The sequence below is a fragment of the Eretmochelys imbricata genome, chromosome 9, assembly GCF_965152235.1.
Source record: "Eretmochelys imbricata isolate rEreImb1 chromosome 9, rEreImb1.hap1, whole genome shotgun sequence".
Lineage (NCBI taxonomy): Eukaryota > Metazoa > Chordata > Testudines > Cheloniidae > Eretmochelys > Eretmochelys imbricata.
The window spans coordinates 5,927,039-6,032,719 of NC_135580.1; the positions used below are offsets into that span (position 1 = coordinate 5,927,039).

Here is a 105,681-nt window from a genome sequence, read left to right on the forward strand (position 1 = left end):
CTGCTTAGGGCCCTCTGCAGCACCGGTCTCAGGGAGGCCTCCACCTTGAGGAGACAGAAGAGTGCAGTGGACCAGGCCTGCTCGGACAGCTGCACCCTGCCTGCTGGGCCCCCCAGGTTCCATGCCTGAGGGGGCGGACAGAGGTTCCCTAGGGTGTCTCTCAGGGAGGAGGAAGGACGGGATCCTCGGCCACTCGCGGGCGGGGAGCAGAGCCCTAGGAGCCCAGCCGGGCCGAGAGAGCGCCTGACTGATCTGCCGGCCAGCGCAGAGGCTTGATGCAGCCGTGCGTGCCCTCTTCATGCTGTCAGTCTCGGTGTAGTGGACTCCGCCCTCGTCCTCCGAGCATGCGCGCTCGTTTCCACAGCTCAGAGCTCCGCGCCTGCGCACTGCCCAGCGGAGCCGGAGCTCGGTGGTGGTGGTGGCGGCGGCTGGGGGAAATGGCGGCCGTGGTGCTGGTGTCGGTGGAGAGCAGCTCGGGGGTGATGCCGGGCGGGAGCCCGGCTGCGTGTGGGGCTCCCGCGGGTCCCTGTGGGCCGGGCTCGTGGAGCCGGGCCCTGGACCGGGCCCTGGAGGAGGCGGCGGTGAGCGGGTCGCTGAGCCTGAGCGGCAGGAAGCTGCGGGACTATCCGCGGGGCAGCGCCGCCAACCACGACCTGAGCGACACCACGCAGGCCGGTGAGCGCGGGGCCGGGGCCGGGGCCGGGGCCGGGGCGCCGCTGGGTGAGGGACCGTAACTGCCATCTTCCGCGCGCCACACCCCCGCCCCGCCCTGCCCCCAGCGCCGCCCGGGCGGGGCCCGCGAGCCAGGGCTGCTCGCCCAGCCGCCGGGTCAGTGCGGGGAGCCCGGGGCGCGGGCTGGGCTGGGCTCTGGAGCAGGGGCGCGGCCCGCTCCGGAGTCGCTTCGGAGTAGATGAGCTGCCTTGCCTACTGCAGCCCTTGCGCCGCTCCCTCCCCCCGGCCTGACTCTACGCCCTCGAGAGTGGGCGAGTTGGCTTGGAGGAGTCACGAGTATCTTGCCAGCCCGATGAGCTGTCAGGCTCGCCAGGGCTGTTCGGCTTGCTTTTATGTGTCAAGGCGTTGATGTCCCTTTTTAATTGGCTAGACTTATTTTTTTTTTTTATTAAAGCTAATGTTAAAATTATATAACATGCCGATTAAGGAAATCGTGTCTGAACTAAAGTAGCAACAGGTCCTCCGAGCCCCACTGCTGAGTATTGTGGTTTTATAATCTCACGTTGCTTTAAAAAGAAAAAAAAAACAACTTTTTTTCTATGGCTGTGGGAAAGCTTCACACTGACAAGTGAAACTGACTGCACTGTCAAATGTGTTAAGTGAAGCACCTGTAAAAATCCTTTTTGCTCTGTTCTCTTTCAGTTACAATAATCTTAGATGGAAAAGGAGTACTTGTGGCACCTTAGAGACTAACCAAAAGTGAGCTGTAGCTCACAAAAGCTCATGCTCAAATAAATTGGTTAGTCTCTAAGGTGCCACAAGTACTCCTTTTCCTTTTGCGAATACAGACTAACAGGGCTGTTACTCTGAAACCAATAATCTTAGATGTTACTTGTAGCCAGAGGCAAAACCTTTTCAGACAAAAATGTTTGTCTTGTACATGTCTTTTTTGGATAAAATAATGAAAATATTGGATGGGAAAGGCATATCAAGGAATATTATGTAAGGAATGCTTATGAAGTTATTACCTGGAATGTAGAACTTGTGTTTTCTTAAAGCATTATACGGAGGAATTTTCCCTACATTTATTTTACTGTCTGGTTGTATAAAGAATATCTCAGCTAATCTTGGAAGGCTTCAGCCATGCTATTAGCCTTCAACTTCAGTTTCTTTTATGTATTCATTTTTGTTCATTGTTGATATTTGAGCTAACCTCTTCCTTGTTTCTCTGTAAAATTAGTTTGTGGTGCCTTGGTTCCAAGGACATTAGCTAAAAATAAACTGTACTGTGTTTTATTTTAAATAACTTCCAAATCTATCAAGTACATTCACAAGTGTATTGGCTGTGTTGACAGGGTGTTAGTTTATTTAAATCTTTCCAAGTGGTTCTTTACATGGTTTAACTTTATAGTCTGTATGCCATATCGTATTTGGGAAAAAATAATTAAGGATAATTACAGATAGTAATAAAAAAGCCATACTGTTCAGGAAAAATCTGGCTTGTTTATTTAATTAATATACCTCAATGGACAGATAAAATGTTCCTTGTTTTATTCATACCATAATAATCTTGTACGGAAGAGTATGTAAATATAATCAGAGAATGAATGCTCAGTTGTCTAGTATGTATGTATAAATGCGATTAATGAATAAGGTTGAAAAATCTGTTAAGGGGTTGTCCTTTTTATTGTTTAAAATGCTGTTCATTTATTGTACTTTTAAAAACAATTATGGGAATTCTTGTTTCCACAAGTGTTCCCATCTATTGTGATTAATATTTGCATTGTAATTGTTCAAGAACCGTAAATGCTAATAAATAGCAACGCACACCATACACTTCATGCATTGTCATAACAATGAGCAATGAAACTTTCTAAATAGTGAATGGAAAACTGTGTATTTTCTTTTTTCCTGAGTGAGAAGCTGTGCTTAAATCTATTTTGGGAAGGCCACTACAGGTGTCTTCTTCCATTTTTGGTGGAACATATTTTATGATGATTCTTTGTTTTGGATGAGGCTTGAATATGGGAGAAAAATATCATACAGCTGTTCCTAACATCTGAATATCAGTTGTGCACGCAGTATAAATTTATTTCAATTTCTGTCTTTTCCGTCTCACATCAATTTCTTTTGGGTGGAAAGTCGTACTTAATTCTATTTACAGTCATGTGGAGTCTACTTATATATAGTACTCATAGTTTGCTGGGAGCACCATGTACCTAAAAAAGACAGTTTTGTACCTTGAAGATGTACAGCTAAGGCCCCCAATCCTGAAAAAAACTTACACATGTACTTAACTTTAAGTGCTGTTAGTAGTTCCATTAAAATCAATAAGACTAGACTACTCACATTGTATAAAGATAAGTACATGTGTATGGGCTTGTCTACATAAAAGTTTGAGTTTCACTATACTGAAAGAGATAAAAGCAGTAAACCTGCCTCGTGTGGATGCAGTTATACTGGTATAACTTATTACCATATAGGAAGAGGAATAATCTATACCAGTATAAAGCACCATATCGCTATGACTGCATCCATGCTAGGGGGTCGTACTAGTATAACTATATTGGTTTTAAAAAACCGGACCCCTAACTGACATAGTTATACCATACAACAACTGTGTATAGACCAGGCCTAACCTTCACGGGTTCAATGGCCTTGACTGCAAGATCTGATATAAGTGAACCTAAAAAAGAAGTCGGGTCAGTAGGGGGAGTCTTAGGATGTAGAGATTACAGCTATAAGATCAAATTTACTTGGATAGTCAGTGTAAGTCTTGAAATTGGTATTTTTATACTGTAAATGGGAAGAAGTCCTAAAACAAATGTATTTTACTACTGCTATACTTTGTGAAAAGCAAGGTTCTATGAAACCTTGACTCCCTAATTCACTTTTTAAAACCCTGTTGTTTCTCAAGCAATGTTAATCAGAACAGTAGATGCAGTTCATATAAAACTATGAATTTATTATATTTCCCAATTCTGTACATGGGTTGTTGGGTGAATGTCATAGTGGTTTTATGTTAGTGTAGTAAATGCAGTCATGATTCACACCAAGTCTTGAGCTAAAAAACACCTTGGAAACAGAAGTTAATAAATTTCATTACTGTACCTGCTTTCAAGCAGTTCCAAGATCAGCTATACTCAGGCAGTTAACATTTTATTTCCTAACATCCAAAAGTAAACCACAAATAAATAATGGATGTGATGGCACAATACTACTTTGGTTAAATTTTCTCTCACTGTTTTATGTATTAAACCAATACTTAAGGTAAAGATATTTTGAGACTGCTACCCTACCAGATTGTTTGTTTGTTTTGTAACATTTTAATAACTTTTCCAAAAGAGATGTTGTGCTACCACAGAATAAACATGGGTCCCTTACCGGTAGTTTGATAGGTTTTTGGGGAGTAAATTGAAAGCAGGTGTTTCTATTTACTTATAAAGAATAAACACTGAAAATTTTTACACTCTGAGATTCTTAATATACTGTGTAAACACAATAACATATTGTCTTTCAGTGATTGTTCAAGAAGTTTTGTCTTACCTTAGAAGTAATTGCAGGTCATGCCCAAACTACATGTGTAATGACACAAGTAATAAGAAATGTCATTGAGTGTATTATGTTACTAATTTGTAAAGCACCATAATTTTGCATGCCGTTTTCAAAACATAATTTAGCCCATGTGATTGCAATCTCTGTCCCAGTGTGTCTTTGCAATTTCACTTGCAAACAGTTGACCAGATATCCAGTAACATCTGTCCAGCGTCAGGGCCACCTTTTAAAATGGTATATCATTAACAAAGTCAGGGAAAATATTTTGGTAATATAAGAAACAGGACTAAAATGTTAGCAAAACACACTTCTATACATTATAAGGTTACATACACTGAGGCGGATTAATGTAATTGGCTTCGTTCTACAGCTGTTCTATAGGGTGTCTTCACAGTAGTTTTATCAGTTGCTGACATTTTAGATGAGATTATCTAATGAAATATAACGTGTCTTGAGAAACTCAGTATGGCTCATGTAGTTAAGAAATGTTGGCAAAAATATTTATTCTTAAAGCCACAAAACCAGTGTCATAACCCTACTAAAATTAAATAATTGTTTTAAATAAAACTCCTTTGGGTTATTATATCATGAATATTCATTTCATAATACTGTTAAGTTCAGATGAGCTCAGATTGGGAGGAAGAAGTGCTGGATCTCTACTCAAACTGTGTTCACAATGCTAAGCTTATGAGGGTATAGCTCACCAAATCCGTTCCCTGACATTGCACAGGCGTGGGCATTGGTGCACCGTAGTCTCTCCTGTTCTCTACTTTTGGCAAATGATAGTTTAGTTTCCTGATGGCTGTAATACTTGAGTCTAATTCAGGCAGGGTGGATTGACTTAAATCAAAGCAATCTGAATCAGTGATTCTAAATCACAATGTGGAAAACCTCAGTTTAAATAAACAATTTAAATCAATGTTTCTGTTTGTACTTCCTTTATTTTCTGAAGAAAGGTGGATTCTCATTGGTTGATGTGACCATTAAAACATGCTGATTTACTACTAAATCAGAGGTCTTCAATCTGTCGGATGCCCCTCCCCGGGGGTGTGGAGTAAAGTTCTAGGGGTTGTGGCTGGGGCCGGGACCAGCCCCCACAGGGTGCGGAGAGGGAGTACTGCATAGTTTCGCTTCTAGCCCCTGCTGCTGGCTGTGTGCTGGGGGATCTGCTCCCTGCCAGCCCGGGGTCCCGGCTGCGGCTGCAGGCCTCAGCCCCGTGGCTGAGGGTCCGCTCCCAGCTGTGGCCCCAGCCTCAGCCCCCTTATCCTGGTCCGCATCCCCCCCCCTCCTGGAGCCATGGTCCCACTCCGAGCTCCATAAATGGGGGCGCAAGATAAAAAGTTTGGGGACCACTGTATTAAATCCTTTACACTAGATTTGATGTATCTTTTTGTTACCTTGGAGAGTTCACTGTAACTATATACATTTATTTAAGCTATTATATAGCTTAATATTTTCAGGCTTATTAATTGTATGTTTTTTAGTGTGTTAGAAAATGGTGAATGGTATAGTGCTTATTTATTAGATAGTTAACTTTTTGCTAATGTTTTGTGTTAAACTGCATTAGGATGGTAACTGGAATTTAATTAAACACACAAAACATCACACAAAATTAATTTTTATTAAACTAAACAAGTCCTACATGAGCTATTGTGCCATATTTATGAATATTGAACTTAAACGTTAGATTTACCCCCCCCATTCTTTCTTTATATAGAAAAGCAGCCTTTACCTCATAGTTTTTGATAGAGGCTCAAGCATTCAGCATATTTATACGTTTTAAGCTGATATAGTATAGGTGTAGGCCTTAACATATTTTGTATTAAATTCAGATTTCATTTTAAATATGTTTATTTTTAAAAAGAAAAATTTCTTATTTCGATAACAAAATAAAAAAAACGGAACAAATTCTGTTTTCTTTTAAATTTTTTTCCAGTAACAAACATTGTTTTTTATCCACCCTGAATCCCAGTTATTGGGCTCAACCTAGGGGTAACAGGGCGGGTTTTAGTGAACTCTGGTGTGCAGGAGGTCAGACTAGATGATTTGATGGTCCCTTCTGGCCTTATACCATATAACTCTTTAAAATCCAAATATCTAGATGTTTCTGCTAAAATGAAATAGTTTACAATATTGTCAATTTGAATTGTCTTCATTAGGCTCCCTAATTAGCAATCCATTTGATGAAAGTAGTTCAGACTCTTGGGACCAAACGCACCCACCCATCCCCAGCAAAACCTGAACACTGCTTTGTTCAGAGGTTCTAAGAGTGGTTGTGGGAGAGAAGAGATGAGGAAGAAGCCTACTTCTTCACCCAAACCTAGCAGTTTAGCAACAATGGCTGCATAGCCTTTGGACAAGACTCTAGCTATTTGAATATGGTCACATTGGGATCTGATCTCCAGTTGCTATCAACAGGGTCTCTAATTGTGCAAAGTGCTTGCTCCCCAGTCTTTGCTTTCTGTGATGCTTCCAATTTCTGGTGCCCTGGATAATGTCTGAACTCCAGACATGACTGCTGGATCCTTGGTCTTGGCTAGCAGAAATAACCCAGGATAATGTTTCAGTAACGTTGTCTTAGTTCTCTTAATTTCTCCTTTTTTACACTAAGTGGTATGTGAAGAGAAAAGTGAAATGTGAGGTTTGAATGTACACTGGCACATTTATTTAATGAATCCTGATCATATTACTGTTTACTAGAGAGTTAAGCTTTGCGTTACTGGTCTAAACTCTTTGAGGCAGAGGCACTCTTTTGTGTGTGTTTGTACAGCGGCTAGCACACGGGGGTCCTGGTCTCTGCCTGGGCCTCCTAGGCACTATTGCAATACAATAATAAATAATAATAGTCTCACTTCTGTATATTGTTAAACTGACCTTTTAAAAAAATCTAGTCTTCTAATAAACTCCTCTCCATTTCCCAGTTATATTTGATTCTAGGCTGTCCTTTAAGATTTCGTACCACTATATATCAAACTGGTTTTTCATGATCAAGTACTTGCTATCTACAGGCATGCTATAGATACGTTACTGGAAGTAATGGGACAACCATGTTGGGGGGAAAAAGGTTGGGGGTAGTAAAACTGGTATGAGAATGCTTTAGTCCTGCAAGCGTGTTGAATGGGATATCAAGAGGATAGGAAAAAATTGTGTGGATGTTCCTATGGTGATCAGACATCCCAATATTATTAGGACTGTCTCGAAATTAGGGACTTTGTCTTATATAGGCACCTATTACCCCTCCCCACCCCATCCTGATTTTTCACACTTGCAATCTGGTCACCCTTGATGTTCCCCTCATTCTATTTCCAACACCCCTTCCTCTTCGATTGAACTTATGCTTGAAGGCAGCAAATTTATATTAGTTACACGTTGAATATTTACGTTATTTTGTAACCATTTACAGTTAATCTCTTGTAAGTTTCTTGATCAGCACATTGTTTTACAGTTTGTATGCTCTAGGTTTTGGGCCAATGAGACTTTAAATGGAAAAGCTTTTCTTTGAACTGAGTTGAATTCAGTGGCATTCTACTGATGACAGACTTGGCTCCCATGTGCTCCCATTTAGCAAAATAAATTATTTTAAGCAAGTAATTTTAAACTGATGGTTTAGCTCTCGACTGAAGCTGACATAATTGGTTTCTTCAATAACAGAAAACAGCAGTAAAGAATTAGAGGTGTGTGGCAAACTTTACAAATTATATTGAATGTGCTAAAAATAACAGAATGTGATGTGATAGTTTACAAGGTGTAACTCTATTCAGGGGTTCTTCTCTTTAATAATTAATCATGCTGGAATTTCATGCTTTATGATATCAGCCAAACCACCTGAATTTGTAGCTATGTATTTACTTGAAGATTATGGGCTGTGCAGTATACTTTCTCCTTGAACCATTGGTGTTCATTATCGACATTCATGCTATAAATGCGTCTTAGGGGTTTACAGTTTGGTTATGTGGGCTAAAAATTGAGTTAAAATATTTCTTTAGATCTCCAAATTATAGGTATTTAGAGAAGCCATTTAGTGGTATCATACAGTGTTCTTTTTTATAAAATAGCTTTGCATAGTGTCGACAAGTGTGTTTTTTTTTAATATATCCTTGTGGAAGTGGGGAAAGAGCACCCTGCTTCCACTCTGAAACAACTTTTTTTTCCTTCATGCCATCATCTTCCTTTCTACCTTCAGAGGCTGGGGGTGTCTTTAAGGAGAGAGAATTATGATCCTTCACCAATCAGTAGTGTTACTGTTATGTAACTTAAAGCATTTACTCCTCATCCCACATAGGATAAAAGCATTGACCATGTAATGCTCTCAAAACTTGCCTGCTCAGAAGAGAAATAGTTTAATGGGAAATGAGCTTCTCTTAGTTTTTGCAGAAAAGATATTGGGTTGTTGAGATTATAAAGTCAAGCATTCAGACTTAAGGAAATGCCAGAATTAAGGTTGCCTATGCAACCTTTAATTCATATCTCTTGCGCATATGCGTTATGATATGGTCTTTAATTACATGATCTCATACTGTTTTTTGCACAAGATTCCTGTCTTATTCAGTGTATGGGAAGACAGTCCTTAATTAACAAGCAGCTATTCGATATTTTGTCTTCACCTCACGTTCAGTGTGTGGCTGTAGACTTTATTTACTGCATGCTATTCAAACCCTGCGCTGAAAACAGAATTATTCGTTTCCTTGTCAGCTTTTCTCTGGCACTCATCACTATAGTGAATGCTTCATAAACATTAATTTATTCCACAGCTGTGAGATGCTGAGGGTATTATTCACATTTTACAGCTGGGGAGCTGAGGCACAGAAAGATTAAGGTCAAATGTGTTTACTGATTTTGAGTGCCCAATCTGAGATGCCTAGGACCTGATTTTTCAGAATATGTAGAATTAAATAGCACTTAATATGTCAAAGCCCAGCTCTGAGCGCTCAGCACTTCTGCAGATATGACCCTCGGATATTAAGTGAGGCACCCCGAAAATAGGCAGCACATAGTTGGTGAATACCTGTGAAAAGATTGGTTTAAGTGACTTATCAAGCATCACATAGAAATTCTGTGGCAGAGGCAGGGGTAGAATCCAGTTTCTCAGGGCAACATTCAACTGCTTTGACCATGAGACCATCCTTTCTCTACCTGTAATCCCCAGCTGCATTCACTGCACACCTTCCAACTTCTGCAACAAATGAGCCAGGTGTGTTACAGACAACAGCCTACTTCACTACGTAACCCTGATTCATCCCCAGAGCAGATTTGCATATTGAACAATGAAGAGAAAATACAGTATTGAATAGCTGCTCATTAATTGAACACCATCCATCCTGTGCACTGAATGAGGCAAGGGTCCTGTGGGGGGAAAATAGTATGTGACCATGTAATTAAGACTGTATCATAATGCCCATGCACAAAGGGGGGCTGCATTAAGGTTGCACAGACCTTTCTGCCTGTCTTCTGCTCCATCCCCTGCATTCTGTCCTTGTTCCAGTCCTGTCTTTTCCCCACTCCTGCTTCCTTGTCACAGTTCCGTTCCCCTTGCTTATCCAGTCCCAGTCCTTAGGCTTCTCATACCAGTCCCAGTTTCCTTGCCCAGTCAGTCCTAGTCTCCCTGCAGAGTCCCAGTCTGCCATCCTCCCAGCGTTGTCTCTCTCCCCCTCCTCCCATACAGACTAGTTCTCCTCTCCTGGCTGTTCATCTGATTTGTCTGCCCCTGCCCCTCTGGCCTCCAGTTTTCTGTCCACCCCCCAATTTTATCAAGTCTATAACCCACATTTGAATGCACTTATGCAGGTGCGGGGGGGAGATTTCACCAAAATTACTTCCTGCTGAGTATTTTGGAAAACACATGGCTTCCCAACCCGTAAATGCAAAATATATTTCCAATAAATCGAGGCACAAGGGTTGCCAAATCAGTACTCCAGAGGGCTGTAAGAAAGCATGCAGTATTTTAGATTCATAGGAATTACTGGCAGATGTTTCATATCATCTCTTTGATTTTTGGTGTCTGAACATAAAATGTCCTAGTTAAAGACAATTTAATTTACCTCTAGTTCTGTAAAGATAAATATTACTGGTTCATTGGCGTGTTATTAGAGTGAAGTTGGTCTTTCATGAAAACTAGAGGTTAATGACATCTGACACTTCTTATTTTTTTTAAATACTGTAAAAGAACATGTTAGAGCAATTCTTTTCTTACCTCACACAATTCCAGAAATCCTGGACTTTGCCTTGTCTGTTTCAGTATGTGGTAGGGAGGGAGGGAAATTAAGTAAATATAATATTTTTACCTTTTCATGCTGTTATAATCTGTGAATGATTTTCCTATGTAGTAAAACCCTATTGTCTGGGGAAAGGTGATCTTTTTGTTTATATTCAGAAGTAATACTGTTGCTTTGAGAGTTGCCTCAGTAATCCTCATTTGTGGGAGCTGTGCACTTGACTTTAAAGTGGGAATCTGCAAAAGTAATAAACTCAAACCACGGTAGCTGGTGAGTACCTTTATTTTCTTGGAGTGAGAACTCGTTAAAGCCATCAGAAATTATGCAAAATAACACTGGCTTATACCTCAGAAATGGATCCTTATGTTATTGGCAAGAAAATATTCAGATTTTTATTTTTGTAAATAGTTTGCTTTTCATTTAGTATGGTGGTTGTACCTGATCATGATGTCACGGCATCTCATATATTCTCTTGTGGCTGTATAGTCTGATCTGCCAGGAGCAAGGTCATGAACAGATGTCACATAGGAATGCGTGGACTTCCCTTGAAGACTCTGAATGATGCTTGGCCTTTTTTCAGTCAGTTTTTTGCATCAGTCTTTCTCAAATTACCTACAGCCTTTATTGATAGTTGCTCTTCATTCAGATCCATCCTTGACTGTGTCTTCAAAGTTATCAATATTTGTGCTGCACAAGTTGAGAGTCTGCTTATTGCTGTATTTAAAGCATTTATGGTGACCACCTTTTGTGCACTTTCCAAGTTTCAGTTCTCCATAGAGGTCATATTTTGGGAGCCTGTCATCACCTGTTCTGATAACATGACCTGTCCATCTAAACTGAGCTTTAATAACTGTTGCCTCAGTGCTGTGTGTGTTGCTCTTTCAAATTCTCAACAGTCAACATATTAAAAGGTGAAACAAATTGCATGATTATAAAGAAATTTGGTGGATTTTTTTTTAAGCCAGATAATTAATTTTTGGGTGGTGATGGGACAAGTGGAAACTTAACCCTGCATAATCCATTATTATTATTTACCAGGACTATTGAATTTCTTCTAGTCGAGTCCCACCCATTTCCGGCCCACCTTGATTATCATACACATTGTAAGGAGAGTGATCACTTTAGATAAGCTATTACCAGCAGGAGAGTGGGGTGGGGGGAGAGAAAACCTTTTGTAGTGATAAACACCCATTTTTTCATGGTCTGTGTGTATAAAAACATCTTCTGTATTTTCCACAGTATGCATCCGATGAAGTGAGCTGTAGCTCATGAAAGCTTATGCTCAAATAAATTGGTTAGTCTCTAGGGTGCCACAAGTACTCCTTATCATGGTTATGATTACAAATGGTGTGGGAATAAGGAAGGTTTAGACTACCTTAATTATCTTATACTGATGCTTAAATTTGCTAGTTCTTCAATGAGAGTGGGAAAAATCTTTCAATGTAGAATGAGCAACTTATGCTTACCATGTTAATCTTGGTTTTCCTTAATATCGCTACTAATTATAAAACTATTTTTTGCTGCAGGGGTTTGCCGCCTTAGAGTTTATTGCCTCCTGTTTGATTTTTTTCACTGACATCCTAATCCTGAGATTGATATCAGTTATTTCTCTAATGGCAAACTGGTGTTATGGGCACAGGATTATTTGCTAAACAACCGAGGAGAAAGCAAGCAGCGCTGAGAAATACGAAGATGATGATATAACAATAGAGAGCACAGAAATACTTATTCAGTACATTTTTAATGAAAATATTTATTGTCAGTAAACGGTGTGAAACATCTATAAAGGGGTGGACAGCCTGTGGCCCCGGAGCCCCGTGCGGCTCTTCAGAAGTTAACACGCGGCTCCTTGTCTAGGAACCAACTCTGGGGTTGGAGCTATAGGCGCCAACTTTCCAATGTGCGGGGGGCGCTCACTGCTCAACCCCTGGCTCTGCCACAGGCCCTGTCCCCACTCCACCCCTTCCCGCCCCCTCCCCGAGCCTCCTGCACACCACGAAACTGCTAATCAGGAGGTGCAGGGAGGGACGGGGAGGTGCTGATCCGTGGGGCTGCCAGTGGGTGGGAGGTGCTGGGATGGGGTGGAGCTGATGGAGGGAGGGCTGCTGATGTATTACTCTCGCTCTTTGGCAATGTACACTGGTAAGTTCTGGCTCCTTCTCAGGCTCAGGTTGGCCACCACTGATCTGTACCCTCCAACCCCTCCACGCACACAAAATGGCGCATATGGGTCTGCCTTCTGAAGTTTCTGTTCTCCTTGAGGATACTGGTTTTGATTAAACATGAGTTTGCTGAGCTCCATTTTCAGTAAAAGGTGCCGTCATGTCATTTATCATAGGACTGCATTAAACTACAAGCTTCATACAATGATTAAAGCCACATCTGTTTTACATCTGGTTTTGGTATGTTCTTGCAATTGTTGTGAAACATTTTTCCAAAGATTTTTGTGTTGAAGGTAGACTCTCTCAATTTATTTTTAACTCCACTCATACAGTATTATCTAACTACATTTATACATTGTACAAAAATGGTTTGAAATAAGATGCAGAGAATTTTGGTTACAACTTTGTCAGTGTTTGAATACTAAGTAATTCTGTTTGAGTTCTGGTTGAAAATGTTAGGATCTTTCTATTCTCTCTTTTTAGATCGGGGTTAAGAAACACAATTCTGGTTTGGAATATCGGATTCTTGAATCTGTATTTTCATACAGATTTTCAAATCTGTAGAATTAGAGGTGGATTAGATTGTCTATTGGTTTGATTCAGTATGGCAGTTGCTCTGTTCCTATAAAGTCAGAAGGCTTTTCCCCCTTTAATAGCTTCCTGTTTACATAATATATCAATTTGCTTTGATAACTCATTTATAATACTCAAAGATATGGTTTTGAGAGTCACATGACATACACGGAGTAGCACCAAAATTTTTATATCTGTATTGGGTTTGGCTTTTTGTATTTTGACAGAATTAAAAGTATAGCACTGGGGAAAAGGTTAGTAGCAGAGGCCCGAAGTATAATAGATTGTTGAAGCACATCTGCATTTCAGTTGTTTTGAGAACTCTGTGGCTGATTGTGATATGGTATAATATATTTTTTTAAAATTTACTTGCCCTATACCTTTTTCATTTTTAAAAATCTGGTTTACTCCATCTTGTTATAATTCTATTTTCATATGCCTTGCAAATTGAAGCATGTATATGGTGACCATAATGAAAAGTCTGTTATGAATGCTGTAATCTAGTTTTACCCTGGGTTTGCATCTTGTAGGTTCGTTTAAGGGTATAATTTTGTGGCCACAAATGCCTCCACACAATGTGTTTTCTAAAAACTCAGTATTTCAGAAATTGAAAATAGTGTTGGATGTAGTACATTGTAGGTAATCCTGCTTTAATGCTCTTCCTACTCTATTCACATTTCGTGTTGTCTTTACTTGATGTGAGGTCATCTGTCAGTTCATCGATTTCATATAGGTCCAAGTGCAATAACAGTAATGAAATAAATAATTAGAAATAGCTGTTCTTGCCAAAAGCTTTATTCCCTGTGAAGTTAAAACGCTCTGTATGTTTTTGTATAGTTTAAATTGCTTTTCTGTACCATTTTATACTGCTCAGAGGAAAGAAAAGAATTGTGTTTAGGGCTATTACTTAGTTAATATTTGTACAGGACTTTGAAGTTGTAAAGTGCAGTATAAGTGCTAAATTGTTTTGAATACCTTCTAGTGCAGGATTTGAGTATGAATGAAGTACTATGGCTGTGCACTAGTATGTAACTGTCAGTGTTCCTTCCCCACTATGAACTCTGGGGTACAGATGTGGGGACCCACATGAAGGACCCCCTAAGCTTATTCTTACCAGCTTAGGTTAAAACTTCCCCAAGGACAGATTCCCTTTCTTGCCTTGGGATCGCTGCCACCACCAAGTGATTTAACAAACAATCAGGGAAAGGACCACTTGGAGTCCTATTCCCCCCCGCCTACACTCCCTTTACTGGGGAAGGCTTGAGCATATATCCTCACCATTTGGTTACAAAGGGACTACAGACCCAAACCTCTGGGTATTAGAACAATGGAAAAATCAGTCAGGTTCTTAAAAAGAAGGATTTTATTTAAAGAGAAAAAGGTAAAAGAATAATCTCTGTAAACTTAGGCTGTTAGTTAACCTTACAGAGTAGCAGAAAATTTAAAGAGCACAGAGGAACCCCCTCTAGCCTTAGTTTCAAAGTTACAACAAAACAGGGATAAACCTTCCTCTAGCAAAGGGAAAATTCACAAGTTGAGAAAACAAAGGTAAACAAAAAGTACTTGTGGCACCTTAGAGACTAACCAATTTATTTGAGCATGAGCTTTAGGTAAACTAATACGCCTTGCCTGACTGTTACAAGTTTGAAATATGAGAGACTTGTTCAGAAAGATTTGGAGAACATGGATTGATGTCCAGTCCCTCTTCGTCCCAAGAGCGAACGGCCCACAGAAAAAAAAAAAAAACAACCCCCAACACAAAGCCTCTTCTCCTCCTCTTCTTCCTCCCCCAGATTTGAAAGTATCTCTGGTCCCTATTTGTTCCTTTGGTCAGGTGCCAACCAGGTTACTTGAGCTTCTTAACTCCTTACAGGTAAGGAGGAATTTTAGGCTACCCCTATGGTTATAACTTTTAAAACATGTTATCTTTTCTTTTATAAATATAATTTAAAATGGGGCACCTTGGCTTACCTGTTAAATTTTAGCTAATACAGTGTAATTTATATGCATTTGCTCTGAAGTGCTACTCTAGAAAAGTGGATTAGCTACCATTTAAAAAAAAATCAATAGAATATTTCTGCTAATATGACACACAACTTCCAATTAGTTTTAAAAAGATAGTTTCATGTACTATAACTGCCTTGAATCTTGATGCCAAATTTTGTTGTTTTTACAGTTGTATTTTCCTATTTTTGAAACATGTTTCTTCTCTTAACGTGTAAAACAAGAATGGAAATTGCAAACTGACTAACTTAAACTATACAAGGAAAATAGGGAAACGGACCAAACACAAAATGCTGTCAGGTGTGCAAAGTTAAATGGAAAACATTCTTATTTCAGTTTTAGTAAGATAGATGTTACATCTAACAGTAGTTAGATTTTCAGACAGAAGTGTGACTTCTGAGTTGATTGAAACAACGAGGAGTCCAGTGGCACCTTAAAGACTAACAGATTTATTTGGGCATAAGCTTTCTTGGGTAAAGAACCCACTTCTTCAGATGCATGAAATGATCATTTGAATTGACTGTGTCCCTTCAATATACAATTACTTTGTTCAAGCCCTGAATATACTGAACACTTAATAACTGGAAGTGTATATTTTCCAGTGATAGTTATGAAATTTGTGAAAGTGCACCAGATTAGGTCCAGGGACAGTGCCCTGTATAAAGGACCAGTCTCCCAGCCCTGTTAGCTCCTGGGAATGGGTAAGATGATGTGATTTTCACCAGGGAGCTTGGGTGCTCCATCTTTTATATTATCCTCTGGCTAGAGCTCTGGGTGTCTGATTCAATTTAGGCTGAAAGTTAAAAACTTGGCCTGCTCTAGCTGCTAGAAAGGAGACTTGTCTTCTCTCCTTTCCTACCTCTTGCATTCTACTTCCTGCTGCTGCAGGGATGGAGGTAGGGTCTCAATTCTACTCCAGTACCTCTACTCCATAAAATTACTCTGTTTGGTTCTCCCCACATGAATAACTTCAGTGCTTGCTTCTGCAAAGCTTTCCCAAACAGCAGCAGCATGATATTAATGTGGTTCTTGGCAGTTTTCACTGCTGCCTGCAAGGATCTGAATGGCAGTCTGGAAACTAACAAGAGTCAAATTAATTTCACTGTGTTCTTGTTAGGTAAAAGAAGAGGCACTGAGCTACCTGTCTGCCGATTGAGGAAGTCAGCACTACATCATTTTAAAAGCAGTTAATATGTGAACTGTTGTCTTTAACAATAAGAATTAGTAACACTGCTCTCACTCCTTTTTTTAAAGGTTCAGTTGATGAGAAACTGATAGCTTAAGGCGGCCCCCTCACTAATCTGAGTATACTGTCAAACTCCGAATATGTCGGTGCACTGGAGATCTTGTGTCTTTCTATTTTTTGTACCACATCAAGAGAGAGAAACAAAAGTTCATATTCAATATCCTTGTAGTCAAAACAAACTGAAATGTCTGAATTTCATCTCTCTTCCCATTGACTTTTTTTTTCTGGCTGCATAAAGAAATCTTTTACCATTGTATTTCCTGTTTCTACATATCATCTTCCTTCTCCTCATTTGACTGGCACATCCTGCTTCCTGGCTGCTAATGCTGAGGTGATCTGTGGTCGTGTCTGATACGTTCAGAGAGAAAGGTGTCTACCTCAAAAGCCAAACAATGATCATACAAACACATCTAATTACAGGCTTGTATTCTGTAGTTTTGAGTCATACCAGGAAAAATGAATAAAATCACAGGTCACTTTCCTTCTTTTAAAGCTGAATTTTAAAAATTTTGTAGTACAGAAATTAATTTTGCTACTACCGGTAGTACTAGTTTGTTAGAACATTTTGGACACTTTTATGTTTGCTACTTCACACAAAACAAGAGTTTGAAGCAACACCACGCATGATGTAATCGCATACAATTTTACAGACTAAACAGGGTCAGGGCTGATCAATACTTGGATGGGACACTTCTAAGAACTATCCATGGATTGCAGGCTTTTGTGGCTAATGAGGTGGCACTTTTTGTTTGAACCAATGCCTCCCATATGATGATGGAGCACAAGGATACTGGAGGTGTCCTTTCAGGTGCGAGAGGAAAACAACTTGCACACAACAGTGCCTTTCATTTAAGTGTCTCAAATTGGTTGACAAAGGTGGCCGTTTTAGAGCTGGGGAGATTGAGGCACAGGTTGCTTAATGAGATGTCCAGGACTGTGCAGTGAGTCAGTGACAGAACTGGGAATGGTACCTGGGTCTCCAAACTCCCCGTCCTATACTTTAGTCTTTGGGAGGCTTAAAAATGTACTGGGTATCTCCTAACCCCACAAGCAAATACAAACATTGGGACCCACCTCCCAGGGGATAGGGCAGGGGCGGGCAAACTCTTTGGCCTGAGGGCCGCATCGGGTTTCGGAAATTGTATGGAGGGCTGGTTAGGGAAGGCTGTGCCTCCCCAAACGGCCAGGCGTGGCCCGGCTCCCGCCCCTGTTGTCCCCCGTCCCCTCCTCCGCTTCTCGTCCTCTAACACCCCCCCCCCCCGGACTCCTGCCCCATCCAACCCCCTCTGCTCGCTGTCCCCTGACCGCTCCCAGAACCCCTGCCCCTGACTGCCCCCTGCCGCCCCATGCAACCCCCCCTCTCCTTCCTGACTGCCCCCCCTGGGACCCCTGCCCCATCCAACCCCCCTGTTTCCATCGCTCTGACCTTCCTGACCCCTATTCACCACCACCTTGAACTCTCCTGCTCTCTATCCAACCCCCCTGCTCCCTGCCCCCTTACCGTGCTGCGTGGAGCACTGGTGGCTGGCAGTGGGGCTGCACCAGGACAGGCAGCTGCGCCACCCGGCTGGAGCCAGCCACATCACTGTGCAGCATAGAGCACCAGATCAGGCTGGGCTCTGCAGCTGCGCTGCCTCAGGAGCTCGCCGCCCAGAGCATAGCGCTGGCGGTGCAGTGAGCTGTGGCTGCGGTGGAGGGGGGACAACAGGAGAGGGGCTGGAGGCTAGTGCTCCAGGCCAGGAGCTCAGGGGCCAGGCAGGAGAGTCCCATGGGCCAGATGTGGCCCACGGGCCATAGTTTGCCCACCTCTGGTCTGGGGCAGTGCTCTGGTGAGAAGCTAAATTTGTTTCCTTCATATTACACACACATATTAAATTGAAACCACATATTGGGTTTTTCTAGCTAGAGCAGGGGTGGGCAAACTATAGCCTGCAGGCCATATCCGGCCCTCCAGCTGGTTTAATCTGGCCCTCGAGCTCCTGCTGGGGAGCGGGGTCTAGGGCTTGCCCTGCTTCTGCGCTCCAGCCAGGGAGCAGGGTTGGAGGCCGCTCCACATGCATGTGCTGAGGCTTCTGGAAGCAGCAGCATGTCCCTCCTCCAGCTCCTACGTTAAGGGTCAGCCAGGGGGCTCTGCGCGCTGCCTCTGCCCCAAGCACCACCCCTGCAACTCCTATTGGCTGGGAACTGCGGCGAACGGGAGCTGCAGAGGCAGCACCTGTGGATGGGGCAGTGTGCAGAGCCACATGGCCGCACCTCCACATAGGAGCCGGAGGGGGAACATACCACTGCTTCCAGGAGCTGCTTGAGGTACGGGCCACCCGGAGCCTGCACCCCTGACCCACTTCTGTGCCCCAACCCCCTGCTCTAGCCCAGAGCCCCCTCCCGCACCCTGAACTCCTCATTTCTGGCCCCACCCCAGAGCCTGCACCCCCAGCCAGAGACCTCACCCCATGCCCCTACCTCAGCTCTGATCCCCCTCCCATCCTCTGAACCCCTTGGTCCTAGCCTGGAGCACCCTCATACACCCCAAATCCCTCATCCCCAGCCCCACCCCAGAGCCCGCACCTTCAGCCGGAGCCCTTCCCCCTCGCCCCCTCCCGTACCCTGAACTCCTCATTTCTGGCCCCACCCCAGAGCCCGCACCCCCAGCCAGAGCCCTCACCCCCTCCTGCATCCCAACCCCAATTTTGTGAGCATTCATGGCCCACCATACAAGTTCCATACCCATATGTGGCTTTCGGGCCAAAAAGTTTGCCCACCCCTGAGCTAGAGGGTGTTTTCTGTTCTTTGCTAGGGTACTAAAGTGAAATTTTCACTTGAGCAGCAAGAGTGAAACAGTTGCCTAGAGTTTTGCTCACCATGAGAGCTTTTCCACTTTGTCCTGGTCAGTGAGAGAGTAAAGATTATTCCTTCAGTGTTTTTGTAAAACTGACATCTTGACCATTGTTCACAAAGATGTTAAACCCTGATGTTTTGACCCAATTCCAATTCAAGTAATTGCATTCAGCCTACTGAGCACTGCCATCCCTGCCGTAAATGGAATACAGGGTTCTTCACTTCCTGTACTAAAAGTTTTCTACAGTGTTTCTGTTCACTGTTAAAATAGCTGTTTCTGCTCTGAAAGCAGTTTCAGTTTAGTGGGGATGAATGGATTCTTGTTTGTAGTTTTGGAATTTATCAGGTGAAATGCACTGTATAAATATTAATCTGTTGTGTTTCTGTTCTTGCTTTAAATTTCATTTTCTGGTGACTCCTTTACAAGTTGTCTTTATTTGCTTTATAGTTTAAGACTTGTTTGATGTACCTCAGTTAGTAGTCAGACATTATTTTAATAGAAATAGGTTTGTGCTTTTAGTGAGGCTATGTTAAACATCTTTGAATTGATCTAATCCTTTACTTGTGGGAACAAAAGTTCAGTCATATTTCAAGTATAAGTTAAGAATGTCACTCTTCATTTCATATGTCCATTGTTTATGAACAGTTTTGTTCATAAAGCATCTAGTTAAATCTTCTGATTTGCTTAACTTTCCTTACCCTTATCTGCTTTCTCAGTGTCAGATCTAGTACTTCCACATTTATTTTTAAATTTTGATAACATTAATCTCTTAAAATGTTATGCCTGCATATGTTCACAAATGTTGCCTTCTAAACTCTTGCATAGTGGTGCAAATCATCTTGAGTACGTTTCCCTTATGCTGCATATGGTCACTGGCTTCTTCTTTACTTGTCAGTACAATTAAAGCTTTTGGAGTTGGTTTAAAACGTGAAATTACGTGGACCTTCACTAACTCAAAGATTACCTCTCTTTCCATGAAGAATTCTGAAAGCTAAGATCAGCAGAGACATTCCTATTAAATCTACTGATTTAAATTCCAGGATAATTGTTCTAGGGTATTTTTTTCATAGCATTTTTGGTGTTAGAACTCACTTCCCTGTTGGTCCACCAGAGCTTGAGATTGTTGGCCTCCTCGTCAACCTCCTCCTGGTTCTGGCCAAAGTCACCATCTATAATACCAGGAGGAGAATGTTGGACGAGAGGGTGCTCTGCGACTGCGGGGCCTATTTCTGTTCCTCCCTAGTTTCACGCATCCGGGCAGAGTTCCACTGGGCAGCGTCCGCTGGCTCCCTCGACAGCTTTGAGGAGCAGTGAGCGCTGTCTGGGGTTCTCTGCTCAGCATCCCCGTCCGGTATTCTCATTTTGAACCTCTGACCTTCACTCCGCTCCCTGTTTTTCATTAGTTGTCCCCCACAATCAGTTGTCCCTGGGTCCAGTAGTCCCTCCCGCTAGGCTGGGAGAGGGGCCTTTAGCAGTGGGTGGGCTTGCGCCCGCCTACCTCCCAGGTTTTCCAATTTTTTTTTTTTTTTGAGACTGTTCGCTATCTGTTTATACACGTGTCTGTCTGAATGAGGTTTTGGATGGGACTTGAATTATTTGACAGGTTTTAGAGTAGCAGCCTTGTTAGTCTGTATTCGCAAAAAGAAAAGGAGTACTTGTGGCACCTTAGAGACTAACAAATTTATTTGAGCATAAGCTTTCATGAGCTACAGCTCACTTCATCAGATATGAAGTGAGCTGTAGCTCACGAAAGCTTATGATCAAATAAATTTGTTGGTTTTGTCTCTAAGGTGCCACAAGTACTCCTTGAATTATTTGAGTTGATACTGAATCTAGGATTTTTCTGTTTACTTTGTAGTAAGTTTTTGGTATTCACTCTCAGTTTTTAAAGTTGTGTATGGGTTTAGAGGCTTGTACAATGAGCATGTGTTTGATAAATGCCAATATAGCTGTCCTTTCCTACTGTCCTTTCATGTCTGTCATGTGACATTTTAGTTAAACAAAGTAAATTTAATAGGTTTTGTTGAATAACTTCTGCTTTGAAATGACAAGTAAAAAACAAAAATTCATCTGGTCTAAATATAAGTTGCTGTCATTGAAGTGATAAGTCTTGTTTAGCCTAAAGTAACTTTTTTGTGGGGGGGGGGGGGGGGGAAGTTGTTCATTTACTGCACACCTCCTGTCTCTTCTAGCTTAATTCCATAGCTCGCTTGTAAATTGAAACCTTGTTTTGTTGCAGCACAGTCTAGTATTTCTCTAGCAGTGGACCTGCAATGGGGTGTCAGGTTGCTGAGGATCATTAGTATGTTTTTCTAGAGTCATTATACTGATGTCATATTTTGGAATGCATGAACTAATTCCCCTCCGATTTTCTATTTCAAGAGTGTTACTCTGGGCTTTTGTTTTAAAAAAGTATTTGAAGAATTGTATTTTATTTTATTTCTAATTTGCTTTTATAACGTTAAACTAGAATAGTAGTGAAAACAGTACTCATGAAAGGTGCCTGATTGACAGCTATGGAAACCGAAGTCCTTTGTCTACAGAGCAAGCAGAGTATGGACATAGCCCATATGTCTTTCCTCTCATCACTCCAAGTGTGTCAAAACCTTCACTTCAAGGGAGCATCTTTAGCAATGAGACTAGAGTTCTCATTTTCCTTATTCTTCTATTCCTTGACCTTTTATGTTGAACCAGTTGTTCTAATTACAGTCATGTTTTTTGTGGCATGGAATCCTAGCTGAAGTGACACCATCAACCCATTTCACATGGGGCATCAAACAGCTCCAATGGTAACAATTCTGTTCTGAGCTTGATTTCTCCCAGAGGTGAAATCAGGCCTTGAATCATCTGTTCTCCTAAACAAGGATTTTTTTTTTTTTAAAGTCCACCATCAGTAATGTTTTAAAAAGGAGATTGTCACTGTTTGTGATGTATGCTGCTAACTGTTCATTATAATGTTGGATGTTTATGAAAGGATACAGTGGTTCTCAACCTATTTATCATTGTGGGCCGCATAAGCAACTCTCTGTGCATTATGTGGGGCTCATTCACGCAATATATATACTACTTGTATGGCCATGAGGATGTCACACGGGCCACACATGTGTTTTGATTGGGCTGCAGGTTGAGAACCACTGGGATAGGTGTAAGTCTATTCAGTGTTTTATTGAGAATGTAGCAATTATTTTGATTATAGCATTTTAAAAAAATTTAAATTTAAATTTTAAAAATTTAAAATATTCTGTATGAGGACGTGGTACTAAACTTTGGGAGCTGACCCCATAGTTTGTTGATTACTGCATAAATCTGTCCTTGTGTCCTTTAGAATGAAGGGGACCTTTATTGCTTCCAGAGTCTACATTTATTTGATATGTTTTGGCAATTGCCTTAGTTATATCTCCTCCTCTGGACATGTCTCTGTTTGACACAGGATATTCTTCATACATATCCTATATTGTTAATTTATGTCTCATCATTGAAGTGGCTTGTATTATATAGATGACTTGGCATACTTTCAGCTTTTTCTAGCATTCTGGCAATAATTGTCCTGTTAGAAATGGCAGCATTGTGTATGTAAAGCATAATAGGCTCTATTTGTTAAGAATGATGTCAGCATGTGGGATGGCCTCAAGGAGTCCATTAAAAGAACATAAATAAGCCTTTTGACTGCTAGGTTTTTTTTCCCTCAGTAAAATACCATATTGTTGAAGACATCTGCTAGTGTCTGCAATGGAATGAGACAGATCTGGTGACCGAGTTATGCAGACTGATAAGCAGTATCCTGTAGTGTCATAATTGTGGAGACACCCGGGTAGCAGCCACATAGAGCTACATTCTAAAACTAAGCATTAATGCCTGGTTTTTTTGTATAAATACCTGGTCCTTTCATGTAAAATTTTACAGATAGTTTTTAGGACCTTTACATTTGCTATGCAGTCCTGGATGGTTTCTCTTCATAATTTTTAATAGGAAGATTTTGGAATTTGGTTCTGGCTGAAAGTTTTCCTTGGCAGTCTGACTATCCATTGTCGATTTTAACATCTCCTCAAAAACATATGTGTTTACACAAAATGTGCATGTGAAAAGAGCCTGACTTTTGAGCAAACAGCACTCTAACCAGTTGGGTAGAGGTGAAGTGTTTACAAAGGGGGAGGGTTAATCTGGGCCATTCACAACACCATTGTGGTCTTCAGTGTATTAAGGCTGAATTCAGCCTTAAAACACTGATTTCCTTGTATTAGGGAAATTGCATCTTATATCCTCTAAGAACTGAAATATGTGGAAATGAGTTTTAAAAACCCACATCATCTCAATCATAAGCATATTGGTAGTGATTATGGAGTGACTGCCAAGCCCACCCTGCCCTCATATCATCTTGTGGTCTGGTGCAGAGTCATGGGGGCAGCCGGTCTCTTGAGGTTGGTCTGGGGAAGAGAGGAGCTGTAGGAACACATAGGAAATGATAATGTGGTTGGGGAGATGGGGCGGGGGTCTGGATGACGTGAGGGGGATTCTCGGGATAGAGTGGCCAAGGGAGGGGCAGACATTTAAGAGCAGCCCAGGCCCACAGAAGGAGAAGTCAGGAGGAGATCACTGTTTGTCATGTGAGACTTGGAGTGCATCCACTTGTTAGTATTCATTCTATAATACCTTAGTTGTGCAATGGCTCTGCGCGTATGAATTGGAAAAATAGGTCCCTGCTCTGAGGACTTTGTATTCTAAATAGGCTAGGAAGGGAAAACACGTGCAGGAGAGATGAGGTGGAAAGTATTTGAAGGACAAGGGTTACATTTTAAATGCAGATTTTCATGTCAAGCATTCTAGAATTGAGGTGTTCAAATCTATTTTAGAAAACCTGATAAAAGTTTGTTCGATTCTAAACTAATGCAATTGCAGCAAAACTCTTACCAACCAAGATGATTTTAATCTCCTTCAAGTTTTTGATGTGATGGTAGTTTAAGGCTAAAAGAAAATTGAATTTTGCAGTAATAGGAACTTCAATTTGGTATTCGTTTCCAAATAATTTACTCCTTGAAATTCTTGGCTAAAATGACATTATTAAATAATTTCCCTCCCCGCACCACTTCTTTTTTATATTTTCTTTATGAGCAAGGCTAAGCACTTGTCTGCATGCAGAGTTGTACCAGTTTAACTTAAGGTGTAATTTTAAATCCATTTCACTAAATGGATCCAAAAAGCTATGGACATACCTCTCATTTTGGTTTAAACTAGGCTTATTTCAATATATCTTAAATAGATTAGGAATAGATTTAAGACAAATCAAAATAAGCCACTTTTAAACCAAAATAAAAAGGTCTACAACGGGGGGTTGCACTGCTTTAACTAAAGTGTTGCAAGTTTGTGTGTAGGGGAGGTCTAAGAGCTTGTTTTCTTGAGATGGGTGTTTTACAGTCATTTTATGCCCAAGTAACAGCAAATAGCAGTGAATAACAGGAAGGACTGCAGGTCAGCCTTCCATCTAAGAAAAGAACCTGTTCTCTTATATAATCAGCCTTTGTGAACCTGAGACCCCGGTTCATTTCACAGTGAAGCTTTCTTTCAATTTACTTCTCCTAGTTCATCTTATTTTAGCTAACTTGGCTCAGTGTTTTACTGCTGTATGAAGACAAAAAAAATCATCAGACTGTTGGCTAGGAGCCATATTTTAAACTAGGTTTTTCTGGAATTCCATGAGAGAAAGCTCCAATTCCTGGAGGTACAGCAAATATTAAATTTTGTAATTTCAACCTTCATAAGGAAAGGTTAGGGTTAATCTGTGCTCTCCACTACTAATACTCATCTCCACATCAATTAAGCTGTCACTGTTGTATCATTTCAAGACCTAAAAAACATTTTCAGGATGGTCTGATATGTCACTCTGCTCAGATACTATAGTGAAGGGCAGCAGCTGAAAGCCCCAAATTAGAATTTCACCTGTAAAATTCTCCTATTGTATCCTGTTCTTTAGGTAGCCCACCCCTGAGGCCCAGCTTTCAGATCGTCCATCTTTCTTGTTCAGAAATCTCTTTTGGTGCTACTGAACTCTGCACCCTAATCATTTGAAGAGGTTGTTGCAGTTGAGCCTGAAACGTTTTCTTTGCTCCACCCACTCCCCACCCTTAAAGGATACATGCTCCCTGTGCAAAACACACATCCCTAGGGAGCAAAAGGTTGGGATTAAGCCCTGCCCACATCCATAAAATAATTGTGCTAGTCTAAGGAAAGCTGTGTGTGTGTTGTTTTAAATGTGCATGTAAGGGAACCTGAGTGAAAAGTAAAATTCTGCAGAACTGTTCAACTCATCCAGGTTGCTGGTTTTCCTGTTCCAGGGCCTACTGAAACATAAGCAAATGATGTCTAACAACTTTTAGCAGTTTTCTTTTCCTTATAAGGACCACAGTTCAATACCCTTGCCTGCTGTGCTTGCCAGCAGTTATACAGTTGCTCTAGCTTTGTTATGTAGATCCCATTCAACCTTTCTTCCTTCAGCAAACAGGAAACAATATTATTTTTTGACAATGGAAAACTATTATTCCGCAAGGAAGAGAAATAGCATTTCTCCTGAGTTATGATTCTGATTGGGATGTTTACCTCTTCTACTATGGGTATTCATATTGATGGCTGAATTAGTTACTTTGTGAACAGCATTCTCCACTTTCAACTACAGCTTATCTTCAAACTGCGTTATGTATGTGCTATAAAATATATGTTTGTGACATATAGTATTTAGTATTTTTCACGGTAACACCCATGAGGTTTTCACTAATGTGAGGTTATACCACAGAAAAATCTACATTAAAATGATTAAAAACAACAAAAAGAAGGAAAATCAGAGTTAATGTTGAAACTGCATCCATGTGTTACTCTTTTGGTGTTGGATATTGCAGAGTTTTCCATAATAACGCTATGTAAAGGACTGTATCTATGCCTAATTGGATGAGACTTCTTACCTTTATTAATTTTTGTACACCGTGTTGGTTTAATAATGAGTAGGTCTGGTCAGAAAACAAGAATTCCACTTCTCTCACACACACAAAAATGGAGGTTTTGAAATTTGTCTTTGTTCTGATATGAAATGAAGCTGAGACTTTTTGAAAATTTTTATGAAAAAAGAGAAAGATCCTCCCCACAGAATAGGCAATAGCCCAGGTGAATGCCCTCACCACTGCGCTACTGGATATTCAGGTGTGAGTGGGTGTTTCTCAAGGTCATAGATACAGTATGTTAATTGTGAAAGGCAGCATGGCTATATGTATGAGACTTGGGTTTGCCATATTAGAGACAATGGTCTATTCCCAGCTCTGCTTGAAGAGATGGTGCAACTTCTTGATTACCCCACTGGGACAATGTTGCTTGCCTTTCTCCTAAGATAGGAGTGTATGGTTTTGCTCAACAGTGGCTGTGGAGGGCACAGAATTAACACCAGTCAGCAGGGTGCTGGAACAATTTTTATAGTGGGTGTGCTGAGAGCCATTGAACCAACCTGTAAACTCCGTATATAATGGAAACCACTTCAAGCCAGGGGGTGTAGCTGCACTCCTAGTTCCAGCACCTATGCCAGTCAGAAGAACTAGCACTAAAACTCATAGTTTCCCATGGTTTCCAATTCAGCATTCCTTCCCCTGACTTAAAGGAATAGCTATTTGTGTCTTGTCTGGTGTTCAGGCTGTGTGGGCCAGGGAGCATTTTCTATGTAGTGGAAGGTCAATGAGGTCTAGAGCATGCTTAGTGTAAATAGAATATTCAGAGATTTTAGCACAGTGGTTACCAAACTTTTTACTAAGATGACTTTTGTTCATTTTGTGTTTGTTTGAGGGTTGTTGGTTTTTTGGATCTGCCATTACATATATGCACCCTCTTAACCAGCACTGCAATCTAATCCCAGCTCATTGTGGAGGAGAGGCCCTGAGCAGGAAGTAGGGGGTCAAAGAGTGAGCCTGCCCCACAGCAGCGGCTCCTCTCCTATGGGATTAGGCTCAGCTTCCTGCTTCAGCCATTGAACCTGGCGCATGGGGTCGCAGCACCACTCAGATTTGGCCTACCATCTCTCCATGATGTCAAAAGCTGGGACAGGAGCTGCCACGGCAGAGAGGGCCTCCCCTCTACACTGGACCAGGAGAAGTGCATGCTTGCCTAGGGCCCAGGGATGGGTTACTCTAGCTATAGATTTGGTGGCCCATCTGTGACGCGCTGGTGGGTTGGAACCCATCATTTGGGAAACACTGCTTTAACAGCCAGAGTCTAGCAAGCTTCACATGTACAAGTGATTATTTTTCAAAGGTTTATGATTTAGCCAAATTATAAAAATCACTATTTGCTCTGCCTTTGATAAGGTAAACCAGCAAATACTTATTTAAAATCTAAAAGTATATATGTGTTAAATTTATGACTGGCACACTAGACAATACATTTTTAATGCACTGTAGTATAGAGGACTGATCATGGGACTTGGAGCTAGTCACTACTGAGTTCCAATTACAGCATTACTGCAGTTTCCATTTGGACAAATCACTTACACTGTTTTACAGATGAGGAAAGTGAGGCAGAAAGGTTAATACGTAAAGCCCATAATGCTGTAGGTATCAGCATGTTGGAGGCATATGATTACAAAATACTAGTCCCCAAAAGCAGCTAAGGCATAGTTCAATCCAGTCTTCCAGCAGAGATAGAACTATCTTAACCAGGTGGTGGGGGCTGGCTACCATGTTTTCATCATGTTCCCCAGCACAATTGTTCCTACTGCATAGATGGTCTCTTAGTTTCTGAGTAGTGGGAGGAGGTATTAGTATTTATTTGAAACAAAAAGCTGGTATTAACCTAACTATAGCAGACCTGACAGTCTTCTGTAATACTGTACTTTGAAGATATAAAGTGCTGTGTGCTTATTACTAAATTATATTTATGGTCAACACCTATTCATAAATGAGCCAGTATAAAATTGTTCTAATTAATTGAAACACGAGAGAAATATAATTATTTCTAAATTACACATTGCTCTATTCAGCACCTAACTGTGTTGTAATTATACAATATATGCTTGCAGAATAAACCACTGAAGTCACTAACTTTGTGGTCAGATTATTACTAACTGCCTGCAGCAGGGTTTCTTGTTCCTTCCTCTGAAGCAGCTAATACTGGCCACTGTCAGTGACAGGATACCGATCTAGATGGATCACTGATCTGAACTAGTATGGCAATTTATATATTCAGCAGGGCTCTGTGCAGAGGCGGGGATTTGCCCATATGGAGCAGCTTGCAAGATTGGGGCCTAAGTTTACAACCCTGCTTGTAGTTAGTTATTTTTTGCCACATACAAATATCAGGTCCAAAGCTCCAGCTGTTCTAATGTGGGTCAGATTTTGCTCCTAATCAGCAGAAACTGTTTCCATTAATACTGATTACTTTAAAAAAATCAAATACAATAACTCAAAACAAAACATACTTTTGTAGAATATTCTATAACAAGAGTCTAAATGGAGGAGAGAGAAATTTAAAGCCAAAACAAATATTCCAAGTTAACACTTCTGTTTCTCAGTTGTCCTTCAGGATTTACCAATATTGGAAGAGTGCCCCAAATGAATAAACATCAATATTCCCATTACCAATATTAGCAGTTTTAAAAGGAGATTTAGTAACAGGTATTTGTGCCCATTTCAATCCTCCTTTTCTATGGTTAGTTCACACATCAGGGATTTATATGTAACACCCGCCATCTGCAAAAAGAGCAAGGAAATTGTTCCAGCCAAAACAAGAACACAATTTCTACCACAAACAGACCAGATGTGTGAATCCTGTCTTTCTAACACTGAAACATCTACAACTGAAAATTAAAAATGAAAGGCCATTTGTCAGTTTGTTACTGAGACATAAAAATTCTGCGTTTGAGAAGAACATTGAGTGTGACTACTGTTAATGTATTGCAGCATGGGTGATGTGTAATATTGCACTCAGACCTGTGCAATATCCTGGCAAAATGAGCTGAACTAAGAATGAATGAATGGTTAAACACTGTCATATTCTCCCAGTCATGCCTTGAATTCCATTTCAAATAAATGTCAAGAACTTGCAGAGTCTCTCATCCTAAATGATGTTAAGTGATATGTCTAACCTTGGTACGAAAGCACTTGAAGAAAGTTCATGCTTGTGAGGGATTGTTGGGGAGGAGTTGAGTCAGGGAGAGAAATTCTGAATAGACTGAAGGTGTTAGTGTTAGATTTTGCTTTTAAAAAATAGGCGTTAATACTGAAAATATTGATGCAGTATGAAGCAAGCAGGAAGAAATGAGATCAGTCCTCTTGTGTCAGGAAATCCTCCACATGTGAAACTGGATATTGTCAGTTGAGACCTTCCTAATGCGTGTAAGGTAAAGGAAAATGTTCTAGCAGATTGAATAGCTCTCAGACTGACTCTCACGAGTGGGTGAGTTCAGAGACCAAAAAACAGTGTCCTCACATTTGAGACCTACCAAATCATGTTTATAACATTCAGAACAGTAATCTCCCATTCTCTTACACAAGAGAGAGGAATTGGTGCCATACCATTGGATATATTCATCCTGTTAGGATTATGCACTCCTTCTTTTTTGTTTCATATTCTTATAAAAATAATCCATAAAAATCTTATTAAGGACACAGTTCACTGTACCCAATGATCCTCCAAGGTGGTAGAAAGAATTAAAAATAAACAAAAAATCCATGTTTATTTACAACTGGACCAAAAAAAATTGATGATTTCAGTAATGGATTTGATAGTTTTGTTCTAAAGATACTGTATCAAAGTTGAACTGTCAAACATCAAGATATTCTTCAAAAGGAACAATTTGTGACCAATCTAGAGGATGTTATAACCTAGGAAGGTAATCCCCAAAGGAGCAGGCTGGCTGTTTGGGAAATGGTCACAAATGAGTTTGTTCAGATCAACAGTTGAATTCATGTACAGGGTACATCAATTAGTGCATGAAAGTTATACATTAATGTTTTATGAGAAGCTGGTAACAGTAGGGTCTGTTCCTAATTACTGTCACCGTTGTGGAAATATTGAGTCAGTCATGGTCTTAAAAGATGTAAACACGAGGGAACCAAAGTTATTTAATGTAGTTCCAGACTTTGAACATGTAATTCCTCACAGAACTACTATACTGTGTTTCCTTTTCGATGTTTGTTCATCCTGCTATTTCCCCTGTTCCCTTGTACTAGCCATCTACCATATAAATTTTGGTTGCTGAAATGATAGCTCTTGTCATCTTACCTTTATTGTTTATAGTGTCTATAGCATTGTGTCCCTTGGGTTGTTCACTTTAGACTAGACCAGTGGTTCTCAGACTGTTGGTCAGGACCCCAAAGTGGTTTGTGACCCCATTTTAATGGGGTCACCACTACTGGTTTAGACTTTCTGGAGCCCTGGGTTGGAGCCCAAGCCCAAGCCCCACGACTTCAGCCCTGGGCAGTGAGGCTCAGGTTACAGGCCCCCTGCCTGGTGCTGAAAGCCTTTGAGCTTTGGCCCCCCACCTGGGGTGGTGGGGCTTGGGTGAGCTCAAGCTTCAGTTCCTCCTCCTGGGGTCATGTAGTAATTTTTGTTGTTGGAAGGTGATTGTGGTGCAATGAAGTTTGAGAACCCATGGACTAGACTTATTTGAGAATGCTTGTGAACTGCCTGACATACTGCTGCATGTATTCTTGTATGCTGATGTTTTAGACAAAGCAGACCATCCTCTTGCCCTTAGAAGCGAATCATCCTGCACTAAAATATTTTGGTATCTTTATGCCATTCTTCTTTGAATGTAGTGAGAGCTTTTATCTAATATACGTGAAGCAACTGTAAATATATTGTCTGCATGTCACGTGTAAAATTGGATTTTCTGCCTTTCAGGACAAGACCCTGATTAATATGGAAAACACTATCAGTCTGACCCTGTTATGAAACTTTTTTTTTTATTGATATGGAGAGGTTTTTATCTTTCACAAAGAACTTAGTTTCCAAAGAACATTTCCTTTTTGCTAAAGTCCCACATGATCTTCCCAGAAAACTGACCTATTTTTAGCAACCTACAAGATCCTGTTGTACGGCAGATTTATGAGAACAGCAATTCTAATCCATGAAAGGTCAACCTGAATAAAAGTAATTCCCATTCCAAAGTACAGTAGTCCATATTTAACTAATACATTCACTCTCAATAATTGTTGAGCAGTTGCTCTTTGATCTCTTGTAGAAGAATTGATGGGTAGTGAAACTTCACTAATTTATATCAGTGACTGTATTTATTACATATTATTGAATTTTGTCAAATAAGGAAGTGAACAAACATTAAATTAGGTAGAGATAATGCATTATAAAATATATTTTGTTTGCTTAATTTGACTATTGTTAATTAATAAATGAAACTATTGTATTAGTAGAAGTATTACAGTGTGTCTTGTAAAAATATTGAGGTCTCAGTAATAACAAGGCCTTCCTAAAACACTTTGGCATTAAAAGTTTTGCTGAGAAATGGGGAGCCAGCTGTTTGTGTGAATTTTGTGATGTACAGATTAGAGAGGTGACAATGAAATTTCTGCAGTCTCTGTTTCTTTAGTGCTACTTCCACTTTATTTTTATGTCCTCTTCAGCAGAAGAAGAATATATATCAGATTTTAGGACACTTTTTTCCCCCAATAAAATCCCTTAGCCTTTGGCTGTGTTCTTATACATACACACTTTTCCCTTTTTGAAATGTACCATGAAGTGTTATGCTGCAAATCAAGTTTAATACGTGTATGACCAGTCACTTCATTGTTCTTTATAACTCTTCTCTCCTGTTTTTGCTAGAGCTATTCTCTTCACTTAGGGATTTTGTTTTGTTAAATTGTTTCCGAATAGGACTACTGTATTGCCTAAATGATTTATTGGTCTGATTGTTCCAGACGGGGGAGGGTAGTTTTCAGAGGAATCTGCCAATTAGACTAATGACGCCACCATACAAAATGCAAAATTCCACTTAATTGACAAAGCTAAGAAGGTGGGGGCACTGAGCTGGCTTGGATTAACTGGAATTTTAAATTAAGAGGTATTGTATGTACATTTGTTGGACCTTCATAATTTGCACGTGAAACACTTAATTTGCGGTTTTCACATTCACAAATGGTCATTTTGATTTTCTGCTATAACCTTTCCTCTGTCAGGCTCTTGAGGTGCTCGGTCCAATTAAGCAGTTCCTATTTTACAGTCATCTTGGACTCTTCTTGTGGCAGTGCCTTTCTCCCCTCGCAATATATGATGTCTTTCTGCCCTTGCCTAGGCTCTTTCTAGACTTTCTGTAAAGCAAGCCTGGAGCAGAGGATGGCAAACTGGTGACTTCCATTTGAGTAAAACTGCTGCTCCCCCTTAACTAATCTTTAATTAATCAGGCCTTCTTTTGATGATTTAGAGTCCATGCTTCTACCTCAACTCAATTATGTTCTGAAGATCTTGTAAAAATAAATCCAGTTGATCAGATTTCTATTGAATTCCTACTGTGCTGAGATATATAGAGTTGTAAAAGTTACACTAAATTTAGGCAAGCCTTGTTTGAAAAATGTGAAGCCTTTGCTTTACACATGCTTTGGTGGCTCTGTTATGCTAATTTATATACAATTTACAAACATTGAATGTATTTTGCAAGATTCCTTATTCTTCACACTTAATCGTGCTTTTGGAATGACTTCTTCCTTCAGAAAATACGGAAACAAAGCTCTTCAGAACATCAGTATTCTGTACTGTTTATTCATATGCTTGTGATCTGAACAACAAAATAAAGCCTGTTTTGATTTGTTTTAAATGCTGGTTAGTAAAATTCAAATGCAACCAAAATCAATCGAGACTTCTTATGTCAGTTGTCAAACTCATTCATTCCATTGCTGCCTGGCCTCTTCTGCCAGAAAATGAGACTTGTTAATTGAGAGAGCTGTTTCCTTTTTAAAATGGTTAATAAAATCTTCTTGACAGCACATCTGTGTGAAGGAGGGAAAGAAATAAATGTGTGTTGGAAGGAGTTGAGTATGTGATTGAGATAATGACAGTGGGATCGGTGGCGGTGGTGGGTTTGCCCAAGAAACATGAACAAAGTCTTAAACCTTGTAGGTGACATTGATTTTGTAGTAATTATTTAAAGGAACTAGAGTGGACATAAGCTATTTTAGCTCCTGGAATGAGTGGATATTTAAACAGGTATCATGTTTGTATATCTTTTAATTATACTCTGTGCCTATTTCTTGTTTGAACTTTTTTAATAATTGGCGGCAACTTGACCTTCCTTTCTTTTCATATGTTATGAATGTCACAGTGCAGTTGTGCTTTAGCATATGGCAAATTTGTGTATCTAAAATATTTTTAGTGTACTGCAGATTTTAGTGATTTCTAATAACATAATTGGCTATCCTCAATGCCCAGTTTATGGTATTTTTCTGTTGTGTTGAGATACTTTATTTGTTTGGAAATAGCTTTTCTCATGTTACGTTTTAGTACAGTATTGGAGCAGAAGGGTTCCCAATGGGGATGTGATAGTTTTGGGTAATACAGAGTCTTATGTATCTGTAGCAGTTATATAGTTTTTGCCAAGTTTTCTTTCTTGTTTGCTATCATTTTTCAAAAAGAAATGCTATCGTGAATCAGACAACCTGTGGGAGAAAAGAACAAGAACTTTTGGAAAGGGAAATGTCTAGAGCAGGGGATCCCAAAATGTGGTTCTTGTAATCATTGGTGGTACATGAGCTTGATGTTCCATCATTCATTTCACAGCAATTTTTGAGAAGGTGGTACGTGCACCAATAAAGTTTGGGAGCTGCTGGACTAGAGCATCACTGGGAGAGGTCTTGTGCTGAGTCTGATTGCTTATGGCATAAAGACTTTTTGAAATTGTATGCTATGACGGTGCAAGAAGCATAGAGAAGTTTATTTGATTCCATTAGCATCTACAAATGCTTGAACATCTGAACTGTTCCAGGTGTTGAAGAGCATGGTTAATCCAGGATGTATCCATTTGGGTACAGAGTCAACTATTGCATACAATGAGATGTGTTCAAGCTAGTTCAGTCTGATTTTAAGGAATCTTAGCTGTGAATTCTCTCGCCCTTGGTAGCAGAACCATGGATGGAGAGAGTGATGGAAGAAGGAAGGCAGGGACAAATAAGGAGTCTTTCCTGCTTGAGTTTCAGCCTGGTTTTGGAGGGGCTGGAAAAACTTTGAGCAACAACCTGTGAATTGGACCTGTTCCTCACTGTAGAGGCAGCTGTTCCATTATTGTCAATTCCCTTTGAGAAAGTAGGGTGCCAACATCTCTTACTTGACAGCTGCTCAAGAATTTGTTTCTTATAGAATCATAGAATATCAGGGTTGGAAGGGACCCCTGAAGGTCATCTAGTCCAACCCCCTGCTCGAAGCAGGACCAATTCCCAGTTAAATCATCCCAGCCAGGGCTTTGTCAAGCCTGACCTTAAAAACCTCTAAGGAAGGAGATTCTACCATCTCCCTAGGTAACGCATTCCAGTGTTTCACCACCCTCTTAGTGAAAAAGTTTTTTCCTAATATCCAATCTAAACCTCCCCCACTGCAACTTGAGACCATTACTCCTCGTTCTGTCATCTGCTACCATTGAGAACAGTCTAAAGCCATCCTCTTTGGAACCCCCTTTCAGGTAGTTGAAAGCAGCTATCAAATCCCCCCTCATTCTTCTCTTCTGCAGGCTAAACAATCCCAGCTCCTTCAGCCTCTCCTCATAAGTCATGTGTTCTAGACCCCTAATAATTTTTTGTTGCCCTTCGCTGGACTCTCTCCAATTTATCCACATCCTTCTTGTAGTGTGGGGCCCAAATCTGGACACAGTACTCCAGATGAGGTCTCACCAATGTCGAATAGAGGGGAACGATCACGTCCCTCGATCTGCTCGCTATGCCCCTACTTATACATCCCAAAATGCCATTGGCCTTCTTGGCAACAAGGGCACACTGCTGACTCATATCCAGCTTCTCGTCCACTGGCACCCCTAGGTCCTTTTCCGCAGAACTGCTGCCTAGCCATTCGGTCCCTAGTCTGTAGCGGTGCATTGGATTCTTCCATCCTAAGTGCAGGACCCTGCACTTATCCTTATTGAACCTCATCAGATTTCTTTTGGCCCAATCCTCCAATTTGTCTAGGTCCTTCTGTATCCTATCCCTCCCCTCCAGCGTATCTACCACTCCTCCCAGTTTAGTATCATCCGCAAATTTGCTGAGAGTGCAATCCACACCATCCTCCAGATCATTTATGAAGATATTGAACAAAACCGGCCCCAGGACTGACCCTTTCTTGACTGAAAGAATGTCAGTTACCACCCTGTATTGAATCTCCCAGCTGAGATGGCGGGGGAAGGAGGAATGTTATTGATAAAGTTAAATAGTAGTAATTCTCACAGTAGCTGGAGTCTTCCAGTTTTGTAAACCGCAATCAGTCTAGCTTTAGTCCTGGATATGATGCAAACAGTGCACTGGTTGCCTTGCTGGTTGATCTTTCTCATAATGGATAACCGGATGTCTTTGCAGATTATTTTAGGTCTATCAGCATATTTTGATACGATTGAAGACAAGCCTACAGGAATGGATGGAGTTGCTAATTTGTGACTCCTATCTTTCCTGACATATTTATCCCAAAGATTCACTTGCAAGCCTCTTCAGGGTTCTACTTCGTTGCCCCAGCTGCCCAATGAGAAGCTGTTAGGGAGAGACTTGTGGGGTGTGTGATACCCCTAGCATTGTTTCAGTTTTATTGGACCAGGCTGTGTATTTGAGGGATTCACTCAATGTCTGATCAAGATTAGGATTTAATATGACTGATATCATAGCTCTCCGATATTCAACCTAGTTTAAACTAAGGTTATGCTTTTAGACTATGGGAAGCAGCTGAAGGAAAGGGCAGCAGGTATTCCATTATTCCATCTCCTTTGATTATGTGAGTGTGTGTCTGCCATTTGTCACCTAAGTTCACAGTCTTGGTGTTTTAATTGTATGTCAAGCTAGCAGATTTGTCATGACTTTTCTTTTTCTCCCATCTGCACATCATGAAGGCTGCAACATTTTAGATCTATTGTGGCCTTTGCTACAGTTAGCCGTAATCATACCTTGAGATTGGATTACTGAAATGCACTCTACATGACGTTCTACCTGAAGACCATTCTAAAACTTCAGCTTGCACAGAATGTAGTGACCTACTTAAATAGCAGTGCTTCCTTTGGAGGCAGGGGATGAGGGGGCACTTTACTCCTGGACTCTATGACCTGAACTGGCTTCCAGTTTTTCTGGGTACAATTTTAAGTAATGGTTTAGATGTATAAAACTCTAATGAGTTGGGTCCTGTCTACCTTAGAAGCCATCTCTCATCATAAGATATGCACAGTTGAGATAAGCAGAGGCACACAGGCTAAACAACCTCCAGGTTCAGCCCGGAAGAATCTGATGGCAGGGCATTTTCAGTAAGGGGGGCCCCTCTACTTTGAAAGTGACCTTCATGACACATTGCGAGGCCTATCTGATTTACCAGGCTTTCAAGAATAGACTGCATTGTTGGGTGGGTTCTGTGAAGGCTAAAGAAATAGGAACTGTTGGCCCTAATGTGGATAAAAAAGTTGCTATGGTTCAGTTTACCTTGTAAGCTTCGTATTCCTTCTTTTAACCTTAGTGTGACGTGACTTTATGGTGGGCATGGTTTATAATTCACAATTAATACATAAAATGATGTTAAATTTGTTTTTTCTCATGCACGATAATAGTTTGGGCTGACTAGAGAGCTCTGCTTTGGTAAATGTTTGCCCTTGTTTGGACATTGAAGAGGTGAAATGTCATGCAGTTTGTTAAACAGGCAGGTTCTCTAAAGGAAATTGGGACTGACACTAAACAACCTCTCTTGCCTTTGGTAATACATATACATTATTGTTAAGAGTTAGGGTGTATAAGGAAGCCATGTGTTCTGGGCTATGTCCTTTGGTCTTTATAAACACAAGATTTTCCTTTTTCCCCCTTAAAAACAAAAAACCAAACAACCCCAGAAACTGTAACTACGGTATGCATCCGATGAAGTGAGCTGTAGCTCACGAAAGCTCATGCTCAAATAAATTGGTTAGTCTCTAAGGTGCCACAAGTACTCCTTTTCTTTTTGTAACTGCATGATTTGTCATAACACACCTTTTACAGACTTGATGCTGGTGACCATTATTATATTATATTTATAGCACCCACAATGTGCAAAGATACAATTCCTGACCCAAAGAACTCAGTCAAAGGTCATTTGGTGATTGTTTCTCTCTTCTTTTTTTTTTTTTTCCCTTCCTCCAGATTTGTCACGGAACAGACTTTCGGAGCTTCCTGCAGAAGCTTGTCATTTTGTTTCCCTTGAGAGCCTTAACTTGTACCAGAACTGCATTCGTTATATCCCAGAGGCCATCCTGAACCTACAGTCTTTAACATTTCTAAATATCAGGTACCATCACATTTAAATCTTGATTTTAATATCCATGTTATAGATTCTTGCAACCTTTGGAGCATTAGAAGATAACACAAACCTAGTATATAACCTGTGTGTCTTGATATTACATGCCATCAGATTCACCAGTCTGGACCAGTCTCTACCAATTACCTCAATGAGGAGACATCAGATAGTAGTAATCTTAATTTTTGGCACTTCTGGATTCATGTTAACGACCTGAAATCTTCTTGTGCATGCTTGCTTCAGATCTTGGCAGCCACTGCTCCTTCTTTGTGATTTCAAACGTATCCCATCTGGCCAGTATTGTAGATTTGAGGGCATAGGAAAGATAAATTGCCTACTTGTCCTCATTAACTAGTTTGGATTCCTTTTGCTCTCTCTCCATTTTATTTTTTTATGCAGGTCTGTAATGTGAAAGGATTTGTTTTTTGTTTTCTCTTCTTTCCTATGGGATCTTTAAATGACAGCTCTTGAGGTTCTGGATGATAAATTTAAGTTTTCTGGGTACTATAAGTAATGAAAGAGGAAAGATGATCTCGTGGACAAAGCACGGGATTGGGACTCAGGAGATCTGAATTCTGTTTCCAGCTCCACCACAGGCTTACTGTGTGATCTTGAGCAAGTCACTGCACCTTTGTGCTTCACTTTCCTCATCTTTAAAATGGTGACCTCTACCTCATAAGGGTATTGATTGATTGATTGATTGATGTTTGTAAAGTGCTTTGAGATTTTCTGGTGGAAAGTTCTATAGAAATGAAAGGGTATTTACTATTATTAGCACTAGTGGTACAAACACCAGCACCTGTTCATTACATGTTCTTCTTTCTCCTATTGCTGTGTGAAAGACCCATGTAAATGGCTAAAAGCCTGGCTGTGTGGGGGAAATGGTAAAAATAACTATACTCAAAGTCTTGTAAAAAGAAAAGGAGACTTGTGGCACCTTAGAGACTAACCAATTTATTTGAGCATAAGCTTTCGTGAGCTACAGCTCACTTCATCGGATGCATACTGTGGAAAGTGTAGAAGATCTTTTTATATACACACAACGCATGAAAAAATACCTCCTCCCACCCCATTCTCCTGCCGGTAATAGCTTATCTAAAGTGATCACTCTCCTTACAATGTGTATGATAATCAAGTTGGGCCATTTCCAGCACAAATCCAGGTTTTCTTACTCCCCCTCCGCCCCGCCCCTCACCACACACACAAACCCACTCTCCTGCTGGTAATAGCTTATCTAAAATGACCACTCTCCTTACAATGTGTATGATAATCAAGGTGGGCCATTTCCAGCGCAAATCCAGGGTTTAACAAGAACGTCGGGGGGGGGGGGTAGGAAAAAACAAGACAACATACTAATCCACAGAGACCTCCCTACCAACACTACAAAAAGAAGGATTCTAGGTGGACTCCTCCTGAAGGTCGAAACAGCAGACTGGACTTCTACATAGAGTGCTTCCACCGACGTGCACGGGCTGAAATTGTGGAAAAGCAACATCACTTGCCCCTCAACCTCAGCCGTGCGGAACACAATGCCATCCACAGCCTCAGAAACAATTCTGACATCATAATCAAAAAGGCTGACAAAGGAGGTGCTGTTGTCATCATGAATAGGTTGGAATATGAACAAGAGGCTGCTCGGCAGCTCTCCAACACCACTTTCTACAAGCCATTACCCTCTGATCCCACTGAGAGTTACCAAAAGAAACTACAGCATTTGCTCAAGAAACTCCCTGAAAAAGCACAAGATCAAATCCGCACAGACACACCTCTGGAACCCCGACCTGGGATATTTTATCTACTACCCAAGATCCATAAACCTGGAAATCCTGGACGCCCCATCATCTCAGGCATTGGCACCCTGACAGCAGGATTGTCTGGCTATGTAGACTCCCTCCTCAGGCCCTACGCTACCAGCACTCCCAGCTACCTTCGAGACACCACTGACTTCCTGAGGAAACTACAATCCATTGGTGATCTTCCTGATAACACCATCCTGGCCACTATGGATGTAGAAGCCCTCTACACCAACATTCCACACAAACATGGACTACAAGCCATCAAGAACACTATCCCCGATAATGTCACGGCTAACCTGGTGGCTGAACTTTGTGACTTTGTCCTTACCCATAACTACTTTACATTTGGGGACAATGTATTCCTTCAGATCAGCGGCACTGCTATGGGTACCCGCATGGCCCCACAGTATGCCAACATTTTTATGGATGACTTAGAACAACGCTTCCTCAGCTCTCGTCTCCTAATGCCCCGGTTCTACTTGTGCTATATTGATGACATCTTCATCATCTGGACCCACGAAAAAGAAGCCCTTGAGGAATTCCACCATGATTTCAACAATTTCCATCCCACCATCAACCTCAGCCTGGACCAGTCCACACAAGAGATCCACTTCCTGGACACTACAGTGCTAATAAACGATGGTCACATAAACACCACCCTATACCGGAAACCTATTGACCACTATTCCTACCTACATGCCTTCAGCTTTCACCCTGACCACACCACACGATCCATCGTCTACAGCCGAGCTCTGCGATACAACCACATTTGCTCCAACCCCTCAGACAGAGACAAACGCCTACAAGAACTCTATCAAGCATTCTTACAACTACAGTACCCACCTGCGGAAGTGAAGAAACAGATTGATAGAGCCAGAAGAGTTCCCAGAAGTCTCCTACTACAGGACAGGTCTAACAAAGAAAATAACAGAACGCCACTAGCCGTCACCTTCAGCCCCCAACTAAAACCCCTCCAACGCATTATTAAGGATCTACAACCTATCCTGAAGGATGACCAACACTCTCACAAATCCTGGGAGACAGGCCAGTCCTTGCCTACAGACAGCCCCCCAACCTGAAGCAAATACTCACCAGCAACCACATACCACACAACAGAACCACTAACCCAGGAACCTATCCTTGCAACAAAGCCCTTTGCCAACTGTGCCCACATATCTATTCAGGGGACACCATCACAGGGCCTAATCACATCAGCCACACTATCAGAGGCTCGTTCACCTGCACATCCACCAATGTGATATATGCCATCATGTTACAGCAATGCCCCTCTGCCATGTACATTGGTCAAACTGGACAGTCTCTACGTAAAAGAATAAATGGACACAAATCAGATGTCAAGAATTATAACATTCATAAACCAGTCGGAGAACACTTCAATCTCTGTGGTCACGCGATTACAGACATGAAAGTTGTGATATTACAACAAAAAACTTCAGATCCGGACTCCAGCGAGAAACTGTTGAATTGGAATTCATTTGCAAATTTGATACAATTAACTTAGGCTTGAATAGAGACTGGGAGTGGCTAAGTCATTACGCAAGGTAACCTATTTCCCCTTGTTTTTTCCTACCCCCCGCCCCCCCCCCCCCCCCCCCCGCCCAAGACGTTCTTGTTAAACCCTGGATTTGTGCTGGAAATGGCCCACCTTGATTATCATACACATTGTAAGGAGAGTGATCACTTTAGATAAGCTATTACCAGCAGGAGAGTGGGGTGTTAGGAGGTATTTTTTCATGCTTTGTGTGTATATAAAAAGATCTTCTACACTTTCCACAGTATGCATCCGATGAAGTGAGCTGTAGCTCACGAAAGCTTATGCTCAAATAAATTGGTTAGTCTCTAAGGTGCCACAAGTACTCCTTTTCTTTTTGCGAATACAGACTAACACGGCTGTTACTCTGAAACCAAGAAAGAGAAGTATTTAATTGCAACTTCTAATAAAGTACAGGGAATTTTCCTTTGAGTACATTGCTCTGGTAGCTTTTAAACAGTTTTTTACAAAACATAAATACATATGTCTACCTGTAATAAAAATTAATTTCCTGACCTGTAATATAACCGTGTAGCCTATTATTGAAGTTCAACTCTATACTGCAACCTGCATTATTAAAACCAATGTTTTAAGAGGTATGCAGAACCCCTGTTCACAAACTAGTAATGGTACTAGTTAAGAAAAAACAAAAACATTTTGCATTATATCTGGTATTACCCCTTTGCCAATTACTTTTTGCTTATCTTCCTTTTTTGCTTTATGATGTGCATTGTGAATAGGATGTGAGTCAGAGATGGATTTCCTATTGCTGTGATCTCCAACAGGTGTATTTCAAATTATTATCCCTTGATACCAGCTGGCATTAGTTCATGTACTGCTCAGGAGTAGGATTTTGTAGTGGGAAATTTAGACTCCACACACTAGAAGAACAATGCCATATTTTAATAAACTTGAGTTTAATATCTTGTTAAAATCTCCTTAAGGTAACATTAATTTTTCACTAGTTTTCTAGTCATTTTCCAGTCTGATTGCTTCCGTTTACAAATAAATCATAGCATTCTTGTTTTATAAACCAACCTTTTCCTGTCTGATTCATTCACTGAGGTTGCAGTCCAGTTACATGACCTCATGTTTGCTTTGATGGTCATAAATTGTGATGTGTCAAATACTGGATTGTAACATGTCCAAATTCATTGTGACAAGGATTTCTTAAATGTTTATCACCATGATAATTGGCCCTATTACAAATTAAATAATTAAAACACACACTTAACATTTCTACTGAGCAAGTAATATGCTGATTCTACCCTACGCTGTTCCCCACATGCTAATGCGCAGTAAAAAAATAAGAAAATGGTATCTGCATGATGCATAAATATGACGAGACTCTGAAAGAGGAAGTAAGCTCCAGAGCCTAAAAGTCTCCTACAAAAATGCCCTATCTCCCCATCTGCCAGGAGTAGTACCAGATTCAGAGCTTCTGTTTACAACACATCTTGGTAAAGCAAAGGATAAGAAAGATGTGTAAAGAAGAAACTGCGAGCTACCAGCTCACCTATAAATGTGTGTCAAAACTGAGTTGATGCTCTTACATCCTGTCAAAATAGAGTACGTGATTTGGGGATTTTCTTATGTTGTGTTAAAATTGGTAAATGGTCTCTTCCCATATTCTGACTTTTTTTTTTTCCTACCCAAAAGTCGAAACCAGCTTTCAACATTGCCAGTACACATGTGTAGTCTACCGTTGAAAGTTTTGATAGCAAGTAATAATAAGTTGGTCTCACTACCTGAAGAAATTGGACAGCTCAGACACCTGACAGAGCTTGTGAGTATATACTTATTGTTAATAATTGCTGTTCAGTCCTTAATTTATAAATCATTTGCTCTAGTGGGTTTAAATTTCATTGAGATGAAATAGCTTTATTCAACTGAGGGAGGAAGGATGGTCCAGTGATTAGGATACTAGTCCAGGACTCATGAGACCAGGTTCAATTCCTTGATGTGCCACAGACTTCCTGTGTGACTTTGGGCAAGTCTCTCTGTGCCTCAGTTCCCCATCTGTAACATTGGGATAATAGTACTGCCCTGGCACACTAGGGTGTTATGAGAATAAATACAGTTTAAAGGTTGTGAGGTGCTCAGATACAACAGTAATGGGGTCTAGATAAATACCTAAGATAGAATCAGAATGGAACTTTGTTTAAACAAATACAGTGCTACTAAGACATCCACATTAATTTATCATATATTCTGCATTCCAAGTAAAAGTTCCGTGTGGGTGACTCCAGCTCCCTGCCATACACATATTATCCTATAAATAAGAGTATACAGTCCTGTAATAGCTAGTGTCTGATGTCCCAGGATCTCTCCGTATCTGGTAGAGACAGTTGCGAGTGGTGATATATATTGCATTATTTGTTCATAGAGTGTAAGACCAGAAGGGACCAATAGATCATCTGGTCTGACCTGCTATATATCACAGACCATTTATTTTTGCCCAGTTACCCCTGTGTTGAGCCCAGTAACTTGAGTTAGACTAAAGCATTTCAGTCCTCAGGAGACTAACTGTTGTGTGCCACAGGCAGAGAACAGGAAAGAGTTAGGTGCCACTAATGCCCACGCCCCTGCAGTCTCAGGGAATTGGTTAGGTGGGGTATGCCCAAATGATCCTAGTAGGTGATCTATGCTTTATGGATTAAAGCAGTATTTTAGATAGAAACCTAATCTCATTGTAAAGACTTCAAGTGGTGGTGAGTCCACCCCCAGCCCTGGTTAGATGTTCCAGTGTTTAATTATCCTAATTGCTGGGAAATTGCAGCTTATTTTAAGGTTGTGCTTGTCTGACTTCAGCTTCCAGCGATTGGATCTTGTTATGTCCTGGTCTGCAAGACTGCAAATCCCCCACTAGCCGATAACTTTTCCATGTAAAAATACCTGGACACAGTGGTCAGGTCACCTCTCACTTCTCTTCGATAAGCTGAACAGATTAACCCCCGTAAGATTCACATCATAAGATCCATCTTGAAGTGTGGACACCAGAACTGGACACAATATTCTAGTATTTGTAATGAATGCCTGAAAGCTCTAGCTAGAAATGTTGCCCTGATACACTGAAGTTCTACTGTACTTACTTCATTTTCCAGCTATCCTAGAGTGGATCTGGGCTGGCTCACTCACTTCTTTAGCTTTAGCAACCTTTGCCAAGTTACAACAGTCAGACAAGGCTGTTGGATGTCAATTGTGAGGAACACCCTAGCCCTCGGAGGTACACTTGACATGGACATCAGTTTTCATGAACATGTCTATTGGATGAGCTTTACAGGTCAGCTGTACAAACCTGATACCTTAGGCTTGAAATTGGAATTTTATTTCTCCTAGCCTCCCCTGCCCCAGCAAAACTTATTTTAAGGCAGCCTTTATTCGTCTTGTTGTCCTGATCTTAGGGAGTGATATTTTATAGAGGTAGCCATGCCACCAGCTACCCATCCTGAGACATGTCGCCAGTTGGTCTGCAATGGCTTACTGAATATTTGCAGGAGTCCTGCGTATCTGCAGGACATTCCACTTATCTGCCACCCAGGGATATTCTTGGTGGGAATTGGTCGCTCCTATACAGATAGCTATCTTATTTTTTTTCAAATACTTCAGCTTTTAATTTAGTTTTTCAGTGTGTTTATGAAACTTGTGGATTTAAAAAACAATCTAGTCAACTTGACATGTTAGAGACAATTGCAATGGAATCTTGATAAGTGTGTAACTCATATTTGGGAATGGCATATAATTACAAAAGTATGTGTATTCTTTAATGGGAGAGACAAGGACAGCAAGGTAATATCTTTTATTGGACCAGCTTCTGTTGGTACAAGGGACAAGTTTTCAAGCTTCACAGAGCTCTTCTTCCTGGAAAAAGTAAGCAGAGCATCTGAGCTAAATACAAGGTGGGACAGATTGTTAAGCATAAGGGATTTGCATGTGCACGTTTCAGTCCTACAAGCATATATTCTTTAATGATATACTCTGAGTATTCCTCATGTGTGTATACATTTGAGATTTTTTTTAAAAGCTTGGCACTCGGTAAAAGACAAATAGTGAGAAGTGAGGTGCACTGGTAGAGCTAAGGGCTACACCACATAGCTCTACTAGAGCTTCTCACTTTGTTCCCTGGCTGTCTGCTGCATACGCCTGCTAATGCCCAGATGCGTGTGAGGTTAATATTATTTTTGGGTGATATTATTTAGTCTGGGCTGGCTTTTGTGCTGGCAATTTAGTATGTATTTTATCCTTTTGTATGTTCTAAATGTTGTTGTAAATTTACGTAGAGGTTTTGAGATAGGCCCTTGAAAATATCCAGATAAAGTACATGGCAGGTAGTGTGTCTCCAGGCTCTCCTGCTTCAGAGTCTGTGGAGGAATGGGAAATGGACAATCTGTGGAGGAATGATAGAAATGTACACTAACATGCTAGTTTGCTAACTTACTATACATGGAAATATCATTATACCTTCACTTTTTCCATAATGTGTCACTTGTCTAAAGAGCTTTTATGATCTAGTGTCATTTCTCCTGGATTCATTCTTTTCTTTGCTCTGCTGTTGTTGGGACACTGAAAAAATTATTTTGTGCTTCTGTTTCCCCATCTGTAAAATGGGGATAATTAATACTTAACTTTGTCACAGTGCTGAAACTTAATGAATGTTAGTAAAGCACTTTGACAATCTTAGGTGTCATAAAAGTGTTTATTTTTTTCAAGTTTATAAATAAAACACTGCCTGTCAGAGTTAATGTACATACACCTACAAAACCAGAAGGCAGGAATTGCCTGCTAGCATTGGGATTTATTTAAACAGGCTGACAGTATCAAAGCAAAAAGAAAAGGAGTACTTGTGACACCTTAGAGACTAACCAATTTATTTGAGCATAAGCTTTCGTGAGCTACAGCTCCTTCAATGCATCTGATGAAGTGAGCTGTAGCTCACGAAAGCTTATGCTCAAATAAATTGGTTAGTCTCTAAGGTGCCACAAGTACTCCTTTTCTTTTTGCGAATACAGACTAACACGGCTACTACTCTGAAACAGTATCAAAACAGTGTCTCACTTCGTAGTTTTGTTTTGCAGGATGTGAGCTGTAATGAAATACAGACAATACCTCCACAGATTGGCAGACTGGAGTCTTTGCGTGACCTGAACATCAGGAGAAATCATTTGGTGCATTTACCTGAAGGTGAGATCAGCGGATGAAAGTCTGTCATATGTAACAACTGAGATTTTTGACACTTCTATTCTTTTTCAAGCTTGTTTTCCTAAGAGCTAGTAGTAAGCATATTGTTTATTATAGCTACTAGATTGAATGTTTGTTTTCTATCTCCAGAACTTGCAGAATTGTCTTTGATTCGATTAGATTTCTCCTGCAATAAAATCACAACAATCCCTGTTTGTTATCGGAACCTCAGGCATCTTCAGACAATCACACTAGACAACAACCCGCTACAGTCACCCCCTGCACAGGTGAATTATAATTTGGAATTAGAATGTCTGCTATTTTCACTAGAGGATGTAAAATGAGATTTGAAACTGAATGGTTTAAAACTTTCTTTTGTGAACAGTAAGATTTTAAAGAACCTGTATTTCTCTAGAGACCTTAAAGAAACCCATGGCAGAAATACTCTTCCACTTCCCTTAATTTAGTTCTCCTGCTGGTAGTAGGTATGTGGTTACTGTAGGAATTCCTTTGTTAACCTTTTGAATAAAATTCTCATTGTACAGTATAAGTAAAATAAGCAAGTGGCTCTAGATCAGAGTAAGCTTTGGGGGAGAAGAAGAGCTATGAACAAAAAACATTTTTGAGCCATTCTGCTGTTGAAGTAGTGAACTGGGAAACTAAAAGTGCAATGCATTTTCATTCATTTTACGGCAGCCTGCCCAAAATGCAGCTTGCAGGCTAAATACAATGTGGTCAATGGCTGACTTCATCTTTAATATGTATGTATAGCTCTGGGGAATGACCTGCTTCCTCTGAATCAGAGTGGGAAGTGCTGTGACTTATAGTTTCCATAGATTCTACCTCCATATTAAAGATGAAGGGAGTTAGAAGTGACTTCACTTGATTCAAATTAGGCCTGTCTCTTGGCAAGCTGCCATTGCCACCTAGGTTGGTCAAAGTTTGCATGCCTCTGCTGTAGTTCCAAGTTTTACCCCTTACAAATACATATAGCTCCTTGTTCAGAGAAGATCATTGACATGATAAACCATTATGAGCAAGTTTACAGAAAGGGCTCCACAGAGTCCAGATGTTTTTGGAAAAAGCTTCCAGTTTTTTATTATACATATATTCTGTGACACTTAAATGCAGTTGTTTGTAATGGGGGAAGGTTCAAAAAATGGATGAAGAGCTGTAAGGATGTTATAAGCATTTATTTATTGACTTTTGAGTAATACATTATTCACAACAGCTAGTTAATGTCTGTACAGCGCTTTGATGAAATAAAGTGCTCAATATGTTTATGGCTTTCCTTTTTTGTAGATATGCATAAAAGGAAAAATCCACATATTTAAATACCTGAACATAGAAGCGTGCAAGATCGCTCAAGACTTGCCTGATTATGATAGGAGGCCCATGGGATTTGGCTCTTGGTAAGTTTGTGCATATTCTGTTTGATGTGGATTGGGGAAAACTTGTCTACTCTCCTGAATTCAGAAGAGGCAGAAACTAGATCCACTGATTGTTGGTTAGTGTACATTTCACCAATAATTATGGCCTTGAAGAACAATGTGATGTGTGTCACCCTGTGAGCCGTTCTAGCAGGAGTCCAGTCAAGACAGTTTAGAAGGAAAAATGAAGTAATATCACAATTCAGCCAGTCCTAAAGGGCACACACTCTTGAGGGGAAAAAAAAAGTTTGGTGTCTTCAGGCTATGGTAGAAGGAAGTTCTATTTTTAAGACATTAATCTGTGTTTTTACTGAATAAAATCTTAGGGTTTTCCCAATATCTACTACAGTCTAACATTGTTGTGATTTTTAATCTTTTGTACATGATTGTATAACTGTTCTGCTGTAACTACAAGTATAAGTGCTGATCCCACCCCTTTAGTAAACTGTTTTATTCGTGGCAGGCTTTCATTTGGCACAAATGCTTAATACAGTAACTCAGGAATTAGAAAGAAGAAAAGGAGGACTTGTGGCACCTTAGAGACTAACACATTTATTTGAGCATAAGCTTTCGTGAGTTACAGCTCACTTCATCGGATGCATTCGATGGAGTGAGCTATAGCTCACGAAAGCTTATGCTCAAATAAATTTGTTAGTCTCTAAGGTGCCACAAGTACTCCTTTTCTTTTTTCGAATACAGACTAACAGGGCTGCTACTCTGAAACAGGTATTAGAACAGTCAACCACATCAGCTTCTAAATTAAGATGTCTAGTGAAAAGTAGGAGTACACTATATATTTATACTACACATTTTAGAGAAAAGCAAAGTAATGAGGTAGGAGACTGACTAGAAGAAAAAGAATATATTCTCAGTGGTCAGACAAACTAACACTGAGCCAGAGGAAATATATATCTATAACATGCACCATGGGCTGAACACGATTAATAAATAAATCTAATAAGCCAGTGCAGTTGTACCAAAGGCTTATGAAGGAGACTTTATGCCAACAGACAGCTCCTCTTCAAGTCTAGAATCCACATTTGGTAAGCACCTTTCCAGATGGGGTCAACATGAACGCTTTCTGAAAGTCACTTGTCTCTTTAGAGAGTAATCACACCTAGCACAATCAGGTGCTATTTGAGACAAATAAAGTTGTGGCATATAAATCAGAGTATGTGATTCTAGCTTGTATGTGACGCTGGTGAGGCCGCATTTGGAATACTGTTTAGATTAAAATTATTTAGGTCTTTTGTTAGCTAAATTTATAATGCTGTCTTAGTTTCTTATTATAATAAAGTGCATATTGCAAAAAAGAAGCTGATACAGGGATCTAAGGAGCATCTGTATTCAGAAAGGCTAAGGAAATTAGGGCACCTTCATTGTGACATAAATTGCCCAGTCCAACCAACTGTATCTAAAGCTATTGATCTCCAGTGTAGTTTTTCTTTTGAAAAGCATAAGATCGATAAGTAGGGTATGTGTTTATTGAAAAGATTTTCATTTCATGTAATGAAAGAATTCACATATTTTACCATTATTCACAGTACCAATATAAAAGCTTGGGCAGAACCCACTCACAGTGCCTCCTCCAGATGGTCAATTTTACTTCAAGCATGTGTGGACTGGCTTGCTTTTGTCCATGTCTCCATCCCTGCCAGGCACCATGAAAGTAGATATATCTGAAGTGGATAAGAGAGATGGCATAGAACTCTTTGTTGCTCATGTACTGATTATATCACTTTTAGTGGCTCCCACAGTGGCTTCACATGCATATTGAGCAAATATGTGTGGAAGACAATAGATTTCTGTAGGAACCAACATAAAGGAGCCAATGGAGAAGATGAGCTGCTGCCCAAAGTCAGAATTTCTTCTAGAATTTCTGAGATGAAAGAACAGAACAACTCCTGCACAATACAGTGTAATCCAGTTAATGCCCATAGGCAAGTCAACAGAGCCGTTGGTCAGCGATTTCACAGGCTGTTGAAAAAACTAAAAATAATCAGCATATATATACCTGACCTTTGTCTTTTGCTCTGTGGAGGTTATATAGTGACCCTGGGCAATTTGAAAAAGCATGGAATTAAACCTGAGTTGATGTAAAGCTGGTTTCAAAGCTAATGTGACAGTTACCAAGCTAACTGCATGACAGTCCTTTCTCAGGGTCTCGCTGAGTGCACCCCAGCAGGTGTCAGGCCTTGTGGCTTTACCTTCTGGGGTGGAATTTTGGAGTGGACTTCTTTGAAAGCGTGTGCCTGCGGCTGTCTTCTCTCTTAGGCTGTGTGTGCCCTGCAGCTGGGAGGTGTAGTTCCCAGCTCGGGTAGACTTCCATGTGCTAGCTCTGCTTAAATTAGCATGCTAAAAATAGCAGTGTGGCTGCATGGGCAGCTGCTCGGATTAACTGCCTGAGTACGTACCTAGGATCTCAGAGCGATTGTACCGAGGCAACTAGCTCCAGCCACCACCCAGGCGTCTACTGCCACACTGCTATTTTTATGCATTTCTGCTTGAGCTAGCACATGTACATCTACTCAAGCTGGGAATTACGCCTCGCAGCTGCAGTGTAGACATAGCCTTGGTCCTTGTTGCATTTCCTGCCTAGACCAACCCTCAGCTCTGGTCTGACTTAACCTTTGCGTTCAAGTAGGCAGCAGTACAAAACTGAAGAGGGAAACAGTCACATACAGTATTCATAAGAATAATGCAGGTGTCACATGTAGTAATTTCACTGAAGTTTTACACAAATGTAAAATTCTCTGATTAAGTGGACAAACTTGTAGTGGTGCTAGTGAAATCAGAAGCACTAAATCATTGTAGATTCTGCCAGGAGAAAATTTTGGCTTCTTTATCTATAAATATTTCTAACTGAGAATTTTGCTGCTGGCCCACGCTGCCTTTTTTTTTTTTTTTTTTTTTTTTGGACTCATGTAAAGTTATCCTAAACACAATACCAGTGCTCTCTCCTATGTTTTACCCAGGTTTTAAAACTATTGCTTTATTTAATTGTTACTACCATTTTCAATAGAGAACTGGTTCCCAGTCTTTCAGACAATTGTATCCGTTTACCAGAATAAGATATTGACTGTACCGATCAGTGTCTTTAGACTCCTGTTAAGTTATGTGACCTTTAACCTTTGGGCTGTTCTAGACCAATCTCTTAGCTGTGTGACTGAAATGTGGAGCACTCAAGCTCAACATTGGATCATGCATAACTGAATGGAAGGGAGGCAGCAGCAGTTCCTCGCAGGAGCCTAGCACTAGGTTCAGTGTTGAGGTAGGGAGGATGAGTCTGGAATGCAAGACATAAAAGTTTGAAGTACTGATACATGGGTCTCTGGAGTAGGAATCAGTTGTACTGATTGTTTTGAAAGGGTCTGGTAGTTATATTCCGTGGATAGAAAGGAGATTGAAGTATATGCATGTATTACAATGTGACTTCAGAACTCTGACTGCGAGTGATGATCTCTTCATGTCAGTGCACATCTTGTTCCCCTTATTTTTATGGATTAAATTTATTTTCATTACAAAAAGGTACTTTAGACACTGCATTTCAAAGTGATTATTGCACTTCTCAGGTGGTTAGCTACTCTACTTTCAGCGTCATGCCTTATGCATTGGACCCCAAGCATGCTGTAAAAATGTACTGCCCACTGTCTTGTTGCTTAATTATTGCTGCTTTAGCCAGCTAGTCAGTGAGGAATAGGATCTGCAGTCTCTGAGGATTTCTTAAAGGCTGTTGTCTGTAATGAACATATAAAGCCCTGAGCAGTCAGTAACCCTCTGTTTTCAGAAGTAGGGGAGAGCGTAGGAACTGTAACTGAATTTCTGAGTTATCAGATGGTCTCAGTGATGAAGTATTTTTCAAAAATTGTAATTGAATAGGAGGGATAGAATATGAAGAAAATGTAATCCAAAAGGAAAAATACTGTTTGATTTTTAACTATTGAATTTTGATCTTCTTCAATTTTAAGTGCTTGTTCAGTGCAAAATTGGTTTCTCTTTAGATTCTCAGAATACTGATGTAGTCATGATTAAAATGGAATTATTGTAGTGTGTCATGTGGGAACCCGTTTCTCATTTTATTTTTCCTTTTATAATTTCTAAAAAACCAGTGGTTTTAATCCAGTATTTCGATGTTGTGAATTATTGGTTTGAATGTGGTCACTATGTAGACTGTTACATGTGCTACCTGAAGTTTTCTTTCCCCAGCTGGTCTTTAATTGAAAAACAATATTACTATTGTCTGTATAATGCAGAGTACTTTGTTAGGATTTTTTTTTTGCCTTAAAAGTAGACTACAGTGTCTTATAGCTATGTATTCCTGGGGCCACTGTAGGCATTGTTAACTCTTTCTATAGAACAAAAGGCATGACACAGCTAATACATTTAAAAATCCAAAGGGTTTTTTTTAACTACACTGAGCAATTTCAGGATTATTCTTTTCTCCTCTCACCCAAAAGAAGTGAGGTGTGGTTCCCTTCCCATCTTTGTTGCTGAAGGATCCCTAATATGAATATTAACTTTGTTTAGCATCACTGAGTTCCATTCTTGCCTTCATTCCAGATGCCATCCCCAGGCTTTAGTACATGACTTAAATCTTTTACAGACTCAGAGGAACAAACATAGTGCTAGATCCTGCACATTGGTCCATAGAGTCAGAGCCCCAGTAGCTTAAATGAGGCTTTGTATAGGGTTAAGGGTCTGCCTGTGGATGCTTTTGCAGATGTGTACATAAAAATAAGCATATTTCGCTTTTGCAGCTCTTGTTCCCTCATCCTTTATCCCTTAGTTGCTCTTTGAGTAACATCCCTATGGGCATTCCATTTCATGTGTGCTAACACCCCTTTCTCCTTGAATTGGAGATTTTAGGTTGCAGTGTCTGTTCAGCCCACATACGTGTCCTATGCTTCCTCATGCCTCGCTCTAAGGCTATACAGCGCTGTGTGAGCGAAACACCTGCGGTTCTTTCTCCACTGCCTTGGCCTGAGATGGAGCATTAGTATGTGTTACTTTGAAATCTCTTAGCGTAGTTACCTGTCTTTATTTTATTGTTTAGTTATTTTATTTACTTTTTATTTATGGATTTGGGAGATCTTTCTCTTGATCCCTTTCCCGTTTTGGGAGGGGGACCTTCCCCTGCTAGACGTCATTGCCCTGGGGTATGCCAGGATCTCTGGGCTTCAAACAGTGCATCTGTTGCCAGGAGTGCATCTTGGTCAGCGACAGCCATTCCTGTTGTATCCGCTGCTTGGGAGAGTCTGATGTCCCACAAAAGTGCTTCATATGCTCTGCATTTAAGGGTGAATCAAGAAAAAATTGGAAGCTAAAATTGAGACTCTTAATGATGGAGCATTCCCTCCAGTTGGCCTCAGGTCCAGGCCAGGAGATACACCCTTCCCCCTCCGGACATCAGTTGCTGAGTGAACACAGTGCCCCGTCAACTTCGTCACGTTCACCTGGATCTACCCAAGGTAAATCCATGAAGAAAACCCATACAAAACTGAGTCATTCTCCACAGGAAGAATCCACCTCAAAAAGACCTCAGTCACTGCAATGCAAGACCGCTGCAGAGACCTCATGTTCCACCCTGGGTATGTCTGAGGCTGCAGACCCTCTCAGTACTGATCCTGTGCATAGGGCTCCAGGCTCTGCAGAGAAAAGGGGCAACAAGCATGCCTTGATACTGGGACCTTCAGTGCTGCACAAGCAGGATACTGCAACATCAAAGCTTTCCCACTCTAAGAGAATGTTACCCAAAATTCCTTTGGTACCATCGACATCTAAGACTGCCTCAGTACTGGGAAGATGTTGTTGTGCCTCTCATATGGTCTGAATACCTCTCAAGGCCTCACATCAGTACTGACTACGTCAACTAGAGCACAGTGGTTCTGAAAGCCGGTCCGCCGCTTGTGCAGGGAAAGCCCCTGCCGGGCCGGATCGGTTTGTTTACCTGCCACGTCCGCAGGTTCGGCCAATCGCGGCTCCCACTGGCCGCGGTTTGCCACTCCAGGCCAATGGGGGCTGCAGGAAGTGCCACGGGCCAAGGGACATGCTGGCTGCCCTTCCCGCAGCCCCCATTGGCCTGGAGTGGCAAACCGCGGCCAGTGGGAGCCGTGATCGGTCGAACTGCGGACGTGGCAGGTAAACAAACCGGTCTAGCCCGGCAGGGGCTTTCTCTGCACAAGCAGCGGACCGGCTTTGAGAACCACTGAACTCGAGTGAACTTACCAGAGCAGTGTATGGCCTCAGTACTGACAACAGTCCCACTCTTCAAATCCACCTGGTACCGCAGGAGTTCAGATTTTCAAAGGATATACTTGTTTCGGAGGAGCTGGAATCTCCTTTGTTAATTGGTACCGAAAGGTTCAGTACCGAGACAAGCATGGTCACTGAAGTGGGACCTTTTCTTAGTACCACTTGACTCTCCAGCGCCTTCAGAGAGTGTTGGGACTCCCCCACTTGAAGAGGAGGAATTTTCCTCCAATTCAGATATTTCAGTCCAGGGTTCCCTGACGCTTCAGACAAGGAATTTCTATCCTGACACTTTTGTCAAGAGTGGGGAGTTGTACCACAGATGGACCCATGTCCCCCCAACCTGGTTTGAGAACCGATGGATACCACCCCCAGTGCCTTTTGGACCTCTCCAGTGGCGGTACTGGGTTTCTCGGGCTGCAAATCGTCTGCAGTTGTCACATGCCCCTAGTCTCTCTCATGTGAAGTATACAGGGAGATGCTCCCGTACTCCAACTGCTTTTCTTCTGTTACCTCAGGCACAAGAATCCTTTGAAGAGCAGGAGGCCAGGACAGATCAAGAGGTTTCTCCCCAAACAAATATTTCTTCATCTTCCCCAGATGAAGCGGTTATGCCTCTCCAACCAACTATGACTGATGACTTCAGACACGTCCAAGAGTTAATGAAGCACATTTCGGATTCCCTCCAGATCCCTTGGAAGAGGTCAGAGAGTCATAGCATAAGCTCCTAGATATCCTCCAATGGATTCCCTCCACCTGAGTTGTTCTGCCTCTTAATGAGGCTCTGAATCCTGCCAAATCCATCTGGCAGATCCCTGCAGTGATTCCACCAGCTTGTAAAAGGGCCCATGAAAAATATTATGTCCCAGCTAGAGACTCCGAATTTCTGTTCACCCATCCAACATTGAACTCCCTGGTTGTGGAGGCAGTGAAAAAACATGGCAAACAACATTGTGCAAAGACCACACCATATGATAAGGACCAAAAATGCCTTAATCTACTCGGCAGAAAGACCTACTCATCTGTGACTCTTCAATTTAGCATCACACACTATCAAGCTGTCATGGCTAAATACAGTCATTCAAGTTTTACCAAATTCACAACCTTTACTGAGCATTTGCTGGCTGAGGAGTGTGACCAGTTTCAGGCTATTATTGACGAGCGTCAGCTGTTAACTAAAATAAAGCTAAAGGCCTTATTGGATGCAGCCAACACTGCTGCTCTACAGCAGTAGTCATGTGGAGGGCTTCCTGTCAATACCTCGATGACTGGCTGGTCATGGGCTGGTCCTACAATGAGGTTTTTGATGCTGTAAAGACAATGAGATCTTTGTTCCCCAATCTAGGGTTAAGCTCAACATCTAGAAATCCCCTTTGAGCCCCATACAAAGAATAGAGTTCACAGGCATTCATTGGATGCTACACCAGCTGGGGCTTATCTTCCTCTCCAACAGATGCTCAATGTTAGGAAATCTTCTCAAACATTAAATGAGCCTACAGACATCAATAAGAAGTTGTCTTCAATTACTTGGACATATAGCAGCCTTCACCTTCAAAGATGGAGTCTGGCACATACCATTACAATGTTTCCAGGGCTACCTCAAGATTGTTTATACTCCAAACAAACACAACTTGAACAAGTTATTGTCGGTTCCTCGCCAGGTCTTAGTCTCCACTCAAGTGATGGAGGGTCCTAGACAATGTCTGCATGGGGATTCCATTTGTTCAGTCACCTCCCTCTATCATCATAACAATGGATGCATCTATGATGAACTGGGACAGTACTCTTGGGGACCCTCACCATTCAGGGCAAATGCTCTGCCCAACAGAGACAAACTACATATCAACTGCCTCAAACAGAGGGAACTCAGGAATGCCTGTATCTATGTCCTGCCTTTAATCAGGAAAAAAAACATAAAGATTCTCATGGACAACATAGCTTGTACGTTCTTCATCAGCTGAGAGGCATGGGCCAGGTACCCTTCCCTTTGTACTGAAACAATAAAGCTCTGGAACTGGTGGACAGTCAACTGCAAACTTATTTCAGCAACTTGCCTTAACTACAAACAGGTTAGCAGACAACAGCAGGCACTTTTTCCAGTACTATGAATGGAAGTAGGATCCTCAGATTCTCAATAACATTTTTTGAACTTGGGAGTTCCAAAAATAGACCTCTTTGCCACTGTGACCAACAAGATATGCAAACACTTTTGTTTAAGGGGCGGAGTGGTTTCCTCTCTCTTTAGAGATGCCTTTCTCATTCCATGGACGAGGCCTTCCATGTGCATTTCCTCCAACACTACTGATTCTGAAAGTGATCAAGAAGATCAAGCATGACAAAACCAGAATTGTATTAGTAATCCCAACAGAGTTCAAGCAGATATGGTACCCTTACCGGATTCACCTAGCCCTCTGTCAAGCCGTCAGACTCTCATCCATTCCTTGTCTTCATTCTCAGGATGCCAGCTGCATTCTTCATCCCAACCTGAAGATACTTTGCCTCAAAGCTTGGCTTGTCAATGGGTCATGAGGCATTAGTTGACTTGTTCTAAGGAAGTGCAACAGGCATTGCTGAACAGTAGGAAAGATTCCACGAAATACACTTACCTCCACAAGTGGAAAAGATTCAGCATGTGGTGTGTCCAGAAGTGTTGTACCTGTTCATTCTTCCCCCTCGATCATCCTTGATTACTTCCTAGTGTTGAAAAAGTTAGGATTCTAGATGAGCTCTATCAGTGCGCACTTGGCAGTGGTAACAGCCTTTCATTCAGCAGTTGAGGGATTCTAACTCTTCACCCATCCTGCAACTGTAAGATTCTGAGAGGATTGGGAAACTTTCTCCCAAGTTTAGAAACGCATTCCTACCTGGGATTTGAATGCAGTACTTTGATGCCCTATGCCCCCGTCTGAGCCAACGGCTACCTCTTCCCTCATTAATTTATCTCAGAAGATTTGTCTTTCTGGTGGTTACCACCTCTGCTTGTGGGATTGGAGAAATAGGGGCTGTAATGGCAGATCCTCCATTTACAGTGTTTTTCAAGGACAGAGTTTTGTTACATCCACACACACAATTTTTACCTAAGGTGTCATATGAGCTTCACATCAATGAGATTATCCATTTTCCCCCCAGAGACTCATCAGTCCAGAGTGAAGGCCTTTTTTACACACTCTGGATGTTAGAAGTGCATTAGCCTTTTATTTGGAAAGGGCTAAGTCATTTAGGAGGTCAAGCAGACTGTTCGTGACTATTGCTGATAGATCTAAAGGCACAGCGATTTAGAGACACTCCAGGTGGATTTCTGATTGTGTCCTTTTGTGCTATAACTTCATATATTCAGCTCTTTCAAGGGCGTTGGCCCATTCCATAAAATCTGTAGCTACTTCTACGGCATTACTCAAGAATGTTTCTGCTCTGGACATCTGTAAGGCTGCCACTTGGTCTTCCATATGTATCTTTTCCAAGCATTATGCAGTGGTCCAGTCTTCTAGATCAGATGCTGCTATTGGAAATGCTGTACTGTATTGTGTTCAATCTTGGACTTGGTTCCAGAGCCCCCCGTGCAGCTGGGGGAACTGTTTGGTAGTCAATTGCAGTGGAGCACCCAGAGGGACACTACTCGAAGAAGTTGCTTGCCTTGTGCAGTAACGAGTTCTTCACTGTGTGTGTCCGTATGGGTGCTCTGTTACCTGCTTTCGTTCCCCTCTGCTTTGGAGTTTCCTCTGGGGACTTGGCAGTGGAGAAAGAACTGAAGGCAGTTCACCTGTGTAGCCTTATGTATCCTCAGAGCAGGGCATAAGGAAGCATAGAGTTGCATGCCTGGCCTGAATGGGTACTGCTACCAAAAATCTCCCGTCAAAGGCCCAAGTGGTATAAGCACACTTGAAGTGCAGCACCCACAGGGACACACGTCTCAAAGAACCACCATTATGGCACATTGTGAGTAATCTCTCCTTGGGTATGTCTACACAGAAATTAAAAAGCCATGACTGGCCTGTGCCAGCTGGCTCGGGCTAGGGGGCTGTTCAGTTGCAGTATAGGCATTTAGGTTTGGGGTGGAGCCCAGGCTCTAGGACCCTGCGGGGTGGGAGGGTCCCAGAGCTAGGGCATCAGCCTGAGCCTGAATGTCCACCGCAATTAAACAGCCCCTTAGCCTGAGTTCCAGGAGCCTGGGCCAGCCAGGGGTGTCTAATTGCAGTGTAAACATACCCCTTGTGTCTAACTAGGACTGTAAACTCCTCAGGACTGTAGCCTGTCACTTTTTTCTGTAAAGCACCATGACTCTATGGTGCTGCATAAATAATAGTAATAACAGTCATTTAAAAATAATTGTTTCCTGGATGAGGGATTTTTAAACAGAGGGACAACTAGAGATCAATACTAGTGAGAGAATGACCTACAATTAGCTATGCTTGGGTGGAGCAATCAGCTTCCTGAAATTCTTTCTAGTGTATTATGCAGTAATTGCTGTTTGCTGCAGTTTTCCCTCAGGCATCAAGTGCCAGCAGGACAGTTGATCCGTTGTGAAATGCTATCTGCAGTGGATCAGACAAGTCCCATTGTTATACTGCTGCTGTAGCTATCTGCAGCAGTTGCCAGATTCAACATCTGTGATGGCCACGCTGCTGAACTGTGTAGTCTCTGTACCCACTTAGAGCAGGAAAAGCAGCATACAGCCCCTTATGTTATGGTTTATATTTTCATCCCTTCATTGCACATATGTAATGTCTGTGTCTAGGCAAGTCGTTGACAAGTCAATTTAATGAGTGAAAACTAAATTTGTATATCATTCAAGTGGTGATATATTTCATTTGAAATGTGTGGTGTATTTTATGGAGTATTTTAGATTAACTATACATCTCTTTTCTGTATCATGCATTAAGTATACATTTTGATTGTTGTCATACTTCTCCTAAAAGAGGCGCATGCTCATTCCTATACGTTTCTATGTATGTGTAATAAATGTATGGTTGTGTGATTCCCTATGGGGAAAAAGTGGTTTTGGGGGTTGGGAAGAGTCATTCAACTAAAACACCTGAGTAACATAAAATGAACTGACTTGCTAAAGGAGAATTTAATAGGTCAGTTTGCCAACAAAAAAAACATTTGTCAGAATTGTTTGGGCCATAAGCTTAGATCAGCTCTTGAAAGCATAAGGCAGCTGCATCATGTCAGCTGGCTAACAGATGGGAATCTTTGTAGTTGGAAGAATATACCCTCTTAGAAAGTATTATGCATGGTGAATGCCATGTGACAACTTCTAACGTGTTGTGGACACCGCTCAGCTCTGCTTAATAGTTAATTCCATTTTCAGCTCTGTCACGAGTAAGAATTTTTCAGTGACATTTATGTTATAGTGACTAAAATTATCTGCTTGACAGCCATGAGGAACTGTACTCCAGTCGTCCGTATGGAGCACTAGATTCTGGTTTCAATAGTGTGGACAGCGGAGACAAAAGATGGTCAGGGAACGAAGTAAGTGTAGTTGCTTTATTTTTGTTGGGTGGCAATATTTGTACAGGAAACAAATAATGAAAGCATAGATTTGGAAGAATATTCAAGGAGTGATGCTTATGTATAATAAAAAATGTAATTTCCATAGTTTACAGATTACTGTTGATTTCCTGGAAAAAGAATTAGCACCATTTTTATATTAAATGAATCTTGTTCTTTTACTAATATTTTTTATTGAAACATTTTAAAAAATCAAAATACAAGTGTAAACCCAAGAGAAAATACAGAAGAGCACTTTGTAGAAATGAATTAATATAAACAAGTGATAAGAAAACTTACAAAAGATGAGCTACTTATTGTATTATATTAGCATAGCTTATCTTTATCCATTACTCAAGAGCTTCTGTTTCATTAAAATAAAATCAGGTAAACAGAGATTTTAAATGAACACAGATTTTCCAAATAAGATTTTATATGTAGCTTTTTCAAATGGCCAAATAGATTGTCGCTTTACCATTTAGAAGAAGCAAGACCTGATCTCCAAGGAAGAAGGGTACTGGGAAGAAGAAACAGGAGCAAGCTTCTTCTGTCCTCTTGGGGAGGCTGTGCAAATGGCTGCAACCCAGGCCTGGGGTGCTCTTGCGAACTGTGCTCCTAGCCTGGTGTTTACAAGGGCCTTCAAAATCCAGCCTGGAATGTTTTTAGCATATGCATTCATTTCAGAGGGAAAATAAATTTAAAACTATAGACAGACTCTTCATGGAAGAGAGGTCCTAAATCGACCTTATTTTAAAAACAGTACATTTCAGTTGTGTCTCTTTTAAATTAATAGTTTTAGGGAGCAAAATGCAGCAGGACAGGTGGAGTGGAGGCTCATGTTAGAAAACTAACTGAAAGATGATGCTCAGGATGAGAGAGTGGTTTTTTTTTTTTTGTCTGTTTTATAAAGCCTACAGATGAGTTCTCAGACCTCCCTCTGCGAGTGGCAGAGATCACTAAAGAGCAGAGACTGCGAAGAGAGAGAGAGTACCAGGAAAACCGAGGGACCACTGTTGTAACTAATGGTGGAGGTAAATAGCAGTCTTTGATAGCTAATTATTCAACTGGTTGTTATAACTGAAGCTCCAAAATGTATATTTGGCAGTTATAGGTAATTTGCTGTTTTAAAGGAAAGAAGTGGTGGGGGCTTAATATATTTATAATTGCACTCACAAATTATGTTTAAAGAACATTATTAGGGTTCCAAAATCAAGCACTGAAAAGTTAGAAAAGACCGAAGGTAAGGTTGCTTGTGCAACCTTAATTCAGCCCCTTTCTGCGTATGCATTATGATACCATCTTTAATTACGTGATCACATGCTGCTTTTTGCATGATATTGACACACTCATGAGTCATCTGCAGGATTGGAATCTTTAGATCTGGAGCACAGACCTCTGCCACTTGAGCTGACAGAGTAACTGATAACTGTAGGAGGTTGTCATCCTCTGTGAGGACCAGCACTAGAGGGGGATGGGACACTTTGTCGGTGGTTTTCACAGCTATTTGCTAACAGCAGAGGAATGGTGAGACTCAAGAATCTTGGGTTCCATTCCAGGCTCTGGAGGGGAGTGTTCTCTAGCGGGCACAGAGCCTTCTGTGTCTCACCGGCCCCCCTCTCCCAGTATGACTCCTTCTGCTGTCTCCCCTCCAACCCGTGCCTATCACAGGCCTGTCTCTTCTCCACCCCTGGCTTCTAGTGCCGGTTCTATTCTCTTTGTCTACTCAGTTAGTTGCCACTCCTCAGACTTGGTAATCCTGGGCTCCTTTTCTCTTCTCTGAATTCTCTCTCTCTTCCATCTTGGCCTCCAAGAATATCTCTTCACCCATATTCCCCAGCTCATTCTCCCTCCTTAGGTTCCTCTTCTATTCTGTGTTTCCCCCAGTTTCTTGTCCCAGTCTCTCTCTCAGTCATTCCCAGTTCACCACCACCACCTTGGCTCCACATCAGATGTCTCCCCCCACCCCACTGGTTCTCAGTCCCAGTCTTCCTCCCCAAGCTCCTCATCTGATCTCAGTCTTCTCCCAGTCCCAATCTCCTTTCCCAGCCAGTCCCAGTCTTCCCACCCCAGTTCTCCATCACTAGTCTCAGTCTCTTCCCTCTCTCCACCAGGTCCTTGTTCTAATCTCTTCCTTCTACTGCAATATATTTTTCCCTAGCCTCATTCTCATAAACGGCTGAGCCATTTTGTCTGAAAATTAATTTTCTTCCCCCTGTGGTAGACACCCAGCATGCAAAATTTCAGTAAAGACAGTTTGGCAAAGTTATGAACAACTGAAAACAGATCTTACATAGGAAGCGTCTCGCAGCCTTAGTACCAAACAGTGCTACCAGCCCTGCTTATGGTATCAACTTCTTGTTAACTGGTTTTTCACACACATGGTCTTTCATAATGCTTTAGAGTTAACACAGCTGTTAAATAATATTAATGGAGAGTGAGATAAATTAAATTTAAATAGCTAAGGGAGAAAAGAGGTTTTCACTTAAGATTTTAAATGAGGTGGAGATTCAATGAGGCAGAAAGATCCAGGGAAGCTGTTTTGGATGGCTGGAGTTTCAGAGGAGATGGTTCTAGCACTTACAGTAGCCAGATTGTGTGGTGAGGCAAAGGAGGCCTGTTCTAGACATGGAGGAATGGGGAATAGAGAGTGATAATATACGGGGGAAAGGCAGGAGCAAGTTTTTGCAAGATTTTAAAAACAAGGAAGCAATAATGTTTGAAGTAGGTAATCTGAGTTGAACTAGTGCCTGCCATTTCATCCTGAGTGATATCCTTTTCAAAACACCTGCATCTAGACCCCCCTCTTAATCACCTCTCTTTCCCCATGTCGTCTTCATCTGTGCTAACACGAGCTTTCTGATAAGAGATGATGAAGTGTGGGACATGAAGACCTAGTGTGGAAGGGTGGCGGGGAGGAAGGGAGATGGAAGTCCTCAGGGTATTTTTGACTCTGGATGTCCGATCTGTTAGCACAGTGCTTTTCACTAGGCTGTTTGTTTAATGTCATGACACTTGAAATCCGTGGGCAGAAACCTACAAAAGCAGTGATGAATAAAAAATGCCCCAGATAGCAACATGGCCATGGGCAGAAATGAGAGCAGAACTGTACCCTGTGCTTCATACTCATTTAATTTCAGTGGTTCCCTGATTTTAATTCCTTCCTTCCTCTTTGGTTAATAAAATGTCTGTAGCCTGAGTTTTTTTTTGTATTGCTTTCTTTGTTGTCTGTTTCTTTACCACATACCTTTTTCATATTTAAAGCAACCTCATGCAATTAACTTGGTCACGCTATTCTCTGTTTTATTGTCATCAGACTCTGTCTAGAGTCTGACATTTCATATTGCGCAAGTGTTTACCTAGGCTCTCCTCAGCTGCCTTTATTAATGAGGAAGTATGCAGCTAAGTGGAGCCTAGATAAATTAATCAGTATACTCTAATGATATGTTTATTTGGTTGTAAATTGATAGTAATTGCTTGCTTCTCAGATATGTCCATGATACAGAAGTAAAAATTGTAGCCAATGGCCTTTGTTAACAATGAATTGGGAAGTATGACATTGTTTTTGCAATAATTAAGAAACTACATATAATCATATCTTTTAAATTGTTACATTTGGAATATTTTTCCTCATTGATTTTAAATCTGTTTAAGATTATTTCAAAATCTGACATTTAACAAATATTAGTGAACCAGGCATAACTCAAAAGATGTCAGCTTAAGCTTTCCCAGGTGGAGGAAAAGTGAAATCAGACATTAGTTGCTGAGACTGCTGCTATGTTTTTTCTACCACTGGTCATCTAATTTTGGGTGTTTCCTTTGTGTATGTGTGTCTAGTGGAACATGATCTGGATCAGATTGACTATATTGATAGCTGTGCCACTGAAGAGGAAGAGGAAGAGGTGAGGCAACCCAAGTGCATGGAGTCAGAGAGCCTCAGCTCACAATTCATGGCATATATTGAACAACGGCGAATCTCTCATGAGGTGGTGCTTTTATTTAAATTAGTTAAGTTCATATACCAATGAAAGTCTTTGTGATGGTGTTAATATTTCTTGTCTGTAGAGGTTTACTTTGGTACACAATGTGACAGCTGGCTTGGAGCAACAAGCTTTGCCTTGTGGAGGATCTGAGTTTGAGTCCTGAGCTGCTACAAACTACACTTGGCTCAGACACTCAGAATGGTTCTACGGGCAGCTGTATTGAGTTCTGTTCAAAGGCAAAATTCCTGCAGGATGTGGGGGGAGTAAATGGGGTTCCCAAAGGAACCCTTCCCTCAGAAAATATTAAAGTTGATGCTTCCCATACATGCTTGCACCCAGGCAACCACTCATGTCTCCTTCATTTGGTAATACCTAGTAAATGCTGTCTTGTTTGAGGTCAAAACATAGCAAATGCTTGCTCTCTGCCAGCACAAGGACTTATTATAGGGATCTTTCAGCTATGTTAATTTGGTGGGGCTTTCCTATGGATTGTAAATTAAATGCCAATACATTTACCAGACTGGGCATCCCTTGTAATTGCAGATTTTAAATGAAAAAGAGGATTTGCTATAAAGTCTGATATTTTGTAATAGATGATGGCTTGCTCCATGTTAACATCTTGAGTAATGCTCTGTAAAATAACCAGGGATACAAACTGGGAATGCATATCCACAAAGTTTTGAGCAAAAATTCCGTGTTTAACTGTGTGACACAGTATTTTTATGAGGTCAATCCCAGGATACAGTAAATGGGCAATAAATAGGGCTAATTAAAGTTTGTTAAAAACCTGTTAGGAGAATTGATTACAAATGGCTAAAAACTAAGCATCCTTAGGTTATAGCTTTTTTTTTGTCTTAAAAACCATATTCTTTGTCGTCATTGCAGACAAACCTGAACAATGTACTTTTTGTTTCTATCCTTGAGTGGCCTGCTGTTTTAAAGGCAGTCTGTGGTATTTGAGCTGGAATGGCACACTTCAGAAATCTGAGCGATCTCACTAGTCCAGCAGTAGCATTTTAAGTTGCATTGTGGGTCAGACCACAAGCACTCATTTCACCAGAATGGGTCGAAGTGGTTCTTATTTGCTTTCCCCTAATTTGCTACGTATTTTGAAGTATCATTTGTTACTATTTGCTGCTTTTACTGCTCTTTTTCCAGTTCCTAATGATAGCATTGAGGGGAGGGGTGATCACTCCGACACAGTTACGATGCAATTGTCTTGAGACCTTGATTAATTTTAGTACCTTGTGATCGAATATAGATTAGTGTGCACTTGACCAAAATTCCATGATTGTTTCTTTAAAACTGTATGACTCCCTGCAACTGGAAAACACCTTTGTTTTGGTTATCACATCTACTGTTATACATAAGGCAAGAGAAACTGATCCCTGCTGTGACCGTCTGGACACAAGGAAGTGGAAAATTGTAAAGGTTCTGGACAAAACAAAAATTAAATTCAGGAAGCATTAAGCAATGTGATATTTCCTTCTCTATGTCATGCTAATCTAAATTCATCCCCCTGTGTGTAGGTGTAAAGGAGTCTCAGCACAAAGGTAATCTTACATACTGCATAAGCAACCTGTTTCAGATAATCTTTTACCTTGCTTGAAGCACTTAAGCAATACACATTGTGCTCAAATTAAAATGTATCTATTCCTTCATAAGTTGTTTTAATGCTTTGAGGAGGTAAAGATCTTTCTTAATTTCCTTTATTTTATTTTGTCAGTATCTCTTTAGGAGTCCTAAATTGTGTCCTTATTTTTGTCCACTTTGTCATTCCCCTACTTACATTAGTGAAATCTGCAGTGACCCAGATTTCCATTGACAATATATTGATTCTGCAAGTGCCACAAACACAATATCAAGTCAAGGGGACAGTGTACCGTTTGAAATGTTCGTTGAGAAGTGAATTTTATGGAGCGAGATTAGTGATACAAAATAAACTTTTCTACAAAATTAAACAACCTCTTAAAAATTAATAGTGAAAATGCATTGGTTCATCCTAGAGATAAACTAACATGAGTACCATTTTAATTTATAAAGCTCACCTATTTATTTTTAATTCTAACGGTAAAGCAACCAAAAACATTTTAGGATCTCACTTTAGTGGGTTTAATCTATTTTAAGGGGTAGATAACTATATTCAGTATATCAGTGCCCACTTCTGTGTATACTTGATCTTCCCTCAGTGAGGGGGCCAGGTAGGGGGAGGAACTATATGATCTCTTGAGGACCCTTCCAGGCCTACATTTCTATGAATCTATGATTCATCTGTATGTGAATTAGTACTAACAAGTTAGCCCTGAATACCTGTATTTGGCAATACCGATGGATTTTGAGATGAGTTTTATAAAACTGACCAACAAGGGCAATATACTCCTGCTCCCAAAAGGATGACTGACTTAATATCCAAAACTGAACAGCCAGTGTTTTCATTCAGCTCCTCTGACTTTTTCCTAACATTTTCCTTCCTGTCTCTCTGGTTTGTCTATATGGTATCATCACAGAACACCAGCTGTTGAATCTTATTGTCTGAAAGAGCCTGGAATAGAGTATGCTAAAACTGTAGATGTGTACTTTGGTCTCCAACACCATACAACTTATAAGTTACATTAGTTGTTTTATACATCCACATAGCCTGCTGGTTCTGTTTTTATACTATAATTTATCAACAGGTATGCTTAATTTTGAAGTTCAACTTTCAATGAATTATATGCAAGGTACAAAAATGATTCTGCATCATTTCCAATATCTTCCATGGGTTGTGTTTTATTTTGTTTCTTTGTCAGACATCTTAATGACCAGTAATCACACATTTGGATCTAGACAAATTGATGGAACCTACACCTAGTTTGGTACAATAGAAATTCATAGACTTGCACATACAGCATTCTGGATACATTACTAACTTCATCGTCTTCTGTTTTGTTTTGCTTAGGGCTCACCAGTAAAGCCAGTACCCATCAGAGATTTTCAGAGAACAGAAGATACAAGACGATACTTGCATCAAAATAGGTAGAAGAACCTGATGAAAGTGCCTTTATTCATGATAGTGCCGGTGGCATCCATGATACTTTATAGATGTGTAAGATAGGTGCCCTACTCTGAAATATTTACGATCTACATGATAATTCGAAACCAACACATGATTTCACTCTGAAGTTGTGGCTGATATTTATGCCTGCATAAACATTTCTCCTCTTTTCATAAGTGGGCCAGATTGGCAGAAGAGCATACATTTCTCTTGCTAAAATACTGTAGATTGGGGAAATTGTAGCTGAAAGTGACATTACAGATTGCATTGAGTGACATTGAACAGTGGATGCAGTTTTCTACTACCTAGTCAGAAATGTGCAACACTTTACAAACGGGATATTGTTCCACTCCCAGGAACTTACAGTCTAGTTAAAATGAGGAATGATGTGGTAAGGTGACAAAAATATTGCCTAGAGTACAAAAGTTCACAGGTTTAACTAAAGTGACTTAAAAATCTATCTGCTTAAATTCCAATACATTTAAACTGGTTTAACTCATGCTAATATCAATTTTTAGCTTAAATTGGCAATTTATCAATGCAAGCTAAATCTATATAAATTCTGAATTTAAAATAAATCAGTATAAGCAAGGATTAAAATGGTTTAAGTGAATCTATATGAGGCATTTCCATGGTTTAGTTAGATCAGTTTTTAAATGAAACAAGTGCACTTTGCTAGTATAGACAAAATCTCAAATGCCATGGAGGAAGGGAGATTAGAAGGAAAGGAAAGCAAGGATTACATCAATAAAATCATATGTTTGTTTGGAATGAATTAATAACGCAAGCTTCTTGAGGGTTACACAGAATTTTTTGGATAGTCACGTTTGGAATAGTAAGGTTTATACTAGTTGTGGAAGAAGTGTGTGTTAAACTGAGAGTTGGTGAGGATGGTAACATGGTGGGCAGGATAAAGAGTATTTCAGGTTTAGGGAGTCAAATGGAAGGATGCCCAGAGACAAGAGCAGAAGGAGAGGAGATATAATTCAGTGTATTTATAGTGCCTCATTAATGCAGTTGAAGTTAAGGTTCTGTCAGTTTTGATAGGTCACTGAGCGGTTTTTGCTTTTGGTTAAAACTGGGTATGCAGGGACTGAGCAGAAAGTTGTTGGTTTTGTTTTTTGACTTGCAGGATAAAAATCGTTTTGGCTATATATAGTAATATTAGAGCAGGGGGTCTCACAACAAACTTTTGGGTGGCATCAGAGTGCGGCCACGAACTTTTTCTGGTGGCTGCTCTGACAGTGTTTCCTAAAATACTTAATTAACTTTAGAAAAAACAAATAAATATGCACATACATGTGTCCAAATCATTTGTAATTTATGTAGTTTTTTTTGCAGACTCCATAATTAAAAATAATGTACAGTTACCTATTCTTTACTGGACCTAAACAGAACAGAAACACAAATAAGGTGCTTTGCATGTTTTGCCTTTTTTTTTTTTTTTTTGGTTGCTCTTTTTTTAGACGTACTTACTCAGCCCTGGCAAGCTGGGGGACAAATGAAGCCCTGGATGGGGAGGTGGGGGGGGGGTCAAAGGAGATGGGGGAGGTGAGCCCAGGGCAGGAGCCTGGGGCCCTGGTGCACAGATAGGGACTGGAGGAGGCAGCGGGGGCCAGAGGGCGATGTGTGGGGGGTGAGCCTGGATTCCTGCAGCTGGGGGATGGAGCCTGTTGCTGTATGGCCAGAGCCTGTCGCCCACCATCCCAGGGCTTAAGCCTGAAGCCTGAGCCCCACCAGGAAGGTGGGAAACTCATGCTGGCCGCCTGCTCCTACGGTGTTTGTGGCTCCAGAAGGGGACGTAGACCAGCCCCTGCTGGTGCCCTGGGGAAGGGTAACCCCTCACCCAGGAGGCAATGGCCACAAGAGAAGCCCCTGGTGGCCGCATTTGAGAAACTCTGAGTAAGACACACACTGGTTTTGGATACTTCACTCTGTATGCCCTAACTAGAAGCAAATTTTTGAAATGGAATTGGCAAGTCCCTTAAATTGGACCTATCTCTTCTGGCTATTATAGGGAAACTGAAACTAAGAACGAGATTTTTTTTCAAAAGCTGTTAATGTACATGGGAAGCAACTACCCTTCATAGATTTTTCTAAGGAATTTTGATTCATGCGGTTAGTGTGCATGTTCAATTAGTGTGTCAGCTGTACTGACATCATAGATGGTAACTAATTCAGCATGTGTCAGCATTCCTCACCCTGTAGTGTCCACCAGTAAACTCTGAATAATAGAGCAGCCTGCCATCTTCTCCACAAACGATGACTTGGTCTGAAAGACTCTTTTTACCCGCCTTTTGATTTGTGTTTTACATGGAAATAACTTATGAGACTTCACAAACATTGGACTGCATGACACAGCTGAAGAAAATAGGACAAGACAAGTCTAGTTAGACAGGAGAGACCTTCTATTTACGTATACAAATCTTGGCAGTCTGCAATGACAATAAAGGAAATTATATAGTTCAATAGGGTTCAGATGATTTCAAAGTTTAACTCGGGGCGGCAGCCGATTTTTAAGCAGAGGCTTGTAATCCAGCATCTAACTAAATTACAGCACATGCTTATTACACTGCTGTGAAATAGAATTCTTAATAAGATACTAAAAAAACAGACCATATTGTTGTTGCTTCCAAAATTAAGGAAAAATCACCATGCAAAATTCATCAATATTTTTTTTTTGTATAATGAAGTTCATAGTACTGGAATATTTTGCTTGTGCCAACCACGTAAGCTCCCACAACAATTTTCTGTAAATGCCTTGGCAAGAAGCTTCCCCCCCCCAAGCACACTGGAGCCATTAAAGCCCTTGTAAAGCTAGACGTAATTCAGACTTCATCTTAAGAGTAGCTAGTTAAATACAGCTTGCACAAGCGTGCAGTCTGTAAAAAGTTCCTGATTCAGCAGTGCTATGTGCTACTTAGATCTGCATATGGAGTTTGCGTTTTGTTGCTCGCTTGACACAGTGCTCTTCCTGCCAGCCAACACAGTAATGGGTGCATCACGTATAGTATCCTACATATAGAGCTTAATTTTAAAAATAGGCATCTTAAGTTGTGTACACAAAATACATCCTTGTGGAACATGTACAGTTACCCATTTGAATGCAGTTACCTGTTTTGCCCATGCAACTGCATATTTTGCGTGCTCAGTTTTGTTTGTACCTGAGGAGGTATGTCTTGCGTATATTACTTAAGTGCCTGTTTTAAAAAATATTTTGCCTTATGTTTTAAACCAGAGAACAATTCATAGTGAAAACTCAGATGCTTTTTGCGTATACCTTCTTTTGTTACTGACACTGTTACTGGACACTTAATTTAATTGATTTGTTTCAAGTTGTGTTCTGTTCTCCCCCACTTACAAACAAACAAATTATTAGCTAAGGTCTTTACAGATGTCTGTTTCTGTGTTTGTATATGAGACAGAAAGGACTCAGATGGAGTTTGCAACACTGACTGTTAAAAAGTAATCTTTTGATCAAGGAACTGAGCAGATTTGTTCTAAAAGTGTGAGAGAGAATAATGAAGTTCCTCACTGACTTTTTTTTAACTAATGCTCTTCCCAGAGTTAGCTACACTCCAAAACCCAAGAAGTCAGCGTTAAAACAGAAATTCCGTCTTTTTGCACCTTTTAAAATCGCTGCACTCAATAATGATATTACTAGAGTGCTTTAATATTTATATTACAACAGTTGTTAGCCTAGCCTTAAATCTGAACTTCCTTGCTTTGGTCATCTTTAAATTTAGTCTTGAATGTTATCGGAAGTTACCTGTTTAGTCATTTACTTTTATAAGCAGCTGATAATTAGAAAAAAAGTTACATTTGTTTGCCATTTCTATGCATCAGTAACCAACCTCCCAATCTGTGTTTACTTTCAGGGATACTGATGAATTACGAAGACCAGAAACACTAAGCTTGATGCAGGACAGAGAGCGACACCAAGGACAAAGGAGTTATGTGGACAAGGCAGAGAGGTAGTGAAAAGAAGCATGTGATTTCTGTTTTAAAATCAAGTGTCTCCTCAATAATAGGCCTGATAATTGCTTCTTGATATGGGGTTGAACTAAAAAGGTCTTAAAGACAGTTAAATAAGTAACTTACTGAAAGCTGTCAGATAATGGTTATTAAGTTCTAAATATAGTTCTGAGATAAGCCAAATTTCACACTATTGTCAATACACTTTCAGCTGTAAAAGGACTTTGGTTTTGCACTGGAACTGTGACACAAACTACTGTCCATTGTCTGTGATATAATAAGAAATTATTAGATATTGGATCATTATTGCTGCAGTTGGATTTAACAACTTGTGTGTTAATTTACAAAACATAGTTATTTATCCAGTGTTGATTAGGATGTCTTATCATTGTTGACCGTTGGTGTGTGAAGAATGATTTAATTTAATGAGAGAAGTTTACTTATTCTCTGTATGGCTGTCTTTTTGTTTATCAGAGCCCCAGCTGATTCATCTTACCTTCTGTCTCTGTCCAGCAACCACAATCAGGTAATACACTGTACACCTTTGCTTTATTCTTTTGAGTGTGTTTCTCTTTTATGACAAACTAACTTGCTTTTACCCAGTTGATCCACAGAAACATGTGTTGCAGCTCTGTAATCTCCCCACTGCTCCCTTTGCACCTATCTTCAGTCTTGCAGCTTAATGCATTTCTTTTGTTATGCAGTGGATAATTATTTTGTTCCAGATCTCTCATACAGATGCTGAACTTCACCGAAGGCGAGAGCACGTAGTGGAGCGCACTCGGAGAGAAGCCCAGCTTGCAGCACTTCAGTCTGAGGAGGACAGGATGAGGACGAAACAGATCCAGAGGGATGCTGTGCTTGACTTTGTCAAAGTAAGTCATTTTAGTATTTACTTGATGTCTAATATGTACGTTTCCTGGATCCTCCAAAAATTGAATTGTGTGGCTTATTATTAAGGCTGCCATTTAGTCATGGGTATTTTTAATAAATGTCATGGACAGGTCACAGGGCTGTGAATTTTTCTTTATTGCCTGTGAGCTGTCCATGACTTGTATTAAAAATACCCGTGACTAAATCTTAGCTAGGGGGTGCTGGGGGGAGCCGCTGCTCGGTGGCAGGGGGAGGAAGGGGGTGCTGAGCAGTAGCCTCTCTGGCTGCCCCCAAGAAGGCCACATCCCCGTCGCTGCTCCAGCCACCTCTAGGACCACTGCCTGAGGCCACCGAGCTGTGGCTGCTCCCGCTGTCCCCAGGACCATTGCTTAGGTGGCTCCGGGGCCAGCTGAACCGGCTGCTGCTCAAGAAGTCCCTGGGGCCAGCTGCCCAGGGCTGTCCAAGCAGCGGCCGGTGTGGCTGTCCCCAGGGCCACCTGAGCAGCTGGCCACTGTAGAAATCATGGAGGTCACAGAATCCGTGACTTCTGCGACCTCCATGACAGAGACAGAGTTCTAATTATTATTTAACATTGGTATATCACGCCATAAGTGTGTTTTACAGAGAGAACAAAGAAATAGTCTCTGCTCCTGGAAACTTCCAATCTAAGTTTTAACTATAGCTTGATGCAGGGAGAGATGATATTAAGGAAATGAGGAGAGGGAGGTTTACAGTTACGAAATGTATTGTTTTCACAGAGGGTGCATTATGTTCATCACTTTTCTCACTAATTTAGATTTGATAAGGTTAGCCTTGTTGGAGAAATTGTAGAAAGAAGTAGGCTTTGAGGAGAGATTTGGAAGATGAGGACGTGGTTGTACAGATGAGAGGGGACTGTGGTCTAACCAATTTCCGCACCTTAGATCTATTTTTGTGTCCGTGATTAGCTCAACCCACTGCTGTTACGATCCACATTCAGCTCTAGCTATCACAAAGAAAATGCTACAGTTATACTTTATGATTAAGGATGACCTGCAAGCGAAGAAGATTGTCATTTTGTGTCTTTGTACTGTATGAAGCTACTTTAAGGAAGGGATTTTAGTGGACCGTTCAAAACTCTGGTTTCTATTAAAACTTGTTTAGCTCAGACTCTTTGCAACACTTGGGAGAAGAGCTGTCTTTGTTAAAGATGCCAGCCCCGCTCCCTTTCAGACTTGATGCATTTCATATCCATGCTTTTGTGCTAAAATTCCACAGAATTGTAGCATATATGATTGTTAGCAATGTCATGTCATTACAACTGTTTAAAGAGCTTACACAAGTGCCCAAAACAATTGACTCTCATAGAACAATCGTTGCTAGACTTAAAGAGAACTGAATGAAAACATTGTTGTTCATGAGCAATTAGATATCTTCAGCTAAGTACTTCCTGTTCGGGAAAATATTTTGGGCTTTTTGTATAACTTGAATATTAAAATGTTTTAAAAATGAAGTAGAAGTTTTAGATTGAGAATATTCACTAAGTTTAGTGAAAACTTGAAAGCTCCTCAGTGCCTATTTTATTTAAAATTAAGGCTTCCAGTGTTTTAAAACACCTCTAAATACTGCTCTTTTATTCCTGTTATCTAATTTATGCTTGCCTATCAACTCCTATTAACTCATTCCTTTGATTGTTCTGCAGCAAAAGGCATCCCAGAGTCCTCAGAAGCAAAGTCCTCTGGATAGTGAGGTAAGAGCAGCAAAGTGTATTAATGTGTGGGCTGACTTTATCACTGATTTTTAGAACCCTCTGTTGAAACGGTTTGTTGCTTGTGATGTAACCGTCAGTGATTAGTTTAAAGAAAACTGTGCAGGAGCTAAACAACGACAATTCTCCTTTTTGTTGCTTATTGTGGAATATTTTCCCTTCCTTTTCATGTATGATTCCTCTGTGCTCTGTGTGTTTTGTTGTGTTGCTTTTGGGTGCTTTTCGTGTTTATATATAATACACTTCATGTTACATTTAAGATTCTTCTTGAAGCAGTGCGGCAGGTTAATTAACTTTCTATTGGAAGTACTAACATAAGCACTTACTTGTTCTGTGTTACAGTCATTTCTGTCCTAGTGTCTTCTCTTCCGTTTCTTTACATATTTCATTATCATTAGATTACTAATTACCCCCTGAAAATGAAGCATCAGAACTTTTTGTGTTACCAGTAAATAATACCAGCTTTGGTTTTGCTCTTCTTATTACCTAAATTCTAATAACTAAATTATACTTGAGTTTTTGGTTTTTTTTTCAAATGGTCTCACACTGTGCTGACACAGATCCTGGCTTAAAAGCAGACCTGATCTAATGGCATTTGTTCATTTTTCCACATCAAAGTTCTGCAGAGTAATAAAATAGCTTTTTGTCCTATTGAAAGATAATTTTAGTTGGCAGTATTAATTCGATCGGAAGCTGTAATGACTACAGTATGCAGAAAATTAGTTGAGAAGCATTTTCCAATTGACTATTTCATGTGAAAATTATGCAAACTGGACTGTTTTAAATAGTTTTTCCTCCTTTCTTACTTGATCTTCTGATTTTTAATATTTTCTAAGGATTCCCTTGCAATTCCATAGTAAGGAAAAGAACAGCAACAGAAAATAAAATAATTCGTTCTTGAATTGGTACGAACACATTCTAATCCACAGATCATGTGACTACATATTAATGCATTTTCTATTGTTTAGTTACACATACTATATTGCGTTGTAAACAGTATAGCAAAATTGCCCCAAAATGCTATCAAGATAAAGGAACTCACCATATTCCAGAATGTTTGTGTGAGTTTGTATATTATGTCATTGTGTTTGTATGTTTCTGACATTCCTCCATCTCTCCCACCTCCTCAGTGTCCTTTTCCATCCAGAAGGTCTCAGCACACTGATGATAGTGCCTTGTTAGTGGTAAGAACCCTGCACGAAATGGCCTGTTTATGTGACAGAATCTAGAACATAGAGTTAGCATGATGTTATGATTCACTCAGATTAGATAGATTTGTTAGAGCTAATCTGAATAGCATAAAACATGATGATCTTCTCTGCAAAGTGATTTTGTTATGAACTCTGATACTACTGAATTCACATTTGCACTGCCTTCCAGCTGCTATACATCCAGTGTTATTACACTGAAATTTTCCCATGTTTGCAAAAGCTAAACATTTTAATAAGAGTGTAATGATATAACTGTTGCTGGAGAACAGTTTCTAAAATGCACTGTTACCTGAAGAAGAGCTCAGTGTAAAATCAAAAGCTTGTCTCTCTCGCCAACAGAAGTTAGTCCAATAAAAATATTACCTCACTCCTTTGTCTCTTGTGTTACCTCATTAACAGTCCAACTTTAGTACATCCTTCTATTTGGCTCACCTGCACGTTACGTAACACTTAGTTTCACAACATTAATATAAAGCTTGGAGATGTGTCCTCCTGCCTTATCTTGTTTGCCTACCAATCATTGTCTGATTTGTTGGATCTAGGGTCTTAGTCATCATAGACTATGGTAACAGAAGAGGAAGTTCACAAGTCACAGATTATTCTTTGCTTCTGTTTCACTGTTTATGGGTGGAAGTGTGTATAAAATCACCAGTTCTTGATGTTTTAAAAAAGTTTAAACAATAGAGCTACTTCATTCATGTTTTATGCTATTCCTTTCATAGTACCTTAGAGAGATTCATAGTAACTAAAGAGTTGAGTTAATGCAGTAGTTTTCTCCTTTCATCGCCTACAGAAAATGCATCAGATCTGCCTGCCATTGCATGACTGCATGCCTCAGATTAATTTTTTTATTACATATCCTTCAGTTCTCTGCCTGAGTTTTCCTGCATACAGCAAGGTTATCAAGTGCAGCTCAGGAGCATTGAAACTTGATAGTAGAATATATTTTACTTATTTACTTATTCTTGTATAATCGGGGAGCGGGGGACGGGACTAAACAGAAAAGGTTATTTTTCTTCAGTTGTTGATATTCAGTTTTTGTGAACTTCAGGTGTTTGGAATATATTTATAAGGCATATTGTAGGGAATCTTTTCTATTTGATGTTGTTGTTCTATTGGTGAGGTATTAAATTAATCTACTATATTTTATATGCTGTACATAACCACATGGAGATTTCAGAAATGGGACTTTCATCACTGTGGACTTTTTTTAATATCTTCACTCATGTTCACATCTGTATATGTCACCAAGTAACAGGCAGGCTAATAGGGAATTTTTTAAATCAATTGGTTTCCCCATTCTGTTTCTTTTACTATTTTGCAGAATTATTAAATTATAATAATCCAGTACTCTTTGCCTGAAAATACCAGTTCTGATGAACTGTTCATCATGTTCTGCAGATTGTTTTGTACTGAGAATGATCATACCTATGCCTTTTGATTATATAAACCAGGAAAACTTTTTCTAATGAGTAATTGAAACATTGAGCCATGGAAATTTCATAAAATGTAGCATGTACATTTATAAAACAGTACTGTTTCTAAAAAAGAATAGATATTTGCTATTGGGCAAGTTATCAGTCTGCTCCAGAAGAGTTGTTTGTCATTGGAGTTAAAACTACTTTAACTCTAGTTAGGCTTCATCTGTCACTTTCACCCACTTTAGGGATTGGAAATGCAAATTTATTTTTCTTTCACAGCTAGCTTTTGTACATTCCATACTTCTTCCACTGATGTGCAGAGAGCATTACATGCTTCATTCCCACTTCTTGATAGCTGTTCTTTCCTTTATATTTATTTTCTGAAATGTGTCTAGGTGGACTTGGGAAGAATAAACACTACTTTTATTTTCTGTGCTTTAAAAAACTATGCATGATTATATGGATCTTAGTGAATTTGACCTAAGTAATTATTGTGCACTTCTGAACTTGCAGATAAATTTTATTTGAAAGTACCTAATTTTATTCTAGTGGAGACTCTAACAATTACTCTTGCTTTATGGGATTAGTGTTCTATTTTAAACACAATGGAGTTTTATGTAGAACTATAATAAAGGCCTTTTGTTTGGCATTTCCCTCATTACGTCAGAGCTCTGCAAACTGAGACGTTGCTTTTCTTTTGTTCTAAACCAGCGGTTCTCAAACTTCATTGCACCATGACCCCCTTCTGACAACAAAAATTACTACACAACCTCAGGAGGGTGGACTGAAGCCTGAGCACACCCAAGCCCCAGCACCCCGAGCGGGGGTGATGGGTGTAGGCCTGTAAGCTGAGCCCCGCTGCTCAGGACTCAAGCCCCTGGGTGTGGTCTTCCACCCTGGGTGGTGGGGCTCAGGTGTTGGCTTCAGCCACAGGCCCCAGCAAATCTAACACCAGCTTTGGTAACCCCATTAAAACAGGGTTCCGACCCACTTTGTGGTCCTGTCCCACAGTTTGAGAACCGCTGCTCTAAATAATGGTTTCAGCTGCTTGTAAGGAACTGAGAATGATCATACCTATGCCTACAGGTTGATTGGAAAACTTTGTTTGTTTGCTTTTCCCCCCTTTATGCTCTTCTTGCATGTGCAGAAAGTGGTAACGGAAAAGGTACTTAAGTTTGCAGCTTTCTTTTGAAGTCTCACACCATATATTCCTTTGGCCTCTTTGTAAATGTTGTCCTTCATGAGAATGGTTGTTGTAAAGATAAACTTTGCCTAATTTTGTGATCTGTGAAAAGCTGTAGACTTTCAGCTGTAGTTCTTTATTTTGTTTGTACTCTCTCCTTTTATAAAGGTCTGTTGTCCTCACAATGCACAGATACACATACTATTCCTGTAAGCACTAACAGTAGTACAGATTAGTTGTATATTTCTTCTAAATGTGTGTGAATTAAGGTGACTCCATGACAAGTGGAGTTAGGCCATAGTATCGGAAATGTGCACACTGTGATGAATTTCAATCTTGCTGATTCATTTCAGCTAGACCGACTAAAAGTTTGCTAAAAAATGAGAGTGAGAAATCGGTGTTCTCTGAGTGGGTCAAAGGGGGTTGTTATCCATGTGTCAATTGTACAGTAGAAACAAATCCTGCTTGCCTTACTCACAAAAGTAGTCCCATTGACTGTAACTGAGGTTACTTGCATTGACAATACCAAGGTCTCAACCTGTTCTGTGACCGCTGCTTTTTACTGTATTTGTCCTCTCACGGTTGCCTGGGCCCTCACCCTGTTTGTTGTATTCACCTGTCATGTCTCATCTTATACTTGGATCATATGCTCTTTGGGTCAGGGACCATCTTTTCATTGCGTGTACAGCACCTAGTACGTTGGGGCCATGATCCACAATTAGGACCTGTAAGCACTACGGCAGTGCAGTAATAATTGTGTGAGTAAAGTGAGCAGGATTTAGCCATATCGTAACTTGTATTTTTGATTTTTCTAACTATCAGACAGAGGGTGTCCTTTTCAGTATTTAAATACTTAATTATTGAATTCACCCATAATACAGACATTAAATTGTAATATCCTGATTCATGTAGGGCACAGTTCTTCTTTTGAATCTGCTCTGTACAATCCCTATATGCTGCAATTAGTCCTAGTGAGGGGAAGTTCTTGTGATTTCAGTAATAAGAGTTGAGCATGGAGGCCAAGTGAAAAGTTTACAGCAGTATATTTTAGGAATGAATTGTTGAGCCTGTCACCAAGACCAGTATCCTGGTTCCTTTGTCTTTGAATCTCAAGATGGTTCTTCGTCTCACTTTACTTCCTCCTCTTTTTCCTCTCTCTTTCCTCTGCTATCCCTGACAGAATGGCTTTGAGCCTCTCTTTGTGTTTGAGATTGACAATAACACCGATACCATTAAAAGAAGGCCGGGGACTCTCAAACAGGTGAAGAGCATGCAGTGTGTTACTGTTGTGGCTGTCTTATCCTTTTGTGTACCACTGTTTCCTCCCTCTTGCCTGCTGATGGGTGTGTGATTTGTGTATAAGCCCTTCTTTTAGCCTGTGTCAGGGATGACTTGATCTTTTCTTATAGAAATAAAGTGTTAAGTTAATGTTGTGGGCCTGCGGAAATCCCTTTCTTTAGGCATTATTTAAAAGCCTGTGGGTTCTTTACTTGTTTTGTCAACTGTGCCCCAGGCAAGAACCAGGCTTCACAACACCCCTTCTCCTCCCCACACTATATTAATGTGGTGAGGGAGTTGTTTTGTGAGCCCCTAAGGCTACCAAGATACTTGTGCTTAAGGCTGGTCCTGCAAATACCTTCTGTAAGAGATGACTTTTTACTGTCTCTTTTTCGAAAGGGGCAGTGTGGTAACAGTCATGTTAAGATTTCAACAAACAAGTATGTGTGCATTACACCTAGATGGTTGTTGGAGGTAGTAACCTTTTGTTGTTTTGTATATGTTCAAGTATTATTTGAAAGCAGTTTTGGAAAGTACTGGTCCCTTCTTTTCTCATCCAGCTCCTGAACTGTGCTGCTTTGAGTATACTCTCTAATAACTTGAAGAATATAGTCTAGTTCGTGCCACTTAAAATCTAAGGGCACAGTTCTGAGTTTGCATTTCATGTGTGCAGGAAAATGTAGGACTGGGTAGAACCACAGTGAAACTGTTGTGCCTGATCCAGACTCCCCTATAACTTGCTGTGTTGACACACTACAGGTCCTTTGTGTGTTGAATCATGGGCAAGACTTAGCAGTCAGGGTGTATAGTCAGTGTGTCTTTATGTCGACTCTCCTTTGTTTTCTAGCAGATGATGTAGGCCATAGCCTTTTCATCACACTCATTGCACATATTTGAGAGCAGTCGTAACAGCTGAGGGATCCATAGCTAGCCAGCATAAGGGCACCAAATATTGCTTTTCGAGACTTTGGTCCCCAAGCTGCACCTGTTGGTTTAAAAACTTCTACCAGGAAAAAGCAAGAACCGCTGTGTAAACATGAAGCATAGTTCATCTTCTGCCTCTTTATCTATTAAAATATGATGGCAATTTGCTCACTAAAGCATTGAAAAGCTTCATTTCGGACATCTTCTCTGATAGCTTAGTTTCTGTCTCTAGGATTTTATTTACCTTGCTTGCTTTTAACTCACAAATAACACTTTTTAAATTTTTCATTGTGAAAATAATCAGATGTTGGTGTGTGTTTCCTTATAGGCACAGTACTGTTCTTGTGCCTTGGAGCCAATCAGGTGATGTTGTTTTCTGCACATTCATGAAGTTAATAGGAAAACAACCTATTCAATTCAACATGAAATTTGTATTTTGAAAGTGTACAAAAATCTGTTCCTTCTGATTAGTGGCTTCTGTGTCAGTTAGTGTGGTGACCAGTGCAGTATATGACTGAAGAGCTTTCTACCAGTATGATTGTTCTTAGTTCTGCTTTTGATGTGATTGTGTTCTTGTTTTAAATGAAACATCCCATCTTTCAAATTAATGGACTAATATTTTTGAGGATAGAACATTTTAATTGTATTTTAGATTTATCAAATAAATTTTCTGGCATTTTTATCTCTTCCCACTAATACCTTTGCAACACTTGAACATTTGTAAGTACCTGCCCTTTTTAATCTTACTGGTGCATTTTGCCCGGGCACATCCTGTCAACTGTTCGCTAATGTTGGTACTGCCTTATTTCTTTCTGTGTTCAGTCGCTGTCAGGGTTGAATCAAGAGGGCTATGCTACCACCCTGCCTAATGCCTTCAGATCTGTCAAGGTATCTCTAGCTATTATTCATCAGTAAAGCCAACAAAAAAACCTCAGATCCACAATTCTATTTTAATATGTGTTAGTCTGTCAGCTTCTAATCTGAAATTCAGAGGTTATGAACTTGACTGACCTGATTAAACTGCAGTAGGTTTTACGTTGCTTTAGCTTTTGGTCCTGTCTTCAGTGAGCCTAAACCATGCAAACATGTCAGTAGCTAGCAGGGTTTCAATCCCTGTATGGACTGATTCTTAGATTCTTGTTGCCTGCCACCATTTCTTCTATTTTATCTCCCCTTAAGACATCTACTGACTTGTAGCTTACTGGAAATGTCATTGCTTTTTTTCTTTACAAGTTTACTCTTACCATAAATCATGATTATCCTGTACATCGTCATCTGCTATAGAAACTTTATTATATTGAACAGAAAAAATCTTAATCACAAGAAATCATTAATCCATCATTAACTCATTTAATCATTAGTTTCATTAGTTCTAACTACAATATTACTCCGAGGGTGGGCAGGAGAGTGAAATTCAATTAATACTAATTTTGCTCTTGCAAAGATTTAGAGTGGGCTGTGTATTCGGATCAAAGCTGCTGTCTTGCATGTTTTGCATGATATTTAATTGAAAAACAGGTAATGTCCCTGTTCCCACCCTGAAAAATATTCAAACACAGCACTGCCGCTGTCCTTTCCGGAAGCAATACCTCTTTCACCATTTTATTCCTTGAAGAAGACGACTTCCATCAGTTCTGCAAAATAAGTGCCTATTGTACATCTTTTTTTAACAATAGGCTGTTTTTTCCCTTATTTTTTTTTTTCTGAAATGTGTCTAGGTGGATGGTAACTTCTGAAAAGCTAGTTGTAGCCTGTCTCAATAAGGATCATTAATGCTGTTTTACTTATTTGTCCACAGAGTGATGACAGATCTACTATATCACCAGGTTCACCTACTACTCAAACAGGTAACAGGAGAGAGGTGCAAAAAGTCTAAAAAGAAGGGCTAAAATAGGTTAAATTGCTTGCTTGCATAAGTAGACTGTTAAGGATGTCATTCCTATCCATAAGCTGGACTGCTCTGTCTGTGGGTCTGATTTGTTGTTAAGTTCTCTGTTGAGTCACAGAAGTAAATAGAGCACAGAGCTGTTGGCACCTTCTGTGGGAAGTGGTGGGGCTCCACATTTTCCAGGCTCTGGCATTGGCTTTGCCCTAATGACACATTAAATACAAAATGGAACAATTTGTTGGTAAAAGTGCATGGAATGTGCTTAGCATGCAAGTGTTCTTGAAGATGCCTCTTTCTGCCCTATGCTTTTATCATGCATGGCTGTAATTCATCTTGTCATTAGATTATAATTTTATTTTGTTCTTTTAATTATTACAGTGCTGAACCCATTTCCTATTAAACTCGTAACCTTTTTACTTCTTTCTCCTCCTCTCCTTTCCTGTGCCTTTCCACATTTGTTCAGTCCATCTTTCCTCTCTGTATCCTGGCCCTGCTGCTCCTCCTTCCTATAGAAACCCTTCCCAGCGACCTGAGAGTTTCCTTTTCCGAGCAGCTGTAAGGGATGAAATTAACAAAGGTAGGTTATAGAGCTGGAGAAGCTGGACTGTGTTACAAAGTTATATTAACTTCCATGTTAACCACTTTGTGCACAATTGAATTATCTTGGCGGCAGTAGCTTTATTCTCAGGAAATTAGCTTTAGAGACCTATCTGTGGACACCAGTCGCTAAACTTTCTTAGAATAAGCCATTATAGTCCTATTTGTAATAAGTCGATTTGTAATAAGTTGTATTTTTGTCTTGGTAATAAATAAATTTAGCAAATATCAAAGAATATGATGTGCAAATTTGTGGAGTGTGTGTGTGTGGGGAGATTAGTGTTGTGCTCTCCTGGATTTATACTTTCACCTATACAGAGGCTATTGTAATGCTATTTATTAAGCCCCTTGATAGTGACAAAGGCAGCTTTATAGACTTTGCATTGTACTGTAGTACATACCAGAATCCATACCTTTGTAGTAAGATTGATGATAGTTGTACAAAGCTACATTTCAGCTATCTAAAATTAATCCTTTTTATGCAAGTGTTTATTGGGCAAAAGAAAATTAACAGCATCTAAGCCTTGCTTAGATTAATAATCAAATGAAGGAAATCAATTTGTGAATAGCAATGTACTATACCCAAACTTGCGTACTGTGCATGTGTAATACTGCATTAAAGGAATACCTCCCAATCAAACTCAGTTTGTCACTTTCCTTCATGATGGTTTTTCTAGTTGTTGCTTCATCTCCCTCTTCTGCCTCATGTCCTCCTAATGATTCTACAGACCCTAGAGCAAGGCAGAACTCCAAGCAACGTGAGGAAGAGTTGGAACTAATAGAGCAACTGCGGAAGGTGTGTACTAGCAGTAACTAGTGTACAAGCATTTTAGCAAATTCACTGCAAGTATGCGACAAATGTTTCTTCGTTATTTTGGACTTGCTTCATTTAACCAGTGCCAACCATAGTGTTTTGGATAGATTAAATGTTAGTAACTTCACAATCTAAAATCCAGTTGGATACAGTAGTCTTCATCTTCATCCTGTTGTGTAATGTCACTCCTCATACACTGTCAAGTTGTCCACTCCCACCTGATTGCCAATGAAGCCAGCGTTCATCACCCATTTGTTTGAAGACTTAAAGAGCATCTTTGTGCTTTCTCCCAGGCTGCCCCTCCCAGTTGGGAGGAACTCCCTGTAAACATCCGTAAAGCCACCTCATTGTCCTCTTTCAAATCCCTTCTTAAAACTTTCCTTTGCCATGATGCCTACAAAAAGCTTGGTAATGGTTAGGCAGTTGGTATGCTCAGACGACTGCTAACTAATATCATGTTTCCTTTTACTACCCATCTGTCGGTATCCACCTATTGTCTCCTGTCTTATACTGAGGGCTTGTCTTCACTAACAGGGAGATCGATGCTGCTGCAATCGATGCAGCGGGTGTCGATTTAACGGGTCTAGTGAAGACCTGCTAAATCGACAGGAAAGTGTCTCCTGTCGACGCAGCACAGTGAAGACACCAGGGTAAGTTGATCTAAGCTACGTCGACTCCAGCTACCTTATTCACTTTGGTCAATTTACCCTGGTAGTGAAGACAAGCCCTTAGAGGGTAAGCCCTGAGGAGCAGGGACTGTCTTTTTGTTCTGTGTTTGTACAGAAATTAGCACAGTGGAGTTGTGGTCCTTGACTGGCACTACACAACCACAGTACACATAATAAATAATAAAAATGCTATGGTCTGTTATGCTGCTGCGGTGTTTCACCCCAGCGATGGCTGCATTTCTGTAGTGCAGGAAGTGACTCTTAAAAGTGTCTGTAAAGTGGTTTGGAATGTTTTGGGATGAAAGCTACCTAGAAATGTAAAAAGAAAAGGAGTACTTGTGGCACCTTAGGGACTAGTGAGCTGTAGCTCATGAAAGCTTATGCTCTAATAAATTTGTTAGTCTCTAAGGTGCCACAAATACTCCTTTTCTTTTTACAGATACAGACTAACACAGCTTCTACTCTGAAACCTAAAAATGTAAGTTATCGTTGTAATTGTTTGAGACTTTGTCAAGGAATAAGACTTCTTACCCATTCCGTAAATGTTGATTCTAATACAGTAGTGAATATAAGCACTTCACCGGAATGGATTTTTTTCTTCCACTCATGAACTTAAAGCAGGGGTGGGCAAACTTTTTGGCCCAAGGGCCACTTTGGGGAATAGAAATTGTATGGCGGGTCATGAATGCTCACAAAATTGGGATTGGGGTTTGGGCTCTGGGGTGGGGCTGGGGATGAGGAGTTTGGGGTGTAGGAGGGTGCTCTGGGCTGGGACCGAGGGGTTTGGAGGGCAGGAGGGGGATCAGAGCTGAGGCAGGGGTGCGGGTTCCGGCTGGGGATGAGAGGTTTGAGGTGCAGGAGGGTGCTCCGGGCTGGGGTCAAGGGGTTTGGAGAACGGGAGGGGGATCAGGGCTGGGGCAGGGGGTTGGGGTGTGGGGAGAGGCTCAGGGGGGTGCAGGCTCTGAGTGGCACTTACCTCAAGCTGCTCCTGGAAGCAGTGGCATGTCCCTTCTCCGGCTCCTAAATGGAGACACGGCCAGGCGGCTGCCCCATCCGCAGGCACTGCCCCTGCAGCTCCCATTGGAGCGCGTAGGAGCCAGAGTGGGGCCATGCCTTGGCTTCCGGGAGCTGCATGGTGCAACCCCCAGCCTTGTGCCCTGGCTGGAGCACCAGAGTGGGGCCGAGCCGCGTGGTGCGGCACCAACCCAGCACCCCAGCTGGAGTGCCGGAGTGGGTCCAACCCACATGATGGGGCCCCGACCCAGCATCCTGGCTGCATGGTCCAGCCCTGACCCAGCGTCCAGGCCGGAACAGGGCCGAGCCGCGTGGTCCGGCCCCAACCCAGTGATGAAGCGGGGCCCAGCTGTTGGTGCAGCCCCCAACCCAGCGCCCCGGCTGGAACGCAGCCTATCTGCTGGTGCGGCCCCCCAACCCAGCGCCCCGGCCGGACCGCCGGAGCGGGGCCAAGCTGCATGGTCTGGCCCTGACCCAGCGCCCCGGCCGGAGCAGGGCCGAGCTGTGAGGTGTGGCTCGCGGGCCGGCTTAAAACGGCTTGCGGGCTGGATCTGGCCCACGGGCTGTAGTTTGCCCAGCCCTGACTTAAAGGAAACCATAACCCAGCATGTTCTCTAAATAATATTTTGTACTGATGTAGCTCTAGCTCCTTTGATCTGTTGATCTGAAAGGACTTTGCATATTTTGAGCCTCACAACCTACTTCCTAGTTTTAAGTGTAAAACCAAACTCATTTTGCAGATATATAAACTGAAATACAGAAGAGTGATTTGCCAAGGGTCATACACTGAATGAAATAGGCAGGCTCTAAGCTTTGTGTAGCTCGAAAGCTTGTCTCTTTCACGAACAGAAGTTGGTCCAATAAAAGCTATTACTTCTCCCACCTTGTCTCGCTAATATCCTGGGACCAACACTGCTACAGCTTGACTGCAAATGATATATTGAATGAGACCAGAATAGAACCCGTGAATTGGAACCCTGTTCTCTTCTCGTGTAACCACTACACTTCATTGCCTTTTCCTGCTTAAGATAACTTAAACTGATTAAATGTAGTAGTTCAGTTTTCCTTTGCAGGGAAAATATTATCTCTTGCCTCTGGTGACTACATTCCACTCCTACGCTTTAAGACAACTATTTTCATAGTACATCTACTCTCTGAGTACCTGGAGGATGTGGAATATATTTCTTGGACCTTGATTACTCACCCTGGGATTTGTGGTTTTCATCGATTTTGAGCAACGTTCTTTTTATCTCCGTTGCTGGATTTTAATTCCATGTGCTGCACTGTGAAAACTCCATTTGTCTTTTAGCTCAGTAGCTTTCAAACTGTGGTCAGTTGTGAATCCTGGTGGTCCACAGAATGAAACCTTTTGAGAACCAAGCCCCAGAGAATTAAGAGGGTTGTTGATCCATGAGAGGTTCTGCTCTTATGAAATGTGCTGCAGAATAAATAAGGTTGAGAAGAGCAGCTGTATTTAATCATTTAATTGTATTCTTATTTGCTTTGTGTGATACATAATTTTCGTTCTTTTGTAGAATATTGAGTCACGGTTAAAAGTGTCTTTGCCCAGTGATCTTGGAGCAGCTCTTACTGATGGAGTTGTTCTCTGCCACTTAGCCAATCATGTCTGGCCTCGATCTGTTCCCAGCATCCATGTCCCCTCTCCTGCTGTAGTAAGTATACAAAGATGTAACAGTGTGTTGTAGTTGTCTGGGTCCCATCATAGTGTTTCATAGTCCATGTGAGGACTACATGTAACATCTCTTTCTGATGTTGGGCAGAGATAACAAAATACCAGTCTCCTTTGCCTAAGCAGAATGTGTAACAAAGCCATAAAAAACTAGTGACATTTGTGTTTGTCTATTTTAAATAGTTACTTCTAACACATATTTTATTATTTGAACTACTTATAGGACTTGAGAACTTTATATTTTAGTAAAACAAAAGGCAGGATTCAATATGAGAACCAAAACAGGATATTTCAGAGGGTCAAAAGGTCTTAGAAACAGAAAAGGACAGATAGCTGGGATATATAGCATTTAAATGGATGTGTGGCAACACAATACAGAAAACATAAGAAAGAAATAGGGAATCAGAATTCCATCTCAATTGACGTGAATAGACTCCCATTCCTGGATCCACTTAAATTACCATCAACTCTTTCTCTTAGGAATTTTGATAGGGCATATTGATCAGATTGTTCAAAGTCCCTTGAGCACAACGCAGATAAGCCCAGACACACACTTGTGGGAACAGTAGGACAGGAACTTAATCTTCATGTATTCTGGGAGTGTTTGTAGCAGGAAGTACACCCAGCAATAGAAATTGCTTAAGAAGATACTTCTGTGTTACCTGAATGCAACATTTTGGACAGTGCTTTAGAAGTTTTGGAAAGTAATGCAGGAAAAGTACCTGTATCTATAACTTCATCAACGGCAACTAAAAATGTGTACCACCAAAATACCACATGTGGCTAGAGAAGATATGAGAATCAGGAAATGAAGAGGAGTCACTTACAGTATTGATCCTGTTGTTGTGGCAAGTTTGTTCATTTCGTTGGAGTCTTTTTAGGCAACCTAAAGGACAACTTGAAGATCAGTGGAGCATGGGAAATTGTCTGCCTTCCCTTACTGCTTGTATCAAACCCACAGGTGTGCTTCATAAGTTAGATTCCAACAGAGCTATACAAGACACTACCCCCTGTGGGCTCTTGCCTACTTGAAATATACAAGTGTATTTTGAATATATAATGTGCATTTTGCTCTCATAAAGGCAGATTTTTTGCTTGTTACAGTTTTAAAACAAGGTGAATGACCATATAAATAAAAAAAGAAAACCAAAGGGAGTCACTGGGGAAAATGTTGAAAAATGTATGTTAAGTTTTGCTTTGACTTATTTTGGAGACAGTACTTGTGCTAGAACTCGAACTGGCACTTACAGCATTGTGTACCGTATCATTATGGCTTGTCTTCTATGGTCTTGTTTGATCATGCAGATGTCCCCATAGTTTAGATAACAGACTAAACAGATATGATGGCATTTTAGGCAGATTACAGAATCCTCGAAAAATGGATGTCTATAGCTGCTATTCAGTAAACTCACTTCATAATGAAGATATTCTCTGTGCCCTGTCCTCTGTGGAATTGGATGGTTCCAAGTCTACATTGTGAGCTAAATCATGGCGTTGCCACAAGCCCTGAGTAAGAGGCAGCATATAGTTGCAGTGGCCTGAGAGTGGAATGGGGTTATATTGTGACTCAGCCATAATATGCTCTCTGTTTTTCCTCATTACTCTAGTAGAGGGAAATCTGCATCAACCCTTAACCTGGCACAGATTATTTACCCCTCTGTACCAGCTCAGCTGTGCTGTCTGGCACATTGAGGGTGTGGAGCCGAAGCTCCACCAGCTTACCACCCACCTGCTTAGAGGGGGGAATATTAGCCTCACAGAAGCTGCCCAGTCTGCTGTTACCCACAATGTGGGTAGCCAGCACAAGGGAGAAAAGGGGCATCTTATGTCTTGTTTCTGTTTGTCTAGTCTGTTCTTTTTCCAGGAGTTAAGGTCTGTGTAAAAGTGTTGAAGTTTACCAGAAAATACCCATTATTCAAGAAGAATCTGATAAATACAATTTAGAACTCTGCTGTTAACCACATGAAACACACTTGTAAGGAACTTAGGCAGCAGTTTCCATTTTCTCTGGTTTCATCTGGCTCTTTCTGTACCTCTTTAACTGAAATACATTTTAAACCTGTATATAACTTAATAACTCAGAATAGGCTCCAGGTTGGTTCACATCATAAAATTACTCTGAAATTCAAAGGTCACTGTACTGGAGCAATGGATGGGTGGATGGATGTTTTATTCTAAATGTATTTTTAAGATTAGGTTATTGCAGCCACTCAAAATAGACACCAAATGTGCAGCCTATTTTATAACACTTTGTGTGTATATTTTGCACAGATCAAAATACTCTTTCCATTAAAATGTTCATCTCAGCACTTCATGAGTTAGCTTTTCACTTCATGCCTGCCTTTCTAAGGAAATGTTGAGCTCTGTTTTGAATTAGATAAGCTTATGTCATCATAATGTGTTTTTGGACTGCAGATATATTAGTCGTTTATTTAACCCAAAAGCTTTATTTTTAAAAATCCTGCCAATTAAAAACTTTGTATGCCTTCTTCTCCTGTTTCTTTGCAGCCTAAGCTAACAATGGCAAAATGCAGACGAAATGTGGAGAATTTCCTGGAAGCTTGCAGAAAGATTGGTGTGCCTCAGGTAAATCCCCTCCTATTCCTATATTGTGAGGTATATTGTATTGTATACTACTTTACAAAAGAGATCTTTCTGAAACCTTTGGGGACAATGCAAATGTGTCAAGTTTAGTACTGTAGGTTCACATGTAAGGTACGTATAACTATGAAGAGCTGATTTGATTTTGCATTGTTTCAGGAAGCAAAATAAAGTCACAATAATGGTTTGCAAAAAGTACGTTTCACTTACTGTGATTGAGATAAAGTTCATATAGTTGGATTCACTCTGATTCTGTCAAGCAGAATGAGGAGGTGCATTAAGAATCTAGTTTTGAAAAAACGTCATTCAGGTTTCTTGAGACCATATGTTGGGTGTTAATCCAAGAGGCTTTAAAAATTTTTTAAAAAGATATAGTTTTGAGTGTTTTTTCCCCAAGTACCAAGGTTTCTGTTCTGCCTTCAGAGCAAAGCCTACTGCTCCGTTATTTTATGTGACCACTCTGATTGTCTAAGAAGAAACCATGATATTGGTCTGTTCTCTGCTGGGTAGTCATCTGTGCATAGATCTCCACTCCTTGTGTTATATGTTCTTGCTCTCAAGCTCTAATACCTTCTGGAATTCCTCTTCACCTTCCAAAACACTGCACATTCGCTCTTGGGGCAAGAGCGAAGAGATGGAAATATATATATACAATATAGCACATCATGGTCCAACTGTCTTTTCTTTCTCTTTCCCTCCTTCCCCACTTCACTTCTAACACCAGCTGATCTCAGTGCAAAGGTTACTTTGATGTTTTAATAGCTACTTGCTCCGTTTTGCTGCTGTTTTTCTCTCTGGTGCATTAATTGCTATGTTTCCTTACATTACAAAGTAAGTGATAGAACTCATGTTGCTGTTTTGCTTCATGTTTTTTTTATCCTGTTTGCTTTTGGAAAGACTTCTCTGAAGGGAAAAATGGACCCAAGGACTCATAACTACTTCTAAAAGTGATTCCTGGACAGTCACTGCTAAAGCAGTATTTGCCTGGATTAAGTCATTGATAGCTTCACTTCCAAGATGTATTACAGCTGATTGCCTTGAGCCATCAAAAATGTAGGATAAAAACCTTATTTAGCTGCCCATTAATCTCTTAAGGCTCATTAGTGCATGAGGTTGGACCCCTGCAGTGAGGGACCCACTGTTACTTTGGAGTGCTGCACTAACTAGGTGTCCTGAAGTAAACCAGAATCACTCACTTGGTCAGTCTCACTCAGAGTGAGTTCACATTCCATGGAGTTAACGGGAGAGGCCAAGTGAAATAGTAGGTCATATCTACTACACTGTTCAAGTCTGTGCACTGAATGCAAGTTTATGGTATGGACTCTATTATGCTAGATCTGCCTTGGTACATGCAGGTGCACAGAGGCAGACAAGACTGACCTACCTAGAATCTTATTATGTTCTCATTTCTCCTGCATTGAGCTTCAAATTAGAGTTCCTGAAGAACAAGGCCTTTTGAATACTTAGCTGAGTGACTCCCCACCTGATCTCTTAACTTACCCTCACATGTCTCCTCTGCCCCTGAGCAGAGAAGGTAGGATGTCTGCATGAGAATGCCAGTCTAGTTACCATTATTGAAAAAATGCCTGTGTGTGCCTCCTTTCATTTAAATTCTGAGATTACAGAACTAGAAGGATGTCTCCCAAGTATGGACCTATGTAGAAATACTTACCTTTTAAGAGGGCAAACTAGTTACCTGTAATTATTGTTCTCTAAAGGTAGTATCTTGCGTAGAGCCACACTCATATTCCAGTATTCCAGTGGAATAGTTACAAAAGACTGTGTGACTTAGCGGTCTTGGATCAAAAGAAACTGACAGTTGGACACTATGATATGCTATATTCGCACCTATCCATCATTGCTTACAGTTGATGCCTCTGTTGAAGGGAGGTGAAAGGTCCGGAAATGTTGATAATTTTAGAACACTTAGGCCATGTGATCAAATATTCGGTATCTATGCAGAATACTACATTCAGAGATCAATTACAGGTAAATAATCTGCTCTGTTTGTGCCGTTTTGAATCATTTCACTAATTAAAAAGTATGGATTAAGTATGTAGAACGTGAAGACTCATATACAGCCAGTGGTAGTTTAAGAATACCTTATCCAATTTATTTCTGACTTCCAAGATAGAACTGTTTTGAACTAAGACTTATGACAACTGTTAGCTGTTTTATTGAAGAGATTTTATTATATATTTAAACTAGAAAGATTGACACACTACTGAACGCAAAATGCATATAAGGAGGCAGTTCTTTAGAACAGGAGTCTTGCATATTCCTTTGTGTGAATTAACCAGTTGCATTTTACTCTTTGAAATTGTTGGATGTATTTGAGATATCAGATGACTGACTGCTTGATGGATACTTATACGGTTGATCAACTGATTCTGTTTTTCTGTCTGTTTTCCCTTCCTGCTCACACACTTTGGACAGGACAATCTTTGTTCCCCTTCTGACATTCTTCAGCTAAACCTCAGCGTTAAAAGGACAGTTGAAACTCTTCTTTCCCTGGGGACAGAGTCAGAAGAATCCACTCTTGTCTCTCTTCCCATCCAGCTTGGGGGCTTTGCGGCATTTTACTGTACTCTAATGCTAACACTCTGTATGTTCTATCGCTGGGTCTTTTTCCTCTAGCTGAAGGACAGTGATGCTGCTGAGTCGCTACATCACTTCAGCGATTGGTAAAGGCTTTGTTTTTGTCAAGAACTGTTTGGATAAGTGCAGTGCATTCTTTCTGATAGCCAGTCAGAGTTGACATGTACAATGTAAAAATGCTCTTTGGTACACCCACCTGACAATCTGTGACATTGTTACAAGTTTGTATTTGTGTGATGTTTAGCAAGCATTCTGCTTACAAGGGGAGGCATTATTGTCCAGTGGCTAGAGTAAGGGACTAGGATTTAGTGCACTGGGTTCTAGTCACAACTCTCTTGAATGGCTGTGTAACATGGGAAAATCACAGCTCCACTGTACCTCAGTTTCCACAGTTGTAAAATGGGAATACCACCCGCATTTATAAAGAGCTTCGAGTTCCTCTGATGAAAAGTGATATCTACATGTGCAAAGTATTGTTTTTTCTTTACATGTCACTGTGCCTTGTTATATCTTACTGTCTTAGGAGACGTGGCCCATGATTCTTTTTATCAGGACTAGAGTTTTTTTTACAAGCCTGTTTCCTTAACCCTTTTTGCTAAAGTCTTGGATTTCCTGTACTGTTAGGTTCGGAATAGCGTCTCATTTGACTAAGGCGCTGTCTACACTGCAGAGCGTACAGCGGCACAGCTATACCGCTACAGCAGTGCCACTGTAAGGTCTCCCGTGTAGCCGCTCTTTGCCGGCAGGAGAGCCCTTCTGCCAGCGTAATTAATCCACCCCCAACCAGCGTCTCCTGCCGACATAGCTCTGTCCACACCAGCACTTTTGCCGGTGACACTTATGTCAGTCAGGAGGTGTGGTTTTTTTCACACCCCGGATCAACCAAAGTGGTAGTGCAGACAAAGCCTAAAAATAGGCACTTAGGCTGACCGTGAATCCTGAGCCGCTTCACCTTACTAAGGCTTTGTCTACACTGGCATTTGCCTCGTTAAAACTTTTGCTGCTCAGAGGTGTAAAAAAACACACCCCAAATGACTAAAAGTTTTAACGATGAAAAGCACTGGCGTGGACAGCGCTTCGTTGGTGGGATGAAGCTGCTGCCCCTCTTTGGAGGAGCTCTCTCCCAGCGAAAAAGAGCAGCCACACAGCACACCTGACAATGGCACGGCTGCAGCGACACAGTGGACACATAGCCTAATACATCAAGCCTGGAGTTTGGAGAGGAGTTGAACTTTTTCATGCACACTGGGAAAAATCTGGTTCCTGGTAGAAGATGAGCTATCATGGGATATTACTGTGGTCCTCATAGCAAACTTCTGGAGCAGCCACTTGATTGGTGTGAGCTCAAACTCAACCTTATTCCATAAGTCTCTTCCTCCTCCTCATGATCGGAATCTTTGCATCATAGAATTGTGGGCTAAAAGCTCTAATAACATATTCACTCTTCATTGGTTTGCAAAACTCAGGTAGTTTTCAGAATTTGTCGGCTGCACACTGCATTCTTTTGCTTTCATGCATTCTCAGGGAGACTGTGATCCATAAATTGGATGTTAAAAGGAGCAGACAAAGTCCATCCAACTTTTTCTTTTGACACCAAACCAATTATCTGCCTTTTTCTGTTGTTTGCTATTGTTTTAATGGGACTGTCACGTGAACTCTACATTAGAGCCCCATTTCCTTCAGGGTTTGTCAACAAAAGTAGTTAGACACTGATCCATTCTGTTCCATTATTTGCAGAGCCGCTACATGGAGCTCACTCTTTACTTTTTCTTCTGGGCACTATTACCTAGCCTGGTGCTTCTCAATCAGTCGTCCTTCAAATTTCTGTAACTTGTACTCAACCTGCCTCTTCCCGAACTAGATGAAGAGCTTCCATGCTGGGTGCCAGTGCACCACTGCCATGCGTCCATGTGGGGAAGGGAGTTATTATTTACTGTGAAGCTTGGACTCCTTTAAAAATCAGTGTCATGTTGGCAAGAGTGGCATTTGGAGCCGCATAAGCTCTGTTCCAGGTTAGACCAACCACAGTAGTGGCAATGATCAGTTCAGCTGCAGTCCTAGCCCAGTACATGGATTGTTACCCACAAAGGCTGGGACCCATTAGACTAGTTTTTAATCCAGATTTGGCACATCTCTCCTGCTAAGTTATTGAATGTTTAGACTGAGTTCCCATTTTACCCTCCCACTTGATTCAAGTCAGAGTTCCAAAATGTCTTCAAGCTTCAGGGCACTCCTGACGCTGTGTGCAAGAGACCATGTCTCCCCAGTGTAGATGTCCTTTTCTGAATGTGTTTCAATGAATTCTTCTTAATCCTAAGAAAATATGGTCAACCGTTCTTAAACCCATCTTAGCTGCTGCAGTCCAGTGTTTCAGCAGTAGTAACACAGTAAGTCTGAAGCACTGCATCATACATAGCTGAGTTGCAAATGCTGTAATTGCCATTGAAAATGTTTTTTTAATATGCATGGTCTGCTGAGCCTTGTAATAAAAGTTGGGCTAACGAACCTAAGAGTAGGTTAATGGGAGTTGCCTGTCTCCTTTTCAGATCACATTGTGATTTGACACAGAACATTCCTGTCTGGGAATTCTGCCTGAGGAGAACGTGCTTGTTTTCCCCCACAAAAGGCAGGATTACAGTTATTTTAAAAAATTGACCGTTGGAGCTGTTTTTGCACTGTTTACTGGTATGGACTAAAACTAACTCAATTGCCTATATTAACTTCTCTTAATGAACACTGTGATTAAAAACTGAAAGGGTTCACAATAACGGTGCCTTCCAGTTTTAAGCCTTTTTGTCTATCTCTGTGGTATGGATTCATTCCAAATCGTTTCCCTGTGTTTATATATTTTTAAAAGGCTGAAATCCACAGATATTTTATTGGTAATTGTACTTCTTTCTAGTCTCTTGTTTATTGGAACTTTAAAGGTGTCAGTCTGGTACCTGTCTTACCTCAAGAATTTCAGGGTTGCACTCAAGGTCTCCACATGAGGAGTCCAGGCTCTGATCACTCACACATTGCCAAGAATTTGAAGATTTTTTTTTTTTAAGTCTTCACAGAAGATGCAAGCAGTGTGTAGAAAATCAGCTTGCCATGTGCATATGTAAAGAAATGTATAAAGATTCTCCAGGGGTTTATAGAGTGACCAAATATGGGGTATCAGGTTTTTTTTTTTTAATTAGAAATGCAAGGACCTGATTCTGCATTTGACTCTACATGGTTGGACACCTGCCTGAAGCCTCACTGAAGTCAGTGGGATTCTGCCTGAGCACAGGCAGAGAGCCTCTGTGGAGTTGGTTACAAGATCAGGCCCTAAACTCAGATTATACACACAACAATACAATTCCGTAAATGCCTTGAAAGCTCATTCCACACTAGATATTTTTAAATACTACGACTTAATAAGGGTGCTTTTCTGAGGTGACTTCTATTAAAAAAGAGTGTCTGAAAGATGAATAACTGATAGCTCAAGAACGACCCTTTTTTATTCCTATATTGAGGATATTTGCCTTTAAAATATTCCTGGTAATTCTTCATTGTATTATTTTTAACAGTAAGAACAGCACTTTTAACAGGTATCCTTTTTAGGGCTGTCAAGTGATTAAAAAAATTAATTGCAATTAATCGCACTGTTAACAATAGTATACCATTTATTTTAAAAAATTTTGGTTGTTTACTACATTTTCAAATTTATTAATTTCAGTTACAACACAGAATACATTTATTTATTTATTACGAATATTTGCACTTGTAAAAAACAAATATTTTTCAGTTCACTTCCTACAAGTACTGTAGTGCAATCTCTTTATTATGAAAGTTGAACTTACAAATGTAGAATTATGTAAAAAAAAAAAAAAAACCTGCATTCAAAAATAAAACAATGTAAAACTTTAGAGCCTACAAGTCCACTCACTCCTACTTCTTGGTCAGCCAGTAACTCAGACAAACAAGGTTGGTTAAAATGTTTAGGAAATAATGCTGCGTGCTTATTGTTTACATCACCTGAAAGTGAGAACAGGTGTTTGCATGGCACTGTTGTAGCTGGCGTTGCAAGATATTTACGTGCCAGATGCGCTAAAGATTATATGTCCCTTCATGCTTCAACCACCATTCCAGAGGACATGCTTCCATGCTGATGATGGGATCTGCTCGATAACGATCCAAAGCAGTGCGGACTGATGCACGTTCATTTTCATCATCTGAGTCAGATGCCACCAGCAGAAGGTTGATTTTCTTTTTTGGTGATTTGGGTTCTGTAGTTTCCTCATCAGAGTGGTGCTGTTTTAAGACTTCTAAAAGCATGCTCCACACCTCATCCCTCTCAGATTTTGGACAGCACTTCAGATTCTTAAACCTTGGGTCGAGTGCTGTAGCTAGAAATCTCACATTGGTACCTTCTTTGCATTTTGTCAAATCTGCTGTGAAAGTGTTCTTAAAACGAACATGTGCTGGGTCATCACCCGAGACTGCTGTAACATGAAATATATGGCAGAATGTGGGTAAAACAGAGCAGGGGACATACAATTCTCCCCTCAAGAAGTTCAGTCACAAAATTAATTTTTTTAACAAGCATCATCAGCATGGAAGCATGTCCTCTGGAATGGTGGTCGAAGCATGAAGGGGCATACAAATGTTTAGCATATCCAGCATGTAAATACCTTGCAATACTGGCTACAAAAGTGCCATGCGAACACCTGTTCTCACTTTCTGATGACATTGTAAATACGAAGCCGTCAATGTAAACAAACTTGTTTGTCTTAGCGATTGGCAGAATAAGAAGTAGGACTGAGTGGACTTGTAGGCTCTAAAGTTTTACACTGTTTTGTTTTTGAGTGCAGTTACGTAACCAAAAAAAAATCTGCATTTGTAAGTTACACTTTCACGATAAAGAGATTGCACTACAATACTTGTATGAGGTGAATTGAAAAATATTATTTCTTTTGTTTATAATTTTTACAGTGCATATATTTGTAATCAAAAATAATATAAAATGAGCACTGTGCACTTTGTATTCTGTGTTGTAATTGAAATCAATATTGAAAATGTAGAAGAAATCCACAAATATTTAATAAACTTCAATTGGTATTCTATTGTTATAAGTGTGATTAATCGCGATTAATTTTTTTGAGTTAATCGCATGAGTTAACTGTGATTAATTGACAGCCCTAATCTTTTTCGAAGGCCAATCAATCATGCATATAAACAGGACCCTATTTTGCCATAAAACAACTTGTGTGCTCTTCTGTTTTCTTCTTTCGCATGGCTTTCTGCTGTGTGTCTAGTAGGAAATATCAGACCAAATGTGTGGTGTGTTGTTTTAAGAGGGTTTTCGTGCAGATAATATATCTCTTGCTGTTGAGAAGAACTGCTATTAAGCATGTGGATACTTCCCAGATTTATTGCACAATATTTCCAAAGCACATGCTAGTATCTCAGTATTTGTTAAAAGCTTTAAAAAGTGTGTTTGCGTATTCACATCTGGTAGCTGAACGCGACAGTGTTGTGAGGACTCCCCCACATCCCTGTTGTGTTACGGAAATGTAAACACCATTCCTGTTGTACTCTTGATCTGTGATCATGTTTACCAGATTGAAATAAAGGCCCCACTCCCCAGAGTCAGTCCAATTCTGATTTCATCAAATGATATCATTTGAGTGGGGTAAGGGCAAATGTGCGGTTTCCCTCTTCTCACCTGTCCCCGAAAACTGTCCTTATTTGTACATATATTTTTCATGAGTGCTGATGAATAAACTAACAAAATGATTGTCCAAGAGTTTGCTGGTTTGTTACCTTGTACTTTTGTTACATTTACAGCTGGCTTATCCATGGGTAAAGATTTACTTCCATAGATATTTTTGTTTAGGTGTCCATACCATTCCATATTTCAGTCTCTTTCCGCTTGTTTAATTTGCATTTTTTTTCTTTTAAGTTAAGTGGTTTTCATCCCTTTTTCTTTGTTTTTGTCTTTTTGTTGTGTTTGTCCCATTTAGGAGCGATTATGTTTGCCTCTGCATATTTTAGAAGAGAAAGGTTTGACACAGGTAGCAGTGACAGTCCACGCACTTCTGGAGCTTGCACCCCCAAAGCAGCAGCATCACCACTTGTCTGCTGCGTAAAGATCTCCAGGACCTTTTGGTTTCCCTTGGCTAAGCAGAAGAACATGAAGACTTTACTGCTGGTGCAGTGTATCCAAACACACAGAGCTCTGCTCTAAGAAGGAAATTAGCTTCTGTGATTCCTGACAGGAATGTTTTGCTTCATTTCTCCACTTTTTTTGGAGATCACACCAGTTTCCATTTAATTTTTTACCAATATTTTTTCCCCTTTATAAAGTGAGGTTTTTTCTTGGGGAAAATTCCTTTCTCTGGTTGTTGAGAAGTATCTGTTAAAACTGACTATGTAGATTCAGGGGATTTATATATACAGTCTGAAAAGCTGTAAGATTCCTACTAGGATGTATTTCCAAAGGGGATGTTTCCATTGCGACACAGTGATGGAGACTGCTTGTCCTCCCCATGAGTCCCAGAGAGAGTTTTCCCTGCTTCTAAGAAACGCCGGCTCTTTCCATTGCATATAAAGATCACAGGTTAAGACTGTGTTTTGAAGCTGATGATACTCAGTTTCTCAAAGCAAGACTGAAACGGATTTTTTACTCTGGGTTGGCATGTCCTCAATATTAAAATATAACTATATAGTGCTGTTGGTTTTTTCCCAGGGAAACCCATACTGCTTGTTACCTCCCTAAGGAACAGACATGGCAGTGAGAGATACTAAGCCCTAACCCTGTTCAAATATTGTTATTAAATCAAAATATTTGCTGGCTTTAAGCTTCGGTTGGTTATAAATCTATCTTTGTATTGGAATCTTTCCCACTTCAGTGGGAAACATCTTACCACCCTTCATGCCCTCTCCTACCCATCATGGGGACTCGGTTACTAAACAGTAATGTTAAATTGGTCTATGGCTCGAATTGCTGCAAATAATGATTGAAGATTTGCCTATGAAGAATCATGTACCTATTTTCATTCCACTGCAAATAATCATGAGCTATGAAACCATCCATTAGAGATCTGTTATCCAATTCTGTTTTCAATTGAAAACAACACACAGCCACCCCCTTACACCAATGAAGACTCCAGTTATGTAGGAACAAATTATTGTAGGAAAGAATGAGATTATTGAATTCCCAGAGTGGTTCTATGTTAGCTCTGCTTTCAAAGTGCCAGTCTTTTGCAAAAGGAAATTTCTGTGGGTTGGTTTGACAGAATGTGTTAATAAAGTATGTTTTCTTGTAGTTCATTCAGTGGTATAAACTGCCTTTTGTCCCTCCTGCTTACCTCCTTTTCCCCAAAAAGTGGACATTCAAAATATGTGAACAGGAAACTGAACATAAGGTTTGCATGTTACTTTAAAGGTGACTGACAAAGTCCAGACTTCTGTGCTGCCTTGGCCCCCCTGATGAGGCTGGGTCACATTCAGCTCTGCAGTAACTTAATTTTTTATATATAGTAATGTTTTAAAAATCCTTTTCTCCCACAGTGAAATCCTCTTGATATTTCCTGGGGTAATCCCAGAAGACACCTCTGCCATTATCATGGATTGCACAGGGTGTGAATGAGACTTCTGGTATTTGTGGTGTTCCATTCTGGGGTATTGTTAGTGAACCAGTAATACCAAGAGGTTTTCAGAAGGGATGAAGTGGGCAGAAGAAATGGAAAAAAGGTTAGTTAAAAGTTTTCTTTGCTGTAATAAGCCTGGTCATGGGAACACTTAAGCACAGAAGTCTGGGCTTAGCTGAATTTTCCGTTTGGATTTGTCATTCCATTCTCACTCTGATTTGTTTGCCTAATAATTATTTCATGGGTAAGCTTGTGGTAACTGTTGTCCCAACGATTTCGCATAAGGACGTATTTTGCTTCATATTGGTGTGGACACCACTGATCACACCATAGGTCTAGAAAAACACATGAAGGATATTTAAAACTAGAGTCGCACGGTTGATAAGGGAAAATATTTTCATAATGTGTAAGTGGCTGTCTTGGTTTCTGGAAGATCTGAGTATGCCAGTAATGTGTATCATAAAAAGGAAGAGAGCAGCTCTCTACAGGTACACCTTCCCCCAGCAAACGGTGTAGACTGTGTTTCGCAGTACCGTGTTCCAAGGGAAGGCTTGCAACGGACAGAACCGGTCCTTGAAGGATTATGTGGCAGTGAAAGGAGAATTTTTTTTACTGCAGTCTCTGCCATTTGTTGAATGGGGGATGTAGATTTCTGGCATCTCACCGCTGACATTATAGACTAGTGGTTCCCAAACTTTTTCCTGACCTCCCCTGCCCCCATCTCCTGAAGCAGTGGTGCCAGTTCAGATATTTCTTGGGAGGAGGGCACATTTTTTCAACCCTGGGTTGCCCCACAGCCAGCCCTACTCTCCCCCGCCGCCCACTCCCCAGGGTACCTGGGAGGGAGTTGTCATTGCAGTGTGGAGCAGGCAGAGCACACGGACTGGGCACCCTGCCCCATCACTGGTGGCAGCACAGACTCCCCGTCCCTCCTTGGTGCTGCAGCTCCCTGCCAGGCTGGGGGTCTCATTTCAGCACCACCACTCCTTGGATTCTTCTGCCAGCAGCAGAGACTAGCCTCTCTGCAGCCAGCTCCATGCACCCCAGGATGGGACCATGAGCAGCTTCCCTGCCTCCCCTCCCTGCTGGCTCGAGGCTTCCAGCAATGCCAAGTGGAGATGCTATGGGTTCTTGCTGGAGGGCCCAGCAGGCAGAGCGGGACTGGATGCCACACATGTCCCCTCCAGAGCCCCTGCCTCCCTCACGCTGCTCCTTACCCCTCTTCCCTGATGGCTGAAAATATTGCAACCCCCTGTGGGTTTTGACTCCCAGTTTGGGAAACGCTGATATAGACAATTCTGCCATAGATCATAAATGTTTCCTTGTGGGTTGTCTACAAGTCATTGTTAAAGGGGAGTAACAAATTAATCTGACTTCTCAGTACTAGATACTTTTTATTCTCTGTACCTGGGTATTAGGTTTTGTTTAATAGATCGAAAGGAGGATGCAATATTTAGATTTATTCACTGTAAGAAATCTGTTAAACTTAATGTGGAATTGTGAGAGTCTGTTATTTGCTCCAGCCCAGCTTCCTGGACTTACGGAAACTGACTGTAACAGCATTCATGTTGGTAGAAGTTGGACATTTCATAAATGTTAATTTTTGGAAAACTAACAATTTGGAGTTTGAGTCTGACTTTCAGTAAATGGCCACTTCTCAGTGTGTGTTGTAAAATCAGCCACTGTTGCACACACGTGCGTGTAGCCGAATTTTACATCAGCAACTATGCTTGTATGCCTGGTCAGGTGTATGCTCCTATTTCCTTTACAGTTCTAAACAAACATTTCACTCTAGCAAGTACACATTTGTGTGGTCATGTTAGTTTGACTCTTTAATTTTGTGTTTTCATGCTGGCAAACACTAAACGTTGACCAGACATTGAGGATGAAAATCCAAATCTGAAATTTCAAGATATGGTTTATTCTTGATGGATTATACCAAAAAACACTTCTGGTTTCGGTTGTAATGAAATGGGATGGGATTTTTTGGTATATTTATGTGCACTTTTTGTTATAGCCAGTTAAAAAATATTTTAAAGAAAACACATTGGATTTCATTTGGTGTGCTAAAGCTAGTATCAACTGTAGTCTTTCCCTTTTGGGGCGTTGGTGGTGGGGAAAAATCCATTTCAGAGTTTAGCACTTGCTAGTATGTTTGTTCCTTACACAAGCCTTGTTAAGCACTGAAGAAAACTGAGGATCGATAATGTTATGAAATAGAAATTGAAATGGCTCTGGCACTTAATGGTCCTTTGACGGTGTTGGAATGATCTGGTCAGGAAATAGGGGATTTTGATTTCTCCTTCTTGGGAGCTAGTGACAGGGGAAACTTGTTAGGAAAGCCCCTTCCTTGCTGGGTTATTAAATTCTAGACAACATTTTACAGCACTGAGAACTATTCTGTTGCTCTTAGCAGTAACGTGGTAACTGGTGATTTTTTTACCCTTTTATGACTTTAAATGGTTCTTTGACATTTTTGTTTTAGAAGCAGAGGAATTCTAAGGTGGATTTAAACATTTAAAAAAATCTTTTGTATAGATATTCTGTTTTACAATCTAATTTTGTTTCTGAAAACCTTGTAAACGTGTAATTAATAGAGTAAAGGATTTTTAAAGCTCCCACCTATACTTGTATGTCTGTAAATACATTCCATAATTTCTAAGACTGTTAAGTATAAATATGCCAGAATATTGTGTACTTTATTTTAAATTGCCTGTATGCTGTTAGTTGTGTGAACTTCTAACACACTGATAATATAAAACCAAATACTTGGGTAATTTGAAATAAAGTTTTAAAACCTACATGAACTGAAATATTTCTTCCTCCTTATATTTTTATATTTGAATCAGTGATCGTCAATTCCTGTGTATCAAGTGTGGATTTACTTTCTGAATTGTCATATTTATTAAGAGGACAGAATTTTTTTCTGGTCATCTTAGGAGCCTGGTATAGGAAAAATTGTTCTTTCAGCATAACGAACAACCTCCGGGCCAGAGTAGGAGACTGCGTATGTTTGCACTCATTACATCTGCTGAAAGAAACGTACGCAGAACCTGTTTCTCTGCAGCCTTTCTAGCCCCTCCCCCTGAGGGTAACTGGTGTTCCTCAGAATCAGCTGCCCTATTCATTCTTAGAGGTTAGTGGTGGAAAAAGAAAAGGAGTACTTGTGGCACATTAGAGACTAACCAATTTATTTGAGCATAAGCTTTCGTGAGCTACAGCTCACTTCATCGGATGCATACTGTGGAAACTGCAGAAGACTTTTTAGGTCACGTGGGCTGTGAGCCACAGCCAGTGCACAGTTGCTCTCTGTATTACGTTCTCGTGTTATTTATCCTGTCTAGTTTTAAATTCTGTAAAGTTTGCACTAGTATTCCCCTCAATAATAGGAAAGTTTTTCTGATGGCACAAAATGTTTGTTCGTCCTTTCCTCCCTCCCTCATAACTAGAGTTTACAGCAAACAAGCGAGAGGCCTAAAAGTTGCTAGCAGCCACAGAACTTCCTGCTTTGCTTCATACATGCTGCTCTCCCTCCCACTCCATCTCCAGTTGGTCCACAATGCTACCACATCAGCTGTGTCCCCCACTCCAGGTCCATTCTTTAGATCCCTTGACCAACTCCCTCTTGACTTTTGCATCGGTTTTCAGGCTCCGTGTTTTCACCTTCAAGACCCTCTACTGCTTAGGTCCGACCTCTGTCTGCTCTGCCCCATCCTCATGACTTAATCACCCCTTGTGTGATCTTCTCTGTCAGTCAGTCATAGAGCTTAAGGCCAGAAGGGACTACACCAGATCATCTAATTTGACCTCCTATACCACAGTCCATTCTCCATGCTGTCTCTGGCCCTCTATACCTGGCATCTCTTCTTGACTGCCCTATGAGGCCTGCACCTGTTGCTCTGTGTGCCTCCTTAAAACATACTTCCTCCAGAAGGTCTATTCCCCCTAGTCTTCCACAAGGAGAAGTTTTAGGTTTGGATGCCTGATCTTCCCCTGCTAAATCCAAACAAAAATGGTGACTCTACTAAGAACCATGCTGGACTCCATCTTTCACTCTTGCAGCTCTTTGTTGCACTGTATTTCCTTCCATTTTTACATGTAAGATTGTAAGACTTTCAAGGCAGGTGCTTTATCTTCTGTCCATCTAGCATCCATCTTATTGTTGGGGATGTAGACAAGTGGTGGTGAAGCGGTCCCTTAGAGTTCACAGGCAGAGTTGGCTATAAATTAAAGACACAGGGATGCACCAGTTCTAGATTGTTCTAGGTGAAGCGTTGACAACCTTTTCCCAGCAAGAGGAAGTCTCCCTCTCCTTGCACCAAGAACTTCTCGGCTTCATTTCTTTTAAAACCTTTTAATTTTTTGATGAACTTTAATGCTGAGTAAAGCAACAGAATTGGCAGCCCTGAAGAGTGAAGTTCTCCATTTTTATCTACAGATGAGTATTGCAGGTAAGCAGTAGTGTAATCTTCCTCTCCGTGTCCTGTTCTTCACTTGAACCTGGGGAGCCATTGCTGGGCTGAGAGAATACAGTAGTTGACCCTCCGTTTAGTCCTTGAGGTCTCTGCTGAGTTGTAACAGTCTGGATGGCTGCCGTGTGGTGGTGGTTTTGTGCCGTAGATACCTGTCTGCTGAAAACTACATGGAGACCTTCCATGTCATTTTATATAGGTCGCCTAAAAGTCATTGTATGGTAACTTGCAGCTACTTACTAAAGTAGGCTGAAATTGATCAAGAAGCCTAAAAACGACACTGCGTGTTGTCCCATGACTAATACCATCCTGAGCCATTCAGCCACTACTTTGCTGTATGACGTTGGTTAAGCCGCTTCACTGGGCTTCAGGTTTCACGTCTGAAAAAAGTGGGTAATACCCATCTGAGTAAAGAACTTAGAAATTAAGGGATTTCCTGACCTCAGTCGTCTGCCTCAGTCACCGATTCTGATGTGGATTCTGTTTCCATGGCACCTGTGTAATAATAATTTAATAGCTACAAAATTACTGGCTGCTTTCTGAGATACATGCAGCCTTATCCGTTCATTTCCCGGGTTTCTAACAGTTGTTGTATTTTTAAACTGTTTTATTTTTACAGTGCAAATATAATATAAAGTGAGCACTGTACACTTTATATTCTGTGTTGTAACTGAAATCAATATATTTGAAAATGTGGAAAACATCCAAAAATATTTATATAAATGGTATTATCTTATTATTTAACAGTGCGATTCATCACAATTAATTTTTTTTAGTCGCTTGACAGCCCTAATTCAAATCACTAATATGTGCCTGCAATCTTAATTCCTGCCTTTTAGTTTGTGTGGGAATTAGGTGTTAAGCTTATTAACATCTTTGTCAATGGAAGACAGTCACCAGAGAAAGCAGCATGTTCTGTGCACAGCAGATAGGTACATGAGAGTGCAGAGGCCAACAATTGTTAAATAGCTATTGTATGGACTTGAACAGCTTGACTCTGCAGCTGTTTCATGGCACAAGGCACCTAATGGCTGTAAAGCATATGGGTTTGTTTACGGATCATGGAGAAGCTCGTTATATCTTCCAAACTCCCCTGACTACAGTATTTAATTAAGCACCTTTAGTCGCTATTGATGCTTAGAGGCGAAACAGTCTTTTAGCCGAGTCAGCATATCCTTTCTGCTCTGATGCAGTATATACTTCCCCCCAGTTCAAAGAGCTACACTGCTTCATTTGCTCTCTATTGGTGATACTCGCTGGTCCATTGAGCCATAAAGCAGCAGCATTCCTTTCATCTCTCCAATTAAAATTACAGGGTTGGAATTTTTTCCAGCAGAAATTGGAGAGGTCGTTTTGGTTTTGAACTTCTTTGCTGGAGTTATAACCTAGCAACATTTGGCTTTGACACTTGAGGGAAACCTTAGCTTCCCCTAAGGAGATTCACTCTGACATATCAGACAGTCACCGTGAGGGAACTGACGCTGTTAAGTCCCCACAAATCTACCTTGAGGCAAATCTTCCAAATATGGAACTTAGTTGGAATCATTCCACAAACCCGCATCACTAATATTAACCCTCAGACCCAGAACTTCCTCCCCTCCAAATTACTGGGAAGTTTCCAAAGTCCAGGCCGGTGTGTAATGCAAGTGTGCAGCCACCAGAACATCCACTCGTATTAGTGGCACCTGGCGGCCCTCGGGTGCTACTAGCTTGCTTTTTGCCAAGCTGCGCGCACCTCCAGGTTCCGATGCCAAACTCCACCAAAATGGCTGCATTTCTGGGCACCTCAACTTGTCCACTTGCCCATTTGACTTTCCTCTGGGTCTGTTTCCCAGCAGGATATCATCTCTGAAGCTGTGAAGGCAGCTGCTTTGAGGAATTTGTAAGAAGCCCTGTCGGACCTTGAGCTCTGTTCCTCTCCTGTTAGACCTGGATGACAGTAACCTCCCCCTACAGCCCTATGACAGTGCTTCAGCCCTCTCTGCCACAGCCTGTCCCAGTTCTACCTTCCAAACAGTGGAGAATGGGTAGGCAGCCGCCCTGGGGGGCTGCTAAGCATTTGGCTAACTGGAAGAGATGCTTGATCAGATCTATGTCCTTTAAATGTATAGAGGAGGTCTGAACTTTCTTAAAATTTTCCACCATTTTTACATTATAAACATTAGAAAAATATGAATGTAAAGGCTGATCTCCCATGCTTTTGGTGGACCTCTTGCAGCTCCTTGTGTATTGTGAGCTCTTACGCTCAGCTGAGAGGCAGGAGTGTTGTTAACAAAATCAAGTGTGTTTGATTTATAAATGCTAACAAGGGTAAAACTCCAACTTCTAGTGAATGCAGTCTGACTGAAGACCCTTTCTCCTCTCATTTGCTTAATTTTCACTCTTCAATTTTATTAGTTTTCCAGTTAGCGTGGAGTCTCCTAGGGTATGTTTGATAAGAAACAGCAAAGTGTGGGGAGAGGATGGATGCTTTTTTGATGAAAACCATTCAGGGTCCATTTACCCGCCATAAATGAACATGAACCCAATGTTGTTGTTCCTTTAACTGACATGTAAAATTTCCTCCTAATTTCAGAAACAAACTGATGTTATAATTTGAGTGGATTCTGGTATTTATGCATGTTTTCCCTTTTGAGAGATAGTCAGAACCATTTCACTAAAAGTGATAACT

General features: G+C 40.7%; 1 protein-coding gene across 4 annotated transcripts; it reads left to right on the forward strand.

Moving 5' to 3' along the window:
• Positions 1-329: 329 nt before the first annotated feature.
• Positions 330-101,341, forward strand: LRCH3 (leucine rich repeats and calponin homology domain containing 3). 4 transcript variants are annotated; one of them, XM_077826114.1, is made up of 21 exons: positions 330-675; positions 37,575-37,719; positions 42,736-42,862; positions 46,152-46,257; positions 46,405-46,541; positions 47,557-47,666; positions 59,312-59,405; positions 60,334-60,454; positions 63,258-63,406; positions 66,342-66,418; positions 70,316-70,411; positions 70,887-70,938; positions 71,138-71,287; positions 72,967-73,014; positions 80,848-80,896; positions 81,401-81,514; positions 82,212-82,330; positions 83,456-83,494; positions 85,566-85,703; positions 88,229-88,306; positions 96,910-101,341. In XM_077826114.1, exons 1-21 carry the CDS (start codon positions 345-347, stop codon positions 97,033-97,035), a joined length of 2,406 nt encoding a protein of 801 aa, XP_077682240.1. In that variant the 5' UTR covers positions 330-344; the 3' UTR covers positions 97,036-101,341. The 4 variants fall into 4 exon arrangements, with proteins under 4 accessions (XP_077682240.1, XP_077682242.1, XP_077682243.1 ...); XM_077826116.1 differs by having other exon boundaries at positions 63,258-63,322; XM_077826117.1 differs by lacking the exons at positions 83,456-83,494; positions 96,910-101,341 and adding exons at positions 74,163-74,216; positions 90,758-90,958.
• The last annotated feature ends 4,340 nt before the right edge of the window (positions 101,342-105,681 follow it).

Coding starts and splice junctions, on each gene's coding strand:
- LRCH3 (XM_077826117.1), top strand. CDS start 345: ATGCGCGCTCGTTTCCACAGCTCAGAGCTCCGCGCCTGCGCACTGCCC. Junction 47,667..59,311: donor CCCATGGGATTTGGCTCTTG/GTAAGTTTGTGC, acceptor TCTGCTTGACAG/CCATGAGGAACTGTACTCCA. Junction 74,217..80,847: donor ATGATAGTGCCTTGTTAGTG/GTAAGAACCCTG, acceptor ATTTGTCCACAG/AGTGATGACAGATCTACTAT.